Source organism: Ictidomys tridecemlineatus, chromosome 5, assembly GCF_052094955.1.
Source record: "Ictidomys tridecemlineatus isolate mIctTri1 chromosome 5, mIctTri1.hap1, whole genome shotgun sequence".
NCBI classification, from domain to species: domain Eukaryota; kingdom Metazoa; phylum Chordata; class Mammalia; order Rodentia; family Sciuridae; genus Ictidomys; species Ictidomys tridecemlineatus.
In genome coordinates this window covers 173550470-173690822 of record NC_135481.1, presented here as the reverse complement: position 1 = coordinate 173690822, position 140353 = coordinate 173550470, and the positions used below count along the sequence as shown (strand labels likewise).

At 55.1% G+C, this 140353-nt stretch overlaps 1 protein-coding gene and 4 long non-coding RNA genes across 15 annotated transcripts; 2 read left to right on the top strand and 3 right to left on the bottom strand.

Moving 5' to 3' along the window:
• Positions 1–904: 904 nt before the first annotated feature.
• LOC144378080 (uncharacterized) lies at positions 905–5358 on the bottom strand. Its single transcript, XR_013439606.1, has 2 exons — positions 4763–5358; positions 905–990 (listed from the first exon to the last, which is right to left on the bottom strand). It is a non-coding gene; the product is annotated as an uncharacterized LOC144378080 (long non-coding RNA).
• Positions 5359–50211: 44853 nt separating this feature from the next.
• On the bottom strand, positions 50212–52695 carry LOC144378079 (uncharacterized). Its single transcript, XR_013439605.1, has 2 exons — positions 52533–52695; positions 50212–50959 (listed from the first exon to the last, which is right to left on the bottom strand). It is a non-coding gene; the product is annotated as an uncharacterized LOC144378079 (long non-coding RNA).
• Positions 52696–66747: 14052 nt separating this feature from the next.
• LOC144378078 (uncharacterized) lies at positions 66748–77451 on the bottom strand. Of its 4 annotated transcripts, XR_013439602.1 has the most exons (3): positions 74061–74861; positions 72535–72685; positions 66748–71184 (listed from the first exon to the last, which is right to left on the bottom strand). It is a non-coding gene; the product is annotated as an uncharacterized LOC144378078 (long non-coding RNA). The 4 variants fall into 4 exon arrangements; XR_013439604.1 differs by lacking the exon at positions 74061–74861 and adding an exon at positions 76617–77451 and having other exon boundaries at positions 66748–72685; XR_013439601.1 differs by having other exon boundaries at positions 66748–72685.
• On the top strand, positions 74962–117148 carry LOC101973207 (tyrosine-protein phosphatase non-receptor type substrate 1). 8 transcript variants are annotated; one of them, XM_078051540.1, is made up of 9 exons: positions 74962–75108; positions 76643–76730; positions 94606–94959; positions 100186–100503; positions 100983–101315; positions 103009–103116; positions 106018–106042; positions 112086–112125; positions 114665–117148. In XM_078051540.1, exons 1-9 carry the CDS (start codon positions 74977–74979, stop codon positions 114926–114928), a joined length of 1662 nt encoding a protein of 553 aa, XP_077907666.1. In that variant the 5' UTR covers positions 74962–74976; the 3' UTR covers positions 114929–117148. The 8 variants fall into 8 exon arrangements, with proteins under 8 accessions (XP_077907666.1, XP_077907665.1, XP_077907670.1 ...); XM_078051539.1 differs by having other exon boundaries at positions 112086–112137; XM_078051541.1 differs by lacking the exon at positions 74962–75108 and adding an exon at positions 75586–75801 and having other exon boundaries at positions 112086–112137.
• Positions 117149–122334: 5186 nt separating this feature from the next.
• Positions 122335–133138, top strand: LOC144378077 (uncharacterized). The gene is made up of 2 exons (XR_013439600.1): positions 122335–122607; positions 131634–133138. It is a non-coding gene; the product is annotated as an uncharacterized LOC144378077 (long non-coding RNA).
• The last annotated feature ends 7215 nt before the right edge of the window (positions 133139–140353 follow it).

The window sequence follows — 140353 nt, the reverse complement described above, 5'->3', positions numbered from 1 at the left end:
AAAAAACACATTCAAAGCGCCCTGATGATAATGAATATGCTAATGTGGTTTCCATCAGGCTCTGGCGCTACCTCCAAAAACCGCTTTCTGACCTTCCTTCTGGATTCAAAGCTTCCATTGAAGTCGACAGGGGATTTGGGTGAAAATAACATGAAAGTTTTCACTTGAATGGACAGAACTGGGGAGTAGTGAATTAAAGGTGAGCTTCACATTGGCCCCAACAGCACCGACCTTGAGGGGGAAGTGCTGGCTTCTAGTAGGTTCTGCGTGGACCTTGGGGCCAGATAGCTCTTGCCTTTGGGTGGACCCAGCCAGTAAGCTTTCATCGAGGGTCCCCCTTGGATGACAAATAAGCTCTGGAGGCCTGGACTCAAACGCCAGCTCCTCCACTCACTGGCTAAGTGACCTTGGGCAAGGCAAATCACCTCTCTGATCAAACTCAACTTCCCCATCTGTAAAATGGCATGAAAGATGCTTTCCTAACTAGCATTGTTACCTACAGGAGAAGCCTGTTTGTGGCAGGGTTCAGGGAAGGGTCTTGCCTCTCCTGACCCTCCGACACAATGGAGGCACAGCCAGGGTGTGGAGACCCAGGCTCCCACCTCCAGGCCCCTCCTTCCTTCATCAGCCTGTGAGGCAGTTCCTGGGTGCCAGGCTCTGAACGGGGCTGCCACTCGGCACAGAGGCACTAACGGTGGGAACAGAGGAAGAATATATTAGTGCCATGGAGAAGAAATGAAAGGGGCAGAGTTTTGGAATCAGGCAGACCTGAATTGAAATCCCAGCCCACTCCCCGTCGGCTGTGAGTCTAAGACGGTCATTTTATCTCCCCCACTCTCCTGTGTTCCGTGAGACACATCCATCATTCCTCCACCCACTAAACCAATATTCATAAAACTCCGTCTTGTGTCAAGCACTGTTTTTTGAGGGCTGGGGGTGGGGGCCACGATGGATGGAGCCGCCGAAAATTCTTGTCCTTGGAAACAGAATCTAGAAGAGAAAAAACAGACACTCAACAAACACACAGGCATCCCTCGGTATCCAGGACCCCCTTGGATACCAAGTCTAAGAATGCTGAATCATTTATATAAATTGGTGGAGTATTTGTATTTTAAAAAAAACCTATGCATGAGCTCCTACATGCTTTAAATCACTTCTGGATTAATTATAATCACAAATTTATAATTCTAATAATTCTAAGGAGCTGTTATACTGTATTGTTAGGGAATAATGACAAGAAAGATTTTTTTAAAAACAATTTCAACCTACAGTTGTTTGAATCTGTGGTTGTGGAACCCATAGATACAAGAGGCGGACTAATTAAAAAATAATAATAATAATAGGGGGAGTTAGTCACATGGGGATCTGGAAAGAATATTTCCAGCCAAAGAGGCGGAAAGGGCAAAGGCCCTGTGGCAGGACCAAGCCCGGCTATGGTAGGAGTTGGAGAATCAGCATGGCCGTTGTTCAACAGATAGCAGTTATTCTTCACGGCCCTCTCATAAAAGTCGGGGTGAACCTACTTTCCACCGTCATAAAAGGTCTTGGAGGCTCTGTAGGTTGGCAACTGTTTGGTTCCCTTTCCCTCTTGTTTTTCAGAGTGACAATGACCCGGCCGTCCTTCCAGCCAGCCTCTCTGCCTCCAGCCCAAAGTGAAGCCATAGGAATGCGTGACGCAGGGCGGTGCCGGGGAGGGGGTGCGCTGTGACTGATGGCTAATGAAGAAAAAGGGAGCGACTTGAATTCCTTCCCCTCCAAAGCCTCGCAAATTAGACGCCCAGGAAATGCTGTGCCGGTCGCCAAGATGCACCTCCATCTGGGGTAGAAGGCGACATCTGCTAAACAGCTGCATCTTGTTGGAGAGCTGGCACTTAATTAAATTACTCAGCTCTGGCACGGGCAGGCGGTGCTGATGGGAAGGGGCGGCGCTGCCCCTTCCCCGAGAGGCCCAGACCCCTCTCCCCAGGGCCCCCCCACAGGTTCTGAGCCAGCCACCCCTGCCCCTCAGCTCCCCAGCCAGGGCACGCCCACTGGAGCTCCCTCCTGGTCTCCACCCAGCTCCTCCAAGTCCTTCAAAAGGCCCAACTTCAGCCCCGGCATCTCCTCCCAGAGGCCTCTGGTCACCTTCGGGGACAGGCCAGGACCTCCCGTGGGCTGGAGCTGTCTGTGTTCCACCTCGTGACAACTCTGCCAACCCCGCTGTTTGGCGAGCGCCTCGTGGTTGGGAACCGTGCTTAATCCATCCTTGTAACCTCAGCACTGCGGTCGACTCCCCTTAACACTTAGTAGGTGTTCCGTTAATAGGTGAATGGAAGGGAGGGGAGGAGGCAGAGATGGAAACGCAGGAGGGAAGAAAGAAGGGGTGGAGGAAGAGATGGAACTTCTGCCGCCCTCATTTCCCCTGGAAAATCCATTTGGTGATCTTCCACTGGGCCAAGTCCACTCTTGCCCCCCGGTCATCCATTTTACTCAGAGAACTTGGGAATCTTTTAAATATGGACTTACATTGTCTTGTTTCCCTGTTTAAGGCCTTCCGGCAGTTCCCACATTCCCAGCCTGGATCTCCAAACCCCTGTGGGATGCGGCCCCTTCCTCCCCCTGAGATCTCCTCACTGTCTTATGCTCCAACTACCCAGAAAACCTGCCCCACTCCCTCTGGCCTCAGGATCTTTGAACCCGCCATTCCCTTCTCCTGGGGCTTGCCTTCCCGGCTCTCTGCCAACCCCACGTGCTCTGCGGTCTTCAGGTTCAACCTGGTGTCAACTTTCCTTACTCTCCCATTGACATCTCCGCCATCTTGGTTCCCAGGGGCTAAGGGGCCTGACCCAGCCAACCAGGGCTTTCCTTGCCAAGAGTCAACCTGTCCTCCTGAGCATCGGCCTTCGGCCCAAAGGTGGCACAGACCTCCCCCAGGGCCAGCCACAAGCCACCCCAAGCCCCCTTCCTCACTCTTCCTCTCCATCAACTGAAGATCCTTCTGAATGGGCTCATCTGGAGCTGCAGCTATTAAACCGTCAGAGCAACGTCGGGCCATTTGTTGACTATGGCACTTAGAGCTGGAATGGCTTCTTGTTTGGACTGTTACTATTTTCAGCTCCGTTTCCTAGGGGTGGTGAGAAGAGGGTAGGCCATGAATCTATTCCAGCAAAACGATGCTTCCGTGAATCCTAGAATTTCAGAGTCATGGAAGAGTAAAAGCATCGTCAGGGAATCTAAGAGCGGACAACATCTCGACTCTGGATTATAGGTTCCTAGATTCCTGGGATTCTAGACTCAACCACAACAAAAAAACTCAAATCTTGCAGTCAGACCAACGGGGACTCAAAATCTAGAGGGCCGGGATCCCAGGAGACCCTCACATTGTTGAGTTCTGGACTCCCGTGTCCCCTCCTCAGAAAGCCTTTTCTGAGCATGTCATCGGCGATGTGCCACCGGCCCCCTCCCCCGCCCCAGGCCCTGTCACTTCCTGCGGCTTCCCTCTGGTTCATTTTTCTTCATAGCACTGATCACCACCTGACACGAAATCTCTCTCTGCTTATTTGTTTACCTCCCGTCTCCCCCACACACATTAGATTGAGGTCAGGAACTTTATTCTGTTCACTTTTAGAACAGCACTCAGAAGAGTGCCTGGCAGGTAGCGAAGGCTAAAAAAAGAAGGGGGGAGGGGGAATGGTCCATTCACCAAGTATTTATTGCATGTCCATCTCCCGTCGGGGCCTTAGAGGGGATCTCGTCTGGGCTGGGGAGGTGGGTTTCATTTTGCAGACCAAATGTAATTGGTCGTAGACACTCAAATCCTGGATCCCTAAAGGATCCTCAAGACTCACCCGAGGGGCGTGGGGAAGGTCTTGGGTTGACCATGTCTGGCATGGACCCAGCAGGGAGCCATCAGCCAGGTCTGCTAGGGCTTCTAAGCTTAGCACTGAAAACAAGAATGAGCTTCAGAAGACAGGGGTGCGCCAGGCTTGGCCAGCTTGGGGGTGCTACTGCCAGGATGGAAGCCGCCATCGTTCCATCTGTGTCCTTCATCCTCGCCTCCCAGGACTGGTCCCTGAGCCTGGGTCCCTAGGGAGGGCACTGTGTTGGCCTCCCCTCCCCCGCCAGCCTCAGGCTCTCCCTCCCCCCAGGCCTGTGGGGGTTAAGGGGCTGCTGCGGGAGTCCCTGGCCCTGAACCCCAGCCTGGGAACCCAATTCTGGAATACTGCCTGAACGCACAAGCCAGTTATTTTTAAAAATCCAAAAAAGAAAAAGAAGAAAGGGAAAACTCACTGCCTCGGTCCCTGTACCAGCCCTGGCTGAGAGAATAGAGACTTGAAAGGAACAAAGGGTTTCCTCAAACACGGCAGATCAAGGGCTTGGCTTATGTGGTAACCGGTAACCGACCACCGCGCTTTGTGACAGATCCTTCAGAGCCCGCGGCCTCTGTTCCCGCCGCAGTCTTGGCAGGAGGGTGGGGGGAGTTCGGGACACCCTCCTGCCCCCCCCCTGAGGTCGGGCTGCTTACACTCATAGACTCTGAGAACCCCTGAACGTCAGGGACTCAAAGGCCCCAGGAGTCCGACCCCCCCACTCAGGCAGCTGGGCAGGCAGAAGCCCTGGAGAGGCTCAAGGTCACTGGCAGACCAGTGACGTGCACCAGCCCCTCCGCTGCCTGCTGCCCGCTGCACCCACCACGGCTGCCTGAGAAGGCTGTCTAGGGAACCCTCCCACCCACGAAGACTTCCCGCTCCCTCCCTCCTCTGGATTTTCCCTTTTGAGGTACCTGTCGGGTATGGCTGTACCCCAGGTCTCCAAGGTCAGTGCTGGTCAACTGCAAGATCACAAGAGGATGATGGTTGAGCCCCAGATTCCAGGATGCAAGAAGTCAATGGACTTACGGTGGGCACCTGCTGTCCCCAGAAGATGCCTCATGTAGGTGCTTTGGCACCCCAGGACATGAGTATTGTCGCCCTCACTTTTCAAATGAGAAAGCCAAGGCTCCAAAAGACTGAATCAGGTGCCAGAGGTGACCCCACAGGGACTGGCAGAACTGAGGCCGACTCTGGGCTGCCAGGGCCACGTTCCCCTCTGGGCTCTGCCCGTCCCTCTGTGTACCAACGACTGGCGATGCCTAGCTCCAGGCGTGGGACTGAGGTGCACACTGGAGGGAGCAGGCTGGGAGTGAGGGGCTCCCCTCCTCCAGTGTCACCATGCGTGGGAACCTGCTCCACCCATGCTGCACCCTGAGGTGGCAAGACCCCGGGCCCTGCCCGCCCTCCTGCAGGTCACTGGCTCACTGGGTCTTGCTCTTCTGCCTCCATCTGTGACCTAAGGTCTCTGGCTCTTTTCTACCCCATCTGTCCATCTGTGTCATCTCCATTCTGTGAGCCCCCCGGCCCCCCCCCCCCGTGACTCTCTCTCTGTCTTATTTTCTGCCTCTGCCTCTTCCCCTAACCCTCCGAGTGTCTCTATTCCTGTTTTCCTTTTCTGTCTCTCTGCATCTGTGTGCTACTTTCTCTCTCTCTCTCTCTCTCTCTCTCTCTCTCTCTCTCTCTCTCTCTCTCTCCACATTCCATCTCCCCTCTCCCAGCACTACACGGTGTCCCTCAGTGTCACTGACTCGCTGGGCCCCTCCCTGTTGACACTCTCTTTCCCCACTTCACTCTGTCCATCTCCCTCATCTCTATCTTTCCAAGCTTCCTGGGCCCTGCTGTGCTCTTCCCCACACCCCCACAGGGACACACGACATTCCAGCAAGTCCTGCGTCCCAGCTGGGCTGAGGGGGGATGAGGAGAGGCTGGTCAGGGCCACCCCAAGAGGCGGCTGTGGGGCTGGGGTGCAGGATTGTGTTAAAGGGAACCGAGCCATCCTCCTCCCTTCCTTCTCGGTTGCTTTCCTGGGAGGCAGAAGAGAGAGTCTCTGAATAGGGATTTAGAGCACTAAGCTCCGATTCCTTCTTTTTAATATTTATAAAGAGAGAAAGGGGATAATTTCAGGAAGATCATTTCAAGGCGAAAACCCACATATTTTCAATAGAATTATTCCAAAAACCCCTTTCCGGCTCATTGGAGTGTATAATTTTGTAAGTTGAAGACACACGAGGTCTGGTTTCCAAGTTCCCTAAAATGACGCAGCTAACAAGGCCAGAAAGGAAGTCAGATGAGAGGAAGTGGGGGAGGGTCGTGGGGGACGGGGAAGAGCCTGGAGGGCACACATGGGCCAAAGGGACAGAAGAAGCCAGGGTCTCTGCCATGCCTCATCCCCTCCGTCTGTCTCCCAGCCAAACTCAGGACCGGAACCATCATCAAACACGCAGCCCGGTCCTGAGACCCCCCTCCAGGTCGGGATCTGCCACGCAGATGCCCTCCGACTTCTCAAGTGCCGAGCCTCCGGGGCAGCTCCGTCCCTGCATCTTCCTCCCTGGGACCCTTGGAATCCCAAATGTCCCGCAAAGGCTCCTGGGTTGAGGTTTCCCCCCAAATGCAGCCATGTCTGGAGGCAGGGCTTTTGAGAAGTGATTTGGTTCCTGGGGGTTCTGACACCATGGGTGGACTGATCCGTCGATGGGTTCCTGGCCTGGCTCTGCCAGCCCGTCCCCACCATGACGTTCTGCCTCCCCACAGACCCCTGCCACGGAGCCAGCTGACTGTGGATGGAAACCCGGAGCCAAAGTAAGTCTTTCCTCCTCCAAGTTCATTTCCTCGGGTATTTAGTCACAACAGGGAAGAGCGGCCGACATTCTCCCCAAGCCTCTTCTGCCCTTGGTCTTGATCTCAACCATTCGGCTGCTCCGGAGGGCAATCGGGGAGTCAGGCTTGGGTCCCCCGTCTGCCCTGACTCTTCTAGTTAGCTGCCAAGACTCGTTGATTCTACCGACTTCGGTCCCTGGGATCTTGCCCTCATCTCTACTCCCACTGCCCACAGGGGCCTCAGCATCCCAGGCCTAGACCTCGGTCAGAGCTCTAGGAAGCTCTCTGGCCTCTCGCCTATGTTCAGGCACAGAGTGATCTTCCTGGATGCCAGCTCTAGAGGGTGACCCTCCCTTCCTCAGAAACAGCCACACCTCCCTCCACACCACCTCCCAGATGAGGTCAGATCCCCACCCTGGCGTCCACATTGCCACAGCCTGACGACTTGATTTCCTTGTATCTGCCCTCCAATCTCCAGTTCTTTGCTACGGCTAAAATGGGCCACTCTTTTCTGTCCACCTAAAAGCACTGAGACACCATCTTCTACCTCCAAACCTTGGCGGAACCTCCTTCATTCCTCTGGAATGCCATCTTGGCCTGCTGGCTCCCACCACCCTGAAGGTCCACTCAGATGCCACCTGTCCATCCAGCACTGATGTCCTCTTCATGGTCTTTGCTGCTGCTGGTGACCTTCCCTTCCCTTTCACTCCTGACATGTCTTTTCACCTTGAACTCCAGACAAGCAGCAGGGCCTGAGAATACCTTGAGTTCTGTGTCTGGGACAGAAGGAACAGGAAATATTGGACCACTCTGACATTCTCTGAAGTTGGACCAAGTTTGATTCTGTGGTTTCTTCTGGGTGCCTGAAATTGCAAGCAGGATCTCCTGATGGTAATTAGCTACCATGGCAATTAGCAATTTTATTGCAAAGGTCAAGGGCTGAGCCCTGACGATGAGCCAGGGGCCTCGCCAAGTGCTTTCTGAAGTGTCCTGGGGACTATTATCACCTCGGTGGGATGGATGAAGAGACCGAGGCTCAGAGAGGCACAGAGGCCTGCACCATATCATGCTGAGAATGGGTCAGGACTCTGGCCAGACCAGCCCAACACTGGAATCCCATGTTTAACCTCAGAAGCTGACATCGCATTATCAATGGGAACTGAGTAACGTGGTCCCTGACTCATCCTCACTAAGGGGGACAACTTCTGTGTGGCCACATTCCTCCCTGGGCCCCAGCTTCCCCATCTCCTCAGTCTTCAGTTCTCATTTGAAAAACACCAACCTTTCAGATTCTAGCCTGGCAAACCCCAGAGGCCCAGCTTGTCTTCCTTTACCTAGAGAAAAACCCATTGGAGAGGTGACAGCAACAGAAGCCCCGGGGGGCAGGGGCGTGCCCCCCACCCCCAGACCCCGTGCCAGACAGGGTTTAACTTGACCATGGCTTTCCCTGGTTCATCTCTGGAAGCCCTCAGGGATGCTGTCAGGCGGTTCTCACCGAACTTACCACCCCTTCTGTCCCCTGCCAAGGGCTGCCCGGAATTCCCAGGCTCTGTCTTCACCTGGCTGGTGCTCCAGGCCTTATCTAACCCACAAGGTCTCCTTCATTCTCAAAGCCCTCCGTGCATCCCATCCCAGGGAGAACAGGTCCCAAATGGCACGACCCCACCCCAGCCTCCCGGGCTCCCACCCCCAGGCCTCCCAGGCTCTGTCCATTCCATCCTTTCAACAGGTGCTTTTCCAGCCCAGGGCCCTTGATCTTGCTCTTCCCTCAGTTCCTCTCCTGGCTTCTTCCCTTCTGTCATTCAGCTCAAAAATCACCATTCTGCAAGGACACTGCAGAGCCCAACGGTCCATAGCACGTCCCTCTGCACCCGTTGGTACAGAGTGCTATTCATTCCCCCCGGTGACACGTGGTGGGACACCTGAGCATTGCTAACGTACTGTCCATCGGAGGAGTGACGAGGAGTGACGGCAGCTGAACAGCCAACTAAGAAGCCCCGAGCTCTCAGTCCTCCAAGGAAGCAGCGCACAGACCCCAGAGACTGAGAACCAACAGAGTAGCCCATGGTGACAGCACCAAGTGAGCCTCCGATTAAGGAAAAGCCACCTTCAGAACTGCAGGAAAAGTTCTGTGGCACTTGTCCTCACCGGAGCCCCACCCTGTTCCTGGCACAGAAGGTGGAAAGGAGGTGACAGATCCCTTGTCAGGGCCCCTCCCTTGAGCCAGAGGGAGCAGGCGGACCTTCCTTAGGACATCCTGGGCTGTGCAGGGCTGCCTGGACTGTCGTCTGCTTACCCCCACTCTGGCCTAAGCAGGGGACACTGGAGGGCTCTGTTCATGAAAGCAGCCAAGAGACCCTGGGACGTCAGATGCTCAAAAGCAGCTGAGCACATGAGGAACCCAGAAAGCCCCAGGCAGGCTCAGCCAAGAGTTGTGCTCAGAAAAGACCCGAGAAGCCTCTGAGCTTCCACCTTGCTGAAGGGTCAGTCCACGACCAGTCTGCAAAGGTGGTCCACCTGTCAACAACAATAAAATCATAACAAAGAAACAGAAACCATGGCTCATGCAAAGAAATAAAATAAAGCGACAGAAACCGTCCCCAGATATGGGACTTACTAGAAAGCAACCTTGCAACAACTGTCTCAAATATGCTCAAAGAGCCGAGAGAGAACAGAGAAAGAGTTGATCAGGGAAATGACACATTAACCAAATGAGACGGTCCACAAAGAAATAATGGAATGAAAATAATTATGAATCCATGTTAGCAGGTACACAATATACACAGATATTATTTTGGAGAGGATAGAGCTGGGCAGGGTGGAATTTTTATGTGCCATTTGAACTTGAGTTGATATCAATTCAAATTAGATGGTTATAAATTCAGAATGATATATGTAATCCCCATGTTAGCCTTCAAGAAATATCCATTTTAATATATATTTTTAAGTGTCAGTAGACTATTTCTGTTACCCACACAACATATCTTAAGTATCTATAGAATATACACAAAGGGAAATTAGAAGAAAATAAAAAGACATCACGACAAAAGTCAACTAAACATGATAAAAGATTATAACGGAGGAAATGAGGGACCAAAAAAAGAACTATACGATGTGCAGGGGGGAAAAAAAGTATCAGCAATTAGTTTGAATGTAAACTTTTTGATCAAAATGCATAAATTAATGAATGAGTTAAAAAGAAAAGATCCATAGATATGCTGTCTACAAAAGACTCATTTTAGATCGAAAGATAAAAATAGACTGAATGAAGTGAACTCATGCAAATCGTAACCAAAAGAGACCCTGGTGGAGAGAGAGGATCTTCCAACGGAAACGCTGAGTCAAACGTGATCTTGAGAGACAAAGGAGGACATTGTATATGCAAAAAGGTGTCCGTCCACCAGGAAGAGATACTGATGAGACACACGCCAGAGGAGCAGAGGGCTAAGCGTTGCCTGCCCGCTCAGGGTTGGTCCGGTGACTGCAAGAACTTGGCTCCAGAAGCCGGCACTGGAGCCTTATGCGCATGCGCGGTTCCCCATCTCCCAGGCTGCTGATCCCAGGGAAAGTGCATAAGGTAGCATCTGCAGTTTGTCGCCAGGCCTCAGGCGGGAGCTCGGGCCGCTGGCTTTCCTCACTTTCCTAGATGTCCCTTCCAGGACTTTGGTATCCTTCTTTGCTACTCGTGGGCCAGTCGTGAGGATGAGAACAAAGGCACTTAGGAATCGTGGGCAAGTCCCATCTCCCCAGCCAAAAATAAAGCCACAAAATGTTATCAGTAATTAGTTTGAATGTAAATGGATTAAACTTTTTGATCAAAACGCATAAATTAATGAATGAGTTAAAAAGAAAAGATCCATGGTTATGCTCTCTACAAAAGACTCATTTTAGATGGAAAGATACAAATAGACTGAACGCCAGGGCTTGTGGATGCACATCAGGGAATCCAAGAGCCCAAGAAAAAGGGGTCCCACTTCAGGTCTGCCAATCTAAAGAGCTTGCATTACTTGAGGACCCTGAGGACCAGAGACAGCAGGGGATCAGCTAAGGCCACACAGCAAGCTAACGGCAGAGCTGGCATCCAGACCCAAGTCTGCTTCCTACCTGCCACAGGCTACTTCTCTAAGGGGACTGCCCAGACACGTGATTCCTCCCTCCCATTTTCCTACGACACTCCATTCTGTCCCCACCACGCAAGGCCTCCTTTTCTGGATTTATCAGCTATACCATCTCATATAAAAATGGGTCCTTTTATTAAAAGTACCTTTTAAAGTCCCATTTTACAGATAACTGAGCCTGAGATAGAAGACCAGCTAGTTCTCACCAGACAGGGTTAATTACCCTAATAGCAGGGTGTTGCAAAGCACGGGGTTCCCTTTGTCCCTGCCTCTTTTGTGCAAGCACCCCAAACCCCTTCCTTCTCCTCCCTGTATGAAGCGGCATGAAGGGGGCACAGGAAGCCCGACAGATGCCAGTGCCGTGCTCCTGCCTTCCCTGACTCCAGAACCTTGTGCTAAATAAACCGCTCGGTCTCGGGTATTCTGTTATAACAACAGGAAAACCAACCGAGATAAGCACTCATGGTCCTTCGCCGGCCTGCTGGCCCATGCCCTTGGCCTCTTGGCTGTCTTGGATCACGGCCCACGAGTGGGAGTGCGTACGGCCCCCTGGGGTTATGCAGGACAGCCAGAGTCCAAGTGTGAAGATTTTTCCAGTTCCCTTTGGCATCACTGCTTTTTCCTCCAGGAGCGAGGAGCGGTGTGATTTGGGGTGGGAAGATCTAGGATACTTTGGCTCAAACCACCTGTGGGAGGCCCACTTCTGAAGGGGCCAGGTGCGCCCAGGGAAGGGGCAGAACTGAGCTATGGCCAAGGTTGTGGCTGAAATTTGGGTGGGGACGGGGCTCGGAACTTTGTGGTTCTCCCCACCAATCAGCGCAGCCAGGACTGCGACCTAGAGAGCGCTGGGTGGGGGGGGCGGGGCGGGACCAGGGGCGGGGCGGTCCCTGGGCGGGGGCGGGGCAGGGGCGGAGCAGGGGCGGAGCCCGGCGGGTGGGTTCCCAGGGCAGGCGGGGTCCCTCTGTCCTGGGAGCATTAGTCAGCTGGCTGGAAGCCCCACACTCCGGCCACCCTGGTCACTGTATCCTCTTACTTTCCTGTCAGTGAGGAAGCTGTTTACCCCCAGAAAGTCATTCATTCCCTGATAAGATCAACCTCATTGTTAATGGAAATCTTACTTCCTGAGCGGGAGGAGGCGAAGGGTGAGCGGCCAGCGCTCAGAGCCCCATAGACAGCCTGCGGACAGAGGCCCTAAGAATTTACTGTCCACCAGCCTCTGTGTACTGTCCACCAGCCCCTGTGGCCAAAGGGAAGAAACTGAGGTCCAGAGAGAGGGAGAAGGTTGGAGGTGTCAGCACCAGGGCAGAGCCCAAATCCAGCCCTGGACTCCCACGCACACCGCCCCCCCTCTGGATTTTCAGATTCAACACGCCATCCAAAGAAAACATGTTCATAAAACATTCCAACACAATGTCATATTTTAATGTAATGCTCTAATGTGCTATTATAACACTGCATCCAAATATAATGTACTGACACAGATTAATATTCCAATTCCACACGTTAGCACCATTCGAACCACTGTTCTAATCTAACACTAACGCACATGCCCTTCCAACACACAACCTTATATAACACCCTAATACAATATTCAAAGACATCCCAGCACAACAGTCTCATCTAGGCTAATCACACGATTTGACATTTCTTCAGTATTTGAACACAATTCTAACACAACATGTTAAGATAACTGTCTAAGTTATTACTTCAATAAATATCCAGGACTCTGGGATTTTACGCCCCTGGAATTTCCACTGGACAAGGTAAGGCAGGCTGGTAGTGATGCTGATCAGAACTCACGGCTTAGTTATAGTCCTGGCCACGGCTACCACTGGCCATGTCTAGAGCAGTTCTCAGTTCTAGGGTCCCAGACCCAGGCCAGGCTGACCCAACTGCCCATCTAGAGGGCATGTCCTTCCCAAGGCAGAAAGGAATCCTGCCTTGTGGTAGACCTCCAGTGACCACCCTCATCCTATGTTTCTGAGGCCTGAGCGGGGGTCGTGTGTGGGGAGGAAAAAGGAAGAAGAACCTGGGGCAGACACTACTTTTAACATACAGGGACAGACTGTCCTTGCCATCCCAATTACTAGGTAAAAGGAAGACAGCCAGGACTTGAAGCAGCACTAACTCCTTTATGCTTCGGGTTTGGGGGCCACAGAATGCCTCTCAACCTCTTTCCTACCTGTAGCCATCCAGCCCCATCAGGGCTGCCAGCTGCCATGCTTTTCAGCACACTCACCATTTCTCATTGCTGGCTCTTAGTACAGCAAGTACTAAGACCCCTTCCCTCTAAGTTCCCCATGATTCATTTCCTCACTTCCTCTGGGTCCCTCCTGCTGTACAACAGCAGTAGGCAAGTCACCCTACCTTTTGGAGTGGCCTGTAGGGTTGGGTTGTCTTAAACAGCAACCTTGTCTGCTCGATCCTTTTCCTGGTCCATTTCCTGCACAGAAACTATTGCTGCCTGTTGCATTTTGGTGATTTGCTCATTTCTTTCCTTCCCTGGAAACCATGGTTCTTTACTCAGCTGGACCCCAGCAACACCTGAAGAGCTATTTAACATCCCAGTGCCCCGTGGCAGACAGGCTGAATCAGGATCACTGGGGTGAAGCGCAGAAACCAAGAATTTTTAAACTTCCCCAAGTAGTTCAGATGCACAGGGCTAAGGCTGAGAGCCCCTGAACTGATTGTCCGCTCCCAGGGGACCAGGACTGCTTCTATCTTGTTTCACAGTGTCTGGCCAAAGTGTCTGATAGACAGCAGGTGCTCAATAAATATCTGTTGAATGAATAAACCATTCGACAAAACATTTCCCTTTTAAAATTTTCTGCCTAGCCACCTATTTTAACAGCACAAAAGGAAAGTAAATTTCCTCCTTCCCTGGGTTAAGTTGTCTTAAATGGAAAGGCTGCATTACCTGGTAGGGGGCAGGAAAAAGAAGACCATTCCTTGCAGCCAGCACTGCACTTGCAAAGGCCCAGAGGTACACCCAGCGCTCGTCTCGGGTTCTGTCAAGGATTCTCCTAGCATCTCCCTCAGGCTCTATCCGCCTGGGCCACTCATAACCTTCCCAAGTGTCCCTCCAGAAGATCAACACTTCCCAGAAGTTCAGTGGGCATGATCATTCTGTCTCCTGGGGCAGGATGGTATTCTAAGCATCCAGTGAGATAATAGATAGAAAGTGACATACACACCAAAGAGCTGTGTGTTGTAATGTGCGAGCGCCCTCTCTGTGCCAGATAAGTGCCTCGTTACTAGAGAAGGCATTTCGTGGCCTCTGTTCAGCAGCTGGAGGTGAACTATTGCACTCTTTTGTAGATGGGTGCATAGAAGCTCAAAGAGGGAGGGTGACTTGCCCAAGGTCACCTAGTCTGGAACCAGACCCAAGTCTTTCCATCTCCAAAGGCCATGGAAACAGCTGGTTCAAGGGCTCTCGACCACGTGATCACCAAGGCTGAAGGCTTTGGGGGTTCCCAGCCCCGTGGGTACCAGGTGGCCGCAACAGAGGAGACAGTCTGGCTTCATGATTTGTCTGGTCCCCGCCCGATTGTTTGTCCAGGGGAGGGTTGGGCAGGGTGGCGGGAGCCGGGGCCTGCAGTCACGAGGTGGACTTGTCCGTCTGCCAGCCAATCCAGGCTGCCGGAGCTGGTGCTGAGAAGGCCCTGGCCCCATCTTGCCAGGACACTCTATCTTTGTCCCAGGACACAAAAGGGGCCTTGTCTTGGCCCGGCGGCGCCGATTCCACATGCTCCTGACTGCCCCAGCCCCTCTGCCTCGAGAAAGGCCCACTTTGTGGAGTCAAAAGACTAACTTGTTTCTTTTTCATGAAAACGTGTTGACTGACCTGGTCGATTTATCTTGGGAAAGTGGTGGATGAAGGAGGGGAGTGAGGTGACAGAGACAGGCACAAAGTGGAAGGCCCTGCAGCCCAGCCTGACTTGAGAGTGGACACTCAGCTTTCACCAGGACAGAGGGAGAGCTGCAGGCCGAGCGGCATCCCAGGGGCTCAGGACAGCCTTCCCACCTCACTGGGGGCAGAGATTCCACCATGAGACATTCATTTCTTTGGCTTCAACCTTTGAAGGCACCTAATCCTCCAAGTAGGAGGCCTTGAGTTATCACACCTGAATGTGATTAGGTTTCCCAGAGAACAGAGGTGAGTTGGTAGCAGGAGTGGCAGGAGTTAGTGTCACCAAGAGCCAGCAGAAGGAAGGACAGAGGAAGAGGGGACTATTCAGAGGTAAAATGAGTCCCAGTGAGGGAGGGAGGAAAAGCAGGCTGGTGGGGCAGCCACTGGTGAGCCAGCCCCCAAACGGACCAGGGGAGGCTGCATGGAAAGGGGCAGGGGTCTGGGCAGAGTGGCCCGGTGGCTGGATGGGCTGCCCCGTCAGAACCCCTCAGCTGGGATGTGTGTGCAGAGAGGACCAGGATGGACTGACGGGCCCTGGAGATGCAGGGAGGACAGGTGCTCAGTCAGAGGGAACGCACATGGGCACACGGGGGTTTCCAGGCAGGCCCAGGTGACAGATGTGTGAGAGGGAAGCCTGGGGGAGGGGGGCTCCTGATCACCTTCTCAGATTCTCATTCTGGAGGGATGGGGACCCACTCAGGGAGGGGACGATGGGGTCAGGTGGTCTAATGTTTACTTTGCTACAAAAGCCCCCCCTGGATCCTCTAGGAACAGTGGGTTGAACAGAGGCTGCGCCACAGCTGGCCCAGGCTGGCCCGGGGGTGGGGAAGGGGCCGCCAGAGGGGGAGGTGTCTTCAGAGCTGGGACCCGGGTTGTGATGATGTGGGACCCGGGCGATCACATCCCACTCGCTGTTCCCTCCGCGTGACCCGGGGAGCTCCTCCCCCTGCTCCGAGCCTCAGTTTCCCTATGTGTGAAATAAGGTCCTGGGAGGCAGGAACAGCTGGCTCCAAGGTCTCCGCAGCAGGGACAGCCAGTCCCCAGCCGGTGCTGTCAGGGGTGGGGGCCGTGATCCAGTTACTAATCTGGCCCAAGGCAGCTGCGTGAGCCCGGAGCACAGTGACTCACCCCAGGCCTCCGCGGAGGACGGCAGAAACTGGGACAGCCCTGGGGCCGAGATGCGCCCGCAGGCTGCGAAAGGCTGGCGAGATGCCTCTGTACAGCTGGAGGAGGGGAGCAGGGCACCAGGCTGGGCTTCCTGAGCCTCTCGGGGCACCCAGGTTCCTGCCACCGCAGCCACCATACTGTCCCCGTGGGGCCGCGTGCTCAGCTTCCGTGGGAGACCCAGAGGCGGCGTCAGGGAAAGGGGACCTGCAGTGTGCCCGTTCAGCCTTCGCTCTGCCGGGCTCTTGATGGGGTAGACATCACTGCCCCCATTTTGTGGATGAGGAAACTGAGGCCCAGGAAGTCGTGGGTGGCAAAGCCAGGACTAGTTCTAGGTTTAACTTTTCTTTCCATCGTTCCGCTCCGCCTCCCAAGTCAGCCACGGTTGGGCATGAAATAGAAAGAAAGAGAAGCTAAATATATTTTAATAAATATAGAAAGTCACACCTCATGTTTTGCCAGGGCTGAGAACTTTCCCAGGAAATCTACTTCACTCCGGTGGCCCCAGCGCAGCCTTTTGCAAGGTGGATGAGCCAGTTGGCCACTGTTCACTGCTCTTCTGCAGCTGGAGGATTCATGAGCAAGAGTGTCGAGTCTGTACCCAGAGCCGTGCACATGCCCGCCAGCTACCAAGCGGGGCTGCGAGGACCGGGTGCGGTGGTCGGCAAGACCTGCCTTCACAGGTTTATGAAGTAAAGCAGGAAAGAAAGATACTAAGAATAGCTTTTGGAGACGAAAGTCATCTTCTAGTTGTGCTTTGAGTAAGTTCCTTCCTCCCTGAGCCTCGGTTTTCTCATTGTAAAATGGGGTGGTTGGGGTCCCCTGCTCCGGAGGTCAAGGTCATGGTTAGATGAGATATTGCAGGGCCAACAACAGGTGTGCACTAAACACCAGTCGCTGATGTCGTCTGTGGCGATGGGCACACAACCTCAAGAGCCCAGCAGTTGAAACAATTGAGTCAGGGTGCCCCCACCCCGAGTAGCAGGTGTGGAGGCTGCCCGAGATGAGCAGGTTTATTGAGAGGGGAGCAGGGGGAGGCAGCAGGAGTCTCGGGGCCTCTGTGTAGCAGATCTGGCACCCAGGAAGGAGAGGGAGGGGAAGGCTGATGGGTGGGGAGAGTCCTGGATTTCAGCCCAATGCCAAGGTCCCGCCATGCTGGTGGGAGTCCTTGAACCAAAGCCACTCACTGCAGGAGTTAGGCATCTCCCAAGGACCGGCAGACTTGGTGCCTGATCATGCTCAGGCTTCGGCTGGGAGCAGCCCATGGGACACAAGGTCTCAGCACAGACACGGTGGCCCATTCCCAGGGGCTGCAGCTGCACCCTCAGTCAATCAAACTCTCCTGGTTGATGGCTGCCACAATAACCAGGCTGAACCCTGGAGCCAGCGTATCCCCACCCTCTGCAGAGCACCTGGGAAGGAGCTCATGCCTATCCAGGGACCCTGGAGAGGGCACTGGGCCATGGTGGAGGGACACATGCCCTGGACAAGGTTTAGATAGTGGGAGGTGGGGCCGTTTGAACCAGACCCTGCTGACGCTAGGAAGGGAGCAGGAAGGGCACCTGTACCAGCAAATCCAAAATACGCTCAGGAGGCTGTGGCTCAGGGGAAATGCACTCTGGGAAAGGGGCAGAAAGGGTGCTGGGGCTGGGAGCTCCCAGGGACAACATCCTGGGTTTCTATGGAGTCTTTTTCTTTCTTTCTTTTTTTCTTTTTTGCAGTACTGGGGGTTGAACCTGGGGTATTCTGCCTCTGAGCCACATCCCCAGCCTTTTTTATTTACTTATTTTTTTATTTTGAGACAGGGCCTCACTAAGTTTCTGAGGCTGGCCTTGAACTTGTGATCCCCCTGTCTCAGCCTCCCAAGCTGCTGGAATTACAGGCGTGCACCACAGCGCCCTGCATCCATGGAGCCTTTGATGCTCTGTGTGAGAAGGGGCCTTGCCTCTCTGCCGCAGTCTGGCTGGGCACAAATCACGAGCCACTGAAGCAGGAACAAACTTTATTTCTGAACTCCACCAGCACACTCCACACACGCTCCCCGGGAACTCTCCCGAATGCCACCCACGAGGCTCCTCCAGGAACCACCAACCGGAAATCCTTCCTCTAGCACTTCCCCAGCCAATGAGAACTCTCCAGGAATCCCCGCAAGAACTCCAAAGTAGCGGGGCGAGGTGGACAGTAAAGGTGTAATATACAATTGAATCAATCCAGCATCATCTTAATGGCTCACCTCTCAACCAATACTATTGGCAAAATGCCAGGGGCCATTCTGACTCGGCTGTGGCTCTCAGCATCTCTCATCTGGTCCAACCCTCTCATGTACACAGATGGGGAAATCAAGACCTGTGTGGGGACAAGAGTTGCTCAAAGTCCCCCCTCAGACTCACAAACGGAATTGAGTCTGGAGCCAGGACTCTGGATGCCCAGGGCGGGGCTGAGTCCAGCTCTGCCGCACATAGTGAATGTCCACATGGGGAAGCCGGGAAGGGAACAGGAAGGAGACAGATGCCCAGAGAGGAGATGAGGCTCAGAGAGGGGGCAGGGAGCCCAGAGAAGGACAGGGAGACTCCACGAGGAGGCTGAGGTCAGAGAGGAGTGTGAAGGCTTAGAAAAGAGGTGGACGGTCAGGTGCTCAGGAGACGGGAGTCCCCTGGTGGGGTCCAGAGGCTGGATTTGGGTTCTGAGGCTCACGGGTGTCCCAGGTACCAGGGCAGCTCTCAGAGGCCGCAACCTCCTGTCCTGCAGCCAGGGCCGCCTACAACCCCCACCTTGGGGCACCTGATCTGCCACCCAGAGTCGAGGGGCTGATACCGTGGAGGTTTAAGGAATGAAGGCTGGTGGCATCTGTGAGAACATCATCCAGCCTCCAAAGAAAGCTGCCCAGGAAGCCCGAGAGCTTCCTTATCTGGGAGCCATATCTGGGAATCCTGCCCAGGGGAGGAGGAGGGTCCTGGGTGGAGGGTCCTGCTCCCCGCAGAGCTTAGTGACACAGCAATGACCACAGTACCACTAGTGGCATTCCTTGAGGTGTCCTTCCTGTCTCCTCCCTGGCAGCCCTGGCTCTGGTCCTGACCCTGCCCAGGGCCACTCTGCCCAGAGGCCCCCTCCCCTGGCCTCGTGGTTGGCCCAGCAAACAAGACCTGGCCTGGACAGCCACAGTGGGCAGGCACAAGACCTCCGTGGAGGTTCTCGATTCCGCTGCCACCTCCCACTTCACAGATGGGCACTGCCACTCTGGAGGGGCACCTGGCAAGGTGATTGACGCCGCCTGGCAGGTGGCCCAGGCCAGGAACCAGCAGGAGCATGGCTGGTGCCCACACCTGGCTCCCAGGGAGGTGCCCCCAGCAGGACTTGTGCTGAATCTCACCTTTCACAGGAGGAGATTTCAATGAGGTGCCTAAGAGTTGGAAACTGGGCAGAAGCCCAGGCAGGGGCTCTGAGCCCTGGCAGTGACCACCAGGCTGCTTGCCTTCATTAAAGCTCAGGGAAGAGTGGTGGTTTCTTTAAGCCACCACACACACATCGACACTTAGATCAGCAGACACCATGCTGGGCACTGTCCTTAGACGCGCCTGTTCACTCAGTCACCCAAATGAACAGGAAGCTCCTACCGTAGGCCAGGCACCAGGCATACAGCAATGGAGAGTCACACTGCCTGCTTATGCTCTGGCCCTCCCACGAAGTAGGTCTCTTATTCCTATTTTAGGCGAAGCACACAGAGAGGTGGTATCACTTGCCCAAGGTCACACAGCAAGGAATGCAAAACCCTCATTTTATCCTGGGCCTGGCTGATGTCTCATCCTTTATTCTCCAGGACCCTTTCCCAGCAATACTCTCAGAAGGGACTGAACCAGAGATGGCTGCATGGATGTCTGTCCAGAGCTGTCCCTTTCAGAGCCCCCTGAACGCCCCATCTCTCAAAGCCTCTGCTTCGCTCATTTCCTACATGGCACACGGGGCTAATGACCCCTCCCTTGAAGTTGTTGTGTGGACTCTGTCCCTCCTCCCTCCCTCCTCCCTCCCTCCTCCCTCCCTCCTCCCTCCCTCCTCCCTCCCTCCTCCCTCCCTCCTCCCTCCCTCCTCCCTCCCGCCTCCCTCCCGCCTCCCTCCCGCCTCCCTCCCTCCTCCCACCCCTCCTCCCTCCCCTCCTCCCTCCCCTCCTCCTACCCCTCCTCCCTCCCCTCCTCCCTCCTCCCTCCCCTTGGCTTTCCCAGCAGGAGTCCCCAAGCCTTCCACACTGGACAGACACCGAGGCTGACACCTCCTCTTCTGGAGTTATTTTTGCTCCAGCCTTCAAGAGGAACCCAGGGGGCCCAGAAAGGTGAACCGGTTCAGCCCAGGCAGTGATGGGACCCCACTGGGGGCCAGGGCTGTGTGACTCAAAGCAGCAGCCTTCAGGGCCCCAGCAGGAGCAGCAGCCGGCACCTGGAGCAGGGCCATTAGATTAGAGCTTAATAAAGGGGTAACCTACAAAGGGAAGGGAAGCCTCCAGGGGACCACAGAGAGGGAGGCAGGACCCCAGGGAGGGCAAAGCTACTGTCACCAGGAGGCAGACAGAGCTGTGACCTTCCCTTGGAGGACACAGCCACCGCGAGATGCCGCGGCAGGGGCTTGGGGACTAAACCCCCCACCTCATCTCCTTTGGCCTCTGACCAGGGCTCGCAGGGGCCAGATCCAGTGGGCGGCCAGAGGACCGGAGAAGTCATTGCCATGGTCCCTGAAGGCCAGCCTCCCAGGACAGAGACTAGGGGAAGAGGGAGGGAAGAGGACCCATGTGCCAGTCAGGCTTGGGACCCTGTGATCAGAATGCCTGACCAGAACCACTTGGAGGAAGGAGAGTTTATCTTGGCTCGTGGTCTCAGAGATTCAGTCCATGCTGGGCGGAGTCCACGGCTCTGGGCCCAAGGTGAAGCAGAACATCATGGCCAGGGCCCTGCCGGGAGCTCTGTTCTGTTCAGGAGGTAGAGAAGGATAGGGCCTCCGGGAAGAGGAACCCTTCCAGGGCATGTCCACAGACCAGCCTCCTCCAGTCTCAGGTGCCTGCCACCAGCCCCCGCCACCCAGTCAACCCATTCCATCTGGGATGGGTTGCTAGGTTCCAGCTCTCACAGTCCCACCATGCCTCTGAGCACCCCTGCACCCACAGGGGCTTTAGGACATCTCACAGCTGAGCTGTAAGGACTTGGGAGGAGAACCACAGGGTCTGCTGCGGAAGCCCGGGAGCTTCCCTCTCTCCTGCCCTGCACAGACCAGCAAGGTCACAAGGAACATGCCACATACAGTTTGCAAGCTGTCCACTTGTCTGGGAGTGTTTTCTGTTTGGGTTTTTTTTTTTTTTTTAATTGTATTTGAACCCAGAGATGTTCTACCAATGAGCTACATCCACAGCCCTTTCTATTTTTTATTTTAAGATAGGGCCTCACTAAGTTGTGAGGCTGGCCTGTAACTTTCCATCCTCCTGCCTCAGCCTCCTGAGCCACCGGGATTACAGGCTGTGCCACTGCACCTGGCTTGGCCATTGGTTAACATAAATTGAGCTTCATCACAACAGAAGCACAATCACACAACCATTCATTTACCTTCTGGTTACTTTCTTGCTCCCATAGCCCAGTGGCTACAGAAAGCCTCAAATATTCATTTTCTGGCCAAGAGCAGATACCACCTCCTGTTCCACCTTTACCTCCAGCCCCATAACGAGCCACCCAAGTGGGCCATGGAGACAGTTACTGCTCAGCGGATCTCAGGGCTCCCAGCAGGAAAAGGCCTGCCTCCCTTTTGCTCATGGCCTAGATCAAGTGCCTCGGTTGTGCCTCAACTTCAAGCCGTCAGGAAAGCACAGTCCCGCTGGCTGCCCTACATGAGCAGACCCAGAGAGAGACCTGGATGCTGACTGCACCTCTGACAGGAGCAGGATGCAGACATGGCAGAAGGTTGTAAAACAAAGGAACGAGGACATGCCACGTCTGCAGCAGATGTCATCCGCGGCTGCTACACACACGGGACACTGTCTCTGCTGGGAACAGCAGGAACACACAGGGCTGCCCTTTATCCACCCTTTATCCATGGAGACACAGCCAGGAGGTCCCAGAGGCCACAGGACCCTAGGAGCAGCAGCCACCCTCCCTCTGTCTTCCTCTGGCCTCAAATTTGCATGGAACATGAGGCGGGGGGACATATTCTGAGGGTTCTTCGCTGAAGAACCCTGGGCTCCATTTCGGGTCATTTCCAGCCGCCTTCCAGGTGTGGCAATCTGTGGCTCTCCATGCGAGGTCAGACCTCAGCAGCAGCAGCAGCACTAGCTGCTGTCACCCAGGAACTGATTGCAAGCGCAGTTTCTCGGGTCCCTCCCCAGATCCACTGAATTGGAAACTCTGGCCGTGGGGCGCAACAATCTGGGTTTTGACAAGTCCCCCAGGTGACGCGGATGCTCGCTCGACTGTGAGAACGGCTGGTAGAAAGTGAGGCTTCGACAAATTGAGATGTGCGAAGGCTGAGCGCAGACCTGCTGGCTGTCGGTCAGAGCCAGCGACAGCTCCAATCTCCCCAGCCCTAAACCCCGGGGTCATCCCAGATCAGGAGTCCGGGGCCCTGAACCTTTCAGTTACGCCCACCCCAGACCCTCCCTGCCACCCCCCAGCCCCCCTGGCCTCCCACTCACGGTGGTGCTGGCCATCCCGCCCCGCTGCCCTGCTCCCTGAACCCCACCTCGCCCCAGTGGCCACAGGATCCTCTTAAAAGCTTGATCAGATTATTCCACGGCTGTGCTCAGCACCGCCAAGGGTCCCCCTGAGCATCCTCCGCAGCAGGAAGGGGTTGGATTCCCACGACCCCCAGCCCCTCCTCCACTCCGGCCACGTCCACCTGCTCTGTTTCTCCACATGCCAGACACGCGCCCACCGCGGGGTCTCAGCCCCGTTGGCCAGAAACCCTCCTCTAACTCGCCCCGCGCGGGGTCCCTTGAGCAGCTTTCTCTGACGGGTCCATCCTGCACCATCCCTGCCTGGTGGATGCTGTGTACTCTCAGCTCCTCCCACCAGGACACGGGGTCCAGGGGTCCAGGGCTGCTTGCTGCGTTCACTGCAGTGTCCACCCCGTGCCCAGGGTGTTGTCTGGCACGAGTAGAGCCCAGTAAGTCCCCGTCAAGCGCGCCATGACGGTGCACGGGCAGCGGGTAGACCTGGGTACATGCCGGCTCCGCTTCCTGCCTCCTGGAGACAGCTCTGCCCCAGGCTCCCACAATGACCAGCACAAGGCCACCCCCCACCAGCACTCCCCAAAGTTGTTCCACAGAAAGACCCCAGGGTGGAGGACTTGGGCGGGCTCCCTTCCCCTGCGTCTAACCCTGGGACTGGAGCAGGCGGAATCTCTTCTTTGCTGTCTAATTTTCTCAGCTCTAAGCTGGGGCTGATGCTAATAATGCACACCTTGTAACTTACAGGGCTGCTGCGGGGACTCGCTAGGGTGCGTGTGAAGGGCACCTGATACCCACTCGCCCTCGCGATGCAGGAATCACTCCTTGTCACAATTGCTCTCTTTTTGCTTCCTTCTCAATTTTGCCTCCACGGGTATTTGGACGTCAATAAGGTTTATTGCGTGCAGAACCAGCTTCAGGGAAAAGGGGATCTGGGTTTGGATCCAAGTGCTACCATCTTGCTTTGTGACTTTGTCCAAGTCACTAGCCCCCTCTGGTCCTCGATTTCTCCATCTGAGCCACAGGAAGAGTGTTGAAGAAGGCGGTCTCCAGGAACTTGCAGCTCCAAGTCCTCCTGGAGGACCACGCCCCCTGCGAGGGCCACGCCCCCTACGAGAGCCACACCCCCTGTGAGGTCCTGCCGTGGAACCTCTGGCTCAGCCACAAGCTGCCTCTCCCACCATCTTCACTGAGTCTGTGGGGCAGCAGAGGGCAGCCCTGATGTGGCCAGGGCCAGCACTGGAGTGTGCCTGAGAACATGCAAACTGGCTGGTTTGGGGATTAGAGAGGAGTAACTTAACCTCCTGAGAGGTTACTTAACCAAAGAGTGACTTAATCTCAGTGTCCCCATCTGAAAAATGGAAACGATTATACCTGGAGGGATGAAGTGAATTGGCACATGTGAAGTGTTTAGATCAGCGCTTGGCTCCGAGCCTTCGCTATGATTACTAACAGCCCTCATTATCACTCACAACCAGGCGTCAGCCAGGCACCATGAAGAGACTTGAATTTATTTCTCACAGAAGCCCTATGCTATTTTGGGGTCCCACTTTAGAAGTGAACAAATTTGGCTCAGAGATGTCGACCACTTGCCCAAGGTCACACCGCTTACAGGTGGAGCTGGATTTGAACCCGGTGTGCTCTCAAACCTGGATCTTTGCACTCACCACGTTTCCCCTTAGCTCTCTACTGCCCGGGAAACCAAGGATCTGAGAGCTCAACCCGGCTTTAGTCCTGCTGGGACCTGTCACCCAGGACATTCCCGAATCCAGGCAACGGTGTACCTGCAGGCAGAGCTGTGGTCGGGTACTGCCCGAGAGGCAGAAGCGTTCTCCGAGGGTTGCCCAATGCAGGGGCAGTGGAAGAACTGGGCCCGGCTGCCCACCCACCATGTGGATGGCCAGGGCTCCGAGAGAAGTGGCCCCAACATCGCCAGCCCCCCTCGGCCCCACAGCCCGGGCTCCTCCTCCCATCATCTCTCTGCCTTATGACCTGCTTTATGAGAGGGAGGCCTGACGGCTTCCACGTTGCCATGGGAACCAGCCCAGTGCAGGCTCCTGGCAACTAGATGTGGGATCGGCAATTCTAAGTCAGCAGACAATCCCGGGGCCCAGGCCCAGTGCAGGGCCAAGGGTCAGGACTGTGGGCCCAGAGGATGCACAGGGCCAGCCGGCCCCTCTCCACTGTTCCCCCAGAGCTCAGCGACCCCACAGCTGGGAGATGAAGGGACCGTTAGAGCCCCTAGGGGTCTGGAGCAGAGAAGGAAATGGGAGGGCCCCAAGTTGGGGTTCAAAGAGCCGACAGTGCCGGGACCACAGGGCCACAGGCCTCACGATGGCACATAGACATACACCCCCCCAGGTGAAGCAGGTGTGTACACGGCAGCTCCAGGGAAAAAGGTCCCCAGATGCACAAGTCCAGAGGGACACATGGACACCCAGAGACACACAGAGGACACTCAGGCACCCAGAGACACACAGACACACAAAGGACACACAGTGCTCACCAGCGGGGTGACCCCGAAACATTGCCCGACCTCTTGGACACTGGGTCTTATCGTCTGCCCAGTGGGTCCCACGATCTGAGTGGTGAGGACAGAGAGGACAGCAGGGAAACAGATGACCTCTCATCCAGACACTGAACCCACACTTCCTGAGCTCCTACTAAGTGCCCGGCGTCTGCTCTGAGAAAGAAGCTGACTAGGGCCCACTCTCAGGAAGCCCTTGGTCTAATGAAGGGACAGTAAACACACCCAGGAACAAAACCACCACCGCCACCTGGTCCCACCTGCACCTAGTCCTCCTCTTCATGCTCAGACCCCTGCCTGGTCTCCCTTGGCCAATCCTGCCCCATCCAGGCAGTGTTCTCCGGAGGCCAAAGTAGTCTTGCTAAGTGCAACTCTGAGTAGGTCATCTGAGGCAGAACTCCTTTTAGTGGGTCCCGTGTGGAATGAAACCCATCATCCACAACTTGACCTTCAAGGTGGGGAGAGAGGCCAGGCCAGGGCAGGGGTCATTCAGGAAAAAAAAAAAAACTCACTGAAAAGGTAACATTTGGGAAAAGATCTGTAGATCCTGGAAGTGAAATCTGGGGCCAGAGGAAAGAGGAAGTGCAAAGGCCTTGGGGCAGGATCATGCCTGGTGTTTGAAGGAAGCAAAGAGGTTGGAGTAAGCTGGTGGGAGTGGGGGAGAGACCTGGCTGCCTACAGGAGGGAGCTACCAGGCAGGGAGGGTGAAGGTCCAGGTCGGGCCTGCCCGCCTCTTTCCATTCTGCTCCTGGGACCCTTACTCAAGGTAGCAGAATCTCCTGCTCCTCCTTTTTATCCCACAAAACTTCAACAGCCAAACAGTGAACTTTAATATTCCCGAGAAAGAAAATCCTCTGGGATGGTGCTCACCCAGGACGGACCCAGCCCAGGTGGGCGGGGCTTCTCCGGTGACTCTGGTAGAATTTCTGCTACCTTCATGGGCCTGAGGCCCAGAAAGGGGTGAAGAGCCAACAGTGGGCAGTCTCAGGGCCCCTGTCCCCACCTAAGACACCTGGGCCTTAAGGCAGGGCTGCATGGGGGACCCCCTAGCAGCAGGCGAGGGGACTGGGTTTCCTGGGCGGCAGGTGGTTAATTAGGGCGCGGCCTCCGCCTGGCTCTCCAGGGCCCGGGGATGCCCTGGGCTGCATTTCTGGCTTGTCAGTGCCTGTCACAGATGGGCAGAGCCCGCTCCGGCTGTGAGCTCTCTCCAGCTGCCCATCCCTGCCCGGCAGAAGCCAGGAATAAGAGGGAGGCTGCCAGGACCGTCCTCCACCCCAAGGAAGACCCAGGGTTCAAAACCGTCCTGGAGACCCTATCCAGCCACAGCCCTGTGACGTGGGCTGAGACTCCCACCCTCCCTGAGCTCCTTGTCCTCCTGGTTCAAAGAAATTCATAGGCTTCGCCCTGCCTGACTCCAGAGCTGGGTTGAGCCTCAATTAAGAAGGAGGACTTGAGGGCCCGGAATCCTTGAAGAGACAGGTGGGCTTCTGTGACCATCCCCGAGGAATCTGCAGGACCTGTCATTAGTGCCACGCACTAGCTTAGCCGCCTTGCTGGTCTCCCTGGATTCTGTTGCAGGAAACACCAGACGTGGCCCAGCAATTCCAATTCTGACTATGTAACCAACAGAATCCAAAGCAAGTTTTAAAAAAAAAAAAAAAAATTGGCAGGCCCTGTTCCTAGAAGCCTCATTCACAATAGCCAAGAGCTGGAAACAGCCCAACCCGAGCCTGTGCCATGGAATGCATGGGGACACAATGGAATATTATTCAGCCTTCAAAAGGAATGGAATCCTGACACAGGTTACATTGTAGATAAACCTTGGGGACATTATGCTAAGTGAAATGTGCCAGTCACAAAAAAGACAGACACTGTGTGATTCCACTTCTGTGAGATCTGGAGAGTCGTCAAATCCATAGCAACAGAAAGTGGAAATGGTGGTTGCCAGGGGCTGGGGGAGGGGCCGTGAGTGTCTAATGGGTCTAGAGTTTCAGTTTTGAAATAAAAAAAAAAAATAGTTCTGGAGCTGGATGGTGGCGATGACGGCACAACAATGTGAATGTGCTTAATGCCACCGAGCCGTGCCCGCAAAGAGTTAAAATGGTAAATTTCATGTGATGGGTATTTTGCAACAATAAGAAAAATTACACAAAGAAAACACACTAGATGAGGCCTCCCCCAGCTCTGCGTCTTCTCCAGATGGCCCCCCGGCTCTTCCTGCACTCCGCACCCTCACCTCCCACCCTGATTTGTCCCCTGTCCCTCTCCTGCTCGCTCGAGTCAGCCCTAAAGGCTTCCTGCTCTTTTTCCAACTCACTAAATCCACGCCAGCCTTAGGGCCCTGGCGCCTGCTGTCCCTTCTGCCTGCTCCAGATACCTGGGGGACTTGTTTGTCCTCCTCCTTAGGTCTCAGGTCAAGTCCTGCTCCTCACAGTGCTTCCCGACCACCTAGACCCCATGTCCCCCAGCCCCAGCCCAGCCTTCTTCAATCAGTGGCCCTTCCCTCCAATTCCTATCTCTTCAAAGCATCTCCCACCAGCCTGAGAGTGCACTACAGGCTCATCTACTGTCCTCTCGCTTCCAACAGCAGCTCTGGAAGACAGGAGCTTGCTTGCAAATGCCTGGCACATAGTAGGTGCTTCCTAAATGGCTGTCAAATTAATGGAGGATGATCCCATTTGATGGACAACATGTATTTAAGACACGCACATGTTCCTGTATCTGTGCAGTTGAAAGCACACAGAAAGGCTTGGAAAGATGCCTCCCAGGTGTCCAGCAATGAACCAGAGAGGACAGTGGGCAGGCTGGGGTGCAGGGGCATGATCACGGTTTGCTCCATCGGCTCAAACACTGCATGAGACTCTACAGTGGAGGACAGAATCACATGGTACCTGAGTGATTTTGTTCTAGAGATAGCCATGCTGTGTCCCACATAGGCACACGGGCCTCAAAACTCCCGCAGCTCTTGGAGGGCGCTGCTCCTAGGCCCCAAAGCTCACTCTAGCTCATTCTCCATGCCCCAGAGAGCCATGGGACACCTGCGCGCTGGGCTCAAGAGACACCATGGTGCAGAAGCAATCCTGTCCTCAAGAAGCTTGTGCTTTTAGTCTGGGAGATGCATAGAGTGAGGGGGTGGCTAGGAGGAATCTCAGTTCAACAGGGAGAGCCGGAAAGACCGGAAGGAGGTGAGAGAGGGAGCTGGAGGATCCATCCAGGCAAAGGCCAGTGCAGAGGCCCGACGACTGGTGCATCCTGGAGAGCCGAGCCCCAGCCAGCAGGCCCCCAGGCCTGGAAGGGAACCTGCGGTTGGGAGGGGAGCAGGGGCTCAGAATGGAGAAGTGGTCAGCCTGGCCGTGGGCGGCTGAGAACAGAGTCTGGGCCTGGCTGGCGAGGTTGGGGCGGGGAGGGAAGCCGCTGGGTGAGCTGAGCATATGTTGGTAGCGGCGCTGAGCCAGGCGCAGGGATCCCACCGGGCGGCGCTCACCTGCCCGGGCTGTGGCTCTCATGGAGAAAGGGTGGAGAGCCCAGCGATTCCACAGGAGTCCGCGTGATCGGTTTCTGCTTCTGGAGTGTGGGGGAGGGGACGGTCTCCGCGGATGTGCCCACAGCAGGGGCATTCAGAGTCTGGGCTGGGGTCTCCAGGCTGTCAGCCTCCAGTGTCTTAGGAATGCCTCTGCCAATCTGGGAAGCTCCCCTGTCCATCTCGGGACACGCATCTGGGTCCAAATGTCTAAAAATGAGCACGGATCCCGGAGCCCTGGGAAACCCGGTCTGCCCAGTGGTCAGGGCTCCGTCGCAGGAGCCTGACCCCCGAGGGGATCTAAGTCGCCACCTATTTGGCAGGGCCTTGGGCAGGTTGCTTCGCCCTCTCCGCCTCGCCTTCCCCCTCGGTGTAATGGGGAGATGAATAAAACCTGCCGCATGAGGTCGTCGCGAGAGTCACGTGGGAGCTGGAGCTCGCTGGGTGTCTGCGCATCCTGAGAGCACTTGTGAGCTGCGGTCGCCCAGAGTCCTGCCTGCTCGCAGGGGCCCGTCTTTGGGTCTGACCGTGGGCGCAAGCTGGCCTTTCTGAGAGTGTGCCTTGTCCGTGTGTCTGTCTGTGCACAGGCTCCTCTTGGCCACGAGAGCAAATGTGACTAGCTGGGGTGGGGGCAGGGAAGGGCCAGCAGGAGGGGCTCCCGCCATGGCCTGACCAGCTGGACTTTTCACAGCCCAGTGACCCTGTCCCTCTGATCGGCCAAGCGGCTAGAGCGGCAGGCAAAGGACAGGCTCGTTCTGGGCTACCCACGGCCTGTGCCAGCTCTAGCCTGACCACCGGAATCACGTCTCCAAGCTGATGCTTCGTGGTACTGGGGTGGGGGAGTCTCAGAGAGAAGGGCCGGGTCTATGCCACCTGGGTGTCCCTAAGCCACAGCACTCATTCCTCAGCAGCAGCCAACACTTACTAAGGGTTGACTGGGTGTCAGGTTGGACTCAACAGATGTGAGAGAGGTCCTTTGGCTGTCCCCTTTCCGAGTAGGAGACTGAGGCAAGAGAGGTGAATTGCTTACTTAAATCCTCAGCTGGGAAAGGAAAAGACCAGAATTCAAATTGATTAAATATATGTTATAAAAGTGAGTCAGGCCAGTGACTTGGTAGGAGAAGGCAGGAGGATGGCAAGTGAGATCCTGTCTCAAAATAAACAATATAAAAGGGATAGGGATCTAGCTCAGTGGTAGAGAGCCTCTGGGTTCAATCCCCAGTATCAAAAAATTAAATAAATAAAACATAAAAATGTCAATCGATGAATGACAGGCAGAGTGACATCTAGGGTGCCGGAGGAGCAGGAGAAGATGGTGAGGAATTCTGGCAGAGGAAAAGCCCAGCTTGGCTTCCTGCGGGGGAGCCTGGGGGACGTTGGGGAGGGGACGGTGGAAGGCCAAGCAGAGGGGCTTGATTGCAAGCCTGTTCTACTCTTTGGAGAATTGGCTGCAATGAGGTACCATGGGGACAGGCCACCTGGATCCTCTTCTGTGGATAAATTGGCCATCTGAGTCCAGGTATCTGGGAGAGCTTACAGCTGAAGGCAGACAGCAGAGTCGGTTACAAGGACGGCTCTTCACTCAGTCTGGGGTCAGAAATCCAGCGACTACATTAATGGCCAGAGAACCTTGGGGGTAAGTCACCTCCAGTAATTGATCCTTAGTTTTTCTCATCTGAATCAAATGTGTTGAAAGGATGAAAGTCATTATCCCAAAGCTTGGTGCATAGTCCTTGATAAATGGTCACTCACTATCAAACAGGGACTTGAGCTACAATCAATTGACTAAAAGATCAAGTAGAAAAGGTAGACAACATGCATGAACAGATGGCGATTTTCAGACATCTGACTGGAAATGCTAAAAGCACCCTAGAAAGACCTGGGGTCACAGAGGAAGGAGTCTTTGGATTACTAGCAGAGTGGACACAAGAGAAAAATGAAACTGGTGATGGGTTCATAGAAATTCCCCTAATTGGAAAGAGGAAACAAGAATAAAAATTCATAGCAGGGCTTCCTAGATGTCCTGAGAAGGTTGAAACCCGGGGGAACGGCGATGCTCCATGATCCTGCTCATCGACAAATAGGTCCTGAGCTTCTGCCGCACACCAGGCCGCTCTCGCTCCTGGGGCTTTAACGGTGACCGAGAGGACCAGACACTTCCCTCAGCGAACTCCCAGCCCAGGGACAGTCAATCTCAGACACGGCTAGAGTATTCAGTGTGCTAGACGGTGATGGAGAGAACTCGCGGAAGGGGGAGGAAGAGTCGGTAGAGAGGGGGTGCAGTCTTAAGCAGAGTGGTCGGGAAGGCCTACGGGTGGCCTCTGGGCAAAGCCCTGGGGACAACCGTGAGAAGGTTCGGGGAAGAGCCTTCCAGGCAGAGGGACAGCAGAGCTCGCAGCCCGAAGGCCAGGTGGGCAGAGCAGAGTGATCTGACAGATGGGGACAAAGTCACAGAGGTAGGTAAGCAGAAGGTAGGGCCCTGGGGAGAGGGGGAGGGAGGCAGGTTAGCAGGCAGGGATTTGGGCTTCTGCTGGCAGTGCCAGGGGAACCCTCAGAGGAGTTGTGTGGCCCAGCTTCATTCCTCTGAGACCAGGGAGCCGGGAGGCAGGCGGTGAGCATCTCTGGTGACAATCCAGGTAGTGGCATGCAGATGATGACAGGCTTTAGTCTCGGAGTACACTTTGAATGCCGGGCTGATGAAGGAGGGCTCTTACTATTAGTGACTAGTTAGAAGGGCCTACCAGGCTCCTAGGAGTTTTCCAGAAATCTCCCTTCCCCTGACAAACAAAGCCAAGCCACCGGCCTGTCCCCTCCCGTGGGGCATCTTGTTGACCATCTCCCGGGAGCCCAGCAGGCTCCTGCCCTCCTGGTCCCTGAGCGCAGCTCCACAGCTACAGACAGCTGTTTGTTAATTCAAAGTCAGCAAAGGTCACCGCAGAATCCTCAGAGAAGTCAGTCCCGCAGCACCAGGCAGTCTGCCTCTCCGGGACGGTGGGCTCTCCTGCAGACCCCTCTCTCATGGGATGGCTGGGCGCTCTGTGCTTGTCCACAGCGGTCCCCATCCTGGCCTCGCCCTCTAGCCATGACTCCCCCCAGCAGGAGCAGGAGAGGAGGTCCTAAAACACATCACCCACTCAACTGCCCAAACTCCACCGTGCCTGCACGTCTGGGGATAAGGATCTAGAACAGTCATGGTGCCCCTGAGGCCCCGTGTGATCTGTTCCTGCCCCTCACGATCTTCCCCCCGCCCGACTCCACCTGCTACAAGAGGCTGTGCCCAGGCCACCCACACAGAGCTCCGCCAGTGCTGCTCCTACAGGCGGAATCCCCGCTGGCCACCTCCCACTCCTCTGCCCCCCTCAGAGGCAATGCCCTCTTCTCCAGCAGGCCTCCCACCGCCCCACTGAGTCTGGGATCCCTGCAGCTCCCCCAGCCCCGGCTCCTGCGGTTCCACTCACTCTGCGCTTGGAAGAGACAGGCGGGCAGCAGGGACCCTCCCTCCGTCCACGCAGGGAGCGCAGCACTGTCAGGGCACTCTGTCCGGCCAAGCCTGCTTGTGGATGGCCTTGGGTTGCAACAGTCTAGAGGCACGATCATTGGAAAGAGGTGAAGAGTTAGGCTAAAGCCTGTTTTTTCACCTCCAATTGCCTGTTTTTATATATTTTTTTTTTTATTTTTTGGTACTGAGGATTGAGCTCCGGGGCACCCAACCACTGAGACTCATCCCCAGCCCTATTTTGTATTTTATTTAGAGACAGGGTCTCACTGAGGTGCTTCGGGCCTCAGTTCTGCTGAGGTTGGCTTTGAACTCACAATCCTCCTGCCTCAGCCTCCTGAGCCCCACAGGCTTGTGCCACAGTGCCTGGCTCCAATAGCCTGTTAATGATGTGCAACACACACGTGCATGCTCAGGCAGGCGCGCGCGCGCACACACACACACACACACACACACACACACACACCTCAGACCACAGCTTCCTGGAAGGTTGGGGTAAGTGTTTTATTTCTCTCTTTCTCCATCCAGGATGCTGCAAAAGTTCTAGCACAGAAACGCTCATCAATCCAGCCGTGACAGTGGCCTGGAGACATGGGGGAAGAGGGTCACTGCCAACCTGGCCCTGGCCCCACATTCCACAGATAAGACAACCGAGGTCTGAGAGAAGGCCTCAGGCCAAATCAACCAAGGAGGACAGGGCCCTCTCCACGCAGGACTGGGACCCGGATCACCTCCCCTCCGCACCCACTTCCTCTGCCCTCCCCATCCAGAGAGGCTGTGCCGGGCTTCCTGGAACGTCTTGCCTAATTCCAAATAGCTTTCTTGGCTGGCCTGCCTGACACGGGGCCTCCCTCAGGAGGAAACGCAGGGACCACTGGGGGGTGTTTGAGGAACCAAAACCTGTGCCCTCTTGCTTCTCTAACTCTGCCCACACCAACTGTTATACCAGATCTCAAGTTAAAGACTTAAGTTCACACGGCCCGGGCGCGGCTGGTGGCCCGTCCCAGTGATGTCTGACGTTCCCTTAATAAAAGGAGTCTGGAAATGCTGCCTGAGACCTCCCCCACCTAAAGCAGCGCGTTACATATTAGCATATAAAAGAATGAGGCAAAAAGAAATCTATCAGATTTTGCGTAATCCCGTTCTTCAAGATGACATAACCACACAGCCCTTCTTCTTCAAGTTCCTGTTTTCATCTCTATCAGTTACGGACAGCTTTTGCTGTTGCATCAAACACTTCAGTCAGGTTGGTTTGCACAACTCAGAGGATGCGTTAGTTTTTGTCACCAAAAAGTCCAGAAGTCTGGAGGATCTCAGGCATAGTTTGATCAAGGCCGTAGCTCTATTACTTAGGGATTCCTTTGTGTCTGCATCCCTTCCTCTGAGTGCTTGCTAGTTCCATCCTCAGGCTAGGTTATCTCGTGGGACCAAAATGACTGCAGTGATTCTAGGTATCCTTATGGACCAGAGGCCCTATCTGAACCATGTACTCTCCTCTGAGCCAATCACCAGGCAAGTGGAATGGGCATTGACCAGTAAGAGCCCACAGCTGGGATGAAACCATAACATCTTCCACGAAAGTCTGTGAGTGTCTCTCCTAGGAGCACCCATCCCACCTCCCCCATCCTGTTCCACCCTGTTGATTAAACCTGGATTGGTCCCCAGGCGCTGATCAGCCATGGGTCTCAAGGAAGATAGACCCATGGGGTGAATCTTGGCGGGTCCAGAGATCATGGTCCCTTTGCCTGTCCTCACTAACAATTGGCTCAGGAATGGCCACCTGATGTGGCAACCTCTTGGAACCAAGAGAAACCACTGCGAAAACAGCTGCCCACTTCCCAGGGATGGTGAACCAGGGATGTGGAGGGCAGGGGCCAGACGGCCTCGTGGGACAGTAGCACACCCTCTGGACTGCTGTCTCCTGACATCCTATTATAAAAAGTCGGGAGAGCCTGGTTGTTTAGGCGGAAGACATTCCTGACTGACACAAAGCCGTCTTTGGGGTTTTTTTTTTTTGTTGTTGTTGTTGTTGTTTTTCAAAACAAAACTGTGAGAGCAGACACAGCTTTGGAGACGCAGTTTGGGTTTTCTTGGATCTCAGATACTTTTAAAACCCCAGGGACATTTGCAAGAAGACAGATCATCTGAGCCTTCACCTTCCAAGAACGTCAATATTTTCACCACAGCTGCAAACACCATAGTTCAAACGGACCCTGAGTAAATCTAAATGCCCAACAACAGGTGAAAGATTGAAAACTATCTGCTTTACAGAATATTATGTGCTTGTGAAAAATGATAAATTATTAATAGCCTGGGGAAAAGTCAGCTATAACTATACACACACACACACACACACACACACACACACACATACAGAGAGGGAGAGAGGAGGGGAGGGGGAGGAAGGCAATGTTCTCAATTATATAAAAATTGCATGGAGAAAAAATAAACCAGTAGAGAAACACACTAATATGTTAACAGTGATTGTGTCTGGTTAGGGTTATTATAAGTACTTTGTTGGGGAATTTTTCCTGCTGTTCTATATTTTTCCATTTTCTCTGTATGTTCTACTTTTGTGAGCAGAAAGAATAAAATTGACTTTTCTTTTTAAAGCTTCCAGGACCCTCCACTGTGTGAGATCATTGCTGTTGTCTCCCCTCCAGGAAAGCAAGTAATCAAGGGCTACCTGGAGTGGATGACCCCCTTCTGCAAAACGGGGTTCACGTCCAAAATAAAAACAGCTTCCAAACCAGCATATTTGATTAATAGCTTGAAATTCTTTCAAGAGGCAAAGGGAATAATGGGAAAAGGGGAAGATCAACACCCTATTTTTAAATAGTGACGTGAGCTCACAGGAACTAAAGGCAAAGAGAGGTACACACCATTTCAGGCCTCATGCAAATCCATGCAAATGAGGCACGCTCCCTAGCTAAGCGAGAATCCTGGGTCTGAGCTCCCACCTGCTCCTGGGTCTCCCAAGGTGTGGGGGGGAGGGAGGAGAGGCCGCATTGATGACCAGCATTCATCGAGCACCTACTAAGTGCCTGGCTTGCAAAGCAGTTTCACAGGCTGTGCTGACTCACCATCACCTGAGACATAGGTAAGGTCATCGTCCCCAATTTGCAGGCATGTTGAGGAAAGCTCAGAGAAGGAAATGGCTTGTATAAGGTCACAGGGGTCAGCTGTAAAGCCTATGGAACTGGTGACTAGCTTACACAGCCCTAGGGGTACAAGGACATGTGCCTATGATGGGTTCAGGGTCAGTCATTGGGAGAAGGAGAAATGTAGTCTGCTGGGCACCCCCCCCCAAAACCCAAAGATCTGGAAACCTTGGATGCAATATCATGTGACATTCAGGTGGGACACATGTAAGTTCCAGACAGACCTTGGACCTAACCTGGCCTTTGCTCTCTGCCTGCAGACACTTCCCAGGGCTGCCATAACTCCCAGAGGGCTCTTTGCTCAAAGACCACCTGAGCATCTGACCCTTGTACCCGACATCACCTGCCCATCTCTCTGCCCACCTCTCCCAGCCCCAGTGCTTATCACCCACCCTGCTTGGCTCCGCTCCACCGTGCTTACACTTCTCTGCTTAATTACATATGTATTTGCTTATTGATAAGAAAACCTGCTCCATGAGGGTAGAGAGTCTAGCTCTTGGGTTCGCTTCTGTGCTTACAGGGCCTGGCACATTCTTGGCATTGAAGACACGCGTGTCAAATGATTAAACGAATCCATAAATGAATCTCAACTTCCCCAGGACATGGCTACACAACCTTAGACAAGGACGATAATGACAGAATTATGAATGTACATTATTTGTTTTATTCTATCTCTGAGCACATATGTTTACGTGCCTGTCTTCAATTGATCCTCACTTTTACCTTCTGAGTCAGGAAACACAATTATTCCCATTAGACAGCTACAAAAACAGAGTCTCTGAGGAGTCAGGGAAACTACCAGCTCTAACCAGCTGAACCAGGGCTCTGATCAAACTTGTGGGATTCTTTATTGGGGATGTACCAGGGATTGAACTCAGGGCACTCGACTGCTGAGCCACATCCCCAGCCCTATTTTGCATTTTATTTAGAGACAGGGTCTCGCTGAGTCGCTTGGCGCCTGACTTTTGCTGAAGCTGGCTTGGAACTCATGATCCTCCTGCCTCAGCCTCCCGAGCCACTGGGATGACAGGTGTGCACCCTCGCGCCCAGCCGGCTAAGCTGGTCAGGTTCTAGAACCCACTTTCCTACCTGTCCTGTGATGCCCCAGGTCAATTCCACACAATGAGAGGGCAGGAACCACATCTGCTTTTCTCACCTGACACCTAAAACCAGTCACCCGCCCTTGGAATGTAGTCAATAAACCAGGGCCTCTCAGAGCAGCCCATGGACCAGCCCCACCCGTTGGGACCTCCTTAGCACTGGTGATTCTCGGGTCCCCCCTGCACACCAGAGGGTGAGAACCCCGGGGACAAATGACTGCACGTCTCCAAGCCTGCCACCCCCTCCGTGAAGCAGGGCAGATCGTGGATCATCCACCGGTCTCAGTGAGGACAACAGGAGAATCTCACCCAGCACAGACCCGACCGGGGATCCCGGGTCTCCTGATTCCTCCCCACCCACCGGCTATTGAAGGAAAAGTTTTCAGCTCCAATTTCAGGCCTTTGATTTCAGCCTCGTCTGGCCGGGGAGATGCCAGCTTGTCAGAGGGAACCGGGAGCCGCCAGTGATGGAGTGAGAGGAGGAGGATCTATTATTAATTACCATGTAACATTGATTAAGAGCCCACGGGGCACGGCAGCTGCAGGAGCTTGGGAGAGCCTCCGTTTCTGCCTGGAGGAAAAAAATGATTAGCAACATTATGAAAGGAAATATTCATCCTGGAGCCGCCCTGAGCGGACACCTCCGGGGACCGGGGATTTGCCTCTTGCAGGGCTCCTTCCTCCTGGGGAAGGGATGGCTTGCCTCCCCAGCCGGGGACAGACCTGCTGGGGCGGGAGGGTGGACCCGCCGACCTCCAGCCCGCAGGTGGCTGTCAGGCAGATTGACAGCTTGCAGATCAGAAAGCCCAGCTCTCGGGGCCAGAGATGCCCACGTGGCCTCTCGAGACACGGTTCCAGGGGCTGGAATCATTTTGATTTTTTGAGATGGAGGCAGTGTGGGCTTGATGTCAAGTCTCTCAGCCTCTAAAAAGGGCTGCTTTTGTGGCACCTCAACTGCCTTTGTCACATTTCACACTTTCCCCAGCCCCACCCCCGTCGTCTTCTAGACGAGGAAACCGAGGCTCAGAGGGGCACTCACATGGGAAGCTGGTGGAGCGCCTGGGATCCCAGCCCACGGGTGCTTCCGGGACTCTGGCTCTTTCCATTGTACCCTCTGGTGTCCCCAGGGATCTTTTCCGTGTGTCCTCAAACCATCCAAATAAAACACATTCCAGATTGTCTGGCCGCAGCCCAACCCAAGCCACATCCCTCTGAACTGTGTCTCACACCCAGATGTAGAAACTCCTAACTGAGCCACACATCCGGGTGATCGATCTGGACACTCACTAGTCCCCACTACCCTGGGCTCCTCCCGGAAGTTGGTGCCTAGGAGCCTCCCCTCCCCCAACCCCGCCCTGGGCCAGCCTCTGACCTTTGACCTCACATTTCCAAGAGGGTCAAGAGGACGGGCCAATCACCTTTCACTTGGCTCCATGGAATTCTGGGACACCTCAGGTAGGTCCCTGCTCTTCTCTGGAACCTGATTTCTCTATAGGCCAAAGAGCACTCGCTGGACCCAAGAGGCAAGTTCCTGGCCCCTTTAGTTCTTTTTAATAACTCCAGACTTTATATAGATAATTTTAAATATGTTTTAGTTGTTGATGGACTTTATTTTATTTATTTGTATGTGGCGCCGAGAACCGAACCCAGTGCCTCGCACGTGCAAGTGCTCTACCGCTGAGCCAGCCCCAGCCCCTGACCCCTTTAGTTCTACGATGGAGTCGTGGACCAAGTGGTTCTGAAAGGCTGGAGTAAGAAGACGGCCTTCGTAGGCGGTGACAATGGCGATGGCCGTGATCCCAAGACACCAGCCTAGGTGACGGAATGTCCACGGAGCACCAGGCGCCCAACACGGACTGCTGTGGGGAAACCTGAGGCCCACTCCATGGGGAAGGTGGCCTCGTCAGTGCCATTTCACAGAAGATGAGATGACACTCCGTCTGCAGTGTGTCCCCCAGAAAGTGGGTGTTGGACTTGAATGGATTAGGCTTGAGCTGCAAGCCCCCCACCTCTCATACCTCCCCTCTTACCCTCTACCTTTGGCCATGGGGTGACCCAGCAAGAAGACCTTACTCCATGACTGTCCCTTGACCGGGGACTTCCCAGCCTCCAGAGCCATCTCAACGTCTGTGGTTGACAAATGACCGGCCCGCGGTGTTCCCAGAGAGCAGCCCGAGACGGACCACGACATCAGAGAGTGCCCACCGGCATCGACGCCACGTCCCCTCCCGTGGCTACACCACGTGAGGCTTGTGACCACCTTCTAAATTCCTCCATTTGTAATCCAGACCAGACCCGGGGTCCCCAGGGGCTGAGCAATCTGCTCCGTTTCCCAGGAAACCATTTTGAGTCTTAAAGATTTATTAAGGGGTCTACAAACTTGGGGGAGCATTTTTATAGTGGTACAGGCGTCTCAAGGTCCCCAGGGAGGGAGGGAAGGAACGTCCCATGCTGGCAGGTGTGCCAGCCAAAGCCAGGCGTCGCAGTCAGGGGATGTCACAGTCAGGATTCTAACAGCAGATGGGGAGAAGAGAGGGTGAGTTTAAAACCACCACCACCACCAAAAAAAATAGTAAAGAGCCACCCAGACGGGCCGGGTTCTGCTCCCTCTCACTTAGGTAAGTGATCTTGGGTAATTTGCTTAACTTTTCTTTGCTCAATTTTCTCGCCTTTAAAACAGAACTAATAATAGTCCCCCGTCTACTCCGTCTCGCTGTAGGATTATATAAATCAATATGTGGGGAACACGGAGTGCCTCGCACATGGCAATCTACCAAGCATTAGTTATTACTTTCAAACTTTTATTTCCACTCTGGAGTCCTGAATCCCAGGGAAGGCTTCGGCCGAGGCGGTAGAAGAAACAGATCAAAGAGAAGCCACCCAGGTGCTGGGGTCGGGGGGCTGGAGAACAGGGTCCCTGTCAAAACTGCGTCCTTCCCACGCCGCCTCCCATGACATCGAGGGGAGGTGACCACACAGCACAAGGCCACCCCACCTCCGAGGCTGTTGGGAGGCTCAGAATCCAGTCTGTGGGCACTGGGCTCCTCCACTGCATAGATGAGGAGACTGAGGCCCAGAGGGGAACGGGAACTTGCTGAGGTCGCCAACCAGTTGAGACACAAGTTCCCTCTGGAGGGCAGATGGGCTTCTGAGTCATCTTCCCAGTGAGATGTCAACCGCTGCAACGCCAGGTCACTTCCTGTGCGGACTCTCCTGCCCCTCTCTGCGTGTTGCCCCACAGGGACCCAGGGCCTTGGCTCCGGGAAGCGGGCACCGGAGTCCTGCCTGCTGGGAACTCCGAGAGGGGAAGGCACACTTGGAGGAAGGAGATGGGGACGGCCCCCAGAGCCAGGCAGCCGGAAGACAGCAGGGTGGGAAGGGAGGGGGACGTGGCAGCTCCGGCTTCTCAGGCCAGGACCAAACCTGGGAGGGAGCGACCTGGAATAAACGGGGGCAGAAGGGTCCCCAAGTTTGCCACCCCTGCCCCCCCTCCACCCCAGGACTCCTCTGTCCTATGTGACAAGGCCCCGGGTGACTGTCGGGTAGGCATCCGTCAAGGCCTCCTGGGAGAGGCCTGTGGGACCAGACTGTCCCCATACAGAGGGGACATGAGCCCAGAGAGAGGTCTTGTCCAAAGTGGAACCGCAGGTCAGGGCAGAGCTGGGACGGCACCCCGGGGCCTCGACTTGGTATCTATGGTCATGATGATGGCGACAGCAAGAGGAGAGATATTTTATTTTTTCCTTATGTGCCTACCACAGGGCAGACACGGCCCCAAGGCCCCGCATGCCTGAACCGTCTACATCCTCCTAAAACAAGCCCTGGGAAAGGACTGTGGTCCCACATGAGGAACCCAGGCACACCTAGGTGGCAGAAGGCGCCTGAGGCTACGGCCGGCCTTGGAGGGACCCGGATTTATTCACCATCCTGAGGACACGGCAGAGGACTTTCTTTCAGGAAGTTCAAGCCTCAGCGAGCCTGGGTGGGGGACCCTTCTCTTCAGCACCCGATGGCTCTGTGGAAGCCGTGCGTGGGCAGCTGCCTCCCACGGAGCCGGTCACCGTCTTACCCAGGCTGCTAGGGTACAGGACACCAGCTGTCCCAACTTCCTTTTTGACTAGCAGTGACACGGAACACGGATTCGGCCCATGAGATTAGGGGTCCCAGAGACAAGTGTTCCTCTTTAACCAGAAAGCCCTTCCCTTCGTGCTTAGCCCTCACCTTCTTCCTATGGAACAGGGGATGTAATGCCTGAGACGTGGCAATAATTTTTTAACCGGGAGGTAACAGGAACTAGGGTAAAAATCTACTCGTTAAAGACAGCAAAGACTTGGATCCCCCAAGGCAACAAGGAGAGCCATTCTTGTCCTGGAGAGTGTATTCTGGGCTCCTCGTCACATGAGACAAGAAGGGCCAACTGGATTATGTCTCTGCTGTAGAGTTTCATGACTTGTAGCTAAGTTCATTCCTAACCTTCACCAAGGTGGCCTAGATGAGACCCCAGGACTGACCAAGTCCAGGGAGCCTCTGCGGAATGACTCTGCCTCCTAGAAGTCACGCCTTCCTCCCCCCCTCCCACCCCTGCCCATCTCTCCCATAATGCACCCATGCTAAGCCTTTGCTGGAACCGGGGCTCAGGAACAGCTCCTGAGCAATTAATTGCTCCTCAGGCCACACCGTGACCAGCAGCCCCCAGACCAACCCACACAAACCCCTTTGAGAATCCTGAGGAAGGGGCGGGGGGGGGGGGTCTTGCCCTGCGGCCACCCACCATGAAGATTCCAGCAGCCTGAGTGCCCATCCGGTTGGACTTGCAGGAAGCACGTTTGATCCGGCCACGGCTACCCACTGCGTCCCCCCCTCCTGGGACTACTAGGTGTGAATGGGGCGGTGGGGGTTGCAGGTACTCACAGGTGAACAGAGCCACCAAAGCCCCTGCCTGCCACCTGCGTTCTCAGCCACTCTCCCCGGGGACCAGGAGGGAGAGCGGGAGACAGTAAGCAAAGCAAGCAGGCAGCTGTCTCTTGATGCCAGCCCTCAGCTTTTGGAGACACTTTACAGTTTACACTGCCTCCCTGCCTCTCCTCAACAGCTCCTTGAAATACAGACCCACTTCCCCATTTTACAGAAGAAACATAAGCACAACCAGGGAACCAGGCAGAGACTTCCTGATCCACCGTGGTGCACGCCTGTCATCCCAGCAACTCGGGAGGCTGAGGCAGGAGGATTGCAAGTTCAAGGCCAGCCGCAGCAGCACCTTTGGAGATCCTAAGCAACTTAGCAAGACCCTGTCTCCAAATAAGAAATAAAAAGGGCCGGGGATGTGGCTCACTGGTCATACACCCAGGTTTCAATCCTTGGTATCATCCATCCATCAATCAGTAGGGCTCGGGGTGTGGCACAATGGTAGAGTATCCCTGGTTCAATTCCCAGTACCAAAAAAAAAAAAAAAATGAGGAAGGTAAGAAACCTACCTGAGCCCCACCCACCTCCTTCTCCAGGGCTCTGGCACAGCCTACACTACTGTGGTGCCTTCACAAAAGCAAAGAGACGTCCCCACGATCCCCCAGTGTGTCCAGGAGGTAACCAGATTTGAGGCCAGTACAGCCGGGCTTCAGTGGCCCTCCCAAGACTTCTGCCTCAGTCACCTAATCAGTCATCGGAAACAGCAGCCTCTACCCAAAAACAGAGTCGGGCTGGGCGCAGCGTCACCAGCGACACGACACCCCCCTCGCCAAGCTGTTGGAGCCTGATGGTTCTTTAATTATTCATCCCTGCTGAACACGCAGGCTCAGGGCTTCAGCCAGGCTTGCTGGAGCTCGCCCATGGGGGGAGCCTGGGTAATGAGTCCAGACCTGTCAAGAAGTTTGGAATCTGTCTGCCCACAAAATGTTCCCTGGTCCTCCCACATCATCCCCATCAGGCACAGATGACAACGAGCCAGGATGCTTCAAAGACTCCAAGGGCCCGGGCCGGGCTTGCAGTGTGGATGGCTAAACCCCACCTGGCCTGATTTCCATTGCATCCAGCCCAAGGTCTTTCAGATTCTTGAGCTAAATGGGGTGTCAGGCAAGTGGGGAGGGTTGCTGAGCAATGCAGGGGGGTGTCATTTCTTCAGGGCAATAGGTGGGAGACCGTGACTCAAAGAAGCCAGCACACAAGGAGGAGAGCCCCTTCTCCAACAGGGACAGAGCAAACAGACCTGGCTTGAAGCTGGGCCCTGTCCTTTCCTAGCTGTGTGTCCACAGACAAATGACTCGCCCTATCTGATCAGATGTCTTTCCTGGGAAATGGGGTTTTGTTCATGGCATCAATGTCTGTTGAATCCCTCCTGTGTGCTGGGCGCTGGGGATCAGCAGTGAAAATAATAATAACCATCTCACTGGGCTTCTGTAAAGATCAGAGCTAACATCTCCGCCCCACTGTGTCTGATGTAGAATAAGTTCTCAACACAGCCGTTGTCGTTACTTCTGTTGTAGAGAATTTGGGCTGCACACATACAATTGCTTTCTACCATCCTATGCTGGAGGGTCATCACTATAGCTGCAGAAAAGGCCCTCACACCACACACACACACACACACACACACACACATACACGTGCGTGCACGCACACACACACTCAGGCCATCCTGAGGAGTGTGCATTTCTCCTTTACAGCTGACTTTGACGCTCATTTTTCCTAGGCTGACAGTTCTTTATCTAACTCATTTCCCTCTTGGTTCTAACCTAACGGAGCTTGCCCTAACCCAATCTAGCGTACAGCAAGGACCCAAAGATGTTTTCTTTTCTTTTCTTTTTTTTTTCTTTTTTTCCTTGGCAGCAGGGATTGAACCAAGGGGCACTCTACCACAAAGCTCTTTGATTTTTCATTTGGAGACAGGGTCTTGCTACGTTGCCCAGGCTGGCCTTGAACTTGGGATCCTCCTGCCTCGGCCTCCTGAGTGGCTGGGATTGCCGGTGGGCGCCATCGCCCCCAGCAAGCCTTTTGTTGATTCCGTCCCTCATCCGCTAGGTGTCTACTTGACAAACGCTTCCCCAGTCCTCTGTCGCGCCAGGCCCTGCTGTGGGCACAGGGGACACAACTGTGACCAACATGGACAGTCTCTGTCTTTACAGCCTCTCCATCCCAGACGGAGGACAGGCCACAGAGGCAGGCAGGCAGTAGGCAAATGTCCACTACGGCAGTGCCCCTCACCCCCAGGGGACAGGGCCCAGGACCCACCATGGATGCCTGAAACCTCACGCAGCACCAAACTTTGTAGGCATCTGCTTTTCCCTGTCCACGCAGACCGACCATAACGTTGGATGAATCAATTAGGCACAGTAAGAGACGAACAGCATCAATTAATAGTAAAATAGGATAATTATAACCCCAGACTGAAATAAAAGGTGTATGAATGTGGCCTCTCTCAAAGGGTACCACTGCCCTGTGCTCCTCCTCCCCCCGGCGGTGACGTGCGTGGACACAGGTGACAAGACGATGAGTGGACCCCAGGCTTAGGCAGGGACTCCGGGCAGGTGCCCAGGCGACATCCAATCAGAGACTCCTGTGAACACCTGGGAAGGGAGGTCCATGCACAGGGAATGCCAAGGCCAAAGCCTGAGGGAAGTTGGCAACGGACGGGAGACCACAGGGCCACCTGGAGTCCCAACCTGCCACCTTGGGTCTTGGTGGGCAGAAACACAAACCTAGGCACCCATGATCCCTGGAGCTTCTCAGACTCCTGGAATAAAGGTCCAGCGGGGCCCCTTACAGACTCCAACACTTCCCTGACGAATTAGAAGGATGGAGACCAGAGAGGGAAGGTGATATCCCAAAGTCACACAGCAAGCGCTGGCTGGCTGGACCCCCATCCCACATCTCTTAGCTCCAGTTAGCATTGCCTTCACTGAACCACAGCAACTGCTTTCCTGGGGGGTCAAATTACAGAGGCCAAGAGGATCCTGGGAGACCCTGGGGGTCACACAGGTCAGGACGCAGACTGGAGAGCCAGCAGCGTGAAGCTCCCCACCCCCAGCCACGCCGGTCCTCCTGCTCAGAACCACAGGAGCCAGATAACAGGCTCCATCCCGGCTCTGCATCTGGGAACCATGGTTACGGCTGCCAGTTGATTGGCAGGGGGTCTGGACGCATCGAGCCACCCTCTGGTTCCTAGAGGTTGCCTGAGAAGCAGGGGCAAGGGCCAGGGGACAAGAGGGACGGTCACCAATCACCCCTGGATACCACCCGCTAACCTTCCCCTCCCGAAGCGTTCATCCGGGCACCTCACACCGCCGCGAAATCCTTTTTAGAGCTCTGAATTAAAAATAAATTTGCAAGCACATAACCAGATGTTACATGGGGAAAAGATAAATAACTCAGCCTGTCAAGGAACTGCCTCATCTCAGTCAACCCTCTCTCTTTCACAAGGTTTTAATTTTTAATTTCACAGCGGTAACTATAGCAACCTGCAAAAATAATATATTCCAAAGCAAAACAACTTTCCGGGCTCGGGCTTGGCGTCCCCACGTTCTCTCCTCCCCCCCTCCACCAGCTTCACGCAGGTCTGTGCCCAGAGTTGACGAACACTCTCAGTCTTGGGCTCCCTCATTCATTCTAATTCATTCATTCACTTCCAAGTGTCCCTTGCCACCCCATCCACACAGCTCCCGACTTTGGGTAGCCGGGCTTTGAGCAGTGGATTCAGGATCATGAGGGTCACCGTGTTACCCTCACCTCTTTTGCTCCCAGGTCTTGAGTAGAGAGGAGAGTTTGGAACCTCTCTCCTGCTGGGCGCAGTGGCCCATGCCTGTAATCCCCATGACTCGGGAGGCTGAGGCAAGAGGATCCATCCAAGTTTGAGGCCAGCCTCAGCAACTTAGGAGATCCTAAGCAACTTAGCAAGACCCTGTCTCAAAATGAAAAATAAAAAGGACTGGGGATGTGACTCAGCGGTTGAGGGCCCCTGGTTTCAATCCCCAGTACCAAAAAAATAAATAAATAAATAAAACAAAACAAGAAACATAATTGCAATATGTTTGCAAAAAGAAGTCTTGGGTAAAAGGGATAAAGAATTAACAAATGGAGCATAAAAAGGCAGAAGTTGTCATTGCCTAAGGTGATCTACGAAGGCTTCAGAGTGGAGGTGGATTTTGAGTTAGGTCTTGCTGGATTAGCAGAAGACTTCTTCAGAGCAAACAAGGTAGAGAAAAGTACCCCAGGCAGGCGGAACAGCATGTGAAAGTCAGCCCGTGTGAGGGGGGTGAGCACCCTCAAGAGGATGCCAGAGCCTGACAAGGTGGAAACATATGCACTCCTGAATACTGAGCTGAAGACTTCAGTTTGGTGGCCAGGGGAGATCAGCAAAGTAGTGGGGTGAGCAGAATATCTTAAAAGGTGGATAAGTGTGGGAGTCAGATTAGAGGAGAGAGTAGAGTCAGGCCTGCAAGGAGGGAGTCTGAGATGGGTAGTAGATGCAGGCAAGAGAAGAGTGGAAGTCCTAGTTTGGGTCCCCTGGGAGGCCGGCCAGAGCTGAGGATCCAAGTGTGTTTAGAGGTGATTCCAGGAAGCACTGATGTGGGAGGAGGAGAGAAGGAAGAAGATACATGTTCTTGAGTAAGCCAGTTACCACCAGGAGTGACGGGTCCTGAATCCTCCTGGGGGACTCTGGGAACCAGCACCTACTGAGCCTCAGAGAGGCCCCTCTGAGGGGCACAGAGCCAGCAGAGAGCTGAACTTAAACCCCCGTTCCTGCAGCGAGTGGCTGAAGGCCGCTCCCAGGAGGCTCCGCTCCATGCTGTGTTGGTCATGGGGCCGGCTCCAGGGGCCAGACGCAGAACCAACACGGCCCCAGACGGCAAAGACAGGCCGAGGGATTGGGATGGGCATAAGGAGCATGGTGCTGGCAGAATTCTAGACAATAGTGAGTGGTCCTCATGGGGGACCCTGAGGCCTGGGGTGGGTGCACACACGGGCATGTGGCTGGTACAGGAAGGTCAGGGACAATTGATCCCAAGTGAAGTAGCCCAAGACCAGGCTGCTGAGGGGTCCCGGTGTGACTGACCCAAGTCCAGGCAGCCCACCCAAGTGCAGCCCCCAGGGTCCCACCCAAAGTGGGCTCCACTGTCCACGCCAGAAGCCCTGTCTCAGGGGAATGGAACGTGGAACGTGGTAAGGAAATGTGTCAAGTGGGAAAATGTTCCACAAGGTCAAGTTCACGCAGAGATGGACACTGAGGGTGACCTGGGGTCACTTCACTCTCTTGGCCTCAGCTTCCCCTTCCGCAAGACGCAGTTCACAGAAGGCCCTATTTTACCTGCTTTGTCACGTGGGGGTCATTAAATGATGCCCGGTGGTGTCTGGAAGTCACCCAGTCAATATCACCTGCGAATGTCATCTCCGGAGGTACGGTTTGCACACGACACACGTACTCGTGGCCCCAGAGACACGGTGTTTATCAGGCGGACATGGTTCCTACCCCCGTGCCGCCCCCAGCCTGGTGGCCGTGCTGGAGCGCTTTATATAGAATGTTGGAGAAAGCCAGATAAAAAAAAAAAAATATGCATAAAGCATGATTCTAATTTTGCTGAGAAACACACGTTCGCAAAGGCCCGAGGGATCTACACCAACACGTAAAGAGAGTGAGCACTGGATGGTGGGACTCAGGGTGGCCGCCAGGTTACGATTCTTCTTTTTTTTTTTTAAAGTGGTCGCAGCGGACTGCATTGTTGGAAAGGAAAACAAGCCTGCCTCTCTCTGACTCCCTGCCCAAGAAGCCAGGAGCTCCCCACCCTCAGGTGACACTTGCTGGCACTTCCCAGGGTCTCCCTGCCCACCCAGCGCATTTGGGAAGAGGTGAGGGGGGGAGGGGGGGCTCCATCAGAGCCACAGTCCTATGCTGCTCTCTGGAGAGTGGGGAGGGAGAGCTGAGCTCTGGGTCTAGCCTCGGGCCCTGGCCAGCGCCTGTGAAGGCACGCTCTGCCCTGGGGTCCCTCTCCCACCTGGGACCCCAGGAGAGGGACTCCCTGTTATTCCGAGGATGGCTGTCAGCAGGTCCCTCTGCCCGCCTGCCAAAGCGCATCCTCTGAACAGCTTCATCTGCAGTAAGCTGACATCTCCTTCTCCGTCTCCTGCCTCCTGGGTCTCCTACAGTTTCTGAACTTCAGTGAGGGAGGAAGAAAACCTATAGGTTGACACATACCATCACGCGGTCCGCACCTGGCTCTGAACACAGGCCATGGATGAAGACACAAGCCACCCATTTTTCTCGGGTGTCCGGTCCCCTTTGACATAGGGGACGGTGTGACGGGCCCAAGGCTGTTGGAAAGTTCCAGTCAGGTCCCCAGGGTGGACTTGAGGATGTGCTCTGAGCTCTGATCTCACGGGGGCCTCCGGGAAGACCCCCCAAGCAAGAGTGGTCATGGGTCCCACGCAGGACAGAAGTGACTTTTCTGGGATTAATCGGTGGACATACACAGGGATGTAGGATAGACAGGAGGAAGAAGCTCTCTCCTGCCAGGCTGGGGCCCCCCGAGTGTGGGTCCATCTGCTAATGGCTACCTTCCTTGCCACAAGTTGGGAAGACAAAGCCAAGAAGAGAGTGTGCCCCTTTACCCAACCATCCCTGAATCTGCCTCCCAGACCAGAGGCAATCGGCCCTGTTTTTTTTCTTAAGTAGTTTGAGTTGGGGTTTTTTTTTGTTTGTTTGTTTGTTTGTTTGTCCATGGAAGGTGAAAGAACTCTGGCCCCCCGTCCCCCATTGCAGTGGAAATCTGCTGGTTAGAAGTTGGTGGCCATCCAGAATCCACCTCCCCTCCCAAGGCACCTCGTTGGTTAGGCGACCACCTCCTCCAACACAGAGTTTATCTGGGAGCATCGAGGGTGCTGACACCAAGTCCCCCCACTCCTCGGTCACTGCCTGCCCCTCCACACAGAGCCGGTGAGCTGGCCGTGCGTCCCTTCCGTCTGCCTGCCCGAGAACACCCCAGGGATGGGGATGGAGGAGGCTGCACTGTGTCCAAGTGACATAACGCAGTGGTCCACTGCCTGAGCTCTCAAGTCCAGACGCCCTGTGGTCTTCCATGCAGTGATTTTTTCTGTCCTCTTGTACAGGATACAGAAGATCCACACAAGAACTCACAACCCCAAAGCATGTCACAGCCACCGGAGAGCCCTGAGCCTCTGAATGACCCCGAGGAGCTGACCGCGGGTCACCAAACTGCGAAATGCTGGTAAACAGACATCGACTGTGTTGGGCCGCTGAGACTGGGAAGCTGTTGGTGACAGCCATTCTCCTGCTTTGACTAATACAGTCGGGGGGCAACGTGGACAGCTACCTGAGAGCACCTGGCCTGTCACAGCTTGTCATCAGGCCACAAATATCCCTTGGGCTCCCAGTCTGAGCTGGCCCAGACCCCCCTGTGCGTGAGGCCGTTACTATCGCTCTCATCTTTCTCCTCCACGCCGATCTAAGCTTCCCGGGAGGTGGATCTTATCTGTCTTCCCCCTCTGTACTGCGTCCCAGGATCTAGTTAAGTGTCAGGCCCATAACAAATGTTCAATAAGCATTCATGGATTGCATTTACAAAATGACCAGATGCGACGTTCTGATTGTGACGCTTCACGGCACTTGGAAGTTTCTCCCTAAGTGTCCCTACAGCTCAAAGGAGCTGAATGAAGACAGGCGGCTGGGCAAGGCGCAGAGGGAGGGCGGGTGCCAGCCAGGGCTCATCCGACCCCAAGCCCCTGATCCCTCGCTGGTCTCAGACTCTGTGCCGGGGGAAAGTGGGTGGACCAGTTGCCTCTCCAAAGAAGCCCCCGTTCCAGAGGCTCTGGGCTGTGGCAGGGGTGAGGAGACACTTCAGGAAATAACATTTCAGAGTCTGAGGCTGTGAGAGCAGACTTCGCGCCCCTGCCTGGGTGTGGAGGTGGAGGTGGGACCTGGTGTGTGCGCCTCCAGGGTAAAGCAACCCTCTCACGGTTCCAAGTTTTGTCTCAGGGAAGTTTAACTCCTTGCACCCTGTGCCACCCTGTGCCTCCAGACAGGCTCCAGGGATTGAGGCCAAAGCTCCCAGGAGAACTTCCAAGCCCCACACCAGGAACAGGGATGGAGGAGGCTGCACTGTGTCCAAGTGACATAACGCAGTGGTCCGCTGCCGGAGCTCTGAAGCCCAAATGCCTGCGTTCAAAATCCCAGCTCTGCTCACTTATTAGCTATAAGGCCTTAGACCACTTAGTGTCTCTGAGCCTCAGTTTTCTCGTGTATAAAATGGGATAATAGCAACAGTACCCATACTAGCCAATGTTAGGAAGATGATTTCTTTGCTTTTTAAATTTTTCTTCCTTTGTAGTACTGGGATAGAACCCAGGGCCTGGTAGGCAAGTGCAGTATGACTGGGTCACACCCCCAACCCCTGACCTCATTACCTTGATTTTTTTTTCCCTGGTACTGGGCATTGAACTCAGGGGTGATCCATCCCTGAGCTACATTCCCAGTCCTTTTTATTTTTTATTTTGAGATAGGGTCTCACTAAATTGCTGGAGCTGGCCTTGAACTTGAGATCCTCCTGCCTCAGCCTCCCCAGCATCCGCTGGGATTACAGGCATGTGCCACTGCTCCAAGTTACTTGGATAACTGGAGGAGTGTGTTTTTAAAATACCTCTGTTTGAGCTCCTGTGGCTTCTGGGAGCATCGCAGGAGATGGGTGAGCTCTGCCTTCTCAGGAGCCCTCTCCCAACCCAGCAGGCCGGCTCAGGACTGCAGGGACCTGGTCTCCCGTAGCAGTTGGGGTTGGGGGGCATTGCTTTACTGCCCTCGTGTTTTGCTGAAACTTCAGAACGGCTTTTCTAATGCAGATATTGAAAACTTATGATTTATGCGATAACTTGGATATTTTTTATTTAATTTCGTATTTTCGCACGCTCTATTTAAGGGAAGAGAGGATTTTTTAAAAAACAAGCTTAGATCCCTTCCCAGGTTGCGTTTTCTGAGTTCATGGCGTTGGCGGTTGTCTGGTGAGCGTCCTTACCAACACCGTAACAGGGGCTTGGGGTTTTACTTTTATGTCTTTTTGCCAGACACAAGGGAAGGCGCCCAGCAGCCTGGACGGGTTTCTTGGAGGGCCAGCTCCGGGGCCTCTGAGCAGCACCCCACGGCCCTTCCCTGGGGCCCCACGCGCTGCCTGCTCTGACCATGAGTTCTAACATTTTGCTTTTGGTTCTTTTAAACTAGACGACAAACCCAGCACTGAAAGTGCCAGAAGTACAACTTTCTAAGGAGGGAAAAGGTTGTCACATTTTAACATCTTAAGACAAACGTGAATGTGGAGATGCTTCAGTGGGATTTAATGGCATGGGCTATGCTGGAGGGTCTGGCGGATGTCATTCAGACAATGGCACCCGGCTTTAGGAATGTGGAGCGAGGAACTCTGTTGGTTCCAGGGAGGAATCTGCATAGCAGCGGGCATTGGTTCTGCTAGGAGTAAATACCGGAGCTGGGCCCTGGGCCCAGGTGGCACATGCCTGTAATCCCAGCAGTTCTGGAGGCTGAGGCAGGAGGATCATGAGTTCAAAGCCAGCCTCAGCAATGGTGAGGCTCCAAGCACCGCAGTGAGATCCTGTCTGTAAATAAAATACAAAATAGGGCTGGGGATGTGGCTCAGTGGTTGAGTGGCTCTGAGTTCAATCCCCAGTACCTCCAAAAAAAGCAAATACCTGAGAAGCACCTGTGTCACTAGCATGCCACCGTGGGGGGGGGGGGGTAGAATCTAGTGAATTGCGGGAGCCCAGCACAGGGTGGCCCCAAGCAGTTGCTATTGCCATCAGAAGCCTGCAGGTATACTGACTAGGCAAGTGTATTCTGCACAACCACCACTCCCTTTGTTAACCTTTTCTGAACAAGCTTATATCCACTCTGCCTAACCCCAAGTTCTGGGGTTGGTTTGTGTCCTGTAGGCCCTCTGACATCCTTTTTTTAAAGCAGGATCTCTGCTCCTGATAAACACTAGGATGGTCTTTGAATATCAATGCAAGAAGCTAATGGCCATGACATCTGATGGATGTGTGGCTGTGGGGACTTCTCGATCGATGTCTGACCGCAGTGGACACCCAGCCAGGGCCAGCTCCCCGTGTCTGGGTCGGCCTTGTGGTCAGCACTGCCACCTGCCGTGGCAGTATCCAGGAGCCATTCCAGAACAGCAGCACGTGGTCTGCAGCTTGTGACGATCAGAATCACCCAGAATATTTAAAAATATTTAAATGGTGAACCTATTGATAGAGAATGTTTATAAACAGCGATCCATAAGTCTATACTGATCTCTAGGTATACCCAATACTGACTATAAACCTATAATAAGGAAACCAGGGGGAGACCCTGTGAGTGTCCCGTAGGTGCACATTTTAACTGTCTGGAGACACAGTTACCACATCCGTCCGTTCCCATCATGGTGAACCAGTGAATTGGTCTGGCCACCCCTGTGGTCCTGCTCTGCAGGTTCACAAAAAGATATCATGTTTCAATTTCCTTTTGTGTGTGGACAACAATGTAGAAGCTGAAGTCGACATATGTATTTTTCTATTCTTTGATTTTTTTAATAAACTTTGGAAACCAAAACAAAAAGTCTCTGTTTTAATGCCTAATGTGGTAATTATCAACAGATAAACTGATAAACAAAAACTCTTTGGGGGATTTTTACATTGGTCCTGAGATCCCAGACTTAGAAACCACTCTCCCAAGGTGACTTCCCACCTACAATTATTCTGACATCTGCTGGCCCCTCCCCTCTCTCTCCAGGTCCCCATTTGCGCTCTGTCCTTGCGCTCTGATCCGCTGACCAAGTCACACATCCATGAGAACCCCCGTTCTCCACACCCCTGAACAGCCACCACCTCAAATCCTGCCACACCACTGCCCTCCCTGAAACTGTACTCACTCTTCAAGACCCAAACACTTCTGCCTCCCCAGAAGCCTGGCTGGTCGCCCTGGGTTCTCTGAGCTCACAGAGCCCTCGCCTGACCACGGGACAGACAGATGGTGCAGCTGGACGGATTTTGCCCAGACAGCCCGTCTCCCCTGCAGGATGGCAGCTCCTGGCTTTGCATTCAGTGCAGCTCTGAACCATTCCCCCGGAACGAGCCGCTTCCTCTCTCTGAGCCTGTTTCTTCATCTGTAAAATGGAGCCGTCTCTGTACTCACCTTGCACATTGTTTAAGATCAGAGCGGCTCATGGGTCTGTGGTTAGTGACTTCAACCACAGAAGCCTCTCTGGGAGATACAAGTCCAAGACCAAGGGGTCAGCAGGGCGGGTTCCTCCTGAGACCTCTCTCTTGGGCTTGCGGACGGCCGTCTTCTCCCCTATCCTCACATAAGCTGTGTCTGTTTCCTAATCTCCTCTTAATCATCATATTGATGGAGGCCCATCCTCATGACCTCATTTTAACTTAATCACCTCTTTAAAGACCCTGCTCCTAATACAGTCACATTCTGAGATTACTAGGAGTTAGCACTTCAGCATAGGAATTTTTTTTGCCCGGGGGGCGGGGCGGGGGGTTATAGGTGCAACCTATAACAGTGTCTGAAGCCTCCAGTCCAAGGCCATCACTTGTCACAGAGCTAGGCCTCTCTCTTCACCACCACCAGGGCCTGGGACTGTGGTCAGTGGCCTGGGCCAGCCCATCAGCCCTGTAAGGGATCAGTCATCTCCCATGACTCTCTGCTGGACTGACTTACCCACCATATCTCCTTAGCTACATGAACTTGGGTCAGCCCTTGGCCTTCCTTCTCTGAGCCTCAGTTTCCAAAATCGGCAACATGGAGGAAATGACTTGCAGAGTGATGGCCATGGTGAGACGAGACCATCGTTGTCATTTTTATCTATGTGACATCCACTTTTCTTGAGCACCTACTATGTGCCAGTACCGTTCTAGGTTCTGGGGATGCAGCGGTGAAAAAAAAAACAAAAAAAACAGACAAAACTCCCAGCTCTGCTGGAGCTGACATTATTCCAGGGACCGCCAGACACCAAACAAATAAGCAAGTAAAACACAAAGCATCTCAGATGGCGGTAAGTGCTAGGAAAGAGTAATAATTAAACCCAGAGAGGGGAAGGGGAGATGGGGGAGGACGGGGTGGGGGTGCTGCAATTTTAGACAGGACGGTCAGGCAAGGCCTGTCTATAAAATGATTTGGCAAGTGAGGGAACTGCACAGGTATCTCAGAGACCTTTGCAGGCAGAAGGGGCATGAGCGTGCCTGGCATGTTCCACAATCGGGCTGCTCGAGCTGAGTGAGCCGGGGGGAGATGGCTGCAGGCAAAGCCAGAGAGTAGCCAGGGGTCAGCCAGGGCAGGGCCTCGCAGGCCACTCTCAGGATCCTGGCTTTTCCTCTGCATGCAATGGGAGCCTCCAGAGTGCTCTGAGAGCAGGAGGGGGCGTGACCTCACTCTGATTTTACTAACAGAGCGTAACCTGGGTGACAAGATGAGATTGCAGCTGGCTCCTCGGCTGGGCGGGTTCGGCTCAGAGTGGTACGTGCGCCTCTGCAGATGGCTCTGCCTCTGGCTGCTCCCGCCCTCCTGCCCTGCTCAGCCTCACCCAGCCACGCTGGCAGGCCTGCCACACCCCCAGCCTGCAATCAGTCTAGACCTCATCCCCCTCTCAGGAGCCAGTCCAGGGCCCCAGGCCAGCCCTCATCCCTCCCTTCCCAGAGAACTAAGAAGCAGTTAGGAGACAAGTCTGGGCACCTGAGTGCAGGGTTCAAGCCTTCCCCTTAGAGTCTCTGTGCCTCGGTGTTCCTTATCTGTAAAATGGGAGTGACCATAATAACAAACCATTAAGAACCTATCTCAGCATCGTATGAAAACAGGGCTAATGAACGCCAGCATTTTGAGTGGGTCTGTGTTGTCATGAGACTGCCCAACAACACCGGAGAAAGACTGGCTGCTCACGAGGCTCGTTTCTTAACCTCCCCAAGACCGCCCACGTTCATTGGAGAACAGGGGCTGGACCACGGGTGGCTGATTTTCACACCTGCCTATGGGGCAGCAGGGTGGGGTCCAAGAAGAAACCCCTTGGGAGTGTACTTATCACATTCGGTAAGCATTATCTGCAGGCACGACACCCATCGTGCCACACGGGAAGGACATCCGTCCCTCCTCTGCTTTCCCAGCCTGCAGGAGGATGCAGGAGATGACCATGCTTCATGGATCACCAAGGCCTGGTATACAGCAGGGCCTCAGCCAATGCCTATCAGAGGCAACCAGAGCATAGCCAGAGGCAGGTGCAGGTCCTGATGTTTCCCAGATGTGTGCCAGGGGCCTGTCACTTCACCTCTCTGAGCCTCTGTTTCTGATCTTGCAATGGGGACGGCTCATTCTTCCTGGAGGGTGAATGGGGCAGGCCCGGGGCACCTGCGTCTCAGCTGCAGCGGGACGTAACTCAGGTACCCAGAGGATGCCTGGCAAGTGTCCTGTGGATGGGGTGGTGCTTCTCTGAGCCTCTGGAGCACCTGGGCCGAGCAGACGGGGGCGTGAACTCTAGCCATCTCAGGTTGGGGATTCCCACAGAACCTGCGGAGGTTCCCAGGAGCCTATAGCAGCAGGTGGAGGCATGAGTTAGGTCACTGTTTCTGTCACATGGATGATTCTGTGTTTAGTAGGTTTGCTCTGGGCTCAGAGAAGAGCTGGACTCACTGAGTTCAGGGAAAAGACCATTGGGGAGGAACACCCCTGTCCCCTGGACCAGAAAAGCCCTCACCAGCACCAGGGCCTGCTGTCTGCACGTTTCTTTTCATGTTTTCCCTTCTAGATCCCCCCGTGGTGCTAGAAATCAAATCCAGGCCCTCACGTGAGCAGGGCAAGCGCTCATCACCGAGTCGCACGCCAGGGCCCGTCTCTAGGCACTTCTCTTACACCACTTCAGTCGAGCCTCTCGGGAAGCTTTTGAGATAAGCGTTCATGTCACTACTTTGCAGGTGAGGAAACTGAGAGCTCCCAGGGCCAGGCTCAGTGGCGCTGGCCTGTCATCCCAGCGGCTCAGGAGGCTGAGGCACGGGGATCGCGAGTTCAAAACCAGCCTCAGCAACAGTGAGGCACTAAAGCAGCTCAGTGAGACCCTGTCTCTAAATAAAATACAAAATAGGGCTGGGGAGGTGGCTCAGTGGTAGAGGGTCCCTGAGTTCAATCCCCAGTACCTGCCCCACTCCCCAAAAAATAAACCACAAAAAAAGAGCCCCCCAGTTTAGGAAGTAGTAGAGTCAAGATTTGAGCCAAGGTCTGAGCCTCGCACTTTCTGCCTCAGAGGCAGCCCTAAAACCTTGACCTCTTCCTAAGCCAGACCTCTGGGGTTCAAAGTGAGGGAGCCCTTTGTTCTCCCTGCCTCAGTTTCCTCATCCAAAAACTAGGAGCCACAGGACCTACCTCATGGGGCTCTTGTGAGGACACAGTGAGGGAGTGTGCGGGGTGACAGGCAATCCACAGTCACTAAAAGCTCTCTCTAATGCCACCCCATTACCCTCCTCTCAGCTCTGCCAACGGCCCCGCGTGTGTCGCGGGCTTGCTTATTTCTCTTGCTCACTGCCACCTCTTCTGAGGCATATCTGTCTCGCTTTGAAAAGCTTCTCTTTGTCACTTTCCTCTCTTTCTTGTTCCCTTCTGGGTCCTAAATCCTGGCTCTGCTGCCTGAACTTCAGCCGAGCGCGGGCAGCCATCCCGCCAGTGACCCTCTCAAACTTTGCTCTCCAGAAAATTCTCCTGGGGAGCTCGCTCCGGGCGGGAATCCTGGTTCCACTCGGGAAGATGGGGTTCGGTAGGTCCAGGGCCCGGACAGGGAATGGGCCAGAATTCTTGACAGCTCCCCTCCCCCGTGTGTGGCCCACCTCCCAGGTGAGACTGGCGGGGCTTTGGCAGGGACCACATCTGCCCTCAGTTTCTTCAGCTATGAAATGGGGACAAACAAAATCTACCTCCCAAGGTTGTCAGGATGAAATTCTTTTGTCTAGAAAACAAACACATTTCTTTTTTTTTTTTTATTTTTTTTATTTCCTGCCTTGGCTTCTGTGTAATTTCTTTTGTCTCTGTCTTTCCCGTGCTGCGTCCTGATGGTTTTGTATTTCATCCTCTCCACCGGCTCCTGAACAGACCTGAACAAGGGTGACCCTTCTGGAAGACGGTCCAAATGGCGTGTCCCGCCCCTCCCCTGCTGCACCCAGGCAGGCAGTCCCCCAAGATGAGCGTCCCCCACCCCTGCAGCCCCCACAGCCTGGAAGCCCAGAGAAGATGGGGGATCCATTGTGCAGGAATGGCCCTGCTGCTATGGAAACCAGCGTTCAGGAAAGGCTCCGAGAAGCTCCATTCCGGGGAGCCGCCTGGCCTTGGGGGAGGGGGAGAGGCCAGACTCCGCCTCGGACGTTGCCCTCCCATTACCCGCCATGTGATGCTGGGCAAGTCACTTAACCTCTCTGAGCCCTGGGCTCCCTCACCGGCCTGGGAGCCGCAGCCCCATTAGCGGTGGGAAATCAGGGCCGCTGATGACTGAACGGCGCGCTGCGGCTTTCAAGCCTGAAGACGCGCCAAATTGCCGTTTGCTTTCATTACCGCGAGCTCGAAATATTCTAGTGCCAGCTTGCTGCGCGACCCTGGGCCACCGAGGGCCAGCGAACGATTTCCATGATAGAATTCCCTCTCTCGGCAGCGCGGGGTGCACACGCACGCCCACGCCCACATGCACTCGCGTCCGCCACCAGGTCCTAACGGGCTGCTGCGCGCCCCCTGAGCCCCCTGCACCCCCTGGCCCCAGGACGGACAGGCTGCCCCCCTGCAGCCGCAGCTCCTCCGCCAGGAAAGGAAGGAGGCAGGGAGCGATGGCTCCTGGTTACTCCATCGTCAGTGCCAGGGTGCGGATCCATCTGAAAATGCGCTTCCTCTTTCCCAGGCCTCCAAGGCATGGGCTGCAGAGAGACCCCAGGGTGGGATCTGCCTGTCACCCACCCCAAGTGGCATCAGGTGAGGACTCACACACACCTCACTATCCTCAGGAACACATCACACCCATACGCTTTCAAACACACACATGCACCATGGTGCACAATGAGCACAGGTGGCCTTGGACATCAGGGTCCCCTGGACAAGTGGAGGACTTTCCTGCCCCCTCCTCTTGGCTCACGCCATCTCTCTATGGAGAATCCAATCCCCAGGTTCCTCTAGCGGGCTACTCCCTTGTGGATCCTCTGGGCCCGCCTCACCTAGATAACCCACCTGATCCTCCAGAGAACACTTGTGACTTGCCCAAGTTCGCACAAGCAGTGAGCGGCCGAGGAGCCTTGTTAGAACCCGGGTCCAGCTGCTCCGAAGAGCATCCGTGTTCATCCTGCCAGCCTGGCTGTTAGTTTGTTTTCCCAACAAACATTTATCACGCCCCAGGCAGGCTGCTTGGTGCTGGGGACCCAGCCATGAACAAGGCCAGCCGAGAATGAGAGAGCACAGCCCAGAGAAGCAGACAGATGCTAAACAAGCAATTACAAGCGTGATGGATGCCACCAAGGAAAAGCAGAGAGCCCCCGGCAGGGGACGACAGGAGGATGCCAACAGTTCCCATGGTACGAGGTCGGCAGCAGCCGTGCCCCAAGGTGGTCCCCTTGCAGAGCAACCCCCTGGGGAGGGACACTTTCTCCTGAGCACACACCCAGGGAGGGGCACTGTGAGGTGTGAGGACCTCTTCAGAGGCCTGGGGGGGGCGGTTGGCAGGGGATAAATGCTTTCTAATCACTCGCCTCTTCTTGAGTGGGCTCCTTGCCCCCACCAGGCCACCCCCAGACCACCCGGGCAGGTAGAATCAGCCCCAGCATGCACATTACCAAAGCAAGGAAAGCAGCGCCAATCGAGGATCAAGGATCGGAACCCAGGCCTATCAGACTCCAGATCTCTAGGAAGGTCCCTAGAGATGACCCACCTCCTGGGTGCCCGGTACATGGCCCTGCTGAGTGTGCTTACAGCAGCAGGGAAGGTAACCAGCACCCAAGGAGCCCATGTTACCCATTACAGGATGCCACCTGCACCTCACAAGGAAGCAATTTGGCAACATGTGGTAAAGCTCCGACATGGCAACGAGCAAGTGTTCAGACAGGTGCTTCCAATTGCCAAGCTGTGTGGCCTCAGGCAAACTGTCTAACCTCTCTGAACTACATTTCCCAACTGTACAGTGGAAGAGATGTGAGGAGTTTCAGGTCTCTGGCCTCCTGGTCCCGCCTCCTTTTCCATATCTCTCCTCCAACCACCCTGGCTCCAGGCTCTTGTCAAACCTGCCGGGTCCTGTCCTTGCTCAAGGGCTTTGACTAGGACCACCAGGAGGGAGGTAAGTAACCAGCACACAGGGGCTGAGGCTTCTCCATGGCCCATGGAGAAGGTGCCCCATTTCCCGGTGCTTCTGGTGGCAGGCTCTAGTTCCAAACATTCTGCCCCTCGCCTAGCAGATGACGGGGCCCAGGCGGAGCATGTCCCTGTCCAGGCAAAGGTGCCATCTTTGCCTGGATCATCGCCTAGGCCTCCTTGACCACATGGAAGACTCTGGAGAGGAGGCGGTGACTCCCCTGGGCCTCCTGGCCAGTGCCCGGAGCTGGCAGGCAGCGGGAAGCCAGGCCCAGGCTTGGCAGGGCCTAGCAGGGGCTCAGTGCCCAGGGCCAGGGCCCTGCCAACCTCATTCCCCCAAACAGCTACCGATTGTCCCCGTGGCTCCCTAGGTCCCTGAAGCCCTCCCAGCAGCCACTCTCTCACGGGGATCCCCTCTCTCAAAGGGTCCTGCAGCCTGACTGCTTCCGGCCGCGACCAGGGAGGCTGGGCGGCCACGGTGGTCCCAGCCTCGCGGGAGGCCCTTGGACTTCCGAGCCCTGCTGGGAGCTCTCAGCCCGGTGCTCAGCAAAGAGCAGGCGAGGACAGATCCCGGGGTGGGCCGGTCCTCGTGGCATTTGTATGCAGGTGCAGGCCCGGAACATGAGCTGGAATCCATCAACAGAAAATAAAACGCTCAGGGAGTGCGGCCCTGGAAGACAAACGGCCGCGGGGCGAAGGTAACGGCCACTGGCGCCTGGCCCACCCCAGGGGGATCATCCAACCCTCCCAGCCGATGGGGGGGCTGTGGAACCTGCACTTCTCAGAAAGAGAGGAGGCCCAGGAGTGGACGCCGCTTCCCCAAAGAGGGGAGCAGGCCTAACCCAGGCCCTGGCCCCCGAGGCGGGGCCTTGCCAAATCTGCCACTTTCCAAACCACGCCCCCCCAGAGGGTTTCAGAAGGGCTGTCCCAGGAGCAGAGTTTTCACATCAAATTCTCATTTACCACCCCACCCACCTGGAGCAGAGGCCGAGTTCAGAACAGGGTGCATCCAAATAGGGTGCAGGGGGTTCCTGGAATCTCAGCCCAGGCCCTCCCAGACCGGCTGGGGTGGCCAGGGTGTCTTTTCCATGTGGTGCTACTTGATTCTGGGCTTGAGAGCCCTTGGTTAAGAGACAAGTTCATCTAAAAAGAATCTGCTTTTTATTGGTCAGGTGAAGAGACCCACAGATGAGCTGCCCGTGTGAGATCTAGAGGTGACCATATAAACTACCGTTTAGTTAGCACCTACTACGGGCTGGGTCAGAGTGCTTCAGGTCCCTCCACACAGCTCCGTGCCGAAGGTCACATTCCACTTCCCATTGTACAGATGAGAACACCGAGGCACAAGCTGTTTAAGGTCCCTCGTACGATGTTGCCCAGCTGGGCAACGGCAGAGCCAGGGTCTGAACCCAGGTGGGGGCTCCAGAACCGGCTGCCCCAGCCCCATCCTGGAGTCCACAGTCCAAAGGGAAACAGATAAACATCTGAAGAATTCCTGGGAACAGGTGCTTGGGGAGGGGGCCTGAGTGGGCTGCAGAAGCCCAAAGAGGCCCCAAACCCAGAGAAGGGAGCTGATCAGAAAAGGGAGACCCTGGAGAGCTGGGTTTTGACAGATGAGTAGGAGTTGGCTGGGCTGATGTGGCACGAGCCGTGAACGTGGGGGAGAACCTGGTGACATAGAGGTCTTGGTGAAGTCCTGGCTAAGGAGCCGGACAGCACCTGAGGGGGTGCCGCTGAAGAGGGGGAGACACAGTTTTGCATTGACAAAGGCGATCTGGGACAGAGCCCGGCAGGTGGAGGCAGGAGACCTGGGGCTCTGGGAGCGGGTGGGGTGCAGCTGGGCGGAGCCGCTGAGGACTTGGGCAGGGCAGGAGGACTGGCTGGGGGGTGTGTGGAGATTCTGAAAACAGGCCTAACAAAAGCACCGGGGAGCTGCACAGGTGGGGGGACAGCAAGTCCCTTTACAGGGACTTGTGTGGAGTCTGGGCTCCGTGGGCACCGGTGGGGGAGGGGAGGCGGGTCCAGGAAGAAGTCAGAGACCTTCGTGCCTGAGAGTGGGCGAGGTCACCCTCCGACAGGCGAAGTGGGCAGAGGACACTCCGGGGTGGCATCCTCCAAGTTTCAGCCTTGGTTCCAAGCAGGTGCCCCTGAGGTCCTGTCACCGTCACACCCGCCCTCCCTCCTCTTCACATCTTCAAGGGGTGGGCAGAGGAGGGACCAGCCGTCCAGCTGTCCTCTGAAGGTGACATCATTGTCTGGGGGAGGTCTGCCTTCTCTCTGGAGGACCCCCGAACTCACCATGTGTCCCTACATGCTTGAGGCACTGAACGGGCACTAGGCCAGGTGGGTTCGGTGCAGTGGGCTCCCTGGACTTAGGCTTGGGGACAAGCCCCAGGACCTCTCCCACCTGACCCCTCTCCCACACGTGCACGCCCTCTTTCCTGGACTCCCCACGCCCTTTTTGCTGTCAGTGTGGCCTTGACCAGGGCACCCCCCCACACACCTTCTTCATCTGGTAAATAGACCCATCAGGGTTAGAATTTTTTGAGGAATAGGGTCTAAATGGCGCACAGGGACAAAGTCCTCAGGATGTGAACTGGACGGCCATGCACCTCCCTGCAAGGCGCGCAGTTGGAGGCGCCCTGCAGGTCCCCCTGTGCACGGTGGGGTCACAGTTGCATATTCTCCTGTGGTGACTAAACATGCACAGTGCCCAGCTACAGGGGGGCGCGCCTTGCAGTCCCCTATTTCTCTTCCCTTCTCCTGACTGTGGGGGTGGGTGCCGCGGCCCGCCTTCTCACCGCAGAGCACCCTGACCCTTTTCCAGGGCCAGCCCTACAGGGATGGCTGGACCCAGCTGGGCCCCCACCTCCAGCTGGGGCTGGAGCAGGGGAGCCAGGGAGTGGGAGGCCTGCGGGGGCCTGTGGCGTGAGATCCCAGCTGTTGGAGCTAGTGCCAGCAACAAAAGGTATTTGCATCAGATAATGAGTAAAGTGTCTTGTTATTCCATTAACTGTGTAGCAGCGACTGCGGCAGAGGGAGGGAGCGTTGGAAACCCACAGGGGCAGGCAGGGGCTGAGATTGCTGACCACCAAGCGGCCTCTAGGCTTCCTGGGGGCCCATCAGCCCCAACAGGAACGGCAGGGGGCCACCGATGGGCAGAAGGGTGTGGGGAAGGCTGGGCCTCCTCCTAGACTCTCAGCTTCACAATAGGAACTCCAATGGGGGCAAAATCAAAAAGCACATCCTGGTACCACCAGCACCAGTGCCAACACCAGGATGTCCCCTGAAGGAACTCTGAGTTCCCAGGACTGATGACAACCGTGGTACTCAGCCTCCTGCATCAAGCTTTGGTGCAGTGCCCGTGGGATGGGATGGGGGTTTGCATTCCAGAGGTGGTGAGTCACACTTGCACTTGACCTTGCTGGGCTTTCCATACAATGGGATGATACTACTACGCTGGCATTGCATGGATGGAACCCCCCAGAGACCCTCTGCAGGTGCCAGAGATCCTGTAAAGACCAACGCCAGCTGAAGTCCCTCTCTGGTGAAGTTTGCATTCCAGGGGAGGGAGCACATAAATAAATAAGAAGGTGATAAGAGCTATAAAATTTGGAAATGGGATAATGAGAGGCTGGGTGCAGGGGTGGGGTGCCGGGGTCAGGGTTTGGAGGGAGAGGGAGGGCCATTCCCAGCAGGGGACATTGGAACCAAGGTTCAGGTGATGCCCATGGAAGAGCCCTGGGCATTGGACGTTGGACTTGGGGGCCTCCCTGGAGGAGGGGAAGGCCAGCTCAGCTCCACAGCAGAGAGCATCCAAGATGCGGATGGAGGGAGGGGAGCGCCCACCGTGGAGCAGCGCTGGCTGTAGGATCTGGGTTTGATTTTGAGCTTCCTGGCAGCCCCCAGCAGTTGGAAGCAGGCAGAGACACGATCTGATTTCAAATGTTCAAAGGCCTCCTGGTTGTTATGGGGGGATAGATGGGTTGCAGGGACCAGAGCGGGTGCAGGAGAGCCGGAGGATGCCCAGGTAGAGGTCAGTGGGCAGTGGTTGATAGGGGCTGGGCAGGGGAATGTGGAACGGGTGGTGAGCCAGGGCTGGGCTTTGAAGGTGCTGTCAGCAGGACCGGGAATGAGAAGCAGCAAGGGGAAGACAGGGACAGGCTGACAGGGTTAAAGGAGATGGCGGGTGCTGGCAGAGGGCTGATTTAGCATAGCACCTTGCCCGTGGTGAGCGCTTTATAAACACTGCCTGTCGCACGGTGATCTGCACCAGGCACCTTCTGAAGGTTGCGGGATCAGCTCTGCAGACCACCAAGAATAAGTGGCCTTTCGGGTCCCAGGTTCCTGGGTTGATCTGAGAGCAGAATAGAGGACTCGTCACCCTAGAAGAGGTCTGGCAGTCATGTTGTCCAACCTGCGCAGTGACAGCACCTCGGGCAGGGACTTGCCCCAGATGGGCTGGTCAGGGGCAGAGCAAGTACAACTTGGTGTAAGATTCTCTCTGGGGTCTGTTGCACCTGCCGTCCCCCATTGTGAGCCCAGGAGCACCTCCCTCTGCTTTTGACCCTCCCTGGACCCCATGGCAACAGTCACAGAGACTTTGCACTTGCTCTTCCCTCTTCCAGAACCTTCCTGTGACTGCTGCGGGCCACCTGGCCTCTCTCCTCTTCTCCCCCCAGCAGTCCTTCTTCTCTCCCAGCTGACCCCAGCATCCGGGGCCTGTGGGGCTTCCCAGCACCAGGCAGGAGCTCGGCCATCCCCACGTCTCCCTCCACAGCCGACTCCGAAGGCATCTCCAGCCTTTTGCCCGTGGAGGCTGGCAAGGTGCCCAAGCCCCACTGCCTGGTGCCGCGGGACCCCAGGCCCTCAGTCCTGGTGGCCAAGACACACAGGAAGGAACCACCTTTCCTGTTGGGACCCAGCCCGGGCGGAATCCCCCTGTCTTCCTCCTCGCCCAGCTTGGGTATGAGTCAGGAATGTCCCATTAGTACTTTTCCTTTTCCTCCTCCCCAGGAGCCAGCCCAGCGCTCCACGGCAGAGGAGAAGAGGTGGAGGCCAGGGAGTGTGCCCCCACCCCCCGCCTCCTGCAGGGTCAGGTCACCAGGAGCCTCAAGCCAACAGGCATTTCTTCCCCCAGTGCCAGAGGGGTCTGGCCTTCTGCTGGCCCCAGACTCGGGATCTGGGCTTCATGCTTAACCCCAAAGCAGTATATGCCTCACTCAAGGCCAAGTTCAGACAAGAGGCAATCAGGGGCTTAAGTGGCTGCCAGAGAAGGCCAGCCGCCTGGTTATTAAATATTAAGTGGCAAAAGCCTGGGAACGTTTAATTGCAAATGAGACTCGGAAGCAGATGTTGCCAACAGCTTGGCCCGGCGCTCACGGTTGGGAGCGACAGGGGATTTCAAGTCACTGAGCCGGGCTGCTGGCAGCTTCCCTGCATTTACTGGGTACCTGCTGGGTGCCAGGCCTTGAACTGGAAGCCGCAGGTAGAAAGATTGGCCAAACCTTGGTCAGCTTCCAAGGGTTCTGCATCTGGAGAAAACCTAAGACAAGACAGACAGACTGCCCAGCACAAGTAACCCCCGGGGGGGGGGGGAGATGGGAACCCAGGAAACACCTGTGGGGGAACCGAGTCTGCAGAGGGGAGATGAGCAAGCTCGAAAGGAGACAGTCGGTTAGTCACTCAGTGAACATTTATCCAACACCTGCTGTGTGCCAAATGTTGTGGATTCTGGGAAATGAAGTTTTTACACAAGTCGAACACTTTCTCTCATGGCATTTACTTACAATTGACTCAGAGCCTGCATGCCACTGCAAATGAAGGTTTGCACCATGAAGAAATGGCAAAGAGGAAAGAGTAGGGGCTTCAGTGTGGCCAGACACATGTGGGAGGGAGGGAGGGAGGGTTGGGAAAGCCAGTCGTCATGAGCCTGAAAAACTGCCCTCTGAAGAGTGTGGGTGAGTCCTGAGGGATTTCAAAATAAGTGGAATGACCTCCCTCAGGAACCGTCCATGGCTCCCAGCATCCTGGGAGAGGACATAATCTGGACTTTTAAGCTACCACCCTGAGAAGCAATAGAGGAAGGAGACACCTCTGTGGGCATCCAGGTGGAGGCGGCTGCCTGGTCAGCTGCCCATCCCCACCCCCACGCCCACGCCAGGTAGGGTTATTATGGGAGGCTGGAGGATCATGGAGGAGCCAAGCTCCGCCCCTCACTCTCCTCACACCTGCAACCTGTTCCACCAGCTCCTGAGCCGCTGCAAACATCCTGGGAACACAGGCGCCTTTGTGTTGGCTGGAATGCAGACCTGCTGAAAGGGGGGGGGGGATGGGAGAGCCAAGACCCTGCAGGCCCCAGGTCCTTGCCCAGGGAGGAAAGATGCCCGTTCACCATGCCCGAGAATGCCGTGTGTATGTGTGTGTGTGTGTGTGTGTGTGTGTGTGTGTGTGTGTGTGTGGCACGCGTGCGCGGTGCGTGCCTGTGGGGCAGCGTGGGGGAGGTCCTGATGAACTTCCAAGGTCATGGCCTGGTCATGATTCTATATAAAGAAAGGCCAGCAAAGAGGGCGGGAAGAGAAGAAATGCCGTGAAGATGCCAAGACCCGGGAGGATGCAAGACCTTAAATATGGTTTTCAGGGTAGATGATAGGAGATGAGAACCTAGAATATTCTATAGACAAACACCCCCCCCACACACACACACACACCACCATGCTAAGATTCTAGAATCCTGTGATTCTGAGACTCTAACCTGATCGGGGAAGGCAAACATCACAGCCAGAACTTCCTCTTAATACCCTCCCTGCCTCTGGAGAGAACCCCACACCCATAACTCCAGAGCCAAGCAGCCTTGTTTACCCCATTTTTGCCTTTAAATTGTCTTCAGGCTCCTCGGCGGCGTCTGCTCATCTGCACACACCCCTCCGCAGTCCCTCCTCCCAGCCTGGCAGCCAAACATTTGCCATCTGCATGTAACCCAGTGATTAGCACCGCAGAGCGGGAGAGGGAGGCCGGAACCCTGGCTGCTGCCAGTCAGTCGGCCTTAAGTCAACCAGGCTGCGGGGAGTCACCCGGCTCCCAAAAGGGCCGAGCAGGGGAAGAGAGGCCACACACACACCCAGCAAGCACACAAAGAAAGACCCCCAGCGCACAGACACACAAAGACACGGAAAGACAAGCAGCCACAGACAGACACCCCAGACAGCACACGCCCACACGTGTGCAGAGCTCACAGAGGCAGACCCACGCCGTGTACACGGGCCTGGACAAACACACAGGCATGCACCGCACACTTAATACACATCCACACACACGGGGACAGTCACAGGGCAGGACACACAGGGGCCTGCACCCAGTGATGAGCAGAACGCACAGTGGCTTGCACGGACAGGCACATGCAGACACACCCCGCCCAGATATACACCTGGGGTCACAAGGGCCCACACTCTCCCAGGGGGTCCGTGGCACTGAGCTGTTGGCCTGCTCTCTGTGCCCACCTCCCACTCCCACTCCCCCATGGGACATTATGTAGGGACCACTGTGCTCGCAGCTGGGTGCTGGGCCCTTGGGGGATCCTGGGCCTGTGACCCAGTGGGTGGAGATGGAGAGAGCCAGGCCCTGGGGTCTCCGAGGCTGCCAGCGCACATGCAGACACTGTCCGGAGACCAGAGCTGTATGAAACAGACTTTCCAGAAAGGTAGTGAGCTCCCCAGCACCGGGGGCCACCCAAGACCACCCAGGGTGTTGTAAATACTTGGGTCAGTGGGCGCTGGGAGCATGGAAGCCCTGTAACATCCCTTCCGACCCCGAGATTCTCCATTTCTATCAATTCCACTGGGTTTCCAAATAGTGATTTTTTTTTTCCAAAAATTTTTGTGTCACCTTCTCTATTAGTGGAAACACGTTCAACATGTTCCCCCAAAGTTAAACATAGGTGTTTATTTATAAATGCACTTATATACGTTTTTGCTAAAACATAATGTATTTGATAAAAGATACGCAAAAATAGAAAAACTTGAAGTAATGAGACACACACACACATAGATCATTACCTTAAGGGACAAGTGGAAGAGCGGGAAAGCCATATCCCATTTATTGAGTGCGTCCGTATGGCAGACTTCTGATATATATTATTCCTTTGAATCTTCAAAATAGCCCTGTAAAGAGGCTATCATGATTTTTCCATTTTCCTGATGAGAAACTGAATGACAATCGAGCCACCTGTAGCTGGCAGGGGTGGAATTGGAACCTGCTCGGGCTGCTGGCTCCACAGCCCACTGGGCCACCGTGATGCTCCCCCACCACGCGGGGACAGGACGGGGTTTGCATGAAGTCAGGGAAGGACCCATTTGGTTTTGGAGGTGATAGCTGCAAAGCCGGGGTCCTGCAGCTGAGGGGAGGGACCGCATCATGTGTCAAGAGCGTTGAACGCCGGGTGCAGTGGCACGCTCCATAAACCCAGAGACTCGCAAGGCTGCGACAGGAGGATCCCAAGTTCAAGGCCAGCCTCAGCCTCTTAGCAAGGCCCTAAGCAACTTAGTGAGACTCTGTCTCTAAACAAAATAGACCACAGGGCTCAGTGTGTGGCTCAGTGGTTGAGTGCCCCTGGGTTCAATCCCTAGGACTCCCCCAAAAGGAGATTTGATGGACAGCCTTGAAGCTGAGCGACAGATGTGATCTCAGACCATTGGACTAGATGTGGCCGGTTCAATTCATGGCTGTTCCAGGTGCTGTCCAGGCGGGGTCCAGTGGCTTCGAGGTTCCTTAGGGATACAGAGCTCTGCCCCACTCACGACCCACTAAAGCAGAATCTGCACCTAACAAGACAGTCTGAGGAGCCCCAGGGACTTCCCGCTGGTGTGGCCCCTACCCCGACCCGTGGGTGAGAAGCGGCCCGGCCTTGGTCATCTCAGGGCGCCTCGTCCCAGAGCTTGGCAGTTCCAGGGTCTTGGGGCGTTTGAGGTGGCTTCCTGGAATCTGTGCCTTCTGCTTGGCCTGGATGTCCTCGGCCGTCCCCCTGCAGTGGCCTCCGTCTTGCCTTGGTGGACGCCCGCTGCCCTGAGCCTTCCTGGCCTCTCCTTCCTCTCCCCCCCCCCGTCCGCCCTCCCCCACCCGTCTGTCCTAGCCTCCTGGCTGCCCCCTGTCCTTGAACTTGCCAGGGGTCTCGGAGCTGGCCGCTCCTTCCCCTGGGGTTTTCCTGTGGCCCTCCCTCTCGCTTCCTGACAACCCTTAACAGCCAGGACAGTTCCCCCCGAGAACGCTCTGGGGACAGGAACTGTGACTATCTCATTTCCAGCGCTGGGCAGGGCCCTGGCCCATGGTAGGTGCTCAGTAAACGTCCGCTGGAGGAATGGAGGCGTGCCTGCCTCCCACCAGGGCCTCTGTCTCCGCAGCACCCAGCTTATTGGAGCCTCTGGCAAAGGCAGAGGCTGTGGCACCCAGGCCTGGCTTCTGGGGCCCCCATGAGGCCTGCTGGGGAGGCCTCCCCTGCTCCCCAGTCATGCAGGGTGGGCGCAGCATCCCCTGAGACCCCCGGCTCTCCCAGTCCCCCCTGGTAATCACCTTGGTTTGAGACCTTCCTGGAGACTCTTGACCCCAACTCCTGCCTAAATCCTAAGTCCATTCTGGAAGGCTGACCGTTGGCTGGAATCCGGGGAGAAGAACTGCCAGGAGATGGAACCCGGGTGAACGTTCTCTCCCGAGGCCCCTCATGTCTCAGGCTGAGGTCTGGGGCCACGGTTCCTCTCTGGCCCTCAGTCTTTTCATCTGTTCCATGGGGTCCCTGTTGCTCTCTTTGCTGGAGAAGGAATGTCAGAGAGGAGGCTCTCAGGGTGGAATTCAGGCAGAAACCAGCTCCGTGTTCCAGGCAGTTGGCACTGGGGTGGGAAGGACCTGGATGGGAGGAGGGAAAGGGATTTGGCATCAGAAGATCTAGATTCACTGCCTGGCTTTGCCCGGACCCAGGCTCGCCCAGGCCCACTCTCCCTCGCAGAGCCTCTGTCGGCTCACCTGTGCGAATGGGGAGAGGCCAGGGGAGGATGGAGCTTCAGCCAGGTGAGCCGGCACCTGAGCTCCACCTTCACCCAGCCAGGCTGCGAGGCGGCCGGAGGGACCAGGCCACCAGGCTCTGGAACCGAGGTCTGAGGGGGCTTCCCAGCCCACTCTCTCCCTGCCCAGTGGCTGGGGCAGCATGGAGACCAGGGTGGCCGAAGACGACCAGGAGCCAGGCCCCTGCTCGTTGGAAGCTGCAGCAGAGAAAGTGGTATGTGTCCCCCGGGCTTTCCCTGAGGGCCAAGCCAGTTCCTGCCCAGGGACGGACACTTCCTCTTTGGAACAGGCAGAAGGCCAGCTGCGGAGTCTTGGACTCCTTGCCTGGAAAGGCAGCTGGGAGTTTGATGAGGACACCTGTTCCTTGAGGAAACCCAGGCCAAACCAGGCCCTTGGGACAAGATGGAGGAGCCTGAACCCGTTGGTCAAGCTGCAGTGCCCTCGTAGACAGAGCTGCTTCCTGCTCTGTCCATGAGCAGAGCCATGAGAGGAGACAACATGTGAGCAGAGACACAAAGGAACAGTTGGAATGAGCTCAGCAGCTAGCTGGGGAAAGATGATTCCAGGCACAGGAAATGGCAAGTGCAAAGGCCCTGGGGTGGACACCCACCAGGAATGTACCCAGGAGGTAAGTATGGCTGCAGTGCAGTAAGCAAAAGGGAAGAAGCAGGAGGGGGCGGGGTCACATGGGACCCTGTGAGCTCCATGGAGAATATGGTTTTCTTCAAGAGATGAGATGGCAGGCTATCACGGGGAGGTTTTGATTGAAGGAAAGACAGGTGGAATGTCCAGGAGGAAGTGAGAAATGCAGGTGTCCAGCACAGAGTGTGGAACAGGTGGGAAGGATGAGTGAGAGCCTGGGGGGGCGGGGAGGGGACATGACACGGTGGCCTGAGAAGCCACACGCCAGGATGCAGATGGAGAAGCAGCTGCCACTATACATCAGTACATCAGGCCCGGGCTTCTGCAGAACTTTCTCTCTCTCTCTCTCTCTCTCTCTCTCTCTCTCTCTCTCTCTCTCTCCTTCTTGTCCATTAATCCCACTCTCAACCTGTTTCTGGATGAGGAAGCTGAGGCGAGACCTGCCCAGGATCATGCAGCTAGCGGGGGACAGTCTGGGACTGAATGCCCATCTTGAGGCCACTCGGCCTTGGGGTCCCACAAGAGCCAAATCTTTGGGTGCTGGTGGCCCCTCAGCAGGCCCAGTGCCGTACACCCCAGAAGGACCTGGAAATCATGAAGCCAGAGAGAGGGGACTGTGGGGCATTCCAAGCTCCCCGCACAGTAGGAGCCAGAGTGCGCAGAGGTGGGGGAGCAGGGGTGGGGGAGCAGGGGTGGGGAAGGAGCGCTGCGGGGTTCACAGCTTGGCTCTGAAGCTCTCCAGCTGTTTGCTCTCGCCACCAGCCCCGTCCAGCTCCCTGCCTCAGTTTCCTCATCTGTGAAGTGGGAATGAGAATCATGTCCACGGGAGAGTCACCAGAGAACCCACTGAAGTCCCTCGGGGCTGGGCTTGGTGTGTGCTCCGGGCCCTCGCTGTGGTTAGTGTGGCAGGCAGGGTGGCTCCCCGACCCAGGCTCGTGGACACACACGGAGCCAATCAGCTCTCTGGCCTTGCCTCCCCACCCTGCCAGACTCCCCTCCCAGAGGTGTGGGGGCAGGCTCAGCCTCAGCACAGCTGGGCTCGGCTCTGGGTGGAGCCAGCTCCCCAGAGCCTGAGAATGGTATTTAGGCCCTGACAGCCCAGTCCCACCCTTGATGAGCTCCGGCAAGCCGCCTGCCCGCCTGCCTGTGGCTTAATCGCTGACTTTCCCGGGAAAGCACTAATTACCGCACGGCTCCCTTGGGGTCTGGCTCAGTGATCTGTCACAGCCCCTCAGCCTCGGAGCACTGACTGTACTCTCTGAGCGGGTGCTGTTCTGCCCTCCGCCCTCCCTTCACCTCAGACAGGAACCCCAGGGACGGACAGACTGGCCAACCAACAGGAAAGCCGGGACCAGGCCCGCCAACCGTTCCCATGTCCACTTGAACAGCGGTCTATCCAGTGGCTCTTGACGTGTGGCCCTGGGACCTGCAGCCTCAGCATCACCAGGGGGGACCTTGCTAGAAATGCAAATTCCCGGACCTTACCTGACTCCACTGAATTAGACACTCTGGAGGTGGGGCGTGGCGTGTGTCTTAACCATCCCTCCCTCCAGTGGCTGCTGGAATCTGCTCAGTTTGGAGAACCACAGCTCTGCTTTCCTGGGCAGCTATGGATGACAGGCGGGGTGCGATGGAGAGGTGATTATAAAGTGGGGTGAGTTTTGAAACACAGGTTTGCAGAGACCTGCCTCTGTTGATTCCCTACCTTGTGAGCTGGAGTGAATCAGTTTTTAAACTTAATACATATTTATTATCAACCTACTCTTTACTGCTGAAGGTCCCTGGGGCTGAGGTTCTGGGGAAAAAAAAAACAATTGGCATAATCAATATCAACTTCTTTAACCCTTACAAAAACCGTTCAGGTTCAACACTATCATTGACCCAATCTTCATAAGTGAGAGGCAAATTCCTGAAAGAATTTGCCTCTGGGCTGGGCACGGTGGTGCACGCCTGTAATCCCAGTGGCTCTGGAGACTGAGGCAGGAGGATCGCGAGTTCAAAGCCAGCCTCAGCAAAAAGTGAGGCACTAAGCAACTCAATGAGACTCTGTCTCTAAATAAAATACAAAAAATATAGGGCTGGGGATGTGGCTCAGTGGTTGAGTGCCTCTGAGTTCAATCTCCCGAATCTTCCCTCCAAAAAGAAAAAAAAAAAAGAAAGAATTTGCCCCCGGGATAGTCTGAGTTTCAGCCTTAGGATCACATCCAGAGCTAACCACTGAGCAGCCAGGCTGGACTGAACTGTAGCTGGGCAGGAAGATAGATAAAACACAACGAAGACACACAATTTGGGCAGGCCCACAAAGCCTGCTAGGCAGGCAAAGTGGGGAAGAGGCTGGGGTGTCACTGGGGCGGGGCCGAGGGGGACTACGGTGACAGGGTGGTCTGGCCAGGCCTCACTGAGGACGTGGCTTGTGAGCAGAGGCCTCTCAAGGTCTCAGCTTGGTCAGCTGTAAAGCCGGGGAGTTACTGGCAAGGCCCTCGGGTGTGGCCCGAGTGTGTTCCAAAACATGACTCTGAAGTTCAGCAAACGGGAAACGGTGTCATGCTCTTGGAGAAGCGAGTTCCAATCCTGACGGGCCTGGCCGCCCATTAGCTGTGCATCTCAGGCAAGCCACTCCCACCCTGGGAAGCCTCCGTTTTCACAGCTACAAAATGGGTGAGGGTCGGAGGACATTCACTTTGAAGGCAAAAAGCCACGAGGGTTGGCTGACAGGACAGTGAGTGGGGAGGAAGGGAGAGAGATGAGCCGGGGACACAAGGGCCCGGCCCCCCAGCCCCCCAGCCCTGCTTTCTCTAGAGCCTGGTCAGCAGCTTTGCTGCCGGGCAGCTGGTTCCCGGTGCAGGCTGCCCAGGAGTCTGTGCTGTTTGTATTTTGATGGTTCTGGCTCCACAGCTGAGGCCTCTACTCCAAATGCCTCGTCTTTGCCCAGAAAAATAGGTCATTGGCAGCCCCAGCCTCTTGACAGGCCCCGCACAAAAGCAGCCTGGCGGGCTCGCCTGCTGACGCTGGCCCAGGGTGACGGGAAGTGAAGAGCCGGGCATGGGCAGGGCTGGTGCCAGGGAGCGCTGGGTCCCTGCAGGGTCCCGCGTGCCCTGCGAAGTCGCCCTGGTCCACTCACCCTGTCCCTGGCTTTGCTCCTCACCTTTGGGGACCCAGCAAGGTTGTTCCATGAGTGTGGAAGAGTCTGGTACTTGGTCCTTTCTGCAGAGGCCCACCCAGGATCCTTCCTACTAGGGCTGCGTTCACATCCAGGCCACCAGTGACACCTTGTATCAGGATCGTCCTTGTCATTCCTATTTCATAGACAGAGCCTCAAAATATTTTTTTTTCTCCAAGTTACATAAGTCAACTTGCCGGAGCCCTAGCTTCGGAGCCCCTGATGGTCCCCTCCTGCGCTCAGTCACATCTCTCCAGCAGACCCCTGACGACAGGGAAAGGAGCTGATGGGACACATATCAAAGGATCCCTGGGGCTGCTGAGTGGCAGGAAGGACAGGTAGAAATGGGACACCCAAGGGCCGGAGGGGGGGGGCGGGGCGGGGAGGCTCAGACCAGGGTGCTAACAGGGGAGGGGCTAAGAGGCTCTATTCTGGATGTGATGGGGAAGCCCAGCCTGAGCCACCCAGTGACAGACTGTCACCAGGGGTAGCAGAGAAGAGTTGAGGAGCCGGTGCAGGGACAGAGCCCTCTCTGGCTTCCCATCCCACCTCCCCCGTGAGATGAGATGGTCCCTGACCCCTTCCCAAAACTGGCACAGGAAGGGGCTCTCCCCCATTGTATCTGTTTCCCCTTGAAAAGCTAAATAGTTTACTTATCCATTTGTTTATTTCCCCCATTCCATTCGATTGTCCGCTCCTTGAAAGTAGGAGGTTTTTTTTTCGGTTTTATCTTTTTTCTAACCGCTGCATCCCCGTTGCCTAGCTCAGTGCCTGGCACATAGTAGATGCTTAGTAAATATCTGCGTGCACGGGAGCAAATGCTCATGACCCAGGGCAGCCCAGACTGTGTGCTATGGGAGTGCCTGATTGGAACCAATTATCTGCCATAATCTCTAGGTAACCACAGGCAAGTGGTACACACCCCCCTCTGTTTGCCCATGTGCCACTGATCTCCACCGCCTCTCTGCCCTGATGTTTGGTGACAGGTGATTTTTATGTGGACACAGAACCAGGCCCAGTGGGCCCCTTCTCCACCCCACCCCTGGGGCAGAGGTGAGGATAAAAGGGACACTGTGTTGGGAAGCCCTGCTGAGCGTCTTTGCCAAAGGTGCTCTATATAAATAGCAGGTGGTTCAATTATTATCCTTCCTAATCCCCAGCTTCCTAATCCCAGGCAGGTTTGTGTGTGTGTGTGTGTGCCCTGGGGCAACGGCAAACAGCAGAGCCTTCTGGAAGCCCAGAGCAGGAGGCTGCCTTGCCTCTGACCTCATCAGAGGCTCCTGTCCCCCTCCCCCTCCAGAGGGAGTCTGGTGATGGGTATTTCTCCAGGAGCCTTCTCTGGCCACCTTCATGGTCCTGCCAGATGTGGCCTGAAGAGTTGGAAACTCGTCCCTGCTGCCCATTACAGAAGCTAGGATGACCCCACAATAATCTTCCCACCCTGACACCCCAGTTCCATGCTCCCCTCCCTGCAGCCCCCTCGGGCTGGATGGCCCACCAGCCGAGCCAACCTTGGGTCTTTCTTCTGTGGTCGACCCCTCTTCCTGGAGCATCTTTCTTCCCAACCTCTGCTTTCCCTTCTTGTCACCTGGCCCCCACCTCTCAGGGTGTTAACTTACCTGCCACCCTATCTAAAGGAGCTCACCCGCTCTGGCTAAGCTTGTCTTCTAATGTTGTCCATTAATTCCTTCGACTTGCCTTCTTATCTGTCTCCTCTACTAGAATGTGAACTCCTCCAGGGACAGGTACCTGTTGTAATCTCCCACGCCCAAAGAAATGAAAATTCCCTTGAACTTCAAAGCTCCCCGGAACCCTGTAGGTTCCCCAGGACTGGCGTCTCATTTACTTATCAAACACTTTCCTTGCACTTGGTACAGGGGAGGCGCTTTTCAAAATGTATGCAAATATTAATTCGTCTAATCCCCACAACAGCCCTTTTTTTTTTTTAGGTCGGTTCTCACCCTGGCCTCATTTCAGATGAGGAAACTGAGGCACCGAAAGAGAAGGCATTTGCTCAAGTCCCCAAGACTCATAAGAATATAGACCCAGAAAGTCTGGTCTTATGTTCTTAGCAGCTGCACCCTGACTGCCTGTCTGTCTTGGCAGAAAAGGAGAACCAGGCATTTGATCAAAAAGCCCGAGGGGGCAAGGGTGTCACTGTGCAAAGGTTATTAGCTTGTGAATAATAATTTTTAAAAAATCATATCTCCTTTCTACCTTGGGCCTTGCTGTGTGGCCTTTAGGAAAAATCTCCCTCTCCCTTTACAGGCAGGGACTTCTCCCACTTTGCTTCCTTCTGTCCCCTAACCACTCCAGTGTGAAGCAAAATTGGCCATCTTGAAGCTTATTTTCAACTCAGAAACTCTCCAATTAGTAGAGGGTCTTGAACTCCTTTCCCTCCCTCCCAGTGGAGCCGCCTTCTGCCAGATGACTCCAGCACTCCAGCTCCCCACAGCTGACCTGGCTGATGCTAGGGACATAAGGAAGAAGGACAGGGACAGCCTTGGCTGGGTTTTCCACGGGGAGACTCCGTCCTCTCCTCTGGGCCTCTCACCCCAGGTCTCCTCCTCTCCTCTAGCCTTTCCCCATCTCCTGGCGCCCAGGCCTTCCAGGGGCCCCCTCTCCCCACGCCCCTGCCTGGGTCTTCCGCGCCTCTCAGGCTGCGCTCCGCGGTGGAGAGGCCCCCGGGCCCGGGAGAAACGGCCGCCCCAGGCTGGCCGGGACCCTCGCCCCGCGTCGCCTGCCGCAGCCCCTTCCCGCTCCCCGCTCCCCGCGCCTCTCTCCCAGGCGGCACCGAAGTCCTTCCTACACACACGCTATTTTTGTACCATCACTCTCTCCTTCCTCTCCCCTTCCCCCTGCCTCCACTTCCTGCTGGCTTCACCTCGGCCCAGCTCGGGAAGATCTGGGCCCCTCCGGCCCGCGCCCCTGCCCTAGGCAGCTCCAGAGCTGGGGACCGGGGGCAGGGCCACTCGGGGAGGGGCAAACGGCAGCGCTCCCGCCCCCTCCACTCCCCCTCGCCCGCGCCGCCCGCAGCCTCTCGCCCGCGGCGGGAAGCGGGGACCAGTCCGGCGGAGTCTGGAGGCCGGGGGAGGCCGGCCGCAACTTCCCCAGTCCACCTTAAGAGGACGATGTAGCCCGCCCGCGGCGCCGGCCTCAGAAAAACAAGTTTGCGCAAAGTGGAGCGGGGAGCCGGGCCTCTGGGCAGCCCAGGCGGCGCGTCCATCGCCTTCCAGCCTCCCGGGGGCGCAGGTCCGGCCGGCGGGCGCGAGGGCGGAGGGAAGGGCCGCGCGGGCCGGGGGCTGCGCGCAGTCGGAGCCCGGGATCTCGGCGTCCCGGTCCCGAGCCCGAGCGGGCGGCGGAGGCTGCGCGGCCGGGGACCCGCGCGGGGTGCTGGGCCCGGCGCTGCCCTCGCTGCCTCCGCGGGGCGCGCTGCGGGCGGGCGCCGGGCGAGGAGGTGCCACGGGGCCGGAGCCCGCAGCCTCCGGGCGGGCGGAGGGCGGCGGAGGGGGCCGGGCTCGGCGGCGGGCGCAGCGCGGGGACCGCGGCGGGGCGCGCGGCGGGCAGCCCGGGCGGGGCAGGTGGGCCGCGGCGGGGGCGGCTCTGCGCTCGGGCCCCGCGGCCGCGCTGCCCCGGCCCTGCGCTCGGCGCCGCTCTCCCGCGCGGTCGGCCCCGGTCCGCGCGCCGCCTCCCTCTCTCCTCGCTCTCTCCTCGCTCTGCTCGCTCTCTCCTCGCTCTCTCCCTCTCTCTCCCTCTCTCTCCCTCGCTCTCCTCGCTCCCTCGCTCCCCCCGTTCGCCTCCCGGGTCTCGGGCTCCCCGCCTGGCTCCCCAGGTCCGTTCCTCTCTCCCGTCGCCTGTCCCCGGCCGTCCCCGGCTTCCTTCCCCGCGCTCTCGGGCTCCGTCCCCTTCCCCGTCTCCCGATCTCTCCCGGGGGGCGGGGGGAGTCCCCGGCCGTCGCGGCGGCGGCTCCGAGCCGCTCCGGGCGCCCGATCCGGGGCGGGGGGCGGGGGAGGGGGAGCCTTAGTCATTTCCCCGCTCCAGCCCGCGCCGCCCGAGCGCGCACTCACGGCCGCTCTCCTTCCTCGCTCCGCAGCCGCGGCCCATGGAGCCCGCCGGCCCGGCCCCCGGCCGCCTCGGGCCGCTGCTCTGCCTGCTGCTCGCCGCGTCCTGCGCCTGGTCAGGTAAGCACCCCTACTCCCCACCGATGCCCGCCCGGAACCGCGGGCTCGGGCCTCGCAGACCGCCGCTGGGAGCCGCTCGGCTAACGTGCAGCAGTCCTAGGGGGAGAGACGCCTGTCACCAGGGTTACAGATGCAGAAACTGAGGCCCAGAGAGGGCCAACGACTTGCCCAAGGTCACACAGCCATGGCTAGCACCCAGGATAGAACTCTTCCTATAAAGGTCTGTTTCTATAGACTGTGACAGTGCGACACTGTGCTGGGCACTGGGACTTAGTGAAGAGTCGGTTTACCCAGCCCCTGCCCAATGCAAGGAGGACGGCAGGCTGTCAGTGGCTCTTAAGCAGGGTGGCTTTGCTCCGAGCTGTCTTTCTAGACTTAGGGCTTTCCACAGGTTTGACTTCAGAGTCCAGAGAGCGGGTGGGGGCCGAGACGCTGCCTGGAATGAAACAGGCTGTTGCAAATAGGAAAGAGTGAGTCCTCCCTCGGGTACGGAGAGTCGAACAGTGTCAGTGTGTGTGCGGGAGTGGGGGTTGGCAGGAGCCAGGGAGGCCCAGGGGAGACTGCCTGCGATCTACTGATGTCTCCTGAAAACGCTGTGGATTGTCCCCGGGGTGGCAAAGCCTCTGGCTGGATACTCCTCCTGGCTGCTCTCCGGCTCCCCCTTGCTCTGCCTTCCCCAGGCTTCCAGGGCAGCTCCCGCAGTTCAGGTGTTCCGCGGGGCTGTTACCTGTGGCTCTGAGCATGTCTTTTTGTTGGCCTACATCAAACACCTGGCAGGCAGGCAGCAGGCAGCGGGCTGTGAGGGCTACTGTGTGTATTCGCCAAGGGGTGAGGTCACCGTTCAGGAGTCCTGCTTCTTAAAGGGTTTTTGCAAAAACAGGAGTCTCCTGGGAGGAGGTGAAGCTCCGAGCAATGGCGTTGGAGGAGTTGCGGAGGGAGGGGATTGGAGGGGGGGGTCTTGTCTTGTGGCCTCTGGAAGCTGTAGTGGACAGGGGTCTCTGCATCTGCCACCGTGAGCAGGGAGGTAAGGATGAGCTCAGTGTGCACCCCCCCCCAACACACCCCACCCCTTTGCATTTGCCTGGAAACTGGTTACCATCTGATAGCACTGAGAAAAAGAGAACTAGCAGAGAGGGGGTGGAAGGAGGGTGGGGGATGGACGGCAGCTTCTCTCTGCCCTGCATTTAGTTCCCCCTGAGCCCCAGCAGCCCACAAGGTGTCCCCCCACCCCCAGTTCTTCTCAGTCGCAGTGGGCTCCTTGCTGGGTGGACACGGAAGCTCTGATACATTTCCTATCTTTCCCGTGAGTGGATCTCAGATCTTCTTCCTGCCCCAGCCAGCCATTTGTACCCTGCAAAAAAAAAAGAAAGTCCTAGCCCTGCCCTGCCGTCCTCCTGGGCTGGGAAATGCACAAGTGCCTCTCGCAAGTGCCTCTTTTTCCTGAAGCCGGGAACAGGGTCCAAGTTAATTTCTAAATGTCTGTTCCAGGCCCTCTCAGACCAGGACCCTGTGGTTCATTCCCTGGCAAATGAGCAGTAACGCTGATTAACAAGTGTTCAGGGGGACACCTGCCTCCGCCGGGGCCCTGCCCGGGAGTGCCAGCACCCTTCTTGTGATCACGTCTCCCCCCCACCCTTTGCCTATAAAAACAATCTATAAAATGGTAAAGATTGGGCCATAAAACTTCCGTTCCAATCCATTCAGCATCAATAGCCTGAAAAAGTGGAAGCAGCAGAGGGGCCCGGATTAACTTTGAAATAAATAAATCTTAGGAGGTAAGAATGAATGTCTCGGTTGAGGGTGGCAGCAAGGGATGGGGCAGGGCCACCGGGCTCGGGCCTCCCAGAATCCTTCACTGGGTTTTCTGGGGGTTCTGGTGGCACCCTGGGCCCTGCAGGGAATTATCCTGCTTTGAGGCTGGAGAGTGGGGCCTCAGGCCCTGGCACCCTTGTTTGGGGCAAGGGATTCGTGACAAAGCAGAAGAGGGACAGGATGGAAGGGCAGGAAGGTAGGAGTAGGCAGTTGTGCGATTTTCTAAGAAAATGGATTTGTTCGGGTGAGAGACTCAAATGTCAGGCCCAGGAAGGCAGCTGGAGATGGAAGGACGGCCGTGTCTCGGGCAGGGTTGTCATTCTGGGAGGTGTCACATGATGGCTGTGGCTTCACATGATCCCCGTGCAGGGGGGAGGGTCTGGTCATGTGGATCATCTTGGTTGGGGGGAGGCAGGGGAAGAAGTTTCTACAGATCACATTTGGCACAAATACCGCCAAAGGGCAATGGTAAAAAGGTGCCCGTGGAGTCCCCACCCTGGGTTCTCCCAGCCAACGTAGGGCCACTTCCTGACGACCGCGCTGAGGGAGGTGGGGGACACCTGGGCAGGCCCCACACTAGGCCTGAGGATACTTGCTGGACCTCATCTGGGCCTAGGGACCTCTGGGTGACTCTCAGGCAGGCCTCCCAGGAGCTCCCTCACCTTAGCCTGGGGCAGGCCAAGCCGAGTTGGGATTCAGGCTTTGGGGACAGCTGGACCCCCCCACGGAGCCTCTGACCCTGGGGTGGAAGGTGGCCTGTTGGTGGCCCCAGTGTACTTTCCTGAGTGATGAAGTCAATCTCACTTCCTCTTTCACAGAAAAATCAGGGGCTGGGAGCCTGATTCCACCGTGCCCAGGCTGTCGGAGGTCCTTTAAAGCCGTGGTGTTCTCTGGGTACTTTCGAGCCATTAATTATTTCTTTGCTAGCCCCACGGAGACTCGTGGTGTGATTCATCCGTCAGCACCGAAGAGTCCTGATGTGAACCAGGGGTTGGGAGAGGGAGGAGGCACCGTGTTTATTAAGTGCTCAGCAGCGTCCCCCCGCTGTGGGTTTTATCTGCACGATCTCATTCATCAGGGATGCCCGGGGTTGGCGTTTACCCCCATTGTACAGATGAGGAAAATCAAGTCCCAGACTGGGAGGAGAAGTGGTCCCAGGAGTAAGAGGGGAGGGAGCCAGGAGTTGGAGCGCATGGAAGAGATTAAATGCCTTACTCAGGATTCCTGGGTCCAAGACGGAAAGGGTGAGACTCGTCCCCTCCCGACTTAAGGGGAGAGTCACAGAAGGGTTTTCCACCGAGTCACACACATGTGCTTCCCGAGAGCCCGCTGTCAGCCCCTTGGCCCTCACAGATGACAGCACCCCGAGAGTGATGTGGCCCCCCCAGGAGCCCCCCATCTGGGCTGCCGAGCCATGGAGCCCCCCAGGGCTGGATGTTCCTCCCTGCATCTTCCCGGTGCCCTTTGTGACAGATGGCGAGGGGGTGTGCGAGAGGAAGGGAGTCTAAAAGTGTTGTGCGGATCCCACACGCTCGCGCGCCGCTTCCAATGGCTCCGTGCGACAGGTTACTTTCTAATTTGTAGTCTTGGACTCGCGGAAGGTCCCTACCCCCTCCGTGTTGAAATGTGCTCAGATTTCTGGCCTGTCAACACGGCGCCCATCATGTCACTCCCAGCCCAGAACCTCGAGCTGCTGCTGGTCCAAGTTTTCTCCGGGGGGGGGGGGGGGGACACGACAGAAAGCAGCAGCAGGGCCCTGACAGGACTCGTTTCTGGCCACGTGTTTCCAACAGCCTGACCCTTGAGCTGTTGCAAAATAACAGGGCTGACTCCCTGTACCCAGAGCCCCGCTGGCTCCTGAAGCCCGAAACGCCAGCAGCACCTGAAAGAGCTCGCCCTAGGGAATCCCAAGTGGGACCACTTCTGCCCCTGTGCCGGCCACGGTGTGGGCAGGGTGCCTTGGATTTGCTCACCCATCACCCTGTGGTCTAGCCCAGAGCAAAGCCAACCCCCGCCCGACCCTCACCTCCATGCTGTTCCTGCCATCAAAACTGCCCATGAGAGCCAGCGTGGTGGCACACACACCTGTAATCCCAGTGGCACAGGAGGCTGAGGCAGGAGGATCTCAAGTTCAAAGCCAGCCTCAGCACAAGCCAGGCACTAAGCAGCTCAGTGAGACCCTGTCTCTAGATAAAATACAAAATAGGGCTGAGGATGGGGCTCAGTAGTTGGGTGCCCCTGAGTTCAATCCCTGGCACCCCCCTGCAAAAGAAACCCCTTCCCAAACCAGGCTCAGTGGCGCTCCCCTGTCATCCCAGCAACTCAGGAGGCTGAGGCAAGAGGGTCACAAGTTCAAAGCCAGCTTCAGCCACTTAGCAAGGCCCTAAGCAACTCCGTGAGACCCTGTCTCTAAATAAAACATAAAGAGGGCTGGGGATGAGGCTCAGTGGTTAAACGCACCTGGGGTCCATCCCTGGCACCAAATAAAAAGCCCCTATTGGGACTTCTTCCTCCCCTCAGCCTCCCCTCACCAACCCCCTGGATTTGCCTCTGAGGCTCCTCACTATTTCCTCCTTGATCTGGGACCCCTGCCTGCACCTAACCCTCAGGCCTGCTTCTCCAACCTCGGCCGCTAGGAAGCCTCTGCCTGTCCCCCCGCTTCAGTCCCAGCCCTGCTGGGGACTTGGGCCTCAGTTTTCTCACCTGTAAAACAAGGATGGGTTAACAGCTGTAGTTCAGGAACCAAGTCGGCTGATGCTCCCGGGCTGCTTCTGCTCTGCGTTTCCTTGGTGGTTCTTTCTGTTTGGATCTCGTCTGTAAAACTGGAGCTGCTCTCTGAAGCATGCAGCAGGCCTGTGGCCCGTGGCAGGGACTCAGACAACAGCAGGAGTAGGGCTGAGAGAGTGAACCTCAGTGTGGGTCACCGGGCTGAGGGAGGACAGACAGGTTGAGCCAAACCTACCTGTGTGTTCTCTAGACCGGGCGCAGTGGCACGGGCCAGCCTCTAGGTGTCTCCAGCAGGACACGCAGGGCTGCAGCGGCAGATTCCCAGGCCTGGAAAGCAGGAGGGGCCGGGAGGGGCCAGCACCAGCCTCGCCCCGCACCCCATTGTGCCCAGAGCAGCCGGTAGAAAAAAAAGGACTGGCCCAGCTCACAGGGCAGCTCTGTGGCCAGCCCCGGGTGGGATGCCAGGCCTCCTGTGGCCTAGGCCAAGACTTTTGAAAACTGGGCTGTGCTGGAAGTTTCCACTGTGAAAGCCAGAAACCCGACAGGATCCTGAATTCTGTGAGAAAATTCTAAAGTCATCATAATAGGAAACATCATTTCCAGACCGACCCTGGGCTCAGCACTGGCCGTGTGTGGTCCCAGTTGTCCCTGCAGCTCCCCTGGGTGGTGTGCATCATTATCATCTGACCCATTTGACTCGTGAGGGAATGGAGGCTCAGAGAGATGGAGCACCTTGCCCAAGGCCACACAGCATCAGAATCAGATGGCCACCCGGGGCAGCCTAACCACAGGACCTGTGCTTTGAGCCGTCCTGCTGTTCTTGAGACCCTTTTAGCCTTACTTGGCCAATGGCAAAACTGAGGCCCGGGAGCTGGCGTCCTGCTCTCTCAGGGCTACACTTGATGTCCCTCCATCAGTGTATCATGTGGGAGGTGGGGGCAGCAGGTGTTCCCAAGACGTGGTTCCGGCTGGTGCTGGAGGGGGAAGCAGCTATTTTGACAGCTGAGGCTGCTTTCCTGTTCGCCTCGGGCGTTCCTGGGTAGGTCTTCTGTGCAGGGCGGACAGTCCTGCCAGGTGTCTTGCCAGTCCCCGGGTCCAGGGAGATGATGGAACAGCTGAGCTGGGAGTGGGCCGGCTGTGGAGCTGGTTCTTTGTGTCTCTGTGGTTTCCTGAGCCCATCCATCTGGGGGCACGGGGTGTTAGCTGCCCCTGGTGGGCACTGCAGGCCGAGGGCAGGTGCTGGGACCCGGAGGGACACGGGAGCAGGATCGGGCCATAGGCCCCTGGCCACAGAGACTGCTGGGGCCGGTGGGCGGTGAGGCCCGGGCGCTCCCGGCTCCCCATCTTCAGTGTCCTCCAGAAGTGGGAGCCCGTGGGGGAGGAAGGACTTAGCACATGGGTGGTGGACACGCTGACCCCTGGGCCCGCTATCTTTTATTTTGGAAAATTCCAAACCTATGAAAATGAGAAGGAGGGAGCCCCGAGTCGGCACCGCCCCCTCTCCCAGGCCTGGGCAGCTGCCCCTTCCTTTGTTGGGGGGTGTGGTAAAGAGAGGCCTGACGTCAGATCACGTGTCCCCCCACCACTGTGAACCCTGCTGGGCGTCTCCACGGGGGCACGTGGTCTTGTCCTCACAGTGAGCCAAAAAGCATGGGGCCCTCCTTCCCCGTGTGCAGATAAGGAAACTGGGGCTCCCCAGGGCCAAGCTGAGCCTCCCGAGGCCAACAGATCAGAGCCAGGTCCACCCCCTTCACCCCTAACCACGTCGCTCTGCTTATTGGGGCCATTTCAATTATAAATATTCATCCAACACGTTCCCGAGCACACGCCTTGTGCAGGATGTTGCGCGTCTACTGTGGGCTCCAGGTGCCCAGGGACACAGCTGTGGGCAAGACAGAAATGCCTGCTCTCAGTCGGCCACGGTGGCCCTCGCCTGTCATCCCAGAGGCTCAGGAGGCTGAGGCAGGAGGATGGCGAGTTCAAAGCCAGCCTCCGCAACTTGGCAAGGCAGGCCCTAAGCAATTCAGCAAGACCCTGTCTCTGGATAAATTATTTTTAAAAAGGGCTGGGGGTGCTTCTCCGTGGTTTAGCACCCTCGGGGTCAATCTCCAGGACCAAAAAGAAAAAGAAATACCTGCTGTCAGGGAGCTGACGTCCCAGCAAGGATGAAAACAGAAACCCAAGTAAACACTGATGTCGGGCAGAGAGACGAGGTGAGGAGGAAAGTAAAGCAGGAAAGGAACTAGGGAGGGTTGGGTGGAGATGAAGGAAGGCCTCTCTGAGGAGCACAGACCTGGTGAACCGAGGGAGCGGACATGGGACTACCGGGGAGGACCTTCCATGCAGAGGAACAGCAGGTCCAAAGGCCCTGGGGTCGGAATGAGCCTGCTCTGGTCCAAGAATGGCCTGGAGACCAGTGTACACAGAGTGGGAGGGGACAGGGAAGGGGAGGTAGCAGAGGTCAGGGCTGGACCTGGCCTTTGCATCCTTCAGTTTTCTGCTGCCATCTAACCTCCTCAGGTGCCTTTCCCAGCGACCCGTTCTCAAAGGGTTCCCGTGGGCTTCTCTGTCACTGTGCCCACCTTACTGGTGTCCCAGTGCTCCCAGCCATTCCTGTATTTGTTCCTGTCACTACTTCAGTGCCGTCTCCCTCACCAGGACCTGAGCTGCCTGAGAGTAGGAACCCGGGCTGCTTCATTCCCTGCGGGGCCTTAGCACGGGCCTGGCCACCGGGTGGATCCATGTTGGTTACATGGAGGACAAGGAGGGACAGAGGGAGAGGGCTGAGGTGCAGGAGGCTGAGCAGCAGAGCAGGGCCTCACCGCCACACGGCACCTCTGTGGCCAGGACTGGGACCTGCCCACTGTCGTTCCGAAATATCAGGAAGCACAAAGTACCTCGGTGCCGGGTGGGAGAGGGGCCCGCGGTCAGGCAGCCTCGGGAGCCGCTGCCCACCTGAGACGGGGGAGGAGCAGCGGGCGCCCAGGGCCATGGCGCTGGCGCAGGGAGGGCTGCGCGCTCTCAACCGGGCTTTGGCTGGGGTCCCCCGTGAGAGTGAGCGTCCCTCATGAGAGTCACCATCCACGAGACGGTCGGGGGAGGAAGTGGTTTGGCTGGACAGAGGTGAAGTCAGTTGCCTTGGTGGCCCGTGACCTTGACCGAGGGTTGTGGCGCCCCAAGCCGCAGTGGGTGCTCTGTGGAGTGGGCTGGGGAGCTCTGAGGCATTCCTACTACCCGGTCGTGGTATCATCATTTATAGTCTGGGGTCAAGAGTAGACGGAGTCCTACTCGTCACTCACCCCCAGAGCCTGAAACCCAGGCTCATCCCTCGCACCAGGCCACCACCATTCCCACGACCCTGCCCTCCGGGCCTCCGTTTCCCTTGTGTGAAGCGGGCCTGGCTGGTTGCTCCCCTACGGGTCTCCCCCAGCTGCTCTGTGCTGGTTTTTGCTGATTTTCATCCACACCACTTCTTTCCCACCTCAGGGCCTTTGCACATGCCATCTGGGCCAGGGGAACCTTCCCAGGCCTTTACTTCCTTCAGGTTTCTGCTCCCATCTAGCCTCCTCTCTAAGCTCCTTCTCAGGAGGAGAGGCTGTGCACAGGGCACCCACGTTGGGGCCCATCCTGAGTCAACGCAGCCTGTGCCTCTTCCTGGCTGTATGCTCTGGAGCAAGCACCTTCCCCACTCTGAGCCCCAGTATCCCCATCTGCAAAATGGAAAGGTTGCCACTGCGTCCTCCTGCGCAGGGACTGGGGGCGTTAAGGGAACTAAGAGCCACGGAGAGTGCTCTGGCGAGCTGCAGAGAGCTCTGTAAAAGGAATCAGTGCACAGTGTCAGCTTGGGGGGAAATCCCGTCCAGAGACCATCTGCCTCGGCAGCAGAGTGCAGAACCTTGGCAAATGCCGTTTCATAAATGTGTGTGGCTTTTAAGGGGCCCTTTGCCTCAGCTGGGAAACGTGTGGCAGCCTGCGTGGGCAGAGGCCTCAGCTGCGGGGACCCATCCTCCCAGGGAGAAGCCAGGCCCCTGGCTCCCAGGTTTCAACCTGCCTCTGCCACTTGCCTGGCTTCTGGGCCTCAGTTTCCTCATCTGGAGGAAGGGGATGGTGATAGAGTACCCTTGGGACAGTGTGAGCTGACTTCTTGTCACCTGGCCTGGTTCCACCATTGCGTGAGAGCCTGCACGTGGCCCCAAGGCCTGGCTCAGAGCCAAGGTGGGGCCTGGAACGGGGAAGACACGCCGGGCCTTGGCCTCCCCGGGCCTCCCTGGGCCTCCCCAGGCCTCTCTGCCTCCTCAGAGCAGGGAGGTAGGAACAAGTTCTCAGGTTGCCAAGGCGCCAGGCCCAGCGCATGGTGACCTCCGCATACTCTCCCAGCCTCTCCTGGTCCTCCAAGGCCTGCCAGAGTTCAAAGGGCATTTACAGTGTGTGCCTGTCACAGCTCCTTCCCTGCCGCTGTGCAAACAGGGTCCCAGTGTGACCCTGCTCAGGGCTGGGTAGAGCCTGCTGAAGCTCCCCAGGACCTCGGACCCTCCTTGCTGACCGTGTCCCAGCCAGCCCCCGACCCAGGCAGAGGGGCCTCGCACATGATGGTAAGGCAGAGCCGGTTCTGCCGGGGGAGTATCCCAGCCCCTGGGGCCTCTGGATGAGGTCCTCCGTCATGCCTTCCTCTCCAAATGCCCCGCCGCAGGGCAGCCGCCAGCCCTGAGTGCTCACCTGTGCCAGGTCTGGTGCTGAGCTCCTTACACAGGCCGGCCGGTTCACTCTGAGCACAGTCCTAGTGGTCACCATCGTCACCATTGTCATCGTCACCGTCGTCACCATCACCGTCACTGTCCCCTTTCTACAGATGAGGAAGAACCAGAGGTCCACATGGGTTAGGACATTTCCTGGGGTCACGTAGGTAGGAGGGTGAGAATCCAGACCAAAACCTTCCTTCAAACAAATGCCAGGCCCTGGGCTAAGCCTGTGGGACAAAACTAAGTCCCTGCTCCCAAAGGACTCAGAGGTCGAGGGTAGGGAGACGGAGACTTGGAAAATTAGATGACTGTGCAATATGTTGGGCAGAGAAATAAAGCGAATCAAGAGGATGAAGGGCGTTAGTGGTCATATCATGTGACCAGGGAAGGCCTCTTAGATCAGAGGCAAGGGGACCAGCCATGTAGATACCTAGGGGAGGAAAGTACCAGGCAGAGGTAATGGCAGGTGCAAAGGCCCTGTAGTGGGCAGGGGAGGTGAGTGGCATGATTGAGAAAGAGTAAGGCTTTCCTATGAGGATTCTGGGTCTCACTCTGAGTGCAGCAGAGGCCTTAAGAGGGAAAAGGAGGGATGTCACCTGACTCAGGCTTCAGAGCTCCCCTGGCAGCAGAGGGAATGTGGGTTATAGAGAGGGGAGTGGAGGCAGGGAGGCCACTGCCACAAGGATCCAGGTGAGTGATGACTGGGCAGTGAGGAGGTGGGAGGAGGCCAGAGTCTGGGCTTGTAGTGCCAGAAGCCGAGCCAGGCCGAGTCTACTGTTAGGCTGGAGGGAGGAGCCATGGCGTGTGGAATTCCTGCCTGGCCTCTTCTGACCACTGAGCATGTCTCCTGGGAGGGCGAGGGCAACCCCATCCACAGGTGAGGAAGTGGCGGCTTAGACAAGAGCCACTTGGCCAAGTGCCCCAGGAGGGATGACGCACCCGGGCCTTCTGGCCCCAGAGCCCACGTTCGGTACCACGTGTTTCTGCACCTTGGCATTGGCTGCCTCCTGGAGAGCCGCCAGGATGCATCAGGGGCCAGTCCTCAGAGCTGCCCCCAGTGTAGGTGAGGAGGGAGCCCACCCTGTCCCAGGCCACATGTCCCGGTGAGAGCTGCCTCGGTGCAGCTGTGGGGTCCACCATAGTGCATGGGGCATCTCCACCCAGGGTGCCAGCAGAGTGCTCCCTGTGCCAGCCTGCTCTTCAGATGGGAAACCAGAGCCACCTTCAGCATGCCAGGCTAGCCCAGGCCCAGGTTAGCCCAGGCCCAGGCTACCCACATCTCCACTTGCCGGGTGGCACATCCCGCAGACTCTTCCCTGACCCCCAAGCTGTGCAGGGCCCTTGTCACACCTCTGCCTCTGCTCACCCCAGCCCCACCCCCTGGAGTCCGTCCCCCACCCCGCCTCTGTCAACCTCCAAGGCCTTGCTCAGAGGCCTGGCCTCCAGGAAGTCCCAGATCCTGCCCCACTCCTGGGGCCCCTCTGCAGGCCTCCTCTGGACACTGATTGCGGGTGCGTGGTCACTCCCGTGTCCAGGACTGCCCACCCACAGACTTGGCCGCTGTCAGGAGCAGGGCCTGGCCTACTGCTCTACCCCGGGGCATGGAGGACGAGGCCTGGCTGCAGACTGGGGCTGGAGGGTGTGAAGGGATGGTCCCAGCTCCAGAGGCCAGGCAGCGGGGAGCCTGAGCTGGCCGCCTAGCTACGGGTCCTCGCTGCCACGCACGGGCAGCCCCTCTGAGCCCGGGCCCTTTTCCCCACCATGCCTGGCCATGCTGTCCAGCAGGGACCCACACGCACCAGGGAGGCTCAGCACCTCTTCAGGGAGGGGCCTGGGCCGCGGCCCGCAAGCCCCGCCCCCGGGAGCTGTGACGGACAGAGAGGGCCCTGGCGCCCCTCCTCCCCCACAGCCTAGGAAGAAACTCACCTGTGCCAGGTGCGTTCCCAGCTGGCCACGCTCACAAACGTGCGTGCACAGATACACAGGGCGCACACCTGCCACACTCACCACGCCCACGCCACGCCCACACGCCCCTTGTCCACGGGAGTGACCACGCACCCGCAATACCCAGCGGCTCTCACCTCCCGCACAGCCTCCACCCTCCCCCGCACCAGGCCGCCACCATTCCCTCTTCCCCGCAGCCCCGCCACCACCGTGCCAGTGTCCACGAGCCCCTGGACACACAGCCCTGCTGCCCTCGGCACGTCCCTGGCACCCGCAGGTCTTCCACACTCACGAGCTCACACTCCCTTGGCCCAGCCTTGAGTGTGTGTGTGTGAGGGGGTGCTGGTGTTCTGCACACTCACGCATACGTACACACACACCTGCCCTGTCGTGTGAGCCCTCTCATGCACACTCATTTCCACACGTCCTTTTGCACGCTCCTGCACCTCGCACTCTCACAACCATTAAATCACAGCCGAAGGGAGCAGAGGTGACATCGGTGAGGTCCCAGTGCGTAAGTGATAAACCGCAGCCCTGAGATAGCGATGGTGGTCGGGGAAGGGGGAGGCCAGGCTGCCTCTGCTGTGGGGACCATGGTGCCGTCCAAGGCCTCTTGGGACACTGAGCCCCGGCACTGCCAGGGCTCCAGCCAGAGCCTCCTGGGCCTTGGGGTTCCTTGAGTTGGTGGAGGGTTTGCCACTAGCTCATCCTGCGGTGGCCCAGTGCTTGTGGGGGACAGGCCAGCTCCCCTGCAGGTGCCCGCCTGAGCAAGCAGCTGCTCAGAAGTGAGAACGTCAGCTGTGGTCCCTTGGCCAACGGGGCAGGCCTCTGGGAATCACCGGGTGTCGCATGGCCCTGCCCCTCCCTCTGAACGGCAGTCGGCTCTAGGTTAATTTCTCATCCATGCTTTTTTTTTTTTTTCCAACTTCTAAAAATTGTTTTCATCCTTTCTCAACCTCAAACACGACCATGCACACTGTTTTAAGAAGAAAAGTCACCTGTGTGTCTCCAAGCCCTGTGGTCAATGCTCAGCCCCACCCCCGTGCACCTCTAGGTGGCATTGGCCACAGTGGTCCAGCCCTCTGTGGCCAGCTGAGGAGGAGAAAGGAGGCAGGGTGGTGGGGCCATGGTCACAGGGAGCAGTGGCCAGCAGAGCCACCTGTCTAAGGGCATTGAGGTCTATTTCCAATATTGTCATCTGTCCTCACCACAAGTGTCAAGCTCTGGGTGGCCAGGGGCACCGCCATCCACAGCCGGGGGCTCAGGGTCTGGTCCTACCACCAGGCCACTCCTCTTACAGTCATGTGCGCGCCCCCCCCCCCCGGAAGTTACTTCTCCCCTTAGAAAACTTACTCACAGCCTCTGCATGGACACTTGAATTTTTTCCAAAAAGCATTCAGTGATCACTGCAAACAAAACAAAACAAAGACCCAAAGCTTTAAGATATTCAATATATTATTTACTGTAAAGTAACAGTAAAATGTTCCCACTTCATCCCACACCCGGCCTCTTTCCCCAGGTGTACCACACCCCAACATGGAGTGTTTACCTAGTATTCAAGATCTCTCTCTCTAGACATGCAATTGATCATCTGCAAATATTTATTGAGCACATACTCAGGCACAGTCATCAGGAGCCAGGGTCATAGTGGTGAGCAAAGGACCAAATCCCCCGAGGGCAGATTCATTCAGACAACAAACACACAATGTAACAAGCAAATTACATGCATGGATTTCTTTAAACAAATGAGATACTATATATATTGTGTGTGTGTTATGTTTGTTTTGAGGTACTACAGATGGAATCCAGGGCCTCCTGCAGGATAGGCAAGAGCTTTACCACGGACCTATACCCCCAAGATTTTATTATATTTAATAAAATATAACATTAATATAAAATATTTAATAAAATTAGATTACCTAAAAATATAAATATAATTTTATTACACTTATTAAGATTATATATTATATAATTTATATATAGTTTATATTACATATAAATTGAAGATTGAACCTAGAAATTCTACCACCAAACTACATTCTCAGTTCCCCACCCCCACCCCCCCACCCCCGCTTTTTTTTTTTTTTTTTTTTTAATTTGAGACATGGTCTTGCTAAGTTGCCAGGCTTCCCTGAAACTTGGGATCCTCCTGCCTCAGCCTCCTGAGTAGCTGGGATTACAGGTGTGCACCGAGCACCCAGCAAATTATGTATTCTTTAATGTTCATTCAATTTAGAAAAAAATCTGAAAAATACCCAAAGTAGAAGTGGGGGGGGGGAGAGAAAACCCCCATCAGTTTTAGAGTCACGATCCAGAGAGAGTAGCCTTTTATAGCTTTGGATAGTGACTTGGAGTTGTTCATAAATAGTTTCATTTTATTTTACAAATTTGCAATCATACTGAGAGCACAGGTTTCCTTCATCTCTTGCACAAGTAATGCAAACAAAAAAACAGACACAAACCAACTCCTGTGTAAATTACTCCAGTTATTCAAATTAATAACCCATTAGTTAATCCTCAATGTCCCCATCCCACCCCCCGAAAAAAACTTAAAGTTTGGGACCACTCCGACCTGTGGCACATTTTCGTGGCATTTCTACACTGTTTTCATGGCTGTGCACTTGGCCGTCACATGGATTGACTGCAGTGGGGTCAACCAGCCTCTTTCCCTTGGATATTAGGATAGTCCCAATTTTTCATTTTTATAAGGACACTTAAATGAACAAACCAAAACGTCTGCACATACCCTGAGCTCTCTGAAGGTATGATTTCCATTCACTCCTACTTTAACTACTCTACATCAAAATGTTGATTGCAGTTCTTTGATGGCATTATATGAGTTTATTTTGTTTTTATACTTTTTTGTTTCCTCTAAATGCTTCGCAATGAACAGGTTTTATTTGCATAACCGCAGTGTTATTTAAAATTAGGCCATGAAAACTGCCCGTGTGACTACAGTTTTCATGGTAACTTTACTGCTGCCTGGGTTTCCACGAAGGGGTAGGCCCTCGTGCACTGGGCCATCCCTATCAATGGTTGGTTTTCTAACTTCTTCTAGATCTTTCTAGAGGCGACCCTCTCCATATCTGAGGTGATGTCCCTGGTGGACAGTTCCCACAGTTCTGGTCCATCCTGCCAAACTGCTTTCTGCAGAGAGCCTTCCAACTCCCCCTCCCACCAGCAGCGGGTGGCTGTGCCTGCCCAGCACCCCCTCTCCCTGAGACTGCCCGGGGCCCCTGAATAGTCTCACCCTGCCAGGAGGGCCAGGGAGAGCGGGAAAGGGTTTTGTCAGCCACAACAGCGTGATGACCCCAGGCCTGGACCACGGGAGCGATTCTTAACAAGCTCAGTTCCCAGAACAGAACCTGCAGAGAAAGAGAAAAGACAGCGAGCAAGATGGGGGCGGGGGGAGCTCTCTTTGGAAGAAATACACACATACCCAGATTAAAATAATATTTGGCACTTACGTCGCACTTTTAAAATTCTTCAAACGCTTTATAAACACTAGCTAATTAATTAAGCTGCCTAAATCTGGCTGCAGTTGGTGGAGAGAGCTCAAGAGGATCTAAAAAAAAAAGAGGGGGAGCCAGCCCTACCCAACTCCAGATTTTATTGTCGCCTGCCCGGGTGTGATGACCGGCCTCCGGCTGCACAGAATAGCCCTGATCCTGGGAGCCCGCTGCCGGGTGCTGAAGCGCCTCCCCAGCACAGCGCCCTGGCCCATCGCTGACCCAAGCCAGGGGCACTGATACCAATAAGGATGATAATCACTGAGAGCCGCGGCCCAGGCCCCCCACCACCTAGAGATGCCAATATTAGCTCCACTTCACAGACGAAGAAGGAGGCTCCAAGAGGGGATTTGTCTGGATCCCGGAGCAAATAGAACCCCCTCCCTCCTCCACTCCTCAATGTGTTCAGTCAACATATACTTAGTGACAACCCAGGGTGCGCCAGATCCTGTTCCAGACAGGAGGTTGGAAGCCGTCCCTTGTGGATCCAACATCCTAGTGGGGGGCAATAGAACAATCCAGACGAAATCAACTACATAAATAATGCAGCTTGGTGGTAATAATAGGAATAGGAACTAAAATTTAAGCAGCACGTGTGTGCCAGGTGTTTATGTGTAGCTCTGTCACAGTCCTCATGACTGACTGTCCCCAAGGTGGATGCCGGTAGCTGGCTTGGTGGATGATGGCATGGGGGTCCCGGAAGGTGGGGCAGAGCCAACTGGAGGCTCTGCTCTGGCCCAGGCCTGTGGCCCCAGCACAGAGTAGGTGCCGTTTCTGGTTGGGCTGGTCTCCTGGTGCTCGAGTGCAGACCCCCGGGGAGCATCGCTGGCTGGGTACTCTGGGGACTCCAGGTGACTTCCTGCCTCCATGCCTTGAGTGGCCTGTACCTCCTGTGCCTCTCACATGCCTGCCACTGTTGGGCTGGCTGACGCTGGCCGGCCCTGTCCCCTACAGGCTCTGCTTTCCTCCCTGGTGCCGTGAGAGTCAGGCCGTGCTCAGGCTGGCCCTGGAGCCTCAAGGGCGAGCCCTGGCAGGAGGGGAAGTGAGGCAGGATGATGACAGATGGTGACAGACCTGCTTCAGGCCCTGGGCTTGACTGGCCCGTGGCCTCCCCCTGGACACTTTCCCCCTGCCAGTGAGGCAGTCCAGCTCCTGGGCCTGGGGGCACACCCACGGGGTCTCTCTCCTGCCCACCCAGAGCTGGAGGGGCTACTCAGAGGGTTTGCAGCCCTGTTTGGTGGACAAGGTGCCATCAGGGTCAGTGGGGAGCCCAGCGGGAGCCAGATCACTCATCTCCTGTCTCTGTCTTTCCCTTTTCCAGCTCCCTCTCCGACTTGTCTCTCTGTGTCTCTGTCTCTGTATACAGTTGTCTCTCCAAATCCTCAGGTTCCGTGACACATTCAACCACAGTTAGGCCTACCATGGCTGCAACTGTACTGAACACAGACGTTTTTCCTGCCATTATTCCCTACACAATGCAGCCTAACAACTATGTGAGTTGTGTTAGGCATCACACTCCTGCACTGCGTAATGACAATTCACTTGATAGCCAACCACACTTACAACCGTACACACACCACCTAGCCTAGGTGTGTGGTCGGCTGTACTGAGTCTAGGTGTGGGTGAGTATGCCATACTGCTCACACAGTGACCAAACTTCCCAATAACCTGTCCCCATCATTAAGTGACACTTGGCAGTAGATAATCCAGGGTGGTGCACAGTACACACAGGGTTGCAGACGTCATGCAAATACGACATCATTTATAAGAGGGACTTGAGCCGTCCTTGGGTCTGGGTAACCAGGAAGGTCTTGGAACTGTCCCTGCAGGTTCCAAGGGATGGCTTTGTATGTTTCTCCCACTCTTCGTGGTCTTTCTTTTCTCCCCTGCCCACCTCCACCTTGTTCAGAACTGGGGGGCCCAGGAGGCACCCTCTCTTCCCTTGGAGCCTGGGCATCTGCAAACCCCAGCCTGCCTGGGCATCTTCTGGGCTGTGTCCTTCCCCTGCACTGGCCCCCAGGCTCTCTGCGGGGTCTCTGTCTCACACACTCCAGGGTCTCCAACTAGAAGCCCAGGCCTCTCCCACAGCTGACCCCAAGACTCCTTCCAGTTGCCCAGCCTGGAAACTTGAGGCCTGGACTGGGTCCCACTCCTGGGAGTCCCCATCGTCCAGCTCAGGACTGGCCTGAGCGGCAGTAGTGAGGGCTGGTGAAGTGAGGTTTGAGTAGCAACCCACCCTTCATCCACTGTTGGTCCAGAAACAACGTCCCCTGTGCCCAGCCCAGTGCTCAGGGGCTCCTTTTTGGGGAATCTCATTCTTTGCAAATAAAGCAGAGGACTGGGGGGTGTTCTACCTGTTTTTGTGGATAAGGAAACTAAAACCTGATGGATAAACCAGGGTCACATGTGATAAGGGATGCACCACATTTCAAACCCTGTCAACTCCAAAGCCCAGATGCTCCTTTTTGCCACTGTCCCTGGTCTCTGCTTGTCCAGTCCTCCTGGACAGGCCTCAGGATGGACTCAGTGATTATTTTACAGATGAGGAAGGCGGGGCTGAGAGCCGGAAAGGGTTTGTCCAAGCCCAGGGCTGCACTTGGCAACTGGGTGTTTTCAGTTGCCCCAGTAATGGCCCTAGGTGACAGGGGCACCACTGGGCCAGGACTCCAGCCCACATGCTCCTACTTCACCACTTCCCAGGCTGCTAAGTGCAGCTTCCCAGGCAGGGTCATCGTCCTGGTTCCACTGGGAACAATCTAAGGCTGTGCAGAGTCAGTCCCCACACACGGGGTAGCCTCCTCCTCTGCACCTTCTCCCTGTGCTGTTCCCTCAGCCAGGACCCCCAGGGCTCCCATCTCTCTGGTCAATACAGATTTGAATTTCAGAGCCCAGCTAGACACGGCTCTGCCACAGAGGGCCCAGGCCTCACACCCCTCCCTGCCACGGGACTTAGTGCTCTGAGCCTCAGTTTCCTCGTTTGTATCCCAGTCACAAGGAGCAGGTCCATATGAGGGTTAAATGTAGTCGCATGTGCCTTGTGCTGAGCTCAAGTTCCTCTTGGGATATGCGTCGGGGAAAATTGGTTGTTGAGAAAACACACAGGATCCCCAGGATGAGCAGTGACCACCCTGTGTCTCCCCCCAGGAGCGGCTGCACAGGAGCTGCAGGTGATCCAGCCTGAGAAGGCAGTGTCTGTCGCTGCTGGAGAGTCGGCCACTCTGCACTGCACTGTGACCTCCCTGCTCCCTGTGGGGCCCATCCGGTGGTTTAAGGGGGCAGGGCCAGGCCGGGAGTTGATCTACAACTTCTTAGGAGGCCACTTCCCCCGAGTCACAAATGTCTCAGATACCTCAAAGAGGGACAACAGGGACTTTTCCATCCGCATCAGTAATGTCACCCCAGCAGACGCCGGCACCCACTACTGTGTGAAGTTCCAGAGATCGACCCCTGTTGATAAGGAGTACAAGTCTGGACCAGGCACCGAGTTGTCTGTGCGAGGTGAGTGCAGCTGCCTCCTCCTCCCTGGGGTGGGACAGGAGGTCAGGGGTCACGCCCTCCATCCTGGGGGCCACAGCTGAGAAGCAGGAGCAGCACTGGGTGCTCATGTCATGACCTGCTGTCACCCCTCCTGCAGGTCAGGGAGGCAGAGGCCTGTGGAGGCCGTGCTATGTGGTCCAGGCTCCATGACTGGTAAATGGGGGGCACCTGCACCCCTCACCTGCCTGCTCCACAGCCCTGACCTTTTCCAGTCTGGCCTGCCCTGTGGCTCCCCAGCTGAGGGCTCTGAGGGTTTGAGGGACTTGCCAATCACAGAGCCAGAGCAAGTTCCAACTGCAGAGAGCACTGCCCTGTGGGGGTGAGTCCTCTTTATACCACAATCCTCGAGGGCCTGCCATGTGCCAGACTCTGCTCTGGATGCCATGGAAGAAGCAGGGAGCAGCCCAGGCTGAAGCTCTTGTCCCACCTCCTTGTATTCTTGTCCCTCCCTGAGGACCAGGCCCTCCAGAGCAGGGAGGGGGAGGGCATCTTTCCTTCCTTCCCCTCCTGGAACAGCACCTGAGAGGATTCTGACAGGCTCAGGTTCCCTGTAGACCTGGGCCCTGGGGGGAGCTGCCAAGAGGCTGGGCCTGTGTCCTGGGTCTGCCTGTGAATCCGTGTGTTCAGGGACCAGCCCTCACAGGCCCTGCAGGGTAGGAGCAGAGCTGGGTCACTCCCCAGGCAGTGTTCTCCATGTTGGTGACACAGGGGTCCAGTTCAGGAAGCCAATTGCTCACTTTGGGTTTCCTGCCAGAAGTCAAGGATCCTCTTTCTAACTCTTGAGCCCAGGAAGGACCTTCCATCCATCTGCTCAGCCCCATTGACAGATGAAGAGCTGGAGGCTTAGGCATGGCCAGAGACCCGCCAAAGGTCACATGGCCAGTTAGTGCCAGGATCAGGCTGGGAACCCAGGTCCCATTCTAGCCCCTCTGTGTGCTGCCTGGTGCTGACACTGTCTGCAGAGACGAGCAAGGTGCAGGGTAGGTGCTGAATAAGAGCCCCTGGAACCTTCTGGGCAGGAAGCCAGAGTTTCTGCCCCTCACTGGTTTCCCTGAGATTCAGCTCGAGCCTTACAATCAGACTCTGAGGCTGGTTTACATCAAAAACTATCCCCCCCCTCCCGTGCCATCCGGGTCATTCCTCATCGGGATCCCATATCTCTGCATGGGATATGGAATAACAGGCGCTTTATCATCCAGCAGCTGGAAATGCCACCGTGGTTCCTCCCCTATTCTGTTGGTAGAGATTTGAGTTGATCCCAGCCTTGAGCTGTTAAAACAGTGCTGCCGTGGGGACCTCATGGTGATCATCCTCTGCAGGTGAATGCCCGCTGCAGAGGCCTGCTGGGTCAGACAGTACGTTTACTTTATGTGGATGACACCAGTGTTCTGTCCTGGGTGTGGTGGCACCAGATCTCAGGATCCCTGGAGGTAGGCAGGGAGGTGGCTTCCTACTGATTTTGCAGGTGTCACCAACAAAGACCCTGAGGGCCCAGTGTCACGTGCCCGCCAAGGCAATCACGGCCAGCAAGCAGCTCAGGTGACTCGCTCTGCTGACTCCTAGTAGATACTTGGTCCTCTCTGCCATGTCTTGGGCCTAAAGGATGCTCTGGTTGACAAAGGAGGGAGATGGAGGGGACCAGGGTGGCCGTGGCCAGATGCCGCATCTTCCTTGTGGACCTTTGCCTTGGGGACCCATCTTCCCAGGCTCTTGGGAGGACACAGGGAGCCTGCCCAGGAACAGACCCACAGGAGCCCGGGGGCTGTGCTCCCCACCTACGTGGTCTTGGATGAGGCATGGCTCTTCTCGAGCCCTTCGTTTCCCTGTCTGAAATGGTCATGACCGTGGCCCCTGCCCAGGGCTCTGTGGAGAGTCGAGGGAATGCTCACCAAGCCCTGGTGGGTGGGTGGGAGGGGTGCTGGGTGATAACTGAGCTGCAGGAGGGCTGGGACAGAGCCCACATGCCTGGACCCCACAGCCCAGCCCAGCCACTGTCCAGTCGGTGACCTCAGACAAGGTGCTCCACACAGGGGGCCTCAGGGTCCTCACCTGTCCATGACACCCCCTCACAGAGCAGGGCTGGCCCTGAAGGACGGAAGTCACCTAATGCCCTTGGATCGGCACATGGCTTGTAGGAAGTATCCCCTCCATGTGAGCCGTCAGGTCTGGCCGTGTGACCTTGAAGGGGTCATGTTCCCCTCTAGGTCCCAAGGGACAAGAGGGTTGGGGCAGCTTGGGGTTGGGTGGCTCCCACCTGGCTGCTCATTGAAATTGCCTGGGAAAATAAAATAAATAAATAAAAATAAAAAAAATTTAAAATCCCAGGCTCCACCTAGAAGTTTTGCTTTGATAAGTCTGACGGGGTCTGGGCATTAGTCTTTAGTTACTCCAGAAGATTCTAATATACAGCCACGGCTTATGACCCCAGAGCCACATGTCCCGAGACCACAGGGGAAAGCTGGAGTGTCATCCTCTGGCAATCCTGGTCCCCCATGCAGGTAGAGCGTGAGGTACCTTTTCGGGTGTGGATGCTTCAGAACAGCATGTGTGGGCTCAGCTCTCGGGTCCGTGGAGGAGCAGGGCCACCTCCCAAGAAGGAGACCCCTGGACCCCTGGAGGGGCCACCAGACACAGCCTGCTCAGGGCCCACCTCAGCGCAGGCCCTCCCCGCTCCGTTCTCCACCGTCTGCCAGCGAGGCCTTGCTCCTAGCCACAACCCTCCCAGCCTCCGTGGCCCAGGGTGTCACTGAGGTCCGTCCCCCTCTCCCCAAGAGTCATGGCTTTCTGTAAAGAGCTCATCTGGAGGAATCGCTGGGATCCTGTCCCTGATTTGAAAGCCACTTCCTCAACCTTGTTTCCTGTTGGGAAAACGGGGGGCATCCTCTGGGGGTGTCTGTCCTCCTCTCAGTCAGGTTCTCCCGACAGCTGCAGGAACAGGACAGAGGCTTCTCCTGGGTCCCCACGTCCTGGCTGCTAAGGAATGAACGTGTGGTCAGAGGGAGTGATGGCAGCAGCCATAGGTGTCGTTTATTAGGCACCTGCAGCATGCCGGCACTGAGTCTTGCCTCTACCTCATCTTACAGGGTGGTGTCCCCTTATTACAGAGGGGACACTGAGGCTCAGCAGATAAGAACAGATACCTGGGCTGGGGTCCGATGCCTTGTGGTAGACCACCCACTGAGCATGTCTAGGCCTGGATCCATCTCCAGCCCCCCAACCAACCAACCAACCTACAAAAAGCCCAGAGATTCTGTAATGAGTCAACCTAAACCAGATGTCATGAGCCCTGCCCTTTGCCTGCTGTGTATCTTTGCCCAGCCACGCCTGTCTCTCAACCTTGTTTCACAAAGGGGCTCACATTCAGACCCCCTTACAAGGTTGGTGAGCACAGATAGAGCAGCCAGCTTCAGAGCTCTCAAAATTTGATGATTGGTGCCCTGTAGCCATAGGGGATCAGTTCTGGGACCCCTGAGGCTACCCAAATCCAAGGGTGCTGAAGACCTTCCTATATAATGATGTGGAATTTGCCTTTAACCTATACTCAGCCTCCTGTATACCTTAAAACATCTCTAGATTACTTACAAAAGCAAATACTATGCAAATAGTTTCATACTGTTTTGTTTAGGAAATCATGACAAGAAGAAGCATGTGCAGTTCAGGCGCCACTTTTAAATCGTGCTCCATCTGCAGTTGGTTGAGTTCAGGGACTGGGAGCCCTCGGGTACGGGAGCTGGTTCTGCCACCTCTCACCTCTTGAGCGACTTCCAGGCTGCTGGTGTCTTGATGACTTAAGTGACACCCTCCTTATTGTGCCCTCAGAATGTCTGGTGAACGTTAGGGGGAAGGTAGACGTTTACATGTACAAATATTTGTGATATTTGCTGCCTGCTGACTGTGCTGGGTGGCGATTAGCAATTTGGAGACGCCACAGGACCCATCTGAGGACCCGTCCACAGGGCACACGCCTCCTTCTGATCCTCTCCCTTGCAAGCCTTCTGCCTGCTCAGCGGGCCTGAGTCTAGGTCTCTTGTAATTAATCAGCGATTAACAACTTAACCCTCTTTAGCCTCCTGAGCACGTGGCGATCTGTTTCCAACCTCAAAGTGACCTAAGAAAGGCCCCAGATTCAGAAAAGCATTTTTTTCCAAGAGCTGGGGAGGAGGCTGAGGCAGGAGAATCATAAGTTCAAAGCCAGCCTCAGTGATTTAGCAAGGCCCCAAGCAACTTGGCAAGACTCTGTCTCTAAATAAAAAAAAAAAAAAAAAAATAGGGCTAGGATATGGCTCAGTGCTAAAGTACCCCTGGGCTCAATCCCTGGTACCAAAAAAAAAAAGGGGGGGGGGAGCGGTGGTGGTGGAGGAAGCATCTCTTTAGCCTCTCCCTTTCAAATTCAGGAGTCAACACAGGTTAGACCACTGGTATATTTTTGGAAAGAATGAAAACATGGAGTTCATTCATAAAAACCTACAGGGAGCTCCCTGGATAGAAAGAAATTCTTGGAGAAAGATAGATCCGCCTGGGTTCTCATCTGAGGCCCATCTCCAGTGTGTGACTCAAAGCAAAATGCTCCCAGGGTCTCCTGTAATCGTCACTGTGGCCCCAGAAGAGGTGCTGACCCCCCATGTCTTAGACTCTGGAACGTGCACACCACACACAGGCCAGGGTGGCCGCAGGGCTCCAGGGCTTACGGTGCTGCTGTGGTGCTGGTTGTCACTGTGTTTACTTCTATAAATGCTTTCCCTAGGTCCCCAAGGTCTCGGGGAGGCCAGTAGGGAATGATCAATACAAAGAGTGACACAGGTCGGCCATTTCCTCCCTGGGCCCAGCCTGGTGGAAATCCCCGCCTGCAGAGGACTTTGACCTCAGACCTGGGATTCCACCTGGTCTTCCCTTCCTCACCGTCTGGCCGGGTCACTGTGTTTGCCACCAAGACAGGAGATAAGAGGCTGAGGACACCCGCTCCTGGCTTTATTAAGAGGATTAACAGATAATGTCCTGTACAGGCTGGGGACCAAGCTCAGCCTTGGCGTGTGCTTCCCAGCATGAGGCCTGGGGTCGATCTCTAACAACGCCAAAAAAATAATTATAATGATGATAATGTCTAGGAAGGGTCTTCACAGTGTCACTCGCTCATGGTCACAGGTGGCCTCCCAATCACCTGACTTGTCTGTCAATGCTCCTCTGCAGCCAGACCTTCTCCCCCCATGGTATCGGGTCCTGGGACCAGGGCCACACCTGGGCAGATGGTGAGCTTCACCTGCAAGTCCCACGGCTTCTCCCCCCGGAACATCACCCTCAAGTGGTTCAAAAATGGGAATGAGCTCTCGCACACCCAGACCAGCGTGCACCCCACGGGAGAAAGTGTGTCCTACAGCGTGTCCAGTACAGCCCAGGTGACCCTGGCCCCTGGGGACGTGCACTCTCAAGTCATCTGTGAGGTGGCCCACATCACCCTACAGGGGAGCCCTCTTCGTGGGACTGCCAACTTGTCTGACACCATCCGAGGTACAGGACCCTGATCCCCACCTCAGCCCACACTGCCCACCCAGCCTGCTGCTCCCCAGGGGCCTTGGCCAGGACCTCAGTGGCCTGGGTTCTAGCTCCCAGCAGTGCTGCCACCTGCCATCACATATGGACTCCTGCCCTGTGTCCAGCATGTGCTGGTGGCTTCATTTCATTGACCATCAGCAACTACCACTGCAGAGCTCCTCCCAGAGCTGAGCCTTGACGTGCAGGAGGTTCCATCTATTTGCTCACTTCCTGCAGGCAGCCTGTCCGCCTCACTCACTTACCCTCAGGGGAGCTGCTGGTCCCTTGGCACCTGTGGGTGGCAGGCCCTGTGGTTAGTGATTCACTCCTGTGCAAACCCCCAGTGTCTGAGCCCCTCTGCATGCCTGGCCCTGTCCCGAGGGAGGCCCTTGCCCTGCTGGGAGGAGCTCAGCATCTGTGCCATAAGGTCACAGCTTCTGCCTGTGCTGTTTCAGTTCCGCCCACCGTGGAGGTCACCCCACAGCCCACCATGGCAGGGAACCAGGTGAACGTCACCTGCCAGGTGAAGCACTTCTACCCCCAGAGCCTACAGGTGACCTGGGTGGAGAATGGAAATGTGTCCAGGACAGAGACAGCCTCAACCCGCTCAGAGAACAAGGACGGGACCTTCAACGTGACGAGCTGGCTGCTGGTCAACTCCTCTGTGCACAGGGAGGACGTGACGTTCACCTGCCGGGTGGAGCACGACGGGCAGCCAGCCACCACCAGGAACTACACCCTGAAGGTCTCTGCCGACCCCGGGAAGCAAAGCCCCGAAAACACCCCTGGTGAGGCCCACATCCCAGCTGATTGAGTGCTTTAAACTTCACCTTGACTCTGTGTGCTGTGACGTGAGAGCAGTGACCCCCCTTCCCCCAGGGCACCCAGAGCCTGGGAACAGCAGCGTCTTAGCTCCCCACACCACACTCTGGGGGTCTCCTCTGTGGGGTTGGGCACACATCTCATGGGGCCTTCAAACAGGGACACTAAGGAGGAAGGCAGGACGGGGGATGGGCCTGTCCTGGCCGCCGCCACTTGCCTTCTTCACCTGACACTTGTCACGTCCTCACGGCCGCCTCCCTCCTCTCTTTCTGACCTCAGCCTGGTGTCCCCAGCACTCCTGCTGCTGGCAGTGGGGTGGGAGGCTCTGGGGATTCTTTCATCTTGGCTCAAGGAAAACCAGAGCTGCCAAGACCACTGTTGTACCTACTGTGTCCCATGTGTCCCATTCTGTGCGACCGTCTCTCAGGGACCCTTTCTGGGCCAAGGGCATGCTCATTTAGCATGAAGGTGACGCATCCATTCCACCAGGTTGGGAGACCCAGGCACGGGTTGTCCGCCCCCCTCCGTTGTGTTGCGAATTCTTACTTGAAAATAGCCGCATCTTGTTGTCCTCTAGTGCCACTGTGGAGTGATGATCTGTCGTCACCTTGGCTGACAGTTTGTACACAGCAGAACCTTTGGACAGATGAGAACGGAGGCCACTTCTTTGTGCTTCCTTCAGGGAAGCCCCAAGAGAGCCTCAGTGCTGTGTCATGGTGTCCCTTTGATTGTACCGAAGCCCGGTTTTCATAGGATGTGCAATACAGGGTGTGTGGATTTGTCCCAGGCTTGCTGTGGGACCTTGAGCAAGTCAGTGCCTGACTCTGAGCCTCTGCTTGCGAAGGGCCATGTTGAAGGAGATGAGCTTCGTGCCCCCCCTCAGCTCTGATTCTCGGTGGGTAGGGACTGTGACTGTTTTATTCAGCATTGTAGCTTCAGGGCACATAATAGGAACTCAATTAATTGTTGGAGAGAGGTTGGAAGAGTTGGTGTTGAACAGTGGCAGTGGAATTTATTATCATCCCAAGAAGAAGGCAGCAGGGGGAAGAGGTTCACCTGACCTGCCCAAGGTCGTGTAACTGGTTAGGGACATTGACTTGAACCCACGTTTCTATGACTTGGAGCCTGGGATCTCCTACCTGTGCCCTGGGCCCCTCAAGCCTCTGCTTCTGACTCAGGTGCCCCGATTCACAGCTCGTAGGCTGTGGGGCCCAGGGCCGGGGCGCAGATGGGTGGTCAGCCCCTGGGCTCTCACGGAGTCCCGCAGCCAGTGGGCACACAGCCGCTCCACAGTGTCCCTCTCCCCCAGCGCCTTCTGCCACTAGCGGCTGACTCACAGTCTCAGATGGACGGGTGGCTCCTCTGTGGTTCGGCTCCAGATGAGAAGGAACGTGTTCTGTTCCCGGGAGGGAGATGCTGCCCACACCCTGCAGCTGGGCTCTGCAGTCCCCTACCCCGGGCCCTCAGCCTGGTGTTTGCTCCTGGTGACCCCCAGGGGCAACTGTGCCCCGACCCCTGTGCCCACGTGACTGCGAGGCTCGCCCGGCCCAGCCAGCTGTTCTGTTAGCAGCGCCGCCTCACTGTGCAGAGGGGCCGTGGGTTTGGGTTTTTCTGTTTTCCATCTGCATAAGTGAAGCCTGTCTTCTGTGTGGTCCTCAGACAAGTCTGCCAATTGGAACATCTTCATCGTGGTGGGCGTGGTGTGTGCCTTGCTGGTGGTCCTGCTGATGGCGGCCCTCTACCTCCTCCGCATCAAACAGAAGAAAGGTGGGTGGCTCCCCTTCTCCTCCCTCAGAATCTGCCCCTGGGCTTGTCCTCCCCGGACACGCGGTGCCTTGGGCACGGGTGGTGGGGGTCCAGAAGTGGCCACACCAGGGCGGCTGGGGCAGCTGCTCCAGGCTGGTGGAGTCTGGGAGGGTCCCTGGTGGCCTGCCCCTCATGGTGGCAAAATGATGGTCATTGCCCTGAATTTCGTTCCTCCCAGGTCCACTCCTGAGGCAGGAAACAGATTGCTGCCAGGGGTAGCAAGAGGGGCCCTGGGACCTCCCCTTGCCAGTCTCAGGGGGGAAGAGGCTTTCCCAGGAGCTGCGGCCAGACTCCCTCTCTCCTCCCGTGCATCCAGGTCACATGCCCAGCGCAGGCCGTGGGGAAGGGAGGGGGTTAGCACAGCCAGTACCTCCGAGGTGGGGGTGGGGGGCTACATGTAGGATGTTAGGGCACTATGGACACACAGTGCTCCTCAGGGTGACCCCAGAAACGTGGGTGTCCTCCCTAGAAGCCCCACCCTCCATGGCACTGTGCATGAGGCTGGGGCTGGGACAGGCCTCGGCTTTGAAGTCAGGCCAACCAGGGTTCTTGATGCCTCTTTTGTACTCTATAAACAATCAGCTCTGCCTCCACGAGCCTCCGTTTTGTAGCCTCATCTATAAAATGGCTTTATCGAGCCCCGTGCGGTGGTCACACCCATAATCCCAGCGGCTCGGGAGTCTGGGGCAGGAGGATGGCAAGTTCAAAGCCAGACTCCACAAAAGCGAGGCCCTAAGCAACCCAGGGAGACCCTGTCTCTAAATAAAATACAACATAGGGCTGGGGTGTGGCTCAGCGGCCTAGTGCCCCTGGGTCAATCCCCGGTACCCACCCCCACCCCCGCAAAACAAAATGGCTTTAGCAGCGCCTGCCTTGGAGGATAGATCTGGAGCCCAAGTCAGCTCCCAGGAAGTGTCGAGTCTGGCATGTTCTGGGACCTTAGCGCGCACTTCCTCAGCCACGCTCAGAGGAGCCAGTTTGAAGCTGGTATTTCCGAAACCTTTTTTACTGCAAGCGACAGAAATAACATTTCACATCTCGGCCCAACACACCCCTTTAGATAAAATTGAAACTCTGGTATTTTCTTTTTGGTCATACTCTGTTCTTTTCTGTTTAAAGTGGCTGGCTGTGACCCACCACGAGCCACAGGCGGCAAAGTGACAGGCGCTGTCCCGAGCTGCCCTCCTGTGTCGGGGCGCCTGGCTCAGCCAGCACGGGCGTGTCCTGGGTAGTCAGGATCCCCTTTCTGTCCCTCCTGGGCTGGCAGGAGTCTGCCTGAGACGCAGACCAAGCCCCACGCTCCAATTCAGGAGGGTGGGGTAGGCCTTGCCTCTCCAGAGAGTAAGGGGGTCCCCGGCACCTGCCCCATGATGGCCTCCCTACAGTTCCTGGGGAGCCCTCCACTTGTTCACCCAAAGGGGACAGAACGTTGTGGTGGCCTTCAGTGAAGTCCCAGCTGTCCCTTCCAAGACTGCGTCTGGCATTAGGCAGGGCTCCTGGCTCATGAGCTTGTCACTATGGGGTAGGATCAGTGGCCCCTTATTAGGGATCTGAAGAGAGGTCGACACCCAGGAAGCCCCTCAGCTGCTGAGTGGTGGGGTCTCTACACAGAGCCCAGCTCCCAGACCAGGCTGCAGGGACCTGTGTCCCACTGGGCCACTCCCACACGCTCCACACTGATTCCGGGGCTTGGCATGTAGTGACACGGTCAGTCCCCGCCACAGGCCTCAGCCCAGGTTTTGCAACCCATTTTACAGGTGAGGAAACTGAGGCCTGGGTGAGTTAGAAAGCTTGCTCAGGAGCTCCCAGCCGGCAGGTGGGGCCAGGATTCAAAGGCAGGGACCAATTAGTGCCCACTCTGCACACTGCCTCCTCGCACCCCAAGGAGATGTCCCTCCTCCCCTCCTTGGGCCCTGGAGATGTCCCCTCCTCGACCTCAGTACCCTCTGCGTAATGTCCCCTTGTCAGCTCCACCACTGGCCAGCTGCGTGAGCCTGGGAAGTCACCCAGTCTCGCAGGTGGAGAAGGAGGGTGATTGGCACCCCGTCACTAGATTCTCAGAGACGACACGTGCCCCAGCTTGACCCTCCGCCTCCATTCAGGCCTCAGCCGCTGAGCCCCCACCAGGTGCTGGCTGCCCCAACCACCCAGCCCCTGCCCAGGCACCAGGCCCCGTGAACCTGGCAGCAGGGATTCCTGCCTGCGGCGGCCTCTGCCTGTCCAAGTACAGCGCAGAGCACACTCAAGTGCACACGTTGCTTCTTAATTACAATTTTGCAGCAAAATTGGAGTCCAATGGCTGCTCAGCCCCGAGGCCTGTCTGTGGGAGGCCCCATATCACAGGCTGAAAACCTCTGAACCAGACAGACAGATGGGACGCTGTCTTTCTTGGAAAGAGGTGATATGTAAATAAATGGATGCACAGCACTGCCCTGTGAGCTTTAGAAGCTCAGAGAGGGAAAGTGACCCACCTAGGGTCACACGGCAGGTAGGTGAGTGGCAGACCTGGCTTCACACTGCTCCTCAGCCGCTCTCCAGGACCTAAGTGGGACCCAGTTCGATAGAGGGTCCCATGAGGTTTCCATTTGCACGGGGGTGAGGCCCTAAGAGGGAGGCAGGTGGCTTCTCCTGGAAGGGGGAAGCCAGGAAGGCCTAGCTTAGTCCTCGGCTTCTAGGAAGATGATGGACCACCCACGGGGGAGGTGGCCATGGGGACTTCCCGTGGTCCCCAGGATGTGATGGAGATAATTACCTTACACATCCCTGGAGCAAACCTTTGCTTAAAAAAAAAAAAAAAAAAAAAATGTTGCCAGAGGTGGTGGTGTTTCCAGGGGACTCACTGCTTCTCCTTTTCTCTTTCAGCCAAGGGGTCCACTTCTTCCACAAGGTGAGTGCGTCCTTGGGCCCGACGCCATTGCAGTTCTCTCTGGGTGGCTTGGCGATCGCGGGCCGTCCTCACTGGCCCCTCGGTTCCCCTCTCTCTTGTAAGCGGGTGGCTCCAGGTCTGTGTTTAATTCTGGTCTCAGATACAGGGGTTTGGTGCACAGTGACACTGATTTCTCACCTCTGTCCCCAGACAGCGTGGCCCTGATCTAATCCCCTGCAGAGTGACAGAAATTCCAAGTCCCTGAATGTCACAGTGTCCTGCACACACCGCTGGCCTCTCCCTCCCCAGATCCCAGTTCTATACCTGCCTTCTCCTTCGTTAATGAAGATGTGCTGTGTACTTTGGGTGCCAGGGTGGACGCCGGGCAGGGGCTCAGGTCTCCTCACAGAGGGAACGTTAGCTTATTGATTGACACTTGCAGGGACTTGTCAGACCCCTGGTATGTGCAGCTCTGCTGTGGGTGAGCAAGAAGGAGCCCCGACCTTCATGGGGCTCAGCCTTGGCAAGGGATGCAGGCAAAGCATGCAAGTGAAGTGATCTAGAACATTCTGCCAGGTGGTGACAACTCTGGTACAGCCAAGGGGTGGAGGATCACGGTGGGGGGCTGTCTCAGGCTGAAGGGGCACCTCTGCAGAGGCTATGTGAGCAGAAACCCGCAGCTGGGAGCTGAGACCAAGATCAGGGGCTAGGCAAGAGAGCAGTTAGGGCCAGAGCCTGGGGAGGGAAGTGGCTGGGATGGAAGGAAGGAGGGGAGGCAGGGATGGGGTCAGGGGACGCAGGCCTCCTCTTAGCAGAGGCCCATGTGGCAGGACGTGCTGCAGAGCTGGGCCAAAAAGACTAGTCAGCATCCAGGAAGGCCCTGGGAGTCATCGCCAGCAGAGCAGGGACCACATTCCACAGCGTCCCCTGGGCATGCCGCCGTGTGGAAACAGGTAGACATCTACGTTGGACACGAGAAACAAAACTGTAAACAGATTTGAATTGTTTCAGGTCAGGTTTTGCCACCAACTGGGTTGTGCAGATCTTCCATTCCTTTTTTCTAGAGCTTTCTGGACTTCAGAACTGCTCAGCAAGAACTCAGGATCTAGGGTGGAGGCCAGTGGCCTCGAGTCTGGGCTCCTAGAAGGATTCAGGGTTTTACTCCCAGTGGGAGAATGAGCCCTAGGAAGGATGGGGTCTGGCTTTTGCTTTAAGAGCATCAGGCTGACTGCAGGTGGGAATCTGGCTGTGAGGTGAGGGTGGAGGCGGGGAGGCTGGTGAGGAGGCTACTGCAAGGGACCAAGCAGATGATGGGGGCCCAGACCTGAGCGGCGGGTGGGCTGAGAAATGGTCAGTTTCTAGACATAGTTTGAAGGGAGGGCAGAGAACATGCTGATGGATTGTACGTAGAGTCAAGGACAGCTGCAAGGTTGGGGGCAATGAAGCGCTGTGTCCTGAGAGGGGGGGTCATGTGTGGTGATGGAGGAACTACTGGGCTCTGTGGTTGCGCATAGTAGGAGCATCTCACCTGCCCAGAGGGACACTGGGCAGCTTCTTGGGCCGTTCTCCTGTGCAGAATGGAAAGTCCTTGGGTAAAGCCATGCCTCCTGCCTCCATGGGCACTTCCTGGGCTGAGCCTGTCCAGCCTCCCAGCCTCCCCGCAAACACTCAGAGCCCTCCTGACCTCCCAGGGAGTACTGTCCTGGTGCCCTGTCTTTGCCTGTCCCGTCCACACACCAGGCACGCTCTTGTCCAGGAGCCAGACTCATCCCCATCCTCTGCTGAGAGACCATCAGTGTCCCCCATGTCCCTCAAGATAAAGTCCCGAGGCTCTGGAGGCCTCATGGCCTGGCCGCAGCTGGTGTGGACGGTGTCACTTCTCCACCCCACCAGGCCTCACACTGAATGGCTGAACCACACTGCCCCCTTCCTGCCACACACAGGCCCCTCGCTGTCCTCCTGGCCTCTGTGCACTGGCCTCCCCTGGGTGGACCCCCACACGTACCACCCAGGGTCTCCACAGCGCTGGGGGCAGAGGCACCTGTGAGCTCTGCAGACCACTCCTGGAGGAGCTAAAGCCACCCCTGCCTCCACCTGGTCACCTCCCACTCTTCCTCCTGAGCTCAGCAAGGACATGACGATCTACCTACTTAAGGGGCTTCCTATGGCCTCCTGTGCCCTGGCACTGACACCCTCGTGTGTTCCAGGTGTCTCTGTGCCCATTTACAACCCACCTCTCTCGAGGGCAGGGACCGTGCCCCTCATGTTCACAGATAATAGCTTCTGAACTCGGCACTGTCCCTGGAAGGGGGCAGGCACCCGGTAGAGGTTTGTTGAGTGACTGAATGAGCGTTGTCCCTAACCCCTGCCATGCCCAGAGCTCTTCTCTCACCAAATCCCGGGACCCCTGCTCTCCCTTCTGTTTTGCTTTGTTATTGGCCTGACTTTTCACCTGACTCACCTTCCCAGTTGCACAAGAGGTTCTGGAAGCAAAGAACAGTGAGAGTGTCCATGACAATGACAGTGACAGTCACAGCTGCCATTAACTGAGCATTTATGGCCTCCTGTGCACCCATCCGTCCCTTTCCATCCTTGATCCCACTCGGTGGTTTTAATGTTTGCAAAAGCCCTATGATTGTTCCCCAGTCCCGTCACAGGACAGGGGTTCCCAGGATCCAGGCTGTGGCGGACTCCTGGGGAGTCCTGTTCAGACTCACTGCACCCCGAGTCTGTTCAGGGTTCCTACCCAGCCAGCGCTGTTCTCCCCGAGCCACACTCTGAGAACCCCGATTCTAGAGGGTTGTTATCGTCCTGGTCCTCGGGTCCAGGCACCTGAGGCTCAGAGAAGTCATGTGACATTCCCTGGGTCCTGCCACTCATAAGTGCGGGCCCTGTGACCCCAGCCCTGATGGCGGGCGCTCCTCCTCTCTGCTAGCCAACCGCTTTCTGCCTGTTTCTTATTTTTCCAGCCTGAGCCTCCGGAGGAGCCGAGGCGTCACTCCTCCCTTATCTCCCTTATCTCCAGTGAGTGAGCCGGGAGGGTGCTTCCAGGGCAGAGGCCGCTGGCTCTGGCCGCAGCTGGCGGGGGTCAGCACCACTCCAGGGACAGGGTGCAGGAGGCTGCCACTCCGAGCTCAGAGAGCCTTCAGCTGGTGCCTGGGGAGGAACCAGCTGGCCCTAAAGCCCCCCCCCCAGCCCCGGGCTAGGAATGCCCAGGCAGAGAGTGGCTCCTGTCATCCTCCCGGCTCAGGAGAAGTGAGTCTCTGCTCCCTTAATTGGGCACTGGGGTCCGTTCAGTCGGCCATTTGCTCACTCGTCAGACGTTGGCTGCGTTTATTCTTGGGATATTTAGGGCTTTCCCGAGTCTTTCCCGAGTCTTTCATTGATTCATGCCCGAGCTGGGGCATCGCAAAGGAAAGCAGAAAAGGGACGAAGCTGGGCCTGTGGCACTGAGGGTCCGCGAGAGAAGAGCTCATTCATTCATTCAACAAACATCTAGGGAGGGCAGCCACAGGCCAGCCCAGGACAAGGCTGGGGCCTCCCAGGTGAACAGGACAGACCTCGTCCCTCCCCGTGTAGAGCTCCTGGCCTCTTGGGGACAGCTTACCCGACAAGCTGGAGGCTTAATGATGTCTGCAGGGGCCTGCGAATAAGGGAAGGGATGGGGCAGACAGAGAGCCGGCCCAGGGCTCCAAGGCAGGGGCGCACAACACAAGCTCAGGGCGTGGAGGCCAGAGTCGTGAGGGTGGGAGAGGTGAGACCGAGGCGGTCAGCAGGGCAGACCACACAGCGCCTCTCCAGCCCGCATAGAGAGGGATCGCACCGTGTGGCGAGAGGAGTGAGCGCTCCGGGCAGAAAAATAATGTGGCATCTTTTATGCATTTTAAGTGTGGAGAATGCTGGTCACAGTGGCTCAGGCCTGCAGTCCCAGAGACGTGGGAGCTGAGGCAGGAGGATTGCAAGTTGGAGGCCAGCTGAGCCAACTTAGCAAGACCCTGTCTTAAAATAAAAAATAAAAAGGGTTGGGAGGTGGGTGAGCGTCCCTGGGTTCAATGCCCTGTACCAAAAGAAAAAAAAGAAAGAAAGGAAAGAAAGAGAGAATGTGTAGAATGGAGGCAGAGAGGCCAGAAAGGAGGCTTGTTTAGGAATTTAGAGAAGAGAGCTGAGAGAGGGAGATGACAGAATGGCTGAAAAAAAATTTTTTTTTTTTAATGGAGCTGACCAGCCTTGCAGGAATCAGATGGCAATTTCTCTTTCTTGTACAAGAAGAGAGAAGAATCAAGGATGACTCCCACTTTAGCCTGACTCAGGATGAGTTAGTGCCATTCACTGAGATAGAAAGACCAGAAAAAAAGTGGATAATTGGTTATAATCTGAAATACAGCTATGAAAGAGAAAAGCTTGAGGTTCTGATATGGAATTTGAGAGATTCAGTGAAGGTCCCCCCCCTGAAAAGACTGTTGAATATAGGATTTGAGGGAAGAGTTGGAGAGAGGCCCATGAAGAGGCAGGAGGGCTGTGCGTGCAGAGGTCCTGGGGCACTCCGGCCAGCGTTCATTCCAGTTTGGTTGTTGGGCGCCTGTGCCCATACAGCATGACAGAGCAACGGAAAGCAGAGGTGAAAATATGCAAGGAGGTCTGAGATTGTCACAGAGGGCCACCCACCATCCCAGCATGGTCAGCAAATCCTTCCCAAGGAGGTGACACCAGAGTTAAGTTTTGAAGGATGCTTGAAAGTTCACCAAGAGAAAAAGCGTGACGGGGTCATTCAAGGCTGTTGTTGAAGCAGAAAACACAAAGCTCCGAGTAGCCAGCATGAAATACTTGGTGGGTGGCTCGTGAGTAAATGAGCGCGGGGGAGTGGAGGAGCTGGGAGCCAGGCTGCCTGGGATGCTGAGCAGGGCGAGGAGTTGGACTCCAACCAGACAGGCAGCGGGGAGCGGCAGGGGGCTGGAAACCAGGGGGTGGGGGAAGATCTGCATGATCTCCCCCACCAGACGCGTCCCCAATCCTGGAGGGCTGTTCCTGTGGCACGTGGGACATATCATGCCCCAGAACTGCCTTCTGAGCCAAGCACTCATGCCAAATCCATTAATAACCCGGCTGCCAAGTGCCATTGCTCACTTCTGACACTATACAGGCGACCGTCCCAACCCAGAGTCACCGGCCTGAGAACTTAACACGACTCCTATGGAGCCAGCAGCTCCATGTGCACATCACCTTGACCGTGTCCCCTGTGCACTGAGCCGCAGCCTCCAATGGCCGAAACCAAGGGCTTTTTTGATGAACCCAGGCATCTTGGTCTTTCTCTTTTCATTGTTTAGCCGTAATATATAGGTACTCCTAATACAGAGCATTTGGGAAATATGGGAAACCTAATACCCCCACAAAGACCACTGCGGTTGGCATTTGCCCCCCATTATCATCCACGCGTTTTCCACCATTGAGATCATTCCACAGAGATTTGCCTTTTCGGTTATCACTTTAATCATTTGTAACTTTAAAAAAGTATCTTCTCATGAACCTTTTAAACCTTAATCTCTACGTTCACCCTAATTTCCTAAACGGGTCTGGACGGACAGAGCCCAGAGAGATAAACCTCCCTCCCTCCACCCTGCCTGGGACAAACGGACAGGAAGTGCTTTGTATATGGAATTTCCCCCCAAAAGTCAAGAGATGGAGACCCCATCCAGGCCCTCCCCCTCCCCCCCGTGGCTGTCCTTCCAGGGTCCTAGCTCGCCTCCCCCACCCGCAGCCTGTGAAGCACCATGCCTTCCCTGCCCAGTGCATCTTCTGGGTATTATCATCTTTAAAGATCCCTGCCCACAGACGTTGAAAAAAAAAAAAAAAAAAAGCAAATGGCAGAGCATTGTTGCCACATCCTTGTTAGTGAGAGATGGCCCCCTTGTCCAAACATTTGATAAGCAGTTGTATTTCTGCTGTGACTCATTCATCCCTGTCCTCTACCCATATAGGAAGTGGGACTGAAATGTTATTCTTATCGATTTGCATAAGCACTTGAGATAGTGCGGTATTTATATCTGTGTGTCTCTTTCCATTTTAGGTTGCATGAGCCCGAGAAGAACGCCAGGGATATAACCCAGGTACAGTCCTTGGTGAGCCGCCCTTCCTGGGAAACTCAGGGTGTGATTTCCTTGCTTCAGCCTGAGTTGCAGATCCGGTTCTAAATTAAGACTCTGTCCCCCCTACCCCACCCCCCCCCCCCCCCCCCCGGAGGGAGGCGGAGGGGAGAGGATCTGTGCATTCCTGATTTCCCCGTGTCCTCTGCGGGCTCCTCCTCGCTGATCCAGCCAGGAGACTCTGATGTCACCTTGCTTCATGGTACCACTCCAGTGGGGCGCCAGGCACCATGTGTGCTGGGTGGCCTGGTGCCCTGGGGTCGGGCTGTAGCCCTGCATTTGCTCAAGGCAGTCCCCCCACCAGGAGCACCATCCCCATCAGCCCGCTCCCACCTGGGGTAAAGCACTGGCGGCCCTCTCTAGCTTTTGCTGCTGGAAAGACCCTTTTGTCATGAATTTCCTCCCGCGGGCACCTCCCTAGACCTGGCAGTCCCCCTCAACATCACTAAGGAGACTTCTTAGGCAACGTGATTGGCCTGTTTCTGAGCAAACGAGATGGGCCTATTTCCAGCTGACCTCGTCAGACCTGGGAGGCAGGGGCCCCTCAGCACCTGGTAATGCGGCAGGCCCTGCTCTGAGCCCGGTAAAGGAGCATCACCCATCCTTGACATTTCCTGGGCGATTGGCATCATTTAGACATAATGTGTTGACGAGGTCGGGCTGGGGGGAGGCTGAACACCTCAGCCTGCCCTCCTGACCCGCTTCGGCCCCCACAGCCCTGGGCATGAGATTGGGTGGGAACTGGAAGAGACAGAACCATGTCCAGTCGTGGCCTTCTCCCCAGTCTGGACTTCTCCCTGGAACCTTCTGGGGAAAGGACGATGGTGAGAAGAATTAGTCATGGAAACCTGTAGAAATCACCCTCAAAGACTTAATGAGCACAGCTTCGTGCCAGGCCCTGGGCAGTAAGCAGGGCAGTCACGACCCTGCTCTAGCCGAGCTGGCAGACCTGAGCCTCGGGCCCTGAGGCTGGGCACCAGCTCTTGCTGGGGAAGGACTCTGGCTGTCCCTGTGGGTTTCGCTGACAGCAGCTGGGGAGCACCTGCAGGGCTCAGGATGGAGGGAACCTGGTGAAGGAGGGCCACAGCCCGAGAGCCAGCAGACCCTGCCCGCTGGGTGACTGCCAGATCATCAGGCCCGCTTAGGTTTCAGTTTCCTCGCCTGGGAAAGGGCCGGGTGAGGCCTCGGGAGGGGATATGTGGGAGTGGGTGGTGTCCAGAAGCCTAGGATTGAGATCAGCAGCTGCTGGGCGCAGGCAGAGCAGGCTCTAGTTCACGGGGAGACATTTTAAGGCGCGATGGCCTGTGGTGAGACGAACGTGGGAGGTGTGCGGCTTTGCGAGTGGCTGGCGTGTGTTGGCGGTAAGCGATCGCAGGTGCCAGGCTCGGTTCTGAACGCTTGCCTGGATGCATCTGCTCGATCCCCACGACAGCCCTGGTGAGAGGCACGATGATGATCCCTGCTTCACAGATGGGGAGACTGAGGCCCGGAGAGATTAAAGGATCTGCCAAAAGTCGCTTAGCTTGAAAAGGCAGAACCAGGATTCAGACCCAGGCCTTCTGACTCCAGAACCTTTACAACGCCCACAGCTGATGATCTCACTCCCTCACCGCTGCTGTTCTGTCTCTCAGCTCCGGCTGTACCCAGAGTGAGGGTGAAATGATTGCCATCCATTGTTCGCCCTTCCCTCCCTCCCTCCATCCATCCATCCATCCATCCATCCACTCATTAATCCATTTGTTCATCCATCATCCATTCATCTCTCTATTCACCCGTTCATTTATCCATCCATCCATCAATCCATTCATCCGTGCATTCACTAATCTGTTTATCCATCCATTAATCCATCTTTCCACCTATTCATCCATCCATCCATCCATCCATCCATCCATCCACCCATCAATCCATTCATCCATGCATTCACTCATCCATTTATTCATCCATCTACCTAAACATCCATCTATCCACTTACCTATCCCTCCATCTATCCATCCATCCACCCACCTCTCCATCCACCCATCCATCCATCCATCCATCCATGCATCCATGCATCCATGCACTCATGTCTTCAACATGAATTGAGCCTCTCCTGTGCCAGCCTTGGTGCCCGTATCAACAAAAGTCCAATGAACATTTGCCAAATAAACACATGAATGAATATGAGTATCCCTTCCCATATGGGGACATCAGATCTATTCAGGCCCCAAGCCGACCCTGTCCTTGGCAGTGGGTACTGTGATGGGAAGCAGGAGAAGGAGCCTGGGCCCAGCCAGGGGCATGGAGGGCAAGGAAGCATCTTAGGATAGAGTCACGCTTGAGCTGAAATAGACTTGGTGGATTTGTGACGAGGAAAAGGAGGGGTGACGTGAGAAGAGGGGTGAGAACCACCGGTGGTTCCAGCTGGGAGGAGGGGACAATGAAGGAGGACTGTGGGGGGACTGTGCCCAGTTGGTGGTTGAGCAGGCTGGATGCTCCAGAATGACCTTCTCTCCGTGCCTTTTAGATCCAGGACACAAATGACATCAACGACATCACCTATGCCGACCTGAACCTGCCCAAGGAGAAGAAGCCTGCCCCGCGGGCCGCCGAGCCCAACAACCACACAGAGTACGCCAGCATCGAGACTAGCCCGCCCTCCAGGCCGGAGGACACCCTCACCTACGCCGACCTGGACATGGTCCACCTCAACCGGGGCCCCAAGCAGCCAGCCCCCAAGCCCGAGCCGTCCTTCTCGGAGTACGCCAGCGTCCAGGTCCAAAGGAAGTGAACAGACTGTGCTTGGCTCTAGGGGCCTGTGCCCACGAGCTTTCTTGTCCCCCATGGAGTGGTCCGTGTGGAGGACAGCCAGCCCCGTCCCGGGACGGCTGGGTGGCGTCGGTCCCAGGACCAGGAGTGAGGGTGGCTCCCGTCTGCCCAGCCCCCTCGGCTCTCCAGCGTTTCCAGGGCAGCCACGGCCCCCACACCCTGCACCCCGTCTGGAGGACTGACGTTGCCGAACCAACTGGAGAACCCATCGGCGCCACCGCTGGGGACCAAGAACTGTTGTGCCTCTGACCGTCACTCACGGGTCTGGGTCGTGGTCTTAGAGACCCTGGCTGCCTCCTTGACGCCCCAGATCCTGCTCTTCCAGGATGAGGAGGACAAGACCCCCCACCTTCTCTTACCACCTCCACCCAACTGGGGCTTCTGGGAAATCTTTTCCCTGTAGATCCAACTGCCCCCCTCCATGGAAAAAGCTGGAAAAAAAATAAAACTGAGACCCGAGTCCTGAGACTCGGAGGTTGCTGCCGACAGTCCTGGCCTCGCCCGCTCCGGGTCCATGTGCCACTCTGGAGCATCTGCCAGCCCCACGGGGCACTGGGCGCGGCCCGCCTCTCCTCTCAGCCCCCAGCTTGCTTCCCCCCCGGCAGCACTAACCCAGCAGCCTCGCCCCGGGGACGCCTGTAAATTATTGAGAAATGTGAACCGTGCAATCTTGAAGCCGAGGTGTTAGAAAACTTGATCTGTGGTGTTTCGTTTTGTTTGTTTTCTTTTTTTTTTCTTCTTCTTCTTCTTCTTCTTAAAACAACAGCAGCGTTCTCTTGGCTCTTTGTCATGTGTTGAAGTTCACGGTTGGGTCTTGTGAAGTCTGAGGTTTCACAGTGTGTTGTCCTGGAGGGAATTTTCTTACAGCAGAAAACTGAATCCTTCCAAGTCCCAGAGCCCCGAGGACCTGGAAGAAGGATCCATCCGGCTGCTCTGTGGAGACACGTAGCCTTCTCTCCGGGACTCACTGGACCGCGTCCTCAGCTGGGCCACCCGACGGGGTCTGTTCCCTCCGAGGCCCCACGGTGGTAAGTGCTGACCCGTCCAGACCCGATGCCTCAGTCTGCTCTTCCATAGAGTGGGAAGAGGGACGATGACACCCCTCCCCACCATCTCTCACAAGCACTTTAGGGACAGGCACGGGGGGGACACTGAGCCAGGCTGTTGGCCTCACCCCCTTAGCCATCGCCCCCTCCCCATCCGGCTCTCAGAACTCATTCCTACAAGGAAGAAGCTTCCATTTCTGCTCATGAACGCCATTGGGATCAGACTGGAATAGATCCTGGTCACTTCCGGGCAGCCCAGCTCTGAGCCAGGGCAGACCCCTGCCAGTCCCCCGCCCTCTGGTTCAGGAAGTCGGGCAGAGGCTGTGACCCAGTCACCCTCTGACTGCCACTCTTCTAGCTGGGTGCCTGGCTGGGCCCAGGAGCGTAGGTCACAACCCTGGTTATTCAGTTTTCACATGTGGCTTGTAGACTTGAGAAACGAATGTCCCTGATCCCCTGAGCTGTGGGAAGCCCATGGCACACACTTGGCTGTCTGAGCCAGATGCTGAGCCCGCCTGCCCGCCCGTTTCTGCAGGTGCAACACACAGGTGAGACCCGGGGGCTCAGCGCAGACCCGGCTCTCCGCGGCCGGTGACTGGTGTTTTACACACTGGCATCTGGAAGTTTGCTGAGCCAACGGGCCACAAGGGCAGCCTTGGCCTGACAAGCCAGCTCCTCGGTGACATCTGGGAGCCACAGTGGCCCGGTCACCTGCTCTGGCTGTTTCTCAATTCCAAAGGGTGGGCTTGTTACCCTCCGCGTCCCTCTGCTCTGCCCAGAGACAGCACACGTGTGCACACACGCACGCACAGACACACACAGGATTTTTAAAAGAATGTTTTCTTGGTGCCATTTAAATTTTTGTTTTACTTTAATTTTGGGAGGGGGAAATAGGGAATGAGGCCAAGGAAGACTGTGGTTCAGTTTCAGCCGGGCAGCCTGGAGAGTCCCCGTACCTTGTGTATGGAACCCCAGGAAAAGGAAGAGGTTGAAATAAACCTGCGGAAGGAGCGTGGTTTCGGGAGTTTATTTTCAGACTGTTGGGAAGGAAACAGGCCCCGTTTTGTATATAGTTGCAACTTAAACTTTTTGGCTTGCAAAATATTTTTGTAATAAAGATTTCTGGGTAACAATGACGACTTTGGGTGCTGTGTGTCCTTGCCTTTGGGATTGTGACTCAGGGCCTCGTTGGAGGCTATTGTCTGCCTGTCCCCAAGATCCTGGAGAGGGTCCGATGTGGCCCAGGCAAGGCTTAGGGACAATCTGCAGTGCTGGCTCCTCTCTGCAGGTGCGGAAGACCTAACACTGTTGGCCTGCCTCAGAGAGAGTCAACCGAAGGTGACAAAAATCCAACAGACCTCTGGGTTCGAATCCTGACTCTGCTTTTTGTAGCTGTGGGAGTCTGAGCGTCTCTCCTTCTTGAGATCTGCACCCCTCATCTGCACAGTGGAGATAATTAAGCCCCCTGCTATGGCTCTTGGGAGAATTAGGAGAGGTGACAGGCGCTGAGACCATGCATGGTCCATGGCAGACTCTCACTAAGTGTGCAGCCTCACCTTCCTGCCTCACCCTGCACAGTGGGCCAGCAGCCCCTCCACATCTGTGGACCTTAGGCAAACAGCTCACTTCCCTGGGTCTTCACTCTCCTCCTGGCAAGTGCCAGGTAGGTGCTCAAGAAATGGTAGTTCCCTCCCTCCCTTAGATGGTGACACTAGTAATGACAGTTATGCAGCAAGGCTAATGCATTAATACGGTATTACTACTCCTTAGTGCTCACTATGCGCTAGCACGGCATGGGGACCTCTCAGATCTGGTAGCTCTACCAGGTCAGTGCTGTTATGGCCCCCATTCGATAAACAAGGCACAGAGAAGTGATGTCATTTATTCAAGGTCACAAAGCTAATGGGTGACGTCGCTGAGTCTCAGCTCCAGCAATCTGACTTCAGGGCCTGATGCCTACCCACCACGTTGATAGTTAATATATCACATATTAAGCACCGCCCACAAAATCAACTGTAAGAGCTGATGGGGACGTGGCGAGTTAGGTGCCAAATGCTTGAGTTATTCCTCGTTTCATCTCTCAACCACTGAGGGAGGTGGGAACTCCTTCTCCATGCTTTATAAAGGGGGAAATAGAAGCCAGGTCACTTCCCGCTGTCCCGCGGCCAGGGTTGGAAGGCAGAGGCTGACTCCTCCCAACACGCACCTTCAGTGCTCATCAGCCCAGGGACTGCGATTGTGCCCATTTTGCAGAAAAGAGCATTGGGTTTCCGGGCGTGCACACCCAGTCAGGTTGGGTCTTAACTGGAATTCCCTGCGCCCTTTACCTGGTTCATGTGCTCAGGGACCACCGGAGCCTCCTGCAGGACTCAGAGGTCGCCTGCATCTCAGGCGACAGAATTCGGCAGGTTCCTGGCCCTCTGCCTGGAACTGGGCAGCTCCACTGGGCCCTTGGGGCCCAGTCCATGAAATCTGAGTGCCACTTGCAGGGACCAGGTGCAACCCGAGAGAAGGGGCGGAGAAAGGCCTCCTTCTGGGAAGCGGCAGTGATGGACGGTGCATCCGGACAAGGAGACTTGGGGGAGGTGTTTTATGCCACGCCTGGGCCTCTCTTCTCCACAGCCCAAATCTCCAGGGCTGCAGGTCGGCAGGTAAAACAAAAGTTGATGGGCGCCAAGTGGCCTTTTTCCTGCCTGCTAGGAAATCAGTCAAGCATTTGGCATTTATCGGGCACCTCCCTTGGGGTTCTTCCTCGTGCAGAGGAGCACGCTGCCCCCCTCCCTCCATAAGAACCAGCTCCTTGCCTGCAGGGGATCAGGAAAACCTCCACCCCCAACCCTGAAGAGTGCTCCCCACGAAAGCCCCCGTCTCTCGGAGCCCAGTCTCAAAGCCAAGAATCACTGAGGCTTATTTATTTTATTTAACTTTACGTGACACTCTCCTAAACTCTGTACAAATATTAACTTATTTAATACCAACTCCCTCCATCCTCTTAACCTCTAAGCTAGATACGATGATTACCCCATTTAATAAAGAAATTGAAACAGATTCAACATCCTGCTCCAAGCTGAGAAGCGAGTCTGGGGATGTGGCCAGGCACTGAGCGGGCTGGATGGGGACCAGGGATGGCTGGAGACCCCAGGGGTTCGCAGGAAATGCTCAGGGTGCACCAGACCCTGTGGGAAGCCAGGAAGCCCCACATGGTCTCCTCACTGAAGTAACGGAGGGTTGGCCTGGTCACCAGCCTGTCAGGGGGAAACAGAGTCTCTGGGGGACTCTGTCTGCCACTTCTGGGGTCTCCATTGTCCCCTTCCAACACAGAGCTCTGGACCTGGGTCTTGGATTGTTTTCTGAACTCAAGTTCATGACATGGAAAATGCTTTTTAGAGGGACAGGTGTCCCAAGTGTGCAAAAGCTGGGTGACGGAGGTCAGATTGGCTACCTTTGGAGGGAAGATGGGGAGGGGCCCGGGGACAGGCCGTTCTGTAACTCCAGGGAAAAAATCCCCCAAGCTGCACTCGGCGGGCATCCCCCGTACAGAAGCTAGACCTCAAATTTTCGCCCAGACTGGTGACCCACCCCGCCCCCAACCTTTGATGCCTGCCCCATTCTGACAATTTCTTCAAAGCAGCATCAACGTCTTATCTTTGGTCCCTAAACCCAGGCCAGGGTCCTGGTCCAGGTGAGGAGCCCGAGGAACATCGTCAAGTTAATTTGAGAGATAGCATCCCAGAGACCAAAATAGCCCACGAACCAGGGAAAGAAACACAGTGGGCAGGAAGATCAAGGACAGCAAGGACAGACCGTTTATCTGTCACCGCTTCTTCTGCTGAGGCTCCTCTAATTACTCTCCCTCCCACGCAGCCTCGCTCCCCATCCCCCGCACCTCCAGCCAGCCTGTGACGTGCAGGCAGATCCTGGCCCTGCGACCTTGGGCAAATGACTTCACCTCTGAGCCTCAGTTTGCTCACCTGGGAAATGGGGAGAGTGGCAGCCTGCACCTCCTCTCAGGGGTCTAGGGAGGGTTCAATGAGAAAATAGGCGCCACAGCTTCCACAGTAGTGTGGCACCTGCAGTGCCTAACACCACACCCATAGCCCCCCCACACACACACCCACACACCCCCCCCACACACACACACACACTCACATCCCTTACCCATGCACCAAGGCCGGGTTGTCACAGGAACCCCACTTTGGCTCCTCTCCCCTCCTGGCTAAAATTACTGTATCAGGTCCCTGTTTCCCTCCTTAGCCTGAAATGGCTCCCATGTACCAACTTTGAGGACTCACACTGGAGCCTAATTTCAGTGACCTCTTCTCTAAATTCCTGTCTGACTTTCTAAAGGACATTTCCTGCTCCTTGACCCTGTCCCCAACTACAACTGGACCCTCTGGCCAGGCTGGTCTTCCTGTCCCAACAATTATCTGCTGGAACCTCCTTTGACTGATTGTCCTGGCCCCACAGAGAGTCACTCTGCTGTGACCTGGTGTCCTTCCAACCAGACATGATCTCCCCAGCCCCAGGACCTCGGGGAGCCAGGCCTCAGGGTGAGGGAGGGTACAGCCTAGCCCACGCAGATGGCGTGCATTGTCTCACAGAGCCTCCACACCCCTGGCACATGAGTGCTATGGTATCCATTTTGCAGATAAGAAAACTGAGGCTGGAAGAGGGGAAGAGCTAAGCTCGAGATCACACGTGTAGCTAATAATTATGCCCCAAGCTCCTCCTGGGAACCTGGCCCTGCGCAAAATTCTGTGGATATGATATTGACTAGAAGATGGGCCCCACACAGATGAGCTCATGGGGAACAAGGAAGCCGGAGCAGCAGCAATCTCAATGCAGAAATGAGGCTGCAGGGACGAGCACTGTCCAGCGCCCAGAGCAACCACATTAGCAGTGAGCCAGCGGGAGGGCGGCACTCCTTCCAAGAACCGGTGGAGAGCCAGGGCTTTTGAAAGACCAAGGTGAGAATAAAATGTTCAGCTTAGACAGAAAGCTGGTTAATGTTCTGCAAGGCGACAAAACCATACCTTTGGGATTATCTTTTCAGCCAGATGGAAGTCGCTCACACCTCCACCAGACAAAACCTCCAAATTAGCACCAAGGGTGGTTTTATAAGATCTGGGCCCTAATTGAACAGCAAAGACAAACTCAAGTGTATTCCTGATAGAATTAAGCAATCCTCTAGTGGATCTTTGAAACATGCCCCAGCGTGGCAGAGAAAAGGAACGAACAGCACCTTTCTTTGCCTTCTTTCCAAGTTTGGGCCCTGTTCTTATTAGGGGAAAGTGCGTAGGCCTCGCTCAGCCTGCATAGGGCAGGAAGTCTCCCCAAAGAGGAAATTCCTGAGCTGAGACCTAAAGGATGAGTAAGGATGAGCCAGACAGGGCCAGGAGCCAGTGCCAGGCAGAGACCAGCCTTCCCTGTGTGAGCTGGCCCCTGCCACACTCTGCAGCTCCGCCTTCCATGGCTCTCTCCAACGCCCCCTGCCCTGGCAACACCAGCCAGCAGCCTGTTTCTAAAGTGAGCCACAGGGCCTTTGCATATGTTCCCTCTGCCTACGACACTCGCTGGGTCTTTCCTGCCTACCCTCCAAACTGCCATAACAACTGTGGCCAGCACTTCTCCCTGGGAACACTTGTCATCATTTGTAATCACACTTGGCCTCACAGTGCTTGATTAACATCCCTCTGCCCTGGGAGCTGCCTCCGGGGAGGGAGGATGCTGGATTTCCCTGCCCAGCCTACAGGAAGCATCCAACAGTATTTGTTGGGTGGAGAGGAGGATGAATGGAGGAACGGGAGGATGGGGGATGAATAGGTATATTGATAGATGCATGGAAGGATGGGTAGACAGGAGGATGGGATGAGATGGATGGATGGATGGATGGATGGATGGATGGATGGGTGGGTGGATGGATGGATGGGTGGACTTAAAAATTAGAAGCGGATTGAAGGTTGGATGGACAGATGGGTGGATGAACAGACAAATGGGAAGTTGGATGGGAGGATGGAAGGATGGGAGGAGGGATGGGGTAGAGGGAGGAAAGCAATAGGGAAGAAAGGACCCGGAGTTTGGATGCTGCTTGGATCTCAGGGGAAAGGAGCGCTCTGGCTGGCAGCTTGGAGCTGGATTCAAACCCCAGCCACCTGACTGCTCCATCGGAGTTCGTCTGCCTTTCATCGTGATCTCGGGTTAAGAGCGTTCACTTTTTAAAAACAGCCCGCACGCTCCCCAGCAGGCAAGGAGCCGGTGACCCCCTGTCTGAGCCTTTGGTGGCTCTTCTAGGGAAGCTGGGGCTATACTTAGAAAACAGGATGAAAGATGGCAGAGAGATTTCTCTGTCCTGAAATTGCACAACCCAAGCTCTGCAGTGAGTGGCCCAACTTTGAGAGCCACCAGCGATTGGCCACTCAGCAGATGCGTCCTCCTGGCCCCACTTCAAGGACAACAAGCCAGGCCCCGGTGGTGGAAGGTGCCGCTCCCACCCGCGCCCGGCTCCTGCCCCCGCGGGCCACTCTGGGAGGGGTCAGCGGGTGCCGCAGCAGGTCGGGTGGAGCCGGCCACGGACCTGTCTCCAGAATGAGCCCGGGTGAGAGTTTAATGGCGGGGAGGCTGAGGCCTGGCTGGGGCTGTCGGCCGGGCTCTGCCACCGCTCCCTGGGTGCCAGTAAGTGCACCCCGTGCACATGCAGATTAACGCATTAGCGCTGAGAGTATGTGCGGACGCAGAGGCGCTGGAGCAGCCAGGCCGGGAGCTGCCATTACTGCAGGACCTTTTGCGGGAGATTTTTTTCTTGGGGCAATTAAATCTTCAGCTGTCTCCTCACAGGGAGTGCCAGCTTGCATTTTAATTATTCTTAAAAGAGGGAAGTAGGGGAAAGGACACACGGCAAAGAATTAAAAAATAACAATCTGCTTTATAAACAGGGCCATCCTTTGGCGGCTGTGTGTCTCTGTTGGGAAGCTTCTCCCCCCATCAACTCCACATGCCCTTGACCTTGGGCTCCAGGCTCCCAGGGGCCTCTTCCTGGGGAGGTGGGGAGGGGAGGGAAGGAGCAAGTGTCCTGGGTGTGAAATATGTGTTGGTGTCAGCAGGGTCCTCTCTGCACTTCCCCCCACGTCCTACGAGGTGGAAGTTATTAACCTCATTTTACAGATGAAGAAACTGAGACAGAAAATAATTGGTAGTAACATGACTTAGAGCAATAAAAAAGGAAGGAAGGACGGCTACCGGCAACAGGCTGCGAGCATCTCAGAAACTCCATCTCAAAAATGGAGTCGGAGCTAAGGAATGGAAGCTATGGTTTAGTTTCATGTCAAGTTCTAGAACCTGCAAAACTCACCCGTCAGGTGTCGGGGGAGAGGGAGGGAATTGACCAGAAGAGGCAGAGAAACTTGTGGGCAATGGAAGTTGTTCTTTACCTTGATTGGGGTGGTGCCTAGAAGGAGGTATCATCTGTGAGAGCTCATCAAACTGTATCCTTAAAGGTGAATGCATTTTAATCCCAGTGGCTTAGAGGATCGCAAGTTCAAAGCCAGCCTCAACAACTCTTTGAGGCCCTAAGCAACTCAGTGAGACTCTATCTCTAAATTAAAAAAAAAAAAAAAACATAAAAAGAGCTTGGGATGTGGTTCAGTGGTTAAGTGCCCCTGGGTTCAATTTCCTGTACCCTCCCCCCCAAAAAAATAATAGCACACTGGTGAGTTACTATTTATCTAGACCTCGCCACACACCAACTCTTCTTGTCTGCACTTCCCACGTGTTGAACGGTTGATCCCTTGTGCCCATCTGTGACACAAGCTTTAGGGGCATCCTGGTCCCCAGAGGAGGAAACTGAGGCCAGGCAACGTTCAGATATGTGCCCAGGAGACCCCTCGCAGGAGGCAAGCCTGGGCTCAGGTCTATGCAGGCTGAGGCTACGCCTTAAAAGTGAAGTCCGGGACTTCCCAGCCCGTGAGCGCCAGCGGGAGGGTTGGATCGGGGCCTCTCCTGCAGAAGGGCAGCTCCAGCATTGGGTAGAGAAACATTTACTCAGCCTCTCCGTGGTGGGTAGACACTCGGAGAACAGACTAACCCAAGCCCCGTTGGGAAGAAAGGGGATCCCCAGATAATCAGAAAAATAAACATGACCTGGGTGTGGTGACGTGTGTCTGTAGTCTCAGTACTCAGGAGGCCAAGGGCAGAGGCAGGAGGATGGTGTGAACCCCAGGAATCCCAGGCTGGCCTGGGCAACACAGTGAGACCCCATCTCAAAAAAAAAAAAAATAGAATGAAAGAAAATGGGAAGTCAGCGACAAGATCCAGACAGTCCACACCACACCCTCGGTCACATTTTCTCACCCAGAGCTGCTGCTCCAGCATGCACCAAATTCCTGAGCCACCTGCTCCTAACTCGTTTCCCTTCCAAGCTGTGTGCATTGCTGATGCAGGGCAAGTTGCGTGGTGTCATCTTTCAGGAACGGTGGCAAAGGCCCTTTGAAGTCCTCTGTCCTGCTCTAGGCATCTGGAGCCTGGAACTCCGCTATTTCACAAGTGCCCCCACCATGCATTCCCCTGTTGGGGGTGCCAAGAGAGTCACATTCTAAGCCTGGGTGACAGCTGGGAGCCAAACGACTGAACCAAGCCATCGGGCCCTGTGGAGCCCCATGTGGCCCTGACTCGAGGAACTGGGACGTGGCTTCCAGGCCGCCTTCTCCAATGTTGTCGTCCCTGGCTTGTAGTCACTGGGTGCTGCTGTGCTGCAGGTCTCTGATGGGCACTGGGAGCACATTATGTAGTGCATTCCTCTCCATAGCTCTGGGCCATCGCCCATGGTTCCCAGAGAAGGAGAGTGGCTTGCCCAAGATCACACAGAGTTCTGGGAGCAGAACTGGCCTGTTCACAGCCAGAAACCACCTCTGTACCCCAAGTGACTCAATATCTGGAAATCAGACCCTTGACTTCCTGGCTCCTGCACTTCCCAGCTCCATGAACTTGGGAAAGTTTCTGTGCCAGTTTCCTCCTCGGAGAATGGTGCCCCAAACCAAACCAACCCCAGAAAGTCACTGTGACAATCCAGAGAGACAAGTGAATATGTGTAAGAGTGGAGACAGCTGGCCCAGGTGACTGTGAGTGCTCAAAACCTGGTGGCAATGTGAATTGTGTGGACTTTGGTTATTTTATATTTTATGCTTTTTTGTAAGTGGGTTCATATCTACCATACATCTTTGGGGCACCTTTCAAGTAAGACTTTTAAACAGCTTCAGGGAATCCTGGTGTTTGTTTTCTCATTCCCCAAACACAGAGCAGGCATCTTCTGGGTATCATGCAAGGGCCCCTGCACCCCCCACCCCCATTTAGTCTTTGCCCTCGGTTCTAGTGGGAGAGATAATTAATAAGAGGACAAATGAATAGTTGAGACCAAGTCACCTTCTGCTGAGTGCCATGAAGAAAATAAAATGGACAAAGTGATGGGGAGATGCTGTTGGGGTGCGGGGAGTAGTTTAGATGGATGGATGGTGTTTGTACTGCCCCCTGGAGGAAGACAAGGGCACAGCAAGGAAAGGCAGGGAGAAGCCGGTAGAATATTCCAGGCCAAGTGAAGAGCCAGGCCAGAGGCCCGACAGAGGCCAGAGGCCAGAACGAGCTCCAGGAGAAAGAAAGTGAGCATTTGTTTTTATTTTTTGTTTTTGTGTTTTTCTTTTGGCCACTCAACCACTGAGCCACATCCCCAGCCCTATTTTGTATTTTTTTTAGAGACAGGGTCTCGCTGAGTTGCTTAGGGCCTTGCTAAATTGCTGAGGCTGGCTTTGAACTTGGGACCCTCCTGCCTCAGCCTCCCGAGCCACTGGGATGACAGGTGTGTGCCACTGCACCTGGCTAGAGAGTGACTATTTCTTAATTGACACAAGTGAGGCAGGCCTGTGGGCCTGGTGAGGAGCGTGGGTTTGGGACTGAGAGAATTGAAATGCCACTGTGGCAAGGGACGCTGGCCACGTGTGGAAATGCACTGGAAGGACACCTTCAGGCCGTAGAGTCACAGAGACACCTGCAAGGGGCAGTGAGGCAGGGACTCGGGGAGGCAGCCTCCAGCTGCAACGTGCCTCACCCAGGGAGCCCACAGGACCCGCCGATGGGGAAGAAGGGCTGAAGGGAAACAAGAGATGAGTTACCGATGACAGATGTCACCGTGATCATTGAATTAACAAATTCCCTATTGATGTACATTTGGGCTGCTTCTATTTTTTTCCCTCCTTGCAAATAATTTTGACAGAAACATCACTGCCTAGAAATTCCCCGAAGTGAAATGGTCAGGTCAATCCATATGTGAACACTTTTGGTCATTTCCAGACTGTCACGTGTCCTCATCCCACTCCTATCCAACGCTCAGGGGCCCCAGTTCCCTCTCTTGGACTTTCTCCACCTGCTCCGCTCCTGGGAACGCTCTCTGCCCATCCCCTCCACCCCTGGCACAAACTCATGAGCCACAAACGCATTTGGATTCCTTGTCGCCATCTGGAATTAGAAACCTTAAGAAGAAACCCTCAGAAGCAAGCGGAGTGACTGCAAAACCTGCCCAGGGGCCTCCTTTTCCCTGGGAGTCAGAGAAAGGCCTCCAACACCCTGAAGTGGGCCAATTTACTCCTATTCTTCCAACAACAAAGAATCTGCTTTTCTTTCTGTTCAGTCCTGAAAACAAGTCCCCCCACTGGGATGGCAGGGAAACCAGGCCCCGAGGTAAAACTGCCGGAGGACCCGTTGCAAAGCCCTTCTGCCCGCCCCTCGTGTGGGCCAACAACCTAGAGAGCCGCCCTCTGAGCCCTCCACCCTCGGGGACCCAGTGGGCCTTCCCATGGCCAAGCTGGTCAGTGTCCCTGGTTGTGGCCACCACCTGCCAGTGGAGAGCTGCTGGCTTCCGTTCCACCCGGCTCTGCTGCCAGGGTTTCCTTTTCATACACGACCTTTTAAAAGAAAGGATTTTCTTTTAATCAGCAGCCACTGCATCTGCAAAGCTTGAAGCAACATTTTAGTATTTCTCCCTACTTAGGGCTTGTGCATTTGGTTCATTTGGGGGGGGAACTTAAGATTTCAGAGCTTCATGACTGGCAGGCCTGCAGTATCTCATGCTAACCTTGGCATGGGGGGAAGCCAACGTTGGAGATGGTGTGTGTTATCTTTCCAAATGGACCTGGTGAGCTACTTAATTGAGAGAAGATTTTGCAACACGCCGCTTGTTCATATTGCACTCCCTTCTTACCCACAAGGTACACACTCGGAGACCCTCAATGGATGTCCCAAACCACCGAGAACCCTGAGCCGCATCTATTCTGTTGTTGCACCATTCATTCGTATCCGTGAAAACATGCCAAGCAAAATTATGGACAAAGGAAAACTACTGTGTCTTATCTTTTAAGACAAATGACTTTTTCCCCCTAGTGAGATGGATGAATAGCAAACTCAGATTTGACACAAATAGAAATTATTATTAATTAACTGCAATGACAGTGTCAGCGGCCAGGCTGGTGGGCTACTGGTCTCTTTTTATTGTCTCGGTAACTCTGTACAGGAGGCATGGAGGGGTTTGTATGCATTTAACAGGTGAGGAAACCGAGGCTCTGTGAATGTATGCTACCTGGAATTTACTCAAGGACACTGGGCTGGTCAAGGGCACAATTAGGGAGCAATCCCCCATCCCAGGACCCTTCCTTGGCCCCTGGTCTTCGCCTGCTGTGGGCTTAGGATTAGGTCAGCCTAGAAAAACCCAAGTTCTGTTTCACAGAATTCCTTCCCCATCTGGTTCTGGGTTAACAGTGGCCATATGCCAAATTTGGAGGCAGGTGGGGATGTGCCGGGGATTGAATTCAGGGACACTCAGCCACTGAGCCACATCCCCAGCCCTATTTTGTATTTTTTTTTAGAGACAGGGTCTCACTGAGTTGCTTAGTGCCTCACTTTTGTTGAGGCTGGCTTTGAACTTGTGATCCTCCTGCATCAGCCTCCTGAGCCTCTGGGATTATAGGTGCTCAAGGTTTCCAAGGCTGCAGTGAAGAGGCCACCGTGATGATGGGCACCGGGGCTGGAGGGGCCGCTGGTTCCCCACGTGGCTGCTCTGCTGTTCGTGGCGTGGTGGGGCTCAGCGCTCCCCCTCAGCTCCTGCAGCCACGGCCAGTCCTCCTCGTTCCCCTGGGCCAGGAGGACATGCAGCTCCTATGGGCAGGTGCCAGGTCTCGTGTAGGTCGCTGCGGGGGCAGACTGGAGGTACTGACAGACAGACGCATTCCCCTCTGTCCTTCCTCTCCTTTCCAACCGGCTGCTGTTCCAGCTCCTCAGACCTTCCAGGTCCACCCTGGAGGCAGAGGTGGCCTCAGCAGCTCCCACAGGGCACAAGGTCACAGCCTCAAGGTGAATCCCTTGTTCTGGGCACAACTCCATCTTTTGTGGGTGGTGGGTTTTTGTTGTTGTTGTTGTTGTCTGTTTTGCTTTTTGTTATCTGCAGCCCTGGGATTGAACACTGGGCCTGGGGCACGGTAGGCAGGCCTGCTACCCCTGAGCCACGCCCCCAGCCCCCTTGCCCTGGATCACTCACAAAGGCTCTGCGTCTCTGGTGGGCCCCTGACTGCTGCACAGGGGGCCGATTTTATTTATTTATTTATCACTTATTATTGGTTTGCTCCCCTTCACCTAGATTTGACAGATTCAATTAAATTTCAATTTCAGAAAATTAATGAATACTTCTTAGTGTATCTCATGCAATATTTGTGACATATGCTAAAAATTATTTGTTGTTTGACTGAAATTCAAAACTAAGTGGGCATGGGATCCTGGATTTTACTGGTAACCACCCTGTCTCCATCCCCCAGAGAGACTTCCTGGACTGAGCCTGTCCCTGTAGCCAGATGTGACAGGAAGAGCATTCAAGACTGTACGTGAGCAACAGGCTGAGCCGTGGAGGCCGGAGCAGGACAGGCTGAGGTGCTACTGCAAGGCCTCAGTGTCTCTCTGAGGAGGAAATGCACAGCTGGGAAGTCCTCCAGGGGAGCGCCCAGCTTCCTGCAAGAGGCACTTAAAGGCCACCTCACCTTCTGCCCAGCTCATACCTCCACCCAGGGACTTGACTGACCCTAAAGACAACCTCTTCTCACGCACAGCCACACAGCACACCTTGGCTCCTCTTGCCTGTGTCCTGTGTAAATTTCTATTCATCCCTCACTCTCCAACGCCTAATTTCTTAATTAAATAAAGAGCACAAGGGCTAACGGACCCACCCCAGGAGCTGTGAGAGACAGAGGCAGAACAGCCCTCTGGCCTCAGTCTCCACAGACTCTCATCCTGTAGCCCCTGAGGACAGGTTGGACTTAGAGATGAGTGTTTTGACCGTGCAGTGGTGCGCATCTATAGTACCATTGGCTCGGGAGGTTGAGGTGGGAGGATCACAAGTTCAAAGCCAGCCTCAGCAACCTAGTGAGGCCCTGAGCAACTCAGCAAGACCTTGTCTCAAAATAAATAAATAAATAGGGCTGGGGCCGTGGCTCTGCGGTAGAGCACTCGTCTAGCATGTGGAAGGCACTGGGTTTGATCCTCAGCACCACAGAGAATAAAAAATAAAGGTATTGTGTCCAACTACCACTAAAAAAATATATTTTAAATAGATAGGGCTGGGGATGTGTCTCAGTGGTTAAGCATCCCTGGGTTCAATCCCTGGTATTAAACAATTTTTTTTAAAGAGTGTTTTGGAGTAGGGGGGTTGTTTTTTGTTTTTGTTTTTCTTTCTTTATTTTTTTAAACTAGCAATACAGTGTGTGGGGACAAGTGCATGGAGTACTGCATACATGGCATACGTTAAGGGCGTCTGAGTGGCAGGGAGCACTTGTCCCCATAGTAGTGGTTCAGAATGAGGGACGAGAGGGCTGGGCTGAGGCTTGGTGGTAAAGCGCTTGCCCAGCATACAGAGGCCCTGCGTTCCATCCCCAGCACCCACCCTGCACCCACCAAAAACAGCAGGAGGGACGTGGCCAGCAGACTTGCCTAAGGTCGGCTTCCGGCTCTGCTGCTTACTAGCTAGCTGCCTTCCCTGGGCCTCACGCTGGGCATCTGTAGAATGGGCATGAGAAAAGTCCCAAGCTCCTGAGGCTGCTGAGAGGGGGGTGCAGTTGGACGCCTGGCTAAGCTCCCAGCAGAGCCTAAGCACACCTTGGGGTTGCACTGCGGCTGCCGTCACCCAGGCTTGGGGGCTGCATGAAGGAAGGCAATCTGCTCCAATTCCACAAAAAACGCTGTCTGCGCCGGACTCTCCAGGAGACGTCTGTGTGCAGCCCTCTGGCTCCTAAGGGTTGTTAAGCCCTTCAAATTCCCATCCTGCCATTTCTAGTGTGTGACCTTGAACAAGTCAGGTCAGCCTTGCTCACTTCACCTGCCAAATGGGGAGGATGACACCACCTGGCGGAGTCCAAGCAGGGAGCACCTGCACTGGTACACGGGCCTGGAGACTTGGACCCTCTGCCAACTGCCATTTCTGATTCTCCCCATGGCTGTTCTTAAAACCAAGGAAAAATCCAGATAAACCCACTGTCCCTAGCCCAATTCACCTCCTCCGCTAATCTCCAACCACCTTTCCCTGCGCTTCAGCCCATTAACACCCCCCAGTCCTCTCCCCGGGGAGGCAGGGTGGAGCTCGGGTCCCCTGTGTCCTCGCACTCCGCCGCCGCTCCATGAATCAACTCTTTCTCTTTTGCAAAATTCATCCGTGTCAGTGACGGGCACATCGTGCTGCTGGCTTAACGGGGCCTGGTTCCGTGACATTCTACTGTTTCCATTTCAGTTTGTATGTAACTCTCCCCCACAGTCGCAAACCCGTAAGGACTGGGCTCCATGAGCAAGTCTGTACCCAAACCAGAGGGCATCCAAATACGCAGAAAGAAAGCAGGAATTGAGGCAGGAATCAGCCATTCCCTCTCTCCTTTGACCGCTGGCCCATCTGATCAGGATCTGATCAGAGGAATCGATCAACAGCCCTTGCTCCTTCCCCTATCTTTTCTAGGAATCACAACTTAGATTTGTAGCTGTCTAATTTATTATTATATGGTGCGGTGCAGAGTAATTACACGCTGTGGTATAATTTGTTATAACTTGGGCTGAGGCCTATAACTGTATAATTTATTATTATACAGTACGGTGCTGAATAATACGAAGAGTATATAATTTATTTCAGGCTTATGAGCCTAACCTGTAATCCAAATGCAGCACGCCGACTCTGAGGATGAGTTAATGTTTCTACGGTAACCTCGACTTAGATCTTTCTTCTCTTCTAACTTCTTTCCTTGGGCCTTTCAGAAGACAACCTGATAGTGCTGCCAAGTTCCTGGCACTTTTATATTTTAAACAAAAGTGAAATCTTGGATAATCCTGGCCCAGGTTGAGAAAATGTGTTACATATTGGGTCATGAAAAAAAAAAGACAGCCCAAAGCTGTCACCTTGTCCAGTAACAGTTGTCATTACAGGGAGGTCACAGCTTGCCCGAGGACATGCCAATAGCAGGTGGGAAACCATGACCAGACTCCAGCTTCCTGGGTCCCCAGCAGGTCCCTGGCACTCGGCATCTCCATTCATTTGATAACTAATTTTTGTTCTGTTTTCAGCCCTGGGAATATGTCATTGGACCAGAAAATGTTCTGTCCTCATGGAGCTTGCTGGCTGAGGGCTGGGAGCATCAAGCTTCCAGGTCCCTGTTTCATAAAGTGTCCCTGGGATCAGCGTCATCTGTATGGCCTGGGAGCTGGAGAGAAACTGCAGCATCTCAGTCACCTTGACCTGCTGAATCACAGTCTGCATTGTAACAAGACCCCCTGGGATCCACATGGCTGACAAGCTGGGCTTGAGTTTCCGTAGCATTTAGAAAAAGCAATTTCTACCTGCGCTTCCCTCCCTGGAAAATTCACACTCTCTTGCTGAGATTTAAAGCAGAGCTCCTTCTGTTTCTACCTCTCCTTCTCCTCCTCCTTCTTCTTCTTCAACATATAGAGATTTTCATCTTGGTCACAAAAGTTCATTGCATGCTTTTTGGAAATCACAAACATGCAAACACATGCATGCGTAAGCATATCGTTGAGTGTGCGCGCGCGCACACACACACACACATCCATACACACCCAAAGAAAATCAAAATCACTCAAATTGCTCATCATCTAGAGATGACACCATTAATATCTCCTCATCTGCCAGACGTTTTTATACACTTTTTTTTTTCTCAACAAAATGTCAAGAAAAGGTAGAATCACGTTGCCTGGCTAGTTCTCGACATGGAGCATGCACCCACAGGAAGGCTGGCTCAAACGCAGATTGCTGAGCCTGAACCCCCAGGGTTTCAACCAGAAGCCCTGGGACCGTGCCTGGGGACTAGCATGTCCAGCTAGTTCCACGTGGTGTGGAGTCACTGGTCCGGGGACCACACTTTGGGAACCACTGGACTCTGAGACTAAGCATCAGTGGTTGGAATCCAGCTCTACCACCTGCTACCTGGCCATAGGGTGGCTTCTGCAGCTAGAAGGACAGTACCCACCTCTTAAGATCATTCTGAGAACTACATGAGCTAATTAAATTAGCAAGGCACAAAGGAAGCATTAATTACAATAAATATGCCTATAATTTTAAAATCCAGGTTTCTTAACAATCGTTCATAAGCATTTTGTCATGTCTTTATTCTTCTGTGTATTTGTTTTTAAAGGCTCCTGGATTGTCCCTCATGTTAATGCATTGGTCTGGTCCCCAGTCTTTGACTACAGAGCACTGTGATGAGCATTCCCGTGGATAAATCACCGCACCTGTCTGCATATTTCCTGAGGACAGAATGTGCTAAATGTGAAATCGCTGAGAAAAAAATCACATGACTGTGTTTAAGGCTTTTGATAAATTTTGCTAAATGGTCTTCCAGAAAAATTAAACCCATGCAAAATGCCACCAGCAGCCGACGAGATATCTTTTCTCTACAATCTCATTAATGTCCCATGTGACGGTTTTCTTTTTAATTATGTCAATATTTTGTTTGTTCTTTTGGATTTCTTGGCTGACTACTGAAATGGGGACCATCCCTCCCTCGAATATCTTAGGGCTTTAAGTTTTTAAAAATTAAAAATCCCTCAACGACTGTGTCTGCGTGGTTAACCAGCCCTCTCCTCTGACTCAGCCTTGGCTTTACTCCATGCTTCTCACCCTGTGGGAGCAGAGGCGTCATCTCACAGGTAACAGCTGCCTGATTTAAATCCCACCTGTGCAGCTGGTAACACACCTCCCACTTAATAGACGGGTGTGCATTCGGAGAGGCTGGCAAGAGTAAGAGGGCAAACAGAGGAAGGGAAAGCATTGATTTGTTCAGCCCAAATCTCCTCATCTCTCCACAGCCAGGCCCTCTGGCTAAACATGGAGGATGCAAAGCCAAGGCAGTCTCCAAGTCCACGTTGGGGCTGGGGGAAAACAGGGTGCAGATGAAATCCAAGGGGTGGGGATTTCACAAAAGAAAAGGTACCAGCTTTGAAGTCAGAGAGGTTCAGGGTTCTGTTTCTGTCTCATCCAACTCCTAACTTTGGGCAATAAAAGTGAACTCTTTTTAGACTATTTTTAAGCTTAAACCTGTTAAAATAGCAAATGGAGAAAAAAAATTTGAAAACAGGTAAGGTATGAATCTCAAAATGTCAACTCAAAGGCCAAATAGTGTTTGGCTCATCCAGCGATTTTGCAAAATTAAAAGAAAAATCGGGATGACTTAGGTTACTGATTTTCTAGAAATATATTGGTTCTTTAAGAGAAGATCAAGGTTCATTCATTGACTTCCACTGGCTGAACTGGAGTAAGAGAGAATGATCCTCTTTCTTGGAGCAAAAAACTGGGAAAATTATATATATATATAAAACAGCAGTTGTCAAGGCGTCGGACAGCAGGCCATCCCCAAGAGGCATGGAACAGAAAGTGAGAACAGAAGCCCAACCATTGCCCAGCTGACTCTTGCAGAGAGTGCTCAGGCCAGGGCCCAGGAGAGGGAACCCACCGGAGCTCAGTGCTCTCCCTGAGTTCAGGAGACACAACTGGGAGGCTGCTGGGTTTGAATATTTCTGTCCTTAACCTCCACGATAGCAGCAGGGCATTTGGGGAGGTTTTTGGGTCATGGATTGATGCTGCCATAAAAGGGCTTGATGGAGCGAGTTCATCCTTTGGCCCTTCCACCTTCCTCCATGTGAGCACACAGCATTCCTCCCCCACAGAGGAGGCGGCTTTCAGGGCGCCATCTTGGAAACAGAGACTGGGCCCTCTTCAGACGCTGAAGCTGCTAGTGTCCTGGCCCTGGACTTCTCTGCCCCCTGATCTGAGAAATCAGTTTCTACTCCTTAAAAATTGCCCATTCTCAAATATTCTGTTTCAGCAGCACAAATGCACTAAGACAGGGGCCAAGGTGGCTAAAGGTCACAGGGCAGGTATCATGGAGAAGAGAGATGGAGAGGAAACGAGGGAGAAGGAAATGAACTGTGCATGTGCAAGAGCAAACGTGAGCTCTGGAGATCAGCAGAGGGACTTACAGTCTTCCAAGTGCGGAGGAACACGTGCATGTGTGGAAACACTGAGGCCAGGAAGGGGCCACCTGGGAGCATTAGAGGGAGCAAGCCCAGGAGTCCACACGGGGCTGAGAATAATCCCTGTCCTCAGCCAGAGGAGAAAACCTTATAACCTACAGGGCAATAGGCAGAGTATTCACTCAAGTGTTTTTGCCTCATTAATGGGGCAAAAATTAGCTCTAAATTGAGTATTGTTCTGGTCCTACCTCATAATGCTTAAAAACAAAGATTAAACTGATCTCAAGTAACTTTGTGTTCCAGAAAAAGCTCAAAACATATATAGAAATTAAAAAACAAAAATATAGCACCCAACAGAGTAACATTCTCAATATCTGGTATCCACTAAGAAATTTCCAGGCAGGCAGAGAAGCAGGGAAATTCAACTCATTAACAAAGAGAAAATTCAATCATAGGACACTGACCCAGAAACGACATAGATGATGGAACTGATGAAGACATTAAAACAGGAGCCACAGCTGTCTTTCATATACTGAAGAAGCCAGAGGAAAGGCAGGATGTTAAGATGTGACATGGAAGAGAGTACAAGAACTCACAGAGACTGGGGATGTTAACTTGAAGGTAAAATCATAGAAACCATCCAAAAGGAAATTCAGAGGTGGGGGGGTGAGTAGGAATAAAAATCAGGAGGAAAAAGATGATTCAGTGAGCCACAGGACAACTTGAAGCAGGTTCTGTATTTCAGAGGGGGGAGTGGAGAGAGAGAGAGAGAGAGAGAGAGAGAGAGAGAGAGAGAGAGAGAGAGAGAGAGAGAGAGAGATGGGGATGGGGAGAGAGAAAGGGAGGAATTAGACTTCTAAGGACAAATAAATTATGGTGCAAAAATTTCTACTCTTGATGAAAACTCTTAACCCATAAATCTAAGGAGCTCCATGAACCCCAAGCACATTGACTTACCACAGTTCTCCTCCTACCTCCAGATGACGTGGTGCCACTTCACCTTACAATGTCCCGCTTAAGAATCTTCTAACATCATACTCCCACGTCTCCCCTCCTGGCCTTAGAGAAGCATTAAGAAAATGTCATGAGACCCATTATGATCAAATTATTCAGAACCAGATATAAAGAAAAAAATCTTTAAAAGCAATCAGAAAACAAACAAACAAAACCGTGCCACAGATAAAGGAACAACTAGAAGGCAGGCGTCCGAATTCTCCAAAGAAACAATGCAAGTGAGAGGACCCTGCAGTCAGTCACGTCTTTTGAAATATTTTTTTCAAAGATCAACCTCAAATTCCACATCCACAAGAAGACAGCTTTTAAAAAAAGGAAGGCAAAATAAAAATGTCTTCAGGTTTGCAAAAGCAGAAAAAATTCATCACTAGCATACCTGTAGGTAAGAAATGGCAACGGAGTTCTTGAAGCAGAAAGAAAATGATACTGGACGGGGGTTCTGGAGCTACAGGAAGGAACGAGAACACTGGGAATGGTAACTACGTGGAAAAATAAAAATTCTTTTTCTTTTAATTTAAAAAATCACATTAAAAATAAGATCAAGTATTTAAAGCATAATAATAATGTTCTGGGGGGGGGGTTCAGAATAATTGTATAATCCTACAACAGTAGCACAAAGGCCAGGAGGCAAGTGGGAGCTTAGCACTGTCTGGTTTGATGCTATGTGAAGTGGTGTGATGTCACTTGAGGACAGGCTGCACTGAATTAAAGATGTATATTACAAGCTCCAAACCACTGCTAAAGTAACTCAGTGATCACTGAGATGGGCATGTAGCTCAGAGCTAGAGCACTTGCCTGACATGTGTGAAGTCCTGGGTTTGATCCCCAGCACCACAAAAGGGGAGGAGGTGGGCTAACAACTAATAGGACAAACAGGAAACAAAGAGCAGCGTGGTCAATTTAAGCCCAACTGTGTCAGTTATCACATTAAATGTCAATGGTCTAAACATCCCAGTTAAAGTGGCAGAAATTGTCATATTGGATTAAAAATCAAGACTCATAATATGCTTCTGCTAAGAAACCCACTTTCAATACAACCAGGTTAAATGTAGGAAAAGAGATGTCCTACTAACTGTAGCCAAAAGAAGGCAGGTGTTACTATCTTAACAGATAAGATAAATTTCAGAACAAAGAGGAACCTCTGGGATGAAGAGTTATTTTATAATAATAAAGGGTCACTTCTCTAAGATACCAATGCCTGGCCCCATCCCCTAGAAATTCTGACTTAGCGGGTCTGGGGTCCACCTGTGCTTGGTAGCTTTCAACACCTCCCCAGGTGCCTCCAGCTGAGAACCCCGTCTCCATCTGGCCCCTATGGATTGCCTGCTTGGTTCTTGATGGCCCTGTAGTAGCTGCAGGAAATGATAACAGCCGACTCTTGTGGACAGTCCCGCAGGCCTGCTGGCGCTTAAGAGCTTGAGATGCACTCTCTCATCTAATCCTTCCAACCGCCCCGTCAGGTTGGTAGGAACATTGTTCTGAGATAGAAATGTAGGGATACAAAGGGAACTCCAAGTCTCTGAAGAAAACAAAACAAAACAAAAAAATCTCTGTCAAATAATAGAACCAACAACTCATGAACAACAGGTAAACAGGACAAAGGAGAGGCCTGAGGGACAGAAAAGGACCCGGAGGTGAAGACCTATTAAACACCCATCAGTTACTGTGTGATCCACGGTTCCCTGTGAGTTTCTGGGAGGTAGGCCTCCATAGAAAGAGACCATTCACAGGGTGAGTGCAGGGGTTGACTCAACCGTGATCCTCTGACTATAACCCTGTGACCTGTCCCCACTGCCAGAGACTGATGTAAGATGACATTCCATATCAGGCCAGACCCCTCCGATGGGAAAACGTGATTTTGGTCAATATTTTCCAACCATGAGAGAAGCTGAGCCCCTTTGGATCACACATATTTCACTTAATTACTTTCCCTAATGGAAACTTGACCTTAAGCTCTGGTGGCACATTCCACTCTCAAGATGGCGCCCATTCTGCTCTGAAGGCGCATGCTTTTACTCTCCTTCTATGCTACTAACTTCCTTCTATGCTACTAAGACCCGACTGGCCCTTAGGTTCTTTCCTGTGATGGATTCAAGCCTCTAGAAGGTTCAAGAAGAGCCCTCCTTGGTACCCTTCCCTTGTAGCCTGGCTCTGACATCCCACTCTGCTGTCCTGGGACATGTGATCCTTTCCCTGCAGGGCCAAGGGGAAGACAGGACCCTCTGAGCCAGGGACTGAGGATGAAGATGTCCCAGCAGGTGCTCCAGCAATGTCAGTGCAGCGTGGCCTGAGTCAGCCTCACCAAGCGCCTGCTGGCACCTCTGAAGGGATCTTTGAGGTTCTTGGCTCGGATCCCAGAGTCTACCTGTCAGCCCAACAGCTGGGTGGCACCTGGGCGACACAGCCCACCCTCGGGACGGTGTTTTTCTCGTTAGCTTCAGAGACAGGATCCCTCTGTGAAGACAATGCCTTGGAAAGCAGCCCCAGATGCCAAGCCACCAGATTGTCTTCCAGGTGCCGCGAGGTTGGCCTTTGTCAAATGCCTGTCGAGTTGCTCTCATGGTAGGATAAATGACCAGGCTGCATCCACCATCTCCGGGGACCTAGGAAGAGTTATGGGTCTAATCCACATCCAAGCATCCATAGAGATATTTTGTTTGTTCACTCATTTGTCTGCAGGATGTTTATGGAGCACCTTCTGTGCTCGCTGCGTCCAACACAGAGAATACAGTGAAGACTGACGAGGCTTCTGCCTCCCAGGGGCTCCCTGCCTAGTAAAAAGGAGACATGCATCAAAGCACAATGACTGTCGGAATAACAGTCGTGACAAGGTCTAACGGATGCACCCCGTCGTGTTTTGAAGGATGATCAGGAGTCTTCCGGGGGACACAAGCCGAGGCTGCAGTTGTGAAGAAGCAGGGGGGATAGGGGCAGGTGGTTGGGGTCTTCTGGGGCTCCGTTAAGCACGAGGCAAGCCTGGAGACGTGGAATGTGCCAGATGGCAAAGGGCTTTGAGTGCCTGGCTGGGGAGGTCACACCTGACCTCCTGTCCTGGAACAAGGTGCCCTTGAAAGGCACCCTGGAGGTGAATGACATGAGGATGTTGCACCTTCAGAAAGGACACTCCCCAGGCAGAGGCACGGTCACATAGGGGCGGCAGTGGCCACTAGAAGCAGAGATGGGAGACGGGCGGGCAGGCAGGTACTGACAAGAGGAAATGGGGGCTTGAGTTGGATAAATGTCAGTCTGGCTAACAAGGAGAGGTTGATGGGGTGAGGTGGAGCAGGCGTAGTTTAGTCACAGTGATGGGGTAGCTGTTCTTCTTGTCATTCATCACTACGCCTTGGAGGTTGGAACTGGCTTTTACCTAGCTCTTAGATTTTAGGGTCAGCTGGGCATGGTGGCACATGCCCGTAAACCCAGTGACTTGGGAGGCTGAAGTAGGAGGATCTCAAACTCAAGGCCAGCCTCAGCAATTTAACAAACCTCTGTCTCAAAATGAAAAATAAAAAGGGCTGAGGATGTGGCTCAGTGGTTAAGACCCCTGGGTTCAATCCCCAGTACTTAAAAAAAAAAATTTAGGGTCAACACGAGGACCGAAAGAATGGATGAGTGGATGGACAGAGGGAGGAATTTTTGGAGGAATAGATGAATCGATGGAGGGAAAGAAGACAGGATGGATGGAGAGATGGATGGAAACATGAGGGACTGATGGAAGGATGGATGGACAGATGGATGGTTGTTTGTGCAAACAGCAAAGTATATGGAGTGATGAAGTTATGGGTAAATGAGTGAATGATTGATGCAGTAAGAGAACGAGTAAATAAACAGGTGGATAAATAAAGGAGTGAGTGATCTTACAGATGAGTAAGTGAATGGATAATTGGCTGGATGAGTGAATAAGTAAATGGGGAAACAAGGGATTGAGAGAATGATTGAATAAATAAATAAAATCTTTGCCTAAATAAAATAAAGATCTACAGGACAGGTGAATGAGTTAATAAACAGACGATTGAGCAGCTGACCACCGACGGAAGACCGTGTGTAACCTGGGCCCTCAAGCAACATGGGTAGGCCCAAGGTGGTCATCTGACTGCAGACACTCTGGTGTCCTCAGTGCTTAGAACAGCCTCTGGTGCATACAGTAGGTGCTCCATTGACCCTTGAGGAATAAATGAAGACTGGTCAATGAGCTGACCCAGTGCCGAACTAAACACGGGCTGGTATCGAGAGACTGGGTTCAAATCCTCGCCCTTCCCCTTTCAATGACGTCATTAGAGCTCAGCCTCTCTCTTCTCTGGGCCTTGGTTTCCCCATCATGGGACCATTGTCTTCCTCTGTCAAGTCTATCGTAAAGACGCCCCAAGAAGAACCACAGAATCCCAAGGCAACAGTAGGGACCCAGCACGTGCTGGTTCACGCCACTCCCCACCCCCCCCCATGCTTTCCGCACTACTGGAGATCACTTCTGGACTTTTGAACATATTACGAAGCCCCTCCTCTGCCTCCTCTCTCTTGGAGTCAATTTATCATTTACTCGTCCAAGCAACTGAACTTAACCTGCAGCGCCTCCCCAGATTCGGTCAAAGGAGGCAAAGACTCTCTTCCTTTGACCAAAACTTGGGTCAGGCTTCTCTGAGTCCTCTGTCCTCCCGGACTCCAGTTTGAGAAGAACCTTACGTCAGTTCATAGAAAACCTCCCCCTTGGTATCTGGTCACACATCTTCCCACTCCGGCCCACCTGCAGCGATAATCCTATCGAGTGGGTTTAGCCAGAAACTCTT

What these genes read in the sequence shown, in the direction of transcription:
- LOC101973207 (XM_078051539.1), top strand. Translation starts at nt 74,977, where the DNA reads ATGACTCCAGCACTCCAGCTCCCCACAGCTGACCTGGCTGATGCTAGG. An exon ending in CTTGTCTGACACCATCCGAG is followed by an intron (nt 100,504 to 100,982) that starts GTACAGGACCCT and finishes GTGCTGTTTCAG; the next exon opens with TTCCGCCCACCGTGGAGGTC. An exon ending in GGGTCCACTTCTTCCACAAG is followed by an intron (nt 106,043 to 112,085) that starts GTGAGTGCGTCC and finishes TTTCCATTTTAG; the next exon opens with GTTGCATGAGCCCGAGAAGA.